This window comes from Hippopotamus amphibius, chromosome 4 (assembly GCF_030028045.1).
Source record: "Hippopotamus amphibius kiboko isolate mHipAmp2 chromosome 4, mHipAmp2.hap2, whole genome shotgun sequence".
NCBI classification, from domain to species: domain Eukaryota; kingdom Metazoa; phylum Chordata; class Mammalia; order Artiodactyla; family Hippopotamidae; genus Hippopotamus; species Hippopotamus amphibius.
This window is the reverse complement of record NC_080189.1, coordinates 83,450,385-83,594,563: the sequence shown is the minus strand read 5'-3', so window position 1 is coordinate 83,594,563 and position 144,179 is coordinate 83,450,385. Positions and strand designations below refer to the sequence as shown.

Genomic DNA, 144,179 nt, shown 5'->3' with positions numbered 1-144,179 from the left:
CTACTGTATAACAGAGAACTATAGTCAATATTCTATGATAAACCACAATGGAAAAGAATACTAAAAAAAAGAATGTATCTATATATATATATAACTGAATTACTTTGCTGTACAGCAGAAATTAACACAACATTGCAAATCAACTATACTTCAATAAAAATATTAATAAAGAATAAAAATATTGGGCTTTTCAAAGTAATGTGTGTTTTTTAAAATTTAAGACTATTTAATGAAGAGAATGAGAATACAAAACTTTCAAAATATTATTGAAGTGATATGATTTTTAAGTGAAACAATCTACTAAAAGGTTGAATGGAGGGAAAAAATGGAGTATGGGGAAAAACAGGGTAAACAAAAATCACAAAATGGGATGGCAAAAATGGATGATGAATGTATCAGTTTAACTGAATTTGACAGTTAAATAAAAAATAAGGTTGGATTAAATGAAATGCAGCAATATTCTGTTTTAAAAAGACACACTTAAAACATAAGCATACAGAAAGATTACAAGCAAATGGAGAGCAAAATATATACTACACATGCCGTAATCTAAAATATGTTCTATTGCAGAGGTCAGCAAAATTTTTCTGTAAAGGGCCAGAAAATGTTGGGCTGTATGTCACAACTACTGAATTCTGCCACTGTAGTAAGAAAGCAACCATAGACAATATGTAAACAAATAAGCATACATATATCATAATAAAACTTTATTCACAAAAACAGTTGGCATACTATATTTAATCAACAGACCATAGTTTGCCGACTTTTGAGCTACTGAAAGGTCATAATCATGGGCTTAACAGTTACGCAAAGGAATACTTTAAGATACAACGAGATAAATTAGGAAATCATGATTTTGTAGGAAAAGTCAATCTCAGAAGCTGGAATAGGTATTCAGTAAGAATAGAGAACGAACTGCATAAAGATGGTAATAACTTGATTTTTTATTTCCTTACCCATCATTAATCCATCACTTCTTTCTTTTTCCCTCACTTCCACTATACACCAGTTCTAGATAAGATAAAAATGAAGACATAGGCTTTGAAGAGTGATTTCAGATAGCAGGTGATCCAGAGTTTATAGGAATAGAATCCTCAGAAATTACAGGATGGAATGGAAGTGATCTTATAGTTACATTATTGAAGCAGCTCTTCTGTAGCCACTTCTGATATGAGAGTGAAATACAGTATGGGATCACTGCACATGATAAAAGAATTTCCTGAAACTAAATTATCCCACTAGCATTTATGAATAATTATTTAGGAAATGATTAAAGGACACCAATTGCCTTTTATACCTAGCATTTTAATCATAAACTGTAAAGTAGCAATGTAGGGAAGTTACTTATTATTTCTTAATTGTAATTTTTACCACTAGGTGGCACTCATCTTAAATTGTATCTACCCAGGATGGTGACAGGTTACAAACTGACTGGGTGGGGCATAACTCTGGCCCACATGTGTTTTGATTAGCCCATCATGTTTTCAAAATTTTGTATTACTCGTTAATGTTTAAGATTAGAGAATTCTATTGGGTTGGCCAAAAGGTTCGTTCTTTTTTTCTGTAAGATGGCTCTAGTTGCACTTAGTTTTCTTTAACTTCATTCAAAACAATTTTGTTAGATTATATGTGACAGCTGTCATATCATTTAAAAACAGACTTTTAAAAAAAAGACTTATCAAAACTGGTGACTTTTTGTGTAGCCATTTTAATATTAAAGATGGAAGAAAAAAGCAACATTTTCAGCATATTATGCTTTATTATTTCAAGAAAGGTAAAAATGCAACCTAAATGCAAAAAAAAAAAAAAAAGATTTGCGCAGTGTATGGAGAAGGTGCTGTGACTGATTGAATGTGTCAAAAGTGGTTTGCAGAGTTTTATGCTGGAGATTTCTCACTGGACGATGATCCACGGTCGGGTAGACCAGTTGAAGTTGATAGCGATCAAATTGAGACATTAATTGAGAACAATCAACGTCATACCACACAGGAGATAGCCGACATACTCAAAATATCCAAATCAAGTGCTGAAAATTATTTGCACCAGCTTGGTTATATTCATCACTTTGATGTTTGTGTTCCACATAAGTTAAGTGAGAAAAACCTTATTGACTGTATTTCCGCATGCGATTCTCTACTTAAGCGTAACAAAACCATTCTGTTTTTAAGACAAATTGTGACACGTGATGAAAAGTGGATAATGTACAATAATGTGGAGTGGAAGAGTTCGTGGGGCAAGCGAAATGAACCACCACCAACCACACCAAAGGCTGGTCTTTATCCAAAGAAGGTGATGTTGTGTATATGGTGGGATTGGAAGGGAGTCCTCTATTATGAGCTCCTACCGGAAAACCAAGCAATTAATTCCAACAAGTACTGCTCCCAATTAGACCAACTGAAAGCAGCACTCGATGAAAAGGGTCCAGAATTAGTCAACAGAAAATGCATAATCTTCCATTAGGATAAAACAAGACTGCATGTTTCTTTGATGACCAGGCAAAAACTGTTACAGCTTGGCTGGGAAGTTCTGATTCATCCTCCATATTCGCCAGATATTGCACCTTCAGATTTCCATTTATTTCAGTCTCTACAAAATTCTTTTAATGCAAAAAAATTTCAATTCCCTGGAAGACTGTAAAAGGCACCTGAAACAGTTCTTTGCTCAAAAAGATAAAAAGTTTTGGGAAGATGGAATTATGAAATTGCCTGAAAAATAGCAGAAGGTAGTGGATCAAAAGGGTGAATATACTGTTCAATAAAGCTCTTGGTGAAAATAAAAAATGTGTCTTTTATTTTTAATTAAAAACTGAAGGCACTTTTTGGCCAACCCAACACATTATAAAACTGTATTTCTTGCTTCTCTTGGAAAAATTTAATTTAATATTGAAATGTATTTCAGAAATACAGATGTACAGTTAAAAAGGAAGAAATACAACAGGAATAAAGATCTGGTTTCTACATTATAGAATGAATCTTGAATTAATGAAAGTAAAGAGGACTTAGAGCAAGATAAACAGCAAGACAGTATAAAAAGGTAAAAAATAATAATGTTCAGCAAATGTCAATTGACTGGGTCCAGCGCTGGGTTAAGTACTTTCTGTAGATTCATGCATTAAATTCTCAAAATCATTCTATGAGATGTGTTGTTTACTCCCCATTATACAAAGATAAGAGAAGTGAGGCCCAGAGTTGAATAACTTTCCCAAAGTAAAGTAAGTGGCAGGACTGGATTTAACCCCAGGTAAGGCTGAGGCAAAGTCCAAGCTTTTAACTTCTACTCTAAGGTCCCTGCTGCAAAGAGATTATTTGGTGATTGGCTTGAGATGTAGTTTGGTTTGCTTTGCCAGCTCATACCAAATCTTTCTGAGCCCTCAGGTTGATTAGTCCTGATTTTCCCTGTTGAGTGAGAAGGTAATTCCTGCCTGGGAAGAGTAGATGAGTGCTTCTTTTCCTTCTCCATTGTGATGAGGAGGGAAGTACTGTTTCCTCTCAGATAGTGGCTTGGTCCATACAGATTGCAGTCATCCTTGCCCTTCTCTCCCTAGGATTCTCCTTCCTCTGAGAACCCCTAAACTCCCAGGGATGCTTACTCCATCCAAAGAGAACTGGAAAACCTGCTCTGTCAGTGGCGGAGGTCATCCTTTTTCACCATTGCTGCCACACGGTGTCGCTGTTGAAACGCAGGGAACACAGCCACCCAGGTGGGGTCCCTGCTGCATATTGTGGTTGCTGAGCCCCAGGCCAGTGCTGTGGGAGAGCCTTGGTGACCTACAAGCACTGCTGCTATCCATCACTTATCTGGCAGCAGTTTCTCCACAGGAAGAAGAAATCTCTCCTTAGTGTCACTGTCAACTATGGTAGTTCTATGCAGGCCTGAGCCCCTCACAACTTGTCTTACTTGAAAGACTATTTGAGTCTACATTTAAAGCCGTTTTTACAAGATCCATACTGAATCCCCAGAGTGGCTGAATTTGGAAGGATTTTCAGTCTCAGCCATGTAATTGCTCAGAATTACCTCTCCTCCCTCCCACCTTCCTTAACCTCCTAAGTGAAAGAACTTTCTCTCCATCTCTGACCCAACGACCATACCCATTTTTATTCAAGAAAGAGTAATATTTCTTTATGACGGCACATAACCTTGCTGCAAAAGCAAGCTACAACCTTAATCCCCCAAAGTCTTTCTACACTCAGAGAATTGCTCTGCATGGATTAAATCATTTTGTAGGATTAAAGCAGTACATTTTGGTTTCAGAGACTTGGATGTGGACTGACTGTGTGAAGCATACTCAGCAGCTCATGTCAAGAGAATGACTGCCCAAATCCCTTCTTGTTAAAAAAAGCTGGTGTCATTATTATGATAGGGATGCATGCAATTGAACAACAAATGATCTCTATATAAAGTTTCCAATTCAGTAAAAAAAAAAAAAAAAGTTTGTCTTTTAATTCCACTGTATGTCAATGTTCTTTCTCATGGAAATATTTTCTGTATCTTTAAGTAGAGATTTGAGATGAAGAAAATGCTGAAGATGGATTTGAGGATCATGACATGGTCACACCAGAAACAACATTGATAAATTGTCCATTTTGAGCTGGACATATAATATTAGAGATATATAGTCAACTCTCAACTAATCAGAGAAGAGAGAAGTTCAGAACCCAAAGTCAAAGTTGAAATAAACTATGCGTGATCTTCTGTTGCTTCCCAACTGCCTGCTTTCCACCATCCTATAAGCAGCTTTCGCAGAGACTTGGTTCTGATTATCCTAAACCTGCCATGGCTGCTCTGGCCCTCTGGGGGAGCAGGAAGAGTGTCCTAGTGAACATCAATGGCAACAAGTGATGAACATCAATGGCAACTAATTTCTGAGTCCTGCTAAATTATTACCATAGCTAGTTAGGGATCTGATTTATTCTATCTCAGGGTGATTGAGAAGTGCCTGTACCTTAGTCTTTAAAATCTTCCAGGAAGTAGAATTGCACATCATTTCTTGTCAATAAGTTCTAGAGGAACTTATTTTCTAGCTAGGAAACTTCTTTTTTTTTTTAAAGTTACAGTACTGATTAATTTCCCTATGAATTAAGAAACATGATTTCCTGAGAGGTTATCTTTAAAACAGAGGGTATTAAGTAAGTAATATTTTTTACATCAGCAATGTAATCCCTTCCAAAGCAAAGAGGAAAAGCTTAGAATTATAAAAAGGTCTGTGGATCATGAGATTCAAGCTTTTGACTTTTTCACTTACATATAAGGAAGCTCATTGCATTCAACATTGATTCTCTCTTCTACTAAATGAAGAACTCCAAGTGATTTGACCTCAATTGAGGAGTTAGTTACTTAAGTGGGAAAAAAAGCTAAAATTCCTGTCTAAGGCACTTTCTATTACCCCATACTGCATTAGAACTAATCAGTCACTGTCTTCTAAAACCATTTTCCCTCTCCAGAAACGAATGATATTTCACATTATAATTTCAGGATACAGCTTTTAGAGCACTTGGCTGGAGCTAAGAAGGAAAGTTGTTGGCATTGTGGCTATTCTCTTGTGGTTTAGAGGCAATCCAAACATCAGTTGTGTGTTGTTATATTTCAATTCTCAAAGACTGTGATGGGATCCCATGTTTTGGTATGCTTCAAATAAAAACAGAGAGACCTCCTTTCTGAGGCTGTGGGATGACATGCAGTTTTGTGCCACTTCATCAGAACTCGGTCTTTTGACCAGAGCATTTATTACAAAGTGCAGTAAAGCAGAACAGAACCACAGAGAAACATTAGAGCTCTCCCTCCCTTTCTGAATTAGTCTGAGGAGAGGATGTTCCTTCAGAAACAACATTTCTGCCTCAGTGCTCACTATGCCAATAGCTCTGTCTCACTGGATGAATTTCCCATGGGATTTTACAAAGAAGATACCTGACTGAGTTTGAGAACTGGGGAAAAGCATATTTTATAGCCTCTTTCATTGAATGGCCTCCCTTCTTTGAATGGAAACTGTACTATGAAGTTATCTTTGGTTGTGGGAATTGAGTGGGGAGAGAGGTATTCAGATTTAGTCCCAGTGAGTTCAGGTGTGGGACAGGATATGTAAATGACGGTGTCCTTTGATAATTGGAAAAAATAAATCAAGCAAGACTAAAATTTTGGAGTTAAAAAAACTGAAATAAAGGGATTTACTGTGTGTGGAGTTAACTAACATATGCATACAAGTATTCTAAAAGTCCATCCCCAGTTTTCCAATCAGTTCCTGTTACCACCCTATTGGTTTGGGTTCATCTTGTTACCATCCTATTGGTTTCATCTCCATCCTTCTGTGATCCTGAGATGGTTAAGGTGCTAAGAAGGATTTCAACTTGCTTTTTTTATTTTCAATCTTTATTTTCCCTTATTCTTTAAAAAAAAAAACAAACATAATATTTAGGTTGGCTAGAACTTCTATTACATAGTTGCCTGAGGCCTCGTTGGAGCTGGAAAGTTGCAGAATAAATCAAAGCAAGCTGTGCTCTTGTGTTTCTGAATTATTAAACATTTACATCTGACTGGTCAGACAGTATCTTTTCCCTAAATGTATATACCATTGATTGAACGACAGAGTTTGGTGTCAGTAATTTGGAGGATACCTCATTCTATCAGAAGGCATGTTTTCAGCTCAATTTAGCAAAACTTTGCTGATGGGATAGAAAATTTAAGTACAAGGGTTGACTTTTACAAAAAAGCTTACACCAATAGAGTACATAAATACTCTAAACCAGCAAAGAAAATTACGTGTTTATGATGCTAATTACTGAACTTTACCAGCCCAGTTCAAGATATATTAAAAAGTTGCTTAGACTAGCAACAGATCTTGTTTCAATTGTTAAGCTTTCACCTTATTTGCCTCTAAGATCAAAGTACCAATCCTGAAGGAAGAGCCTAGAAAATCCTAATAATATTATAAAGTGATCCAAGAATAAAAGAATACTATGATAATTTCTACTTTTGGGGGTTGAAAAAGGTTCATGAAGCTTGCAAAGATAACAGATGTAACCAAAACAGAAACAGAGTACTCTAGTTTCTAGGTGAGTTGTAGGTGATAATATTTAAGGTTCCAATGGAAAACCAAGGTAAACTCTAATAATCTGCTCTGGAAGAAAAATCATCTATTTTCTTATTGCCATTTTCCAAAGACCTTTTTGTGAATATTCTACAATTTGCATACTTTACAGATTGGAAAATATGTGGTTATCCACAGTAGCTAATGAGAATAGCCCAAGATTTCCATTTTTTCCATAGTGCTTCAAAACCTCTAAGCTAAGTCATCCTCTCTTTGACGTATCTTTAAACACTGCACCTAGTATCAGATTATTCCATCACATAGCATTTTGTTAAAATATACTGAAGCAAGTATATAATATGATATTTCCTGTGGTATAATATTCCCACCTTGCAAATATCCCCACCAGTGATTGCTCATAATCACATTATGTTTGAGTGGTGATTGAGGGAATGTCTAATAGATTAGCTTTCCCATTCTTCTGCATAGTCAGCTCTCCCCAGGCTCCCATAGATGGAGGCTTTTAACCAGATTTCCCTTAAATAATAAGATAAAAGGGGTAGGAATCAGAAAAATTGTGAGTCAATAACCACTGTGCTGCTTTTTACCTCAGTACTGATCTGGGGCATTGATGCAGAAATGGTTAAATATGACAAAAAATCCTTTGGGTCTTCATCTTCTGTCCTTAAGCCCAGAGACCAGTCTGGTTCAATTTTGGCCTCAAGAGTGTGTTTGGGCCTCAGAAACATAGATTCCAATATCCCATACTCTCACCACAACCTCCTGACCTTCCACTTCTCAGGGCATGTCCTCCTCTTTACTCCCATAGGCCTTCCTCCTTAGTTCTGCATCTCCCCTCATTCAAGCATATGTGCCCTCTTACCAGCAGCTTCACTACCTACCCTGAACCTCAGGCTTGATCTGCTCTCTACCTTCTCATCAGTACCTCAGTTTATTTACACCCTATCTTCCTGCCTCACCCACTTTGCGTATTCCTTGACCCTTGGATAAAAGACAAGGAATAATCCACCTTTTATCCTACTCTGTGCAGGGGACTGAGCCACACAACTCTGTAAATTGATGAAACCACACTTTGAGGCATGGTTCCATAAGCCGTGAGCAGCTCCTCTCTGCAGTCTTGTTAGCTAATGGAAGTTTTCCCTTCCATTCCATTCAATGACTCTGGTAAATCTAAACCATCACTTCTCTGCCATTAAATTCACAATCTAACTTCCAATTTCCCAGCTTCTTGCTCTCACACATCTTCTCAATGTTACCTTCTACTGAAATTATGCATAACATTTTCAGTGGTTTGTTTGCTTGTTTCTTTGTGTGTTTGTTTTCACTTTGAACTTTCTACCCTATCTAGAAATATATTTTCCACCAGTCCATCTTTACCTTCTTTCCTCTGGTCTAAGTTTTCCCTATATTACGTGTCGACCAACCACTCAGTCCTTGAGCCTTTGCACTACCTTCAATCATCTACTGTCTTTCTTATAAGGATAACTCTTCTGTCCTACTTGTTCTTTTACCACCCTTCCCAAAACAAAATAAGAACAAATACCTTCCCTTAAATTGCATTCTTGAAGAGTAACATTTTACTCTCTGAAGTTCAGATTAATACGGGAGAAGAGACCAGTCTAGACTAGTTTATCAAGCATTTGCACTCCATCTGTTGAATTATGGCTCCCACTCTCAGCACTCCACTGAAGTTACCTTTGTTGGGGTCCATAACAACATTTTCACCGATTTTAATAGTCATTTTTAGATGCTTTCTCAGCGGATCTCTCCATTTCATATGGCATTGTTCATCCCATTCTTTTAAACATTTGTTCTGCCCTTGTTATCCAAGACACACCATTTTCTCACTTCTATTCCTGCAAGTAAATAGGAATAGAATCCCTAAAATAGGAATAAAAATGAATAGTTTCTTACTTCTATTCCCATTTCTATAAGTAGACTCTCTTCCACATATTTTAAAATTTTGGATTCTTCTCTTAGTTCTCTGCCTTAATCACAGACAAAAAATATGTAAAATTATGTCATTTTTAACTATCATCAGTATGCATTTGACTTCCAAATTTTTATTTTCAACTCAACTCCCTCCCTTTCTTGAGGCTTGAAGAAGTATTTTCACTAGCTGGCTGGATCTGATTATTAATTTTTGAGAGGAACGTAAATCCAATATTTCTAAGCTAATCTCTTCCCACTACCCTGCATCCCTTCCCTAAACCCATCTATATACTTGTGATATTATGATTTATGAGAATATATGTTTGGTCATTCAGAGGACCAAAATATATTTCTCATACATACTTGGTCTTGGCCACAGTTCCTGGCTCACAGCTCCCAAAACCCTTAAAATTCCATAAGTGTTGAGAGTGGTGAAGGTGTATTTTGTTATGTGAATGAGGTGACTTTTGGAAGCACCTAAGGATGGGGATTGGTGCCAGGAGAACCAACCTGAGACTAGAGGGTTAGAACTTTCAGTTCCACCCCATTTCCCACCTCCAGGGAGAGGGAGAGGGAGAGGGAGAGGGAGAGGGGCTGAAGCTTGAATCAATATCTAATAGTCAATGATTTAATCAATTATGCCTATGTAATGATGCCTCCATAAAAACCCAAAAGGACAGGGTTTGGAAAGCTTCTGGGTCAGTGAACATGTGGAGACTGGGGACAGTGGTGTGCCTGGAGAGGGCATGGAAACTCTGTGCCCTTTCCCCATACCTTGACCTATGCATTTCGTTCACCTGGAGGTTCCTGTGTTATGTCTTTCATAAAACAGTAACCTAATAAGTAAAATGTGTCTCTGAGTTCTGTGAATAGCTGTAGGAAATTATTTGAAGCCAAGGAGGAGGTTTTGGGGAACATAATGCATGCCAGTCTGTCAAAAGTACAGGTAACAACTGGACTTGTGACTGGCATCTAAAGTCCTTGTGACTGGCATCTAAAGTCCAAGAAAGATGTCCAGTCTGCAGTTGGTCCATCAGAAGCACAGGTAACAACCTAGGCTTATGATTGGGGTCTGAAGTGGGGATGTTGGGGCAGAAAAGGACCAGTCTAGAAGGATTGAGCTCTTAACCTATGGCATCTGATGTTGTCTCTGGGTAGACAGTGTCAGAATTCATTTGCATCATAGGACATCCAGTTAGTGTCTGGAGAATTGTTGGATGTGTGGGGAAACCCCCCATCCACACATTGGATGGGAGTTAGAGGTAAATCTCCTCTGATAACATTTTCCCCTTTTGTCCTCCAGGATTCAATTATATACAAGCCCTGTTACTCTATTATTCTTTTCTATAAAATGAAGTTATTCAGCAAAAATTCACCTATAGTTTTTGTCAGAGAATAATTTCCCCTAGTGGAGATATATCTATATCTATATCTATATCTATATCTATATCTATACACACACACACACACACACACACACACACACACACATTTGATCTAATAATGACTGAAAAGTTAAAATCCTGTTCTGAGATGTCTGGTAAAGTCCAGATTCTTCAGCACTTGTGGGAAGATGCTAAAAGTCACAAGGAGTAAAGAGCTAAAGGAAACTATGGGAGATTTCCAAGGACAAAGTCCCTGCTGTAGGTGAAGACAGCACATGCTACTAATGACCCCCACATCACCCCATGATGGCCCACTTTCTCACTGCCATGTTGTGAATTATTACAGTTTTGGGTGGATTCTGAAATTAGGCACCAATGCCAAAAAGTGGCAATGGGAAGAGGGTTTTGGGTGATATTTATATATCTTGGCCTAAAATGTATTCCTTTCAATCAGGTTTGAAGTGTTGTGAGGAGCTGGTGTCACCTGAGGCTCATTTGAATGTCATTGTCCTTGTAAAGCCAGATGACAGGTAACTACAAGCAGAATCTGTCTTTGCTTTTATCATGCTTCTCTTATGTCTCATAGGGACCATGACTCTGGAAGGAGTCTTTCTAACACCTTTTGCCTGAAACTTCATACTTCCTTTCCTGTATCAGATGCCACTAGTGCCTGTCGTATACCTTCTCAGTCTCACCATTGAGTCCATGGTTATGGTAAACAGCTCTCTGAAGACTTTGTATCATGTCATACTAACATAACTAACAAGTGTCCATGCTCTCTGCCTGGGGCTTCTTGCTGCTGCAGCATGGGACACAGAAGATTACTCTGCATGCATGCTTCTGCAGCCCAGAAACTCTGGAGCTTTAGCAAACAGTGGGGGAACCCTGAACCAATGGGGGTCAGGATTTGATGGACAATCGCTTTTCCTACTACTCCTCAAGAGGAGAATCCTGAGAGGCATCTACACTTCCTCAGGGATCCATCCCCAGTAACTCATGGAGATGGACCTACGCCATTTGAGCAGGCAGTAGTAGTATCTGTGCCCAGCAAGAAAGGGTGGTGGGGATTTCTGCTAAGAATCAGGTTGGTGCCATGTCAGCAAAACATAAAGGGAGTGGGAAAAACCCAACATAAAGGAAACTAGCTACAGCCACCCCATCTGTCAGAATATTATATGCTTTCTTCAGAATCAGAAGAGGAGTGTAGTAAAAATATACTATGTACACAGAGGGCTAAAAGGGAAACACAAATAAAGATGAGCACACAACCTGTAATCACCATACATTTGAGGAAAAACTATAAAGTAATAGAGGTAATAAAGCAAAGTAAATGAAACTGTAGAAAATGTATAAATGGAGACACCTCCCCTGCAGAGAGGTTCAGGAAGATTTTGTTTACATCAAAAACTCTAAGAGATCTACAAAATTTAAAAACTAATCCAACTCTAGAGGTTGGATTAACAGCAAAATAAACAATGTTGAAAGGCAAATGAGTGAGCTGAAAGATTAAGCTGAGGAATTCTCCCTAAATGTATTCCAAATGAACCAAGTAACAGAAAACATGGAAGAAAGGATAAGAGATATAGCAAGTACATCCAGAGTGTCCAGAGGCAGTTTCAGAGGAAGACAGCATAGAGAACAAAGGGAAGGGATGGTACATAAAATAAATGAAAGAAAATTAAAGAAGAAAATGTCCTAGAACTAAAAAGGGCTTGGTGTAAGATTGAAAGAAGCTGCTTAAGTGCTGAACAGAGTAGATTAAAAAGAAATTACATAGAGAGCTCCAACTTTGGTATACATTAAAGTAAAATATCAAAGCATCAAAGAAAAATTCTAAAATGAAAATATAAAATATTACTTATAAAATAATAAGTATTAAATTTCCTAGATGTAGTGAGAGGCTTGTAGCTAATAGAAGACTACCCTTATTCTTTTGAAAAGTATGGTAATATTAGGGATGAAATCTCATGATGGCTGCAACATATTTTCAAATGGTTAAGCAAAAGAATGTACACCCACATAGAGAGGGGAATATCATGCAAATATGGCTAAATGTTTATCTTGGTAGCAGGTACATGGGTATTCCCTACACCATCCTTTGAACTTTCCTATTTGTTTGAATACTTTCCTACTATAAAGTTGGGAAAACTTCTCAGGATCTTGTTGACTGGCAACTGTTCATCCAACCATCCTCCTAGAAGTAATATTAAAGAGAAAAAGATATAAACTGACAAATAGCAAGAGAACATGAAAAAGGAGACAACTAGAGGAAGAATCTCAATTTCTAGAAAACCGAACATATGTGGATTTAATAATGATGAGAAAGCCATGGTCACAATGAATGAAGAGTGATAGTTCACATGCCAGGGCTACGTGGGGCTCAGGACAGGATGTGTAAAGTACAGAGAAAAGTGATGAGGAGGCACAGGGCAAAATTAATTTGTAGACAGTACAAAAATTGTATACAACGAACTCCGCCCTCCTTCCAGCCCTATGCGTGGAAGAGTGATAGCTAAGCTCCTTCCAACTCTCAACCCTGGACAAGAGACTGGCAGTTTATTTTCTGACAAACTTGGTGGTTCTTGGGATATACCTCTACAAATGGTATTTGCTGAAATAAGTAGAAGAGCCAATAAATGATCAGTCTTCAAGCTAAACCACACAGCTTTCAATTTGCTTTTCAGAGACATACTATGAAATATTAATGGAAACTAAATGTTATGAGACATTTAAGAAAAATCTCTCATACATAAGAAAGATACCAAAATAGGGAAAAAAACAGCCCTGGGTTTTTTTTTAAGGTTTTCTTCAAAACTATTATCTTTAATTAATATCCTCAGGACAATCAGAGAAGAAAGATGTTGCATCTATAAAACAAGAACAGAGTGTTATGGAAAATTAACAATTAAAGAACAAAAATGGACTCAGGAATATAACGTTTTAGGGGTTAATACAAGGATTCAAAGATAAAAATTAAGGAACTCTCTCCAAAAGTATGACTAAAAACCAAAGATGAGTGGGAAAATGTGATAGAAAAGATTCAAGAGGTCCAATATCTTATTAATAACAAGTTCACAAAAAAGAATAGAAAAAAGGAAAAAGATGAAATTGTAACAGAGATAATGCGGTCAAATTTCCTGGAGAGATTTTCCAAATTAAAATGGCCTAGCATGACAGGTGGACTATGATTTACCTTATACTTTATATTCAACTAATATTTTAGTTAACATAAAGAAAAAAATATTAACTACATTCGGTAAGTAAATCTGAATCACTCTTTGTAACAAGTATGCCTGTGTCTCAAATTTGAGGATTATGGCATTTCAGTTTTTGAACACTGAAACATTTCATTAAACAAATCTTTAATAGAGTTGAATAACTACAACCACAGGCCATATCCAACTTGTAGTTTGTTTTCATATAGCCTGGAGCTAGGAAGGATTTTTACATTTTTAAAGACTCACGAAAACCAAAACCAAATAAACATACAATAGGTGACAGGAACCATATGTGGCCTACAAAGCCTAAAATATTTGCTATCTGGGTTTGCTGACTGACTATACGAAGAAAACAATGAAAGTTATATGCTGTCCCTCAATATGCTGCCCCTCTATTATGCTAATCCTCTTTCAGAGCACTAAAGAGTTTCTAAATGACTCCATCATTAAGAAAGTGGGAAATGGCGGGATCTCAAATTCACAGAAGTGTTTTTGACAAGCGGGCACAAAGAGTTCCAGCTCAAAGGATTTGGTGCTAGGCTGGTTACTTATATTAAGGTGAGAAACCAACCAGGGTTATAAGATGCCCAGAAGCAGTGGAAGGGGCCAGTGAGGAACTAGACAGAGCATATCTGAATTAAAGACATTCCCATTCAAAACACACAAAAAAGTGCTCTTTGTACAAATTTGTGTGATCTGTACTAAAATCACTGCAGTATGGATGAATATCATGTCCTAGAATTTCTGCTGCTTCTGCAATTTTATTTTATCATTTTCATAGCTATCTAAGATCCAAAATTTTGCTTATATTGAGGCAAACTCCTCTCTCTTCTGACATGTTTGCAAATTCCTTTGGCTTAATTTATTTCAGTTCAAAGATCTTCTTGAGATGTGGTAGAAAACAGAGAAATCTGCAGGCAAAGGGGACAAATGTTTGTGGGTTGACGCCTCTAAAGACCTCATGCCATAAACCAACTTCCAGATGACCCCCAACAATCCTTATCTCCTAGTATCCACACCCTGTGTAATACTGTCCCCTTGAGTGTGGGCTGGACCTAATGACTTGGATTCTAATGAGTAGGATACTTCCATTGATTAGGTTACAAAAATTGTGACTTCTGTCTTGTTAGCAGACTCTTTTGTGGGGCTAAGAGACATGTCTGAGATGCCCACGTGGCAAGGAACTGGGGCGACCTCTGGCCAACTGCCAGGGGAAACTAAAGCCTTCAGTACAACAGCCAGTGAGGAACTGAATCCTGCTGGCGAGCACCAAATAAGCCTGGAGCAGACAAACCACTGAAGAATATTTAAGTCCCATTATACTATATTTTGACATAAAAAAATAAGAGTTTGTTTTTCAAGAAATTTTCCTACAGTTTGCTTTTGTATCATTTTGTGGGAAATTGTGTTGATTCATTATTTGTTTGCTATAGTTAAACTTACTCATCACCCTTGCAGAATTCAACCCACTGTTTGTGACTTCACTGATGTTACTAAAAACAAAACAACTGCCAAAACAAAAGCAGTGTGAATTCTCTTGGAGTTTAAATAAGCACTTATAAACTTTTTCTTTCTTGTGTAGGTTATGGCAGATTTACTTTTGAAATACAACATGAATTCTCAAACTTTTCATCTCTGCTTAGTTACTGATTTAGCTTTCTTAATAAATTATCTGGGTTGGTATACTAGTCCACCATATACTCTGTGGTCATGGGAAACCCTCTTTGCTTTCTAAATCTGCTCCTCCATAAGTAAAATGGAAACTTGGCTCTGATTTGAGAACAGTTATATAGCAGAGTGGCATAAAATTATTGGTAAATGCTCAAAAAAACACCATTTCCTCCCTTCATATAAGAGGCAAGTTAATTTTCCTTTTATTTCTATAGAACTATTTTTTAAAAACAAATAATAACATAGTGTTTCATAAGCAATTACTTAGAATTCTCATTTAAAAGATGCTGATTGGGCAATTCATTATGATGATGATATTATAGAAGATGAGGCAGAGGGGAAATTTCAGGGTTGCGAATCTGAAAAATCATCATTCTCAAACTCAGAAAAGATTTAAGATCTGACCTGGATATTCCTCACTTAAAAATGTGTTTAGTCAATAGAATAGTTATTTCCAAATGCATCTTATGATATTTGTAAATTGAGTGCTCTATTATTTTCATTCTCAGAAATATTTCCCCATATTTGCTCAGTGTTTCTGAACTTGCCTAATCACGAGACTCTTCTTAACTTAAAAATAGATGTTCAGAGCCCCTCCCTGGAGAGGCTGATGCATTGGGGCTGGGGTAAAAATCTGTACATTTTACTGTTGCCCCAGGTGATTCCTACAATAAAGCAAGTATAGAAAAAAGTGCATCAGCTGATCTATCCATTTTGCTGATTGGGAGAAAGTGTATACATGCAAGTCAACCACTAAAATTACATTTTTCCTAAGTCATAACGTACTTAAATTCAAAATTTTTTTCCTTAGAGTTAGCAGTTGGTTAGTAGCCTGCAGGACTAAAAAGTTAATTACAGCGAAGGTTTAGAAGGTGATTTTGCCACACAACCTCTTTGTGGCAGGGTTACATTTCAGCATTAATCTGTGTGTTTTGCAAATAATTCCCTCCCCATCCCACTTTCTCACTGGTACACTGAGGATCTCTATTCATCCCTCCCACCTTCCTTCCCTCCTTCCTTCTAGCCAGCAAACAACAAAGCAGAAATAAAGACTGATAGAAGCTGTCTTAGTCCATATGGGCTGCTATAAGAAAATACTATAGACTGGATGACTTATAAACAACAGAAATTTCTCAGTTCTGGAGACTGGAAGTCCAAGATGAAGGCACCAACACATTTAATGTGTGGTGAAACCCCCTCCCTCATAGACAGCAATCTTCCCACTGTAACCTCACATGGCAGAAGGCACTAGGGGGATCTTTATAAGGGCACTAATCCCATTCACAAGGGCTCCACCTTCATGATGAAAGTAGCTCCCAAAGGCCGCACTTCCTAACACCATCACATTGGGCATTAGGTTTCAACGTGAATTTTGGGGAGGACACAAATATTTACTCTATAGCAGAGTCTTTGGGTTCAGTGTCAGACAATAAGGTTGAAAGACATGCTTGCTGAGATCAGATCAACACAGAAGGAAGAGAGGAAGACAGAAACCAAAAGGGGATGGGGGAAAGGAGCAGTGGGCTGAGAGACACAGAACATATATCCTCCCTGTCAAGATCAATTCACCTCTTCCCTCCATTCAATAAAACATTTTATGCATCAATTATCAGTCTGATTGCCCCATATCAGTAACATTTGTGTATACAGTTGACCTTTGAACAACATGGGTTTGAATTGTGCAGGTCCACTTACACATGAATTTTTCCAATAAATACTACATGATATTACTACACAATTAATAATTAAACAAATTATTATAATAGTACAATATTGCATAGTATTATAAATATTACACAACACTACAATACTACACAATCCATGGTTGGTTGAATCTGCAGATACAAAACCTTGATATGGAGAGCTGACTGTAGTTATACCTGGATTTCTGACTGCGCTGGGGTCAGTGCCACTAACCCCCACATTACTCAAGGGTTAACTGTAAATGCCATAAGTGTGTCTTGGCAAAATGCTAGGTAGCCCTAAAGGACACACTGCAACTACTATCACTGTGCCTGTCCAGGTACTCAGCAGAGGACTTGGCACATAAAAGATGGTTTAAAAAACTCTAAACAGTTATACAAAGTGATTCACAGCACTAAATGTGAGATACAAATGTTAATGATTATCTATACCTACCTGGCTTCCAATTTCCATAATCCTCTCTCTCCATCTGACCCTAACATTATAGTTCTAGAAGAAATCCTAGCCTTAGCCACAATTCCTTATCTCTTTTGCTAACTGTCTGCTTTGATAAGTTATTCTTGATCTCAGTTTCATTCTGACCCTTTGTTCTGATTCTCATAACTGGAATTTTGTCTTGTTCTTTGTTCTTTATAACATTTCTAGGTAATCTGACCGCCACCACTCCAGTACCTCTACAAATGGGTTTAGTTATTGTTATGGGTTGAACTGTGTGCCCTATAAAGATACACTGAAGTCATAACCCCCCCATACTTCAAATGTGTCACCTCCAAATGTGACCTTATTTGCAGATGTAATTAGATTAGATGAGTAGGATGAGTCCTTAATCTAATATGACCAGTGTCCTCATAAGAAAAGGAAGACAACTAAAGACAGACACAAACAGAACACCACATGATGACAGAGGCCAAGAATGGAGTGATGCAGCTGCAAGCCAAGGAATGCCAGGGACTGTGGCCACCACAAGAAGCTATGTAAAGGCAAAGATGGATATTACCTAAAGTTTTCAGAGGGAGCATGATCCTGCTGACACTATGATTTCAGACTCCAAACCTCCAGAACTGTGAGACAATACATTTCTATTATTTAAAGCCACTTAGTTTGTGGTACATAGTTAGAGGAGCCCTAAAACTAATGGAGTTTTGTTGCCAATGTCTTTCCAGAAATTATAGACAATTTCTTAATATCAACAATCACCATGCCTACTTCCCATACACATATCAGAACACCCATAACTAATGAAATTTCAGTGAAAAAACTCAAATCTGTAGGTATATTAGACATCTACCCATCAAAATATCTTTTCTACAACTTCCACATGATTCTGTCCTCCAAGTATCTGACAAATTCCATGGCAGAGGGGTCAAATTCTAAGTCTTATAAAATATTAAAATAGTGTCTAACCATGTGTCAACATATTATTCTTTTACTTTGCTAATCAAACTAAATGCTCCAACCAAAGACACAGACTGGCTGAATGGATACAAAAATAAGACCTGTACATTTGCTGCCTACAAGATACTCACTTCAGATCTAGAGACACATACAGACTGAAAGTGATGGGATGGAAAAAGGTATCCCATGCAAATGGAAATCAAAAGAAAGCTGGAGTCACAATACTTATATCAGACGAAATAGATTTTAAAATAAAGACTGTTGTAAGAGACAAAGAAGGACACTACATAATCATCAAAGAATCAATCCAAGAATAAGACATAACATTTATAAATATATATGCACCCAACCTAGGAGCATCTCAACATATAGGCAAATGTTAAATTAACAGGTATAAAAGGAGAAATTAACAGTAACACAGTAATAGTGGGGGACTTTAACACCCTGCTTACATCAATAGATGGATTATTCAAAGAGAAAATCAATAAGGACACACAGGGCTTAAATGACACATTAGACTTGATGGACTTAATTGATATTTATAGAGGATTCCATCTGAAAGCTCCAGAATACACATTCTTTTCAAGTGCACATGGAACATTCTCCAGGATAGATCACATGCTGGGCCACAAAGCAAGCCTTGATGAATTTAAGAAAACTAAAATCATATCAAGTATCTTTTCTGACCACAACACTATGAGACTAGAAATCAACTACAAGAAAAAAACTGCAAAAAACACAAACACATGGAGGCTAAACAATATGCTACTAAAAACCCAATGGATTCCTGAAGAAATAAAAGAGGAAATAAAAAAAAAAACCTAGAAATAAATGAAAATGAAAATGAAAATACAGCAGTCCAAAACCTATGGGATGCAGCAAAAGCAGTTCTCAGAGGGAATAGTGATCCAAGCTTACTTCAGGAAATGAGAAAAATCTCAAATAAACAACCTAACCTTATGCCTAAAGCAACTAGAGAAAGAAGAACAAACACAATGCAAAGTTAGTAGAAGGAAAAATGTTATAAAGATCAGAGCAGAAATAAATGAAATAGAGACTAAAAAAAAAATAGAAAAGATAATGAAACTAAAAACTGGTTCTTTGAGAAGATAAACAAAATTGGTAAACATTTAGTCAGACTCATTAAGAAAAAAAAGGGAGAAAGCCCAAACTGATAATATCAGAAATGAAAAAGAAGTTACAATGGACACCGCAGAAATACAAAGAATCATAAGAGACCACTACAAGCAACTCTACACCAATAAAATGGACAACCTAGAAGAAATGGACAAATTATTAGAAAGGTACAATCTCTCAAGACTGAATCAGGAAGAAGCAGAAAATATGAACAGAAAAATTACCAGGACTGAAATTAAATCAGTAACTTAAAAACTCCCAACAAGCAAAAGTCTAGGACCAGATAGCTTCACCAGGTGAAGGAACACTTGTGAACTCATTCTATGAGGCCACCAGCACCCTGATACCAAAACCAGACAAGGATATCACAAAGAAAGAAAATTAGAGGCCAATAGTACTGATGAAAATAGATGCAAAAATCCTCAACAAAATACTAGCAAACTGACTCCAACAATACATTAAAAGGATCATATAACATGATCAGTGGCATTTATCCCAGGGATGCAAGTATTTGTCAATACCTATAAAGCAATCAGTGTGACACACCACAGTAACAGATGGAAGAATAAAAAGCCTATGATCATCTCAATAGATGCAGAAAAAGCTTATGGTAAAATTCAACATCTACTTATGATAAAAACTCTTCAGAAAGTGAGCATAGAGGGAACATACCTCAACATTATAAAGGCTATATATGACAAACCCACAGCTAACATCATAGGTAATGGTGAAAAGCTGAAACCATTTCCTCTAAGATCAGGAGCAAGACAAACATGCCACTCTTGCCACTTTTATTCAATGTAGTTTTGGAAGTCCTATCCACAGCAATTGGAGAAGAAAAAGAAATAAAAAGAATCCAAATTGGAAGAGAAGTAAAACAGATAACATGATGCTATACATAGAAAATTCTAAAGATGATACTAGAAAACTACTAGAGCTCATCAATGAATTCAGTAAATTTGCTGGTTCTATATACTAACAACAAAATATCAGAAAGTGAAGTTAAGGAAATAAGAGATTATCGTACTGAGTGAAGTAAATCAGACAGAAAAAGATAAATATCATATGCTATCACTTATATGCAGATTATTAAAAAATGATACAAATGAACTTATTTACAAAACAGATATAGACTCACAGACATAGAAAACAAACTTATGGTTACAAAGGAGATAGCAGGGGTGGAGGAAGAGATAAATTAGGAGTTTGGGATTAACATATACACACTACTTTATATAAAATAGGTAAACAAGGACCTACTACATAGCACAGGAAACTATACTCGATATCCTGTAATAATCTATAATGGAAAAGAATCTGAAAAAGAATAAATAAATAAACAAATAAATAAATAAAACTGAGTTGCTTTGCTATACACTTGAAACTAACACAACATTGTAAATTAACTATGCTTTAATAAAAAAGACACTAGACAGCAACATGAAAATATACAGCTCTATGGAAAAGGTAAATATATAGACAAATATAGAATCCTCAAGTATTGTAATGTTGGCACATGAATCATTTTTAGTTCTGGAATAGAATTTAAATGGCAAAAGAATTTAAAATAACTATAAATCTAGGTTAATGGATATTTAATGTAAAAGATTAATTTGTGACATGAATAACAGAAAGTTGGGGGATGTAAATGTAAAGAAGTAGAGTTTTCGTATGCAATTTAAGTTTAAAATAGATTGGTACAACTTTAAGATGTCTTATTTAACCTCCATGGAAACCACAAAAAGACCTATAGAAGATGTATAAGAGGAAATGAGAAAGGAGTCAAAGTATATTACTGCACAAAATCAATGAAACACATGGAAGGTAGCAAGAGAGAAAAAGAGACAGAATAGCTGCAAGACGTATCAAAAACTATTAACAAATGGCAACATTAGGGCCTCCCCCATCAGTAACTACTTTAAAAATGTAAATAGATTAAAATCTCCAACTAAAAGACATAGGCAGATTAGATAGATTAGGAAAAAAAAAACCTAAACAGATCCATGCATATGCTGGCTATTGAGAGACTAACTTGAAATCTAAGGGCATACATGGGCTGAAAGTGAAAGAATGGAAAAAAACATACTACACAAATAGTAACTGAAGTAGAACAGGGGTGACCATAATCATAATAGACAAAATAGAATTTAAGTCAAAAACTGTCACAAGAGACAAAAAAGGGTATTTTATAATGACAAAATTGTCAATTAACCACAGAGACAAAACAATTATAAATGCATATGCACCTAACATCAGAATCCCAAATATATAAAGCAAACATTGATAGGTTTACAGAATTGAAGAGAGAAATAGTAACACAATAATAGTTTCAATAGCCCAATTTTAATAATGGATAGAACAACCAGACAGAAGATCAATAAGGAAACAGAAGACTTGAACAACAACAATACTACAGGCCAATTAGACCTAACAGACATACAGAACATTCCACCCAACAGCAGCAGAATACACTTTCTTCTTAGGTGTACATGGAACTTCTCCAGGATAGACCACATGTTAGGCCACAAAATAAGTTTTAACAAATTTAAGAAGACTGAAATCATACCAAGTATCTTTTCTGGCCACAATGGGATGAAACTGGGTATCAACAGCAAAAAGAAAACTGGAAAATTCACAAATATGCAGAAATTAAACAACACATTCTTAAAGAATAAATGAGTCAAAAAAGAAAAAACTGTATCTTGAGACAAATAAAAATGAAAAAACTCCAACATAACAAAATTTATGGGATGCAGTGAGAGGAGTGCTAAGAGGAAAGATTATGGCAGTAAACACTTAAATTAAAAAAGAAGGACTATTCCAATGCAGTAGCCCAACTTTACATCTCAAGGAATCAGAAAAGAGTAGCAAATTAAGTATAAATTTCACAGAATGAAGGAAATAATAAAGATTAAAGCAAAAATAAATGAGAATAGAAAAATAGAAAAAAATCAACAAAACTTAAGAATTAATTTTTTTGAAAAATCAACAAAATTGACAAACCCTTAGCTAGACTAAGAAAAAAAGAGAGAATCCATGCAAATAAAACCAGAAAATAAGATAGTACCCTTATAAATAAAATCAGAAATGAAAGAGGAGTTATTACAACTGATTTTCCAGAAATAAAAAGGATTATAAGAGACCACTATGTAAAAAACAAAAATAAAAAAGAGACTACTGTGAACAATTATACCCAACAAACTAGATAATCTATAAAAAGTGGATAAATTTCTAGAAACACAGAACCAAACAAGACTGAAGCAGAAATTAAAAATCTAAACAGATGTATAACCAGTGAGGAGACTGAATCAGTAAACAAAAACTTCATAATCAAGAAAATCCCAGCACTAGACTGCTTCTCTGAAGAATTCTACCAACATTTAAAGAGGAAATTACCAATACTCCTCAAACTCTTCCAAAAAACTGAAGAAGAATACTTCCAAACCCATTTTATGAAGTCAGAATTACCATGATCCCAAAGCTAGACAAAAATACTGCAATAAAAGAAAGCTACAGACAAATATCCCTGATGAATATTGATATAAAATCTTCATCAAAATAATAAACTGAATTCAACAGCATCTTAAAAGCATCCCACCACGACCAAATGAGATTTATTCCTAGAATGCAAGGATGGTTGAACACATGAAAAGCAATCAATTTGATACACCACATTAATAGAATGAAGAAAAAAAAACCCTAAATGATCATCTCAATTAATGTAGGAAAAGCATTGACAAAGCATTAACAAAATTCAGTAACTTTTCATGACAAAAACATGCAACAAACTAGGAATAGAATAAAACCAGTTCAACATAATTAAGGCCATACATGAAAAGCCTGCAGCTAACATTTTACTCAATATAGAAAAACTGAAGTCTTTTCCTCTTAGATCAGGAACAAGGCAAGGATGCCCACCCTCATCACTTCTATGTAAATAGTACTAGAAGTCCTAGCCAAAGCAATTAGTTAAGAAAAAAGGGCATCCGATTTAGAAAGGAAGAAGTAAGATTATCTCTGTTCACAGATGATATATTCTTATATGTAGAAAACTAATTTTTTTGTAATCACAAAAAGGGTACAGATCAGCTGGTTTGCAGGGCAGAAATAGAGACACAGATGTAGAGAACAAACATATGGACACCAAGGGAGGAAAGCAGGGGGTGGGGGATTGGGGTGGGATGAATTGGGAGATTGGGATTGCCATATATACATTAACATGTATAAAATAGATGAATAATATGAAGAAAATATCAAATTGCACACTTCAAATATATGCAGTTTACTGTATGTTAATTACATCTCAATAAAACTCTTTTTAAAAGGAAAAAAAAGAAAACTAAAGATTACACACCCACACCCACACAAAACTGTTAGAACTAATAAACAAATTCAGCAAGTTGCAGGATACAAAAATAATAGGTAGAAATCAGTTGTGTTTCTATACACTAACAATAAACAACCTGAAAAGGAAATTAAGAAAACAATTCCATTTACATTAACATTAAAAAGAACAAAATACTTAGGAATAAACTCACTTAGGAACAAGACTACACTGAACACTATAAAACATTGCTATAAGAAATTAAAGAAGATATAAATAAATGAAAAGATATCTCATGTTCATGGATTGGAAGACTTTATATTGTTGAAATGTCCATACTACTTAAAGCAATCTACAGATGCAATACAAACCCTATGAAAAGCTCAATGACATTTTTGCAGAAATTGAAAAGCCATCCTAAAATTCACATGGAATCTCAAGGGATCTCAAATAAATCTTGAAAAAGGACAAAGTTGGAGGCCTCATACTTGATTTCAAAACATTACAAAGATATAGCAATCATAACAGTGTGGTACTGTATAAAGACAGACATATAGACCAATGGAACAGAATAGAGAGATCAGAAATAAACACTGACGCATATGGTTATACAATCATTGACAAGGGTACCAAGACCACACAATGGGAAAAGGACAGTATCTTCAACAAATGGTGCTGGCAAGACTGGGTATCCACATGCAAAATAATGCAGTTGGATTGTTACCTTATATCATATACAAAAATTAACACAAAATGGGTTAAAGGCCTACACGTAAGATCTAAATCTGTAAAACTGTAAAAGAAAACATAGGTTTCTTCATGACAATAGCTTCATGACAATGGATTTGGCACTGATTTCTTGGATATTACACCAAACACACAGGCAATAAAGGAAAAAAAGACAAATTTAGAAACTTCTGCACATTAAAGAAGGTAATCAACAAAATGAAAAGCAACCTACAGAATGGGAGAAAATATTTGCAAATCACATACATGATAAAGTGTTAATGTTCAAAATATATAAAGAGCTACAACTCAACAACAGTAAAAAACCCAATTTTAAAATGTACAAAGGACTTGAATAGACATTTCTCCAAAGAAGATATCCAAACAGCCACCAAGCATATGAAAAGATGGTTTATCATCACTAATCATTAGAGAAATGCAATGAGATATCTCCCTCTCTGTCTCTCTTTCTCTCTCTCTTAAACACACACACACAAATATACTCAGAAAATGGCAAGTGTTGGTGAGGATGTGGAGAAATTTGAACACTGTGCACTGTTGGTGAGAATGTAAAATGATGTATCACTATGGAAAACAGTATAGAGGTTTCTCAAAAAATATATATATATATATATGTGTATATATATATAATTACCATATGATCCAGCAATCCCACTTTTGGGTATTCATCCAAAAGGATTGAAAGCAGGATGGAAGACATTTTGCATAACCATATTTTTGTATTAGTAGGCACAATAGCCAAGAGATGGAAGCAACCTAAATGTCCATGGAAGAATGAATGGATAAAGAAAATGTGGTATATCCATACAGCAGAATATTATTTACCCTTAAAAATGAAGGAAATCCTAACATATACCACAGCATGGAAGAACCTTAAGGACATTATGCTAAGTGAAATAAGAAATGTCAGTTACAAAAAGACAAATAGTATATGATTCCACTTATATGGAGTATCTAAAAGAGTCAAATACATAGAAACAAAGTAGAATGGTGGTTGCCATGGGTTAGGGAGAGGAGGAGATGGGGAGCTATTGTTCAATGGGTACAGTTACAGTTTTGCAAGATAAAAAAGCTCTAGAGACCAGCTGCACATGAATATAGTTAATACTACTGATACAGTTAAAAATGGTTAAGATGGTAAATTTTGTCTTATATGTTTTTTTGGTTTTGTTTTTGTTTTGTTTTGAATTGTTTTGTTCTAACGCAGTTAAAATAATACAAAATTCCCAGGCCCAGAGATCACACATATCCTACCTGCCTTCCATCCTATCTTTCTTTCTTCCCCACTCCCCACTCCCATAGCTCCAACTCCAGCAGGGTCAAAATCACCGCTATGAATTTTTAAACAAACTAATTTTTTTTTAGCTCTTTATTGGATATAATTGCTTTACACTCTTGCACCAGTTTTTGAGGTACACCAAAGTGAATCAGCTGTATTTATACATATATCCCCATATCCCCTCCCTCCCACGACTCCCTCACACCCTCCCTGTCCTGGCCCTCTAAGGCATCACCCATCATCTAGTTGATCTCCCTTTGTTATACAGCAACTTCCCACTAGCTATCTATTTCACATTTGGTAGTGTATATATGTCTATGTTACCCTCTCACTTAGTCCCAGCTTCCCCTTCACCCCCCGCCCCCCCAACCCTGTGTCCTCCAGTCCATTCTCTGCATCTGCATCCTTATTCTTCCTCTGTCACTGGGTTCATCAGTATCATTTTTTTTTTCCATATATATGTTAGTATATGGTATTTGTTTTTCTCTTTCTGGCTTACTTCGCTCTGTATGACAGTTTCTAGATCTATCCACCTCATGACATACAGCTCAATTTCATTCCTTTTTATGGCTGAGTAATATTCCATTGTATATATCTGCCACATCTTCTTTATCCATTCATTTGTTGATGGGCATTTAGGTTGCTTCCATGTCCTGGCTATTGTAAATAGTGCTGCAATGAACATTATGGTACATGTTTATTTTTGGATTATGGTTTTCTCTGGGTATATGCCCAGGAGTGGGATTACTGGGTCATATGGTAGCTCCATTTTCAGTTTTTTAAGGAACCTCCGAACTATTTTCCATAGTGACTATACCAGCTTACATTCCCACCAACAGTGCAGGAGAGTTCCCTTTTCTCCACACCCTCTCCAACATGTATTGTTTCTAGATTTTTTGATGATGGCCATTCTGACTGGTGTGAGGTGATACCTCATTGTGGCTTTGACTTGCATTTCTCTAATGATTAGAGATACTAAGCATCTTTTCACGTGTTTGTTAGCCATCTGCATGTCTTCTTTGGAGAAATGTCTATTTAGGTCTTCCACCCATTTGTGGATTGGGTTATTTGCTTTTTTGGTATTAAGCTGCATGAGCTGCTTATATATTTTGGAGATTAATCCTTTGTCCATTGTTTCATTAGAAGTATTTTCTCCCATTCTGAGGGTTGTCGTCTTGTTTATGGTTTCTTCTGCTGTGCAAAAGCTTTTAACTTTCATGAGGTCCCATTTGTTTATTCTTGATTTTATTTCCATGATTCCAGGAGGTGGGTCAAAAAGATCTTGCTTTGATGTATGTCATAGAGTGTTCTGCCTATGTTTTCCTTTAGGAATTTTATAGTGTCTGGCCTTACATTTAGGTCTTTAATCCATTTTGGGCTTAACTTTGTATATGGTGTTAGGAAGCATTCTAACTTCATTCTGTTACGTGTAGCTGTCCAATTTTCCCAGCACCACATATTGAAGAGACTGTCTTTTTCCATTGTATATTCTTGCCTCCTTTGTCAAAGATAAGGTGCCCATATGTGCGTGGGTTTACCTCTGGGTTCTCTATTCTGTTCCACTGATCTTCCTTTCTGTTTTTGTGCCAGTACCATACTCTCTTGATCACTGTAGCCTTGCAGTGTAGTTTGAAGTCAGGGAGCCTACTTCCACCAGCTCTGTCTTTCCTTCTCAAGATTGCTTTGGCTATTCGGGGTCTTTTGCATTTTCATACAAATCGTAAGATTTCTTGTTCTAGTTCTGTGAAAAATGCCATTGGTAATTTGATAGGGATTGCATTGAATCTGTAAATTGCTTTGGGTAAGATAATCATTTTCACAATGTTGATTCTTCCAATCCAAGAACATGGTATGTCTCTCCATCTGTTTGTATCATCTTTGATTTCTTTCATCAGTCTTATAGTTTTCTGCATACAGGTCTTTTGCCTCCTTAGGCAGGTTTATTCCTAGGTATTTTATTCTTTTTGTTGCAATGGTAAATGGGAGAGTTTCCTTAATTTCTCTTCCTGCTCTTTCGTTGCTAGTGTATAGGAATGCAAGAGATTTCTGTGCATTAATTTTGTATCCTGCTACTTTACTAAATTCATCAATTAGTGCTAGCAGTTTTCTAGTAGAATCTTGAGGGTTTTCTATGTTATAATAAGTCATCTGCAAAGAGTGACAATTTTACTTCTTCTTTTCCAATTTGGATTCCTTTTATTTCTTTTTCTTCTCTGATTACTGTGGCTAAAACTTCCAAAACTATGTTGAATAATAATGGTGAGAGTGGACACCCTTGTCTTGCTCCTGTCCTTAGAGGGAATGCTTTCAGTTTTTCACCATTTAGAACAATGTTGGCTTTTGGTTTGTCATATATGGCTTTTATTATGTTGAGGTAATTTCCTTCTATGCCCATTTTCTGGAGAGTTTTTATCATAAATGGATGTTGAATTTTGTCAAAAGCTTTTTCTGTGTCTATTGAGATGATCATATGGTTTTTATTCTTCAATTTGTTAGTATGATGTATCACATTGATTGATTTGCGTATATTGAAGAATCCTTGCATTCCAGGGATAAACCTCACTTGATCATGGTGCATGATGTTTGTAATGTGCTGTTGAATTCTGTTAGCTAGTATTTTGTTGAGGATTTTTGCATCTATATTCATCAGTGACATTGGTCGGTAATTTTCTTTTCTGGTGACATCTTTGCCTGGTTTTGGTATCAGGGTGATGGTGGCCTCGTAGAATGAGTTTGGGAGTGCTCCTCCTTCTGCAATATTTTGGAAGAGTTTGAGAAGGATAGGTGTTAGCTCTTCTCTAAATGTTTGATAGAATTCACCTGTGAATCCATCTGGCCCTGGGCTTTTTGAACAAACTAATTTTTTAAAGAGAAACAAATGCTTCAATAACTCTATTAGTTCCTGGTAATAGTGAATGAGTTCACCAAGAACAAATACTGAGCATTATAGTGTGGTCTGCTTGTATTCTTTCTCTTTTCTTTTAAAAGCACTTTTATGGATAACATAATTTTACGAAGAAATTTTACATCAACATGGTGCTTCCAAAAGTTAAGAATTACCAACAATGCTTTTACTTGAATTCCTTTTCTAACATAAAAAGGACATCAGAGGATTAAAAAAAGACTAAGAAAACCCTAAAAAGTCAAAAAAGCAATGTGGAAAACTTTCTTTGAAAATAATTAATGACAATGGCAAACATTGTTTTCCTGGATATTCTGCCATTATTTTGGCCCTTCCTCACATGCTACTACTAAAATCTTATAGGAGTTGCTTCTTGCCAACATAAGCATTGTGTGAAAACTTTACAAACATGGCTAGGAAGAATAGACCAGTGACCTCTGTATGACTTCTTAGCAACTTTGCAAGACGAAGGCCTAATTTGACATGTGGATTTTGTGGTTTGACCAGCCTTGGCTAACATCAGGTCCACATGTAAGGGGGTGTACAGTGGTTCCCTACTCCAGGGCACCAACTCAGTCTCATGTGCTGTGAGTCACAGTGGCAGAAGAAAGCCTCCTTCCTGGCTGTCTTGACTCACTCGGGAGCAGAAGAGGATGCTCATTGGGGTTGTGGTCCTATGTTACATGAGAGACCACGGTGAGCTAAACAGCTTCACCAAAATGCAACCAGATCCCTCAAATTAGGAGAGAACAGGATGAGAATGACCAAATTCACTGATGTTTTGGGTTGGCAAACATCTATGCAGTTCTAGCATTAACTATGGTCTCATAAGTCAGGTTTTACTTAGTCTTTTAGACTTCTAATACTTAAATTGCTGTAGCTGAGCTTGTCCTTTCAATAAATTCTATAGGAATTTATATTCTGTTTAAGAGTAAAGTAATATTTAAAGTCTATCTTGGGACTTCCTAGGCGGCACAGTGGTTGGGAATCTGCCTGCCAATGCAGGGGACATGGGTTCAATCCCTGGCCCAGGAGGATTCCACATGCTGTGGAGCAACTAAGCCTGTGTGCCACAACTACTGAGCCTGTGCTCTGGAGCCTGTGAGCCACAACTATTGAGCCCACGTACCACAACTACTGAAGCCTGTGCACCTGGGGCCCGTGCTCTGCAACAAGAGAAGCCACCGCACTGAGAAGCCCATGCACCTCAGTAAAGAGTAGCCCCCACTCTCCACAACTGGAGAAAGCCTGTGCACAGTAATGAAGACCCAATGCAGCACCCCGCCCCCATTAATTAATTAATTAACTTTTAAAAAATAAAGTCTATCTTGGATCAGACCCAAACTCCCAATTTGCCTCAGAACCCATGTCTCTTTAGATGGTATAGATACTGCCCTTCCTAACAGGTATCCACTATTTCATTCTTCTCCAGGATTGGTATGTTTTTCCTTTTTTAAGTTGAAATAACCTATCCCAGGTTTTTCACTTTTTTATTTCCTTAGTGGCATTATTTAGTGGGAACTAAATTGCAATGTGCATCAGTGATTTTGAAACCAAGCAGGACTTTGCTGGGCCTTCCCAGGGACAGACCCCCACATGCCCCCCACCTCTTGTTAGTAGAAATGCTTTAGCTTCCTAGGCCTTTCCCAATTTCCAAAGAGAAAACTTAATCAGAGAAGTGAGGAAATGCTGAAACAAACAAACAAACAAAAACAGTCAAGCAAGACAAAATAATAATAGTTTACCCATAAAACAAAATTAAGTCCCTTTAGCTCCTCCTCAAGGCTATAGATAATATCCTGAGCCATATCCTTGAGTTGTTTTACAGATACTAAAACCCCCATTAGCCAGAAGAAGTTAACAGGATGATGACCAGCAACATGAAGACCCCAGACCAGTTGGAATGAGAGGTTGATGACTTAGATTCTCAAAACTTCACTTTGTTACCTCACCATCAACCAATCATAGAATTGTGCATGACTTGATTACACACCCTGTGACCCTCTCCCTTACACTATCTTTAAAAACACTTCCCTGAAAGTCATTGGGGAGTTCCAATCTTTTTGGCACAAGCTGTCCATTCTCCTTGCTCAGCACCCTGTAATAAATCTGTACTTTCCTTCACCACAACCTGGTGTCAGTGGATTGGCTTTGCTGTGCTTTGGGCAAAGAGACCCAAGTTTGGTTTGGTAACAATATGCCTAATTATTAAATTACTAAAATGACTGTCCCTTTTAGACAAAGTTCTAAGATTAGTTTAGTTGCAAACTAGTAATAAAGGGAAAATAAGAAAAATGTTAGGAAAAATATGTTAATCCTTCCTTTCATTATATGACCAACCACAGGCCTTCTCAGAATCTAAAGTGATTTAACTATTTAGATAATTCAGGGACCTATAGTTTCATGTACCATTCAATCATGGCTACCCTCAAGGTGACTCACACATTACTGCTGCCATTTCTTTTCCTATAACACTTGTCCTCATCTTCCACTTATTTTCTTACTGCTTTATATCACTTATAGCCTTAAAAATAAGTATTCTCATGTTTTTAAGACCACTGCAATACCTGAGAGTGGGCTGGTCAAGGACAAGTAAAAACACCCAAAACACTTCTAACATTATACGGTTGCCTTGTCTTCATTCAGCACTTGCTTAGTTGTTTGAAAGCTTTGTTCATTTTCCTGACTTCTGGCAAAGCTGATTCTGACTGTTTCTGCTTAATTTTTCAATATTTCTGTGGAGGAATAGGCCATTGAAGGTGCCTGCTCTGCCATTTTCACCACTGACATTCTGAAACATTTTTCTTGTGGTGCACAGCACTATTCTAGGCTAAGGGACACTAAAATAATATTATTCACACCTGTCAACATGTTCAATTCATTCTGAGCTGTAATTGAGTATATGGTATCAGACCAACTTCCCACCATGAATAATCACAATGTTGGATTAAGTTTGAAAAGGAAACAGTTGCATCTGAGAGTATCCAAAGCAGCTAGGAAAGACAGCTTAGGTAGCTCAGCTTAGATAGCCTGGTAGTGATTTTTGTCACCAGGAGATATGCTCTAAAACTTCATAATTAAGAATGAAATGATTTCAGATTTAACCCCAGAAATGTAAAAAGTAATGAAGAGCAAAGTAAGGCACTAATATATGGATAAATCTAAACTAATATTGTCTGTTTAAAATAAGTAACATTTTGTTGGGTTTTAAAATGATTAAATAGAATTAAAATAAGTGACAACAATTGCACAATAATATCAGGAATTGGGTAAATGAAACTAAAGTCTTCTAAAGTCCTTGCATTGTCTGTAAACCAGAAAAAGTATTAATTTGCAGAAGATTCTAATAAGTTAAAGATTCATTTTGTATGAAAAAGCCACAGAGTAAGAAAAATATCCACAATACAATTATCTGATGAAGAATCATATCTACAATACAGAAAACCTCCTGGAAATCCGTAAGAAAAAGACAGATAACCTAATTGAAAAATGAGAAAAAAACTTGAACAGGCATTTCATAGGATAACAGTCACATGATATATAGACATATGAAAAGGTGCTAAACTCCCTTTGTTATCCGCAAAATGCAAATTAAACCCATAATGCAATACCTTACAGATGCATCAGAATGTATAACATTTCCAAAAATCCTCCATGCTGTTTTCCATAGTGGCTGCACCATTTTATATTCCAATTTCTCCACATCCTTGCAAACATTTGATATTTTGTTAATATCCTTCCTGCTGAGGTGAGGTGATATCTCATGGTGGCTTTATTTGCACTTCTCTGATGATTAATGACATTAAGCAACTTTTCATTTATCTGTTGGCTATTTGTATGTCTTCTTTGGAGAAATGTCTATTCAAATCCTTTGCCCATTTTTTAATTGGGTTATTTGGGGGATTTTTGCTAAAGAGTTGTAGGAGTTCCTTATATTTTTTGGAAAGTAATGCCTTATTAAACATATGGTTTGCAAGCATTTTCTATTTGTAGGTTGCCTTTTCACTCTGTTGATTTTTTCCTTTACTATGAAGAACCTTGTGGTTTGATGTAGTCCCACTTGTCAATTTTTGCTTTTGTTGCCTGTGTTTTTGGTGTCATATCCATGAAATCATTGCCAAGACCACTCTCATGAAGTTTTCCCATTTTCTTCTAGGAGTTTTATAGCTTCGGGTCTTATATTTAAATCTTTAATTCATTCTGAATGGATTTTTGTGTATGTTGTAAGATAGGGGTCTATTTTCATCCTTTTACATATGAATATTCAGTTTTCCAAACACTATTTGCTGAAGAGACTATCCTTTCCCCAGTGTGTATTCTTGGCACCCTTGTTGAAGATCAGTTGCCTATATGCGTGTGGGTTTATTTCTGGGCTCTATTCTGTTCTATGGGTCTATATCTGTGTTTTATCCCAGTATCATACTGCTTTAATTATGGCAGCTTTGTAATATATTTTGAAATCAGGAAGTGTGATGTCCCCAGATTTGTTCTTCTTTCTCAAGATTGCTTTGGGTATTCTGGGTCTTTCGGTGTCCCATATAAATTTTAGAATTGTTTCTATTTCTGTAAAAAAATTGCCAGTGGAATTTTAATGGGAACAGCATTGAATATATAGATTCCTTTGCATAGTCTGAACATTTTAATAGTATTGTCTTCCAATCCATGAACATAAGATGTCTTTCCATTTATTTGTGTTTTCTTTAATATCTTTCACCAGTGTATTGTAGTTTCATATCCTTTGTTAAACTTATTCTTAAATAGTTTGTTTTTATTTTGGTGCTATTGTAAATGAGATTGTCTTCCTACTTCTTTCTTTTTTTTATTTTGGAGTTCATTGTTAGTGTATGGAAATGCAACTGAATTTTGTATATTGATTTTGTATCCTGAAACTTTCCTGGATGTGTTTATTAGTTCTAACAGGTTTTTGTGTGTGTATAATCCTTAGGGTTTTCTAAATGTAAAATCATGTCATCTGCAAATAGGGACAATTTTATTTCTTCTTTTCCAATTTGGATGCCTTTTATTTCTTTTTCTTGACTAGTTGCTCTGTCTAGGACTGCCTATGTTTTATGTTGAATATAAGTGGTGAGAGTGGGTACCTTTGCCTTGTTTCTGATCTTAGAAGAGCTCTCAATTTTTCACCATTGAATTTGATGTTAGCTTGGGCTCCTCATATTTGTTCTTTATTGTGCTGAAGTACATTCTGTATGTAACTAATTTGCTGAGAGTTTTTATCATGAAGAGATGTTGGATATTGTCAAATGCGTTTTCTGCATCTATTGAGATGATCATATGATTTTCATCCTTTATTTGTTAATGTGGTCTATCACACTGATTGATCTGTATATGTTGAGTGATCCTGGTATCCCATAAATAAATTCCATTTGATCATGGCATATGATGTTCTTAATGTACTGTTGAACTCTGTTTGGTAGAATTTTTGTTACAAATTTTTGCATCTACATTCATCAGGGATATGGAGCTGCAATTTTCTTTTCTTGTAATGCCTTTTTCTGGTTTTGGTATCAGGGTAATATAGGCCTTGTAAAATAGATTTGGAAATGTTTCCTCCTCTTCAATTTTTTAGATAAGTTTGAAAAAGACTGGTGCTAGTTCTTCTTTAAATGTATGGTAGAATTCACCAGTGAAGCAATCTGGTTCCGGGCTTTTCTTTGTTGGAAAAATTTTGACTACTAATTCAATTTCCTTACTTGTTATTAGTCTGTTCATATCTTCTATTACTTTTACCATCTGATCTATTACTTTTACAATCTAATTCCACTCCTGGATATATATCCAAAAGAAGTGAAATCAGGATCTTAGACAGATATCTACATTACCATATTTATTGCAGCATGGTTCACAATAGTCAAGATTTGGAAACAACCCAAATTTCCATCAACAGATGAATGGACAAAAAAAATGTGGTATATGCATAAAACAGAATGTTATTCAGCCTTAAAAAAGAAGGAAATCCTATCATTTGGGACATCATGGGTAGACCTAGAAGTAAATATTATCTATACCTCTACATTTTTATCAAAATTCATTTTTCATCTTAAATGTCCTTTTATCTAAGTCACAACTGCTTTGACTGAAGCAAAAGCTAAAGTGCTACTCCATGTATTTCTTGCTTTTAAAATTCAATTGGGTGACAAATAATTGCATTGTCTAGTTCTAATTGCTTAAAAGACGTGATATAGATCAGTTGCACAACCAGAAACATTTTTTTACTCTGACATTGCTTCATTTGGTTCAACCATCACTTTTCCTTTACAGTATCTGTCTCTTCTAGATAATTCCTAGAGATTTCTGGAACACAAAATTCAGGGCTAAAACCTCTCTTGGACTGATCTGTCAGCTGTGGGGTCCCAGAGCCCAAGCCTGGACAGGGAGAGAAGTTTTGGGGCTCAGGCACCTGGTCTGGGGAAGCGCGAGGTGAGAGCTAAGTTGGGCTGTACCTGGGGATGGGGAAAGGCGACCTGCAGTTGTACCAGAACTTCTTACCTGCACGCACATGGCCCTCTTATGGCACCAACCATCCGAAAGGCAGACACCAAAGTCCAGCCTAGCTCGTAGCTCATACAAAGTTCAGAGGGTGGAGCTGGAGACACAGCATCACCATGGAAAACATTATGCCTGGAAATGTCAGTCACAGAATAACAAATATTGCATGATTCCACTAAAATGAAGTATTTAGTACAGTCAAACTCATAGATGCAGTCAATAGAATGGTGGTTGCCAGAAGAGGGGGGAGAAGAAAATGGGGAATTTTTCAATGGCTATAAAGTTACAGTTATATACAAGATTAGTAAGGTCTAGAGATTTGCTGTACAACACAGGGCCATAGTTAACACAGGTTGTTGTTCACTTAAAAACTGAAGACAGTAGATCTCTTGCTATGTGTTCTTACCTTCCCGCCACCACACACACACACACACATACATACATGCAAAGCAAGGGGACACAAGAAATCTTTCAGTGGTGATGGATATATTTTTTGTTCGGTTGTTTTAAAATTTATTTTATTGAAGTATAGTTGATTTACAATGTTGTGTTAGTTTCTGGTGAACAGCAAAGTGATTCAGTTATACATATGTGAGTGTGTGTATGTAAATACATACACACACACACATATATAAATTGTTCTTAATATTCTTTTCTGTTATTGTTTATTACAGGATATTGAATATAGTCCCCTGTGCTATACAGTGGGACCTTGTTGTTTATCCATTCTCTATATAATAGTTTGCATCTGCTAATCCCGAACTCTCAATCCATCCCTCTCCACTCCCCTCTGCTTTGGCAACCACAAGGCTGTTCTCTATTGAGTCTGTTTCTGTTTCATGGATAAGTTTGTGTCATATTTTAGGTTCCACATATAAGTGATATCATATGCTATTTGTCTTTCTCTTTCTGACTTACTTCACTTAGTATGATAATCTCTAGGTGCATCCATGTTGCTGGCATTATAAATGAAATATAATTAAATAATGAAATGGCATTATTTCATTACTTTTTATGGCTGAGTAGTATTCCATTGTAGATACACACCACATCTTTATCCATTCATCTGTCAATGGACATTTAGGTCATTTCCATGTCTTGGCTATAGTAAATAGCGCTGCTATGAACATACGGGTGCACATACCTTTTTGAATTAGAGTTTTGTCAATGGATATGTTTATTACCTTGTTTGTGGTAATGGTATCACAGGTATATGCATATGTCCAAACTCATTAAAATATATTCATTAAATATTTGCAACTTTTTGTATATTGTTTGTCTCAGTAAAGTTGAAAAAAACAAAAACAAAAAAGAAGACGAACACAAAACTGAGACTATCAACTGCTGGCAAAGATGTGGAATAACCGGAATTTTCATTCACTGCTAGAGGACTGTAAATTGACAAAACCAAAAAACTATTTGGCAGTGTCTACTAATACTGAATATATGTACATCTTGTGGCACAGTAATACTACTGCCAAGTATATACCAAAATCAAATGTATAACTATGTGCATCAACAGACAGGTACAAGAATATTCATAGCAGCATCATTTCCAGTTATCTCAAACTTTAAACAATCCAACATTAAGCAATATTAGAATAGATAAAGAAATCTGGGGATTATATACAAACATGAAAATTAATAAACTACTACTATATTCTTTAATATGGATTAATCTTACAAATATATTATTGAGTGAAAAGAGCCACACAAGAGTTCATACTATGTGTGGCCATTTATAACCATTCCAAACTAAAACTAATTTTGGTGATAAAATTCAGAATAGTGTCTATTCTTGTATGGGTTGCAATGACTAAGATGGAGCACGAGAAGAGCTTCTATATCGCTGGTAAACATTTAAAATCTTGATCTGGGGTGGGAACACAAGTTCGTTCACTTTGTTACCAAGATACATGCTCAGGATTATTGCACTTTTGTACATATGGTATCTCTTAATTTTTCACACATCCATTCAGAAAATTTTAAAAATTGTATTTCATCGGTTTCGGCGAGGGTGCGGGGAAAGGGGTGCTCCTATATTTAGGGTAGGAATTCTAGTTGTGACAGCTACTTAGAGGAGTAAATGGAGGGAAATCTACTACTGAGATTGAAAATGTGCACACTCTACCCACTACATCCACATGTTAGTATCTTTACCTAGAGAACACTTGGATATACGTGCAAAAAGGTACAAACACATGTTGAAGGTAGCAATGCCTCTAATAAAAAAACAAAAAAGAGACAAACTATTGATACATGTCCGAGGGTAAGGGAATCATAAATTAAATCTATTGGTTCTGAGAACTACCATTCAGTATTTTAAAAGAATGTGGTAAATTTATATATAGATAGGAAAAGATCTCAGGGATATAATGTTGATTGGGGAAAAAAACGTCACCTACACACATGTAAGTGCAGAGGAACTAGGAGTCACCATATAGGGACTGGTTTTGTAATTACTGCCTGAAAAGGATTAGCCTGTGTGATGTTTAAATTTATGGTTATGTGTAACTTAACATGAATAATAGCACTTATAATGTCTTTGGAAGAATATCCAAAAAACGAGCAACACTAACCCAGGCACTGACTTCAATAGGCGAACCGAGTGCCCGAGGACCTGGAAGCGGAAGGAGAATTTCCACTTTGTAACCTTCTATTCCTTCATATATTTGAACGATGTAACTGTAGCATCTGCTGGAAAAAAGTTTCATTAAAATATAAAGATAATTTGAAGTCAAACAGTAATTAAAGGATGCCAATTTCGTGCGAAAACCTATACAAATAATCAAATGGGACTATTATATTAAGACTGAGGTGTTAGTTACGCACGCACAGGAGCGCAAAGAAAGGGTCTCCTACGTCTGGGGAGCCTGAGGAGAATTCAAAGCTGAGGTGACTCTTGAACAGAGAAGTGGAATGTCCTACTTTTTCTCTCCTGGGGAGGCCAGGGGACCTGAAATCCAGTCCCATGATTATTTTCCAGAGCTGGAGCCTAAATTCCCAGCAGGAGTCTGGAGGAAGGCGGAAGAATCGAAGAGGAGGGGGAAGCGACGCTTCACAAAACGGTGCGGTACCGGCTTCGGGCAAATCCAACCAGCCGGCTTTCCAGCTTCCCACTGTCTCCTCAGGGCAGACCGGCCCGCCCTGTCCCGCCTTCCCGCGACGCTTACTGGGCAGTAGATGATTGACAGAGTCAACCACCAATCGCTGCTCTGCTACAGGGGCACTCAGGCCCCAGCCCGGTCTTTGGTCCCTCGGGCGAGATGCGGCCTTTGTGCGTCGACGTCAGCGTGCTGACGTCACGGGCCGGGTACTCGAAGAGGTCCGGGGGCGGCTGTCCTCGGGCGGTGGGCTGCGAGACCGTCGCAGGGCTCGATTCCCGGTCCCGCCCCGCCGAACCCCGCCCCTCCGCCCGCGAGGAGTGCAGCCACAGAGCCGCTGTCGCCGGGCCAGCCTAGGGCGGCCGGCCCAGAACCACCCGATGAGGTAGGCTGGGTTTCTCGTCCGCCTATTTGACAGATTGGAAAACTGAGTCATCCGGTATCAGATGATTTGCCCGGGGCCCACTAGAGACCCGCTCGGAGGCCAGAGCCGAGGTCCGGTTCTGTTTGTTGAGCCCTCGCCGTCCTCTGGGGAGGAGGAGGGGCTGGGCAGGCTCTGTTTATAAAGGGTGCAAAAGTGAAGTTGCAGATTGCGGAGCCCTTTTTCATCCACGGTTTGGGCTGGGATTCAGGGGGTGGATGCAGGTAGCGAGGTCTCCATTCCTTCATCCTGGGGACCCCTTGGAGCCCTCGGTGGGGTCCAGCCTGGTTCTGGCCCCTTGGGCCCTCCAGAATGACCAAGAGTGGTGACTGGGGTGATGCTTGGATTATACAGACAAGTTCGGTTACTGACTTCTTTTATTCATCAAGAAAAGCTGTGTTCGAAACAAAATTTAAAAATTCAAGCTCAAGGGACGAATGTTCTGGCTCTGGTTTCATTCCACTGCTTTGCCCATTCATGGGTATCTGGCCATATTTTGAAATCTCCGTGGCATGCTTATTTTTGGTTCAGGATTAGAAAGGGATTTCTCTCTCTTTCTTTTAGTTCAAACATGAGTTAACATTGTGCAACTTTTATCATTCTCTTAATGTGCCAATTGTTCACCATGTCGTTTGTCTTCTATTTCACAGATGGAATCACTGAATTCATCACTTAACTCAGTAATAGTTTGGATAAGTTTAGCAAGGTAACAAAGTAACGGGTCGAACCTCTCAATACTAATACTGGAATTAGTTCAGTTTGTTTCTCAGAATTCTTTGTTGAGAAGGGGCCTGAAAGGTAATTCCCCTGTATATGTATACACGGTCTACCCATACACCCTCACAAAACAAAACAACTTAGGATACGTTGCTTTATTTATGGGTTCTAATAAGATGGGGCATAATTCATGCTCATAAAGTGAAAATGTGTACTGCAGGATATATGTATCCGTATATAATATTTTGTATTGTCATGAGGAATTTATTCTCTTTAAATCTTGCTGTCTCAGACATTGACTTTTTAAGATTGCATTATTGCATAAAACTGCATTAAAGACATGAAATTAAAGCCGCTTCAGGGGACTTTTCCTTACTTACGTTCACAGAAGGATGGTTATTATTTCACTTTATTCTTTGGACAGATTTATCTGATGAGTCCCTAGTCTGTGCCATGCTTTGTTTTACATGTTGGGGATTGAATGCAGAAGTATTTACATAAGGGTCTTGCTCTCAACAGCTTCCATTTTGGTGGAGATACTATAAATATATAAACAAAGATGACAATTTTAGATAATGATAAATACTAGAAAAAATATTACAGGAGAAGGGGCTGGAGTGTGATTTCAATGTGGGGGGAAATTTAGATATGGGTGGTCAGGGGAGATTTCCTTGAGGAAGTTTGGAGGAGACCTGAATGTTTAGAATGAGTCAGCCATGGGACTGTCTGCTGGAAGTTTCCAGGCAGACGTAACAGTGCAAAGGAGCTAAAGGAAGAAGGAGCTTGGTATGTTCCAGGGATAGAAGAGAAGCTCTGTGGTTGGAGCGGGGTGAACCTAGGGGAGAGTGAGGTGGGGAAATGGGGTGGAGATGACACTTGAGAGTTAGGCAGGATTGAGATCATGTGAACCCCATGTAAGAATTGCAGGCAGACAAAGACAAAGGAAATAGGATTTATATATTGTCAAAGCTCTCCAATTTTTTTTTCTAGTGACATTCATAGATGCTAACGAGCTCTCTGCTTTATACTGGTTATGAAATCATTGTAGTAAATCATTATATTTTTTTTCACCAGTGGTCCTCTTTCTTAATGGAGAAATGTCTCTTCCCTCAAGCACTCTGTCCCACGCTGTTTCTTTCCTGTTCATTGTTACTACGTGCGGGACTCTGAGCCTCTGCTTATCTTCCACTCCCAGTATTCATGTGCAGGCACCCAGTGCCTGCTCTTCCCCACACTGAGTTCTAGGAAACTGCATTGTCAAGTGGATTACTGTTTTCTATTAGAACTTTTAGTACTGACCAGAGACTTAATGTCTGCCTTTATTTGGTGCCTACAGTGTACCAGGTGCATTATATACATTTTGGTCCTTCTAATCTATTGCAAAGGTAAATGTTATCCCTTCTTGGTGGAAGAGGAAACTTGTGCTTAAGGCCACCCAACTGGTACTGAACGAACCCAGGTTTGAACACTCCAGTTAGCCGCCCACAAACTCTAATCCATGCTGCTCCACTTGACCGCTTCCCTGAGTATATAACAACTACAAATCTCTATTATTGTAAATTAATATTTTATGAAATAGCATTTTAGAGATCATGATTCAATCCTCTTAGTTTAAAGGTAAGACTGTGGAGGCCCATTGATGCTCAATGCTTTTCAAGACAGAACTAGCACCAAATTCTCACCCTGCTATTCTCAGTCTAGTGTTTTTTTTTTTTTTTTTCCTGCTGTAGTTACTGCATGAAAGTTCCATCACAAGGAGTTCTGTATATACAAAAATATGATATTTCAACATCATGAATTTACTGCCCATAAGCTCATACAAGGCAGTTTTTAAAAGATGGAATAGTGTTGCTTCTTGGGCTAAAATAAACCCTTGTTTTATTTTACTTCTCTTTTTCAGCAGTGAGCAGGTATAAACTTTCTGGATGAATCTTGGTTTTCTTAGTAGGAGAAGATTTCAGAATGACTTTAAAATTTCAGTTTTAACTTCACAGATCTTTTAAGGGAGCTTTAAATTTGTTGTTTTCCCACCTTTAGCCGTTTGCTCACAAGTATGGGAATATTGCCGAGCGTTTGCTGCCTCATAGTTTCTGTTGGCAAGTAGAATTTCTTCCGATAATTGAGGAAGCTGTGCGGTCAGCTCAAGAATACAACTTCTCTTTCTTAGCGTAATGTATTATCATTTTTAAAAATGAGTAAAAATTAGTTTATAAATTATATGGTGGAAAAATGCGTTACTTTGTTTCAACAATTTAAAAATACCCATTTTTTATTTCTAAGATTTGCTTATTTTATGAATTATGATTGGCATATGGTTGATGACAAATAGCAAATTAACAGATAGCTAAATTTACTTTCTGGTGGCTTTTTTGCCTCTCCTGTAACTTAATGGAGATTGTCTTTTCTATTAAATCAGAGTAATGTTATTGGAATTAGTAGCACCTTCTTTCTTAAATGTGGAAGATATTTAATTAAAGAGAGAGCTTTTGCTCTTTAGGCCATCTATTGGGTGTTTTGACCAAGTATCTCTGTCCTTTAAGATTGTTCTTGCAACTGACCTCCACCTTCTGAAGGTCCAGGCTGTCATGATTTGGCCTCAGAGTATAGTGCTGTCCTTCCACCATGAACCCAGTGCCCCAAACTGGACTCCTGGCCTTTCCGGCTTTAGTGCCATTGCTTGTGCTCTGCCTACAGCCTGCAATGCCTTCTAGATGGAAAAATCCAGACAGAGTTCTACCTGTGCCTCTCTGTCCATCTGTGCTCCTTTCTCAGTGAGATAGTTCCTGTATCTCTTTAATGGAAGCCTAGTCTTTCACAGTACTTTTGGTGATCTTTCTCTGTGACACAGTTTGCCAATCTTGATATCTTTGGCAATGCACAATATTGTATCTGGGTGTTCAAATATATGTTGGCTTGAGCTTAAAAGAAGCATAACAGTTCGTGTTAGACATGCAAAGATTTTGTAGATTATAGAGCGCTTTAGTTTTGTTTACCCCCTTAGATTTTTAGAGCTTTTATTACCTCATCTTTGCAAGAAGCATTGTTATGCTTTTCTTGGCTTTGATTCAATAGAACCTCTTTCCTGTTTCAGTTAAGGGTCTGACTGCTACAGCTACCAAGGGGTCTCTTGAGAGGGACTCACATCTTTGGGCTGTAAATATTGAAGGCACAGTGTTCTCTGCATTTATAGCTTTGGAAGAAAATAACAATAATTCTGGTTTTTAATAGTGAAGATGAGAAAAAACTGAAGCCCACAGGACTAGCCAGGGGCTCCTGTAGTGCTGGGCTAAGGAGCCTGGTCAGCACTCCTGGTTCACGGCAGCAGGGGCTTGTGCGGGCCGGCGCTTGTTCCGATGTTCTGCAGCAGAACTCCTGGTGGCCTCTTAAGTGTGTTACTATAGCTCAGGCCTTTCTGGATTGTTACACTTGCTTTGCTAGTGAGTTGCCCTGGATCTGAAAGACACCTCTTATTGTGACTCAAGGTGAAATCATGACCTCTCACCAAGTCAACCTGTGTCCCCTGCATTGGCAGGCAGATTCTTAACCACTGAGCTGTTTAAGCCCGTGGGATCTTCCTGGGCAAGCTTTGGCTGGTATCAGGTTTGGTAGGCTCTTTAGTATGAATACTTCCCACTTCTACTTCCCCTCTCATCACAGGTTTCCAAAAAATATCTTGGGACTAGTGGGCATCCTGTGTGTTAAACTTGGAGCTTGGAGAAATTGAGTCTGGTGCCTTCTAAGTTGTGGTAATCACAGGTTTCCATGTCCCCATATTTTACTTTTCAGACACTATGCATTGTTGCTCACTGGAGCATGTTCTTGTTTGCTTTTTGTTTCAGGAAAATTCATTCTCATAATTCTTTCTTTAATGAATTAATCACTTGCTGAATTAATCATGTGGAACCAGGGAATATCCAGTGCATTTTCCTATTTGTATGGTATGTTGAATTCTTCCAAGGTAACACAAGGAACTCTTGAAAAATTAGAATTTTCTCCAGCTGAGGTGGGAGCACCAGCCAGGACTTGCTTCTGTTATTATTGGTAATAACTGGCACTTAGAGAGTGCTTCCTCTGTGTCAGGTGCTTGTTTATTTATTTATTTATTTATTGACTGCGTTGGGTCTTCATTGCTGCAGGCAGGCTTTCTCTAGTTGCGGAGGGCGGAGGCTACTCTTCGTTGAGGTGCATGGGCTTCTCATTGCGGTGGCTTCTCTTGTTGCAATGCAAGGGCTCTAGGTGTGCAGGTTTCAGTAGCTGTAGCACATGGGCCCAGTAGCTGTGGCTCACGGGCTCTAGAGCACAGGCTCAGTAGTTGTGGCGCATGGGCATAGTTGCTTCACGGCATGTGGAATCTTCCCAGACCAGAGATTGAACCTGTGTCCCCTGCATTGGCAGGTGGATTCTTAACCACTGTGCCTCCAGGGAAGTCCCTGTCAGGTGCTGTTTTAAACGCTTTATGCCATGGTTTCTCATCCTCAGCACTGTTGACATTTTAGGTTGGGTAATTTTTTGTGGTGGGAGGTGTCCTGTGTGTCGTAAGGGGTTTAGCAGCATCCCTGGGCTCTACCCTCTGGATACCAGTGGCCCCTCCTCTAGTTGACAACCAGAACTGTCTCCAGACAATGACAACTGTCCTGAGGTGGTTGGTGAGCAGAGTCCTTCCCTCCATAGCCCAGACACCTTGAGAACCACTGCTTTATATAAACTAACTTATTCCTCTCAGCAGCTTTCTGAGGTGGGTCGTAGTGTTGTCCTCATTTTATGGAAGGAGAAGCTGAGGCATAGAGGGGTTAAGTAATGTGTCCAGGGTTGCACAACCAGTCAGCAGTCACACTGGATGTGAAAACCAGGCAGTGCTCTTTGTGAACCCTGGTTCAACACAGCCAACGGGCTGGAAGCCAACTGTTAGGAATCCAAAGACCCGTGTAGCCTGGGGGACAAAACAAATGCCAGCAGGACCAAGCAGGGCTGTAAGTGAGGTGGCTGGAGTGAACTGGGGAGCCTTGCCGGAATGGCCTGTTTTTCTTTATTTTTTTAATTTAAAATTTTTTAATTTGTTTATTTATCTCTATTGGAGAATGGTTGCTTTACAATGTTGTGTTTGCCTCCACTGCACAACAAAATGAATCAGCCATGCACATACAGATGCCTGTTTTTCAAGAGAAGCTAGAAATCTGGATTTTATTTGTGTGAAAAGTTCTTCTCTTTTAACATTGGCAGTTAATTAACGTTTACAAAACATCGTGAAAGCCAGTAGACAAACAGAATCACCCATATATGGACGAGATTTGGTCCCGGGCCATCAGTTTGTGGTCTTTTTTGTGGAGACTTTGCAGCAGTGTAACCTTATAGAGAATTGTATATTCATTTGATAAGGGACAAGAAGGTAGATAGATTCTCTGTGGACAGCAAAAGTTTCGCTTCTTGGAAGGCTCTGGAAATAAGGATGGGTGGGTGGAGCTTCTAGCTAGAAAAGTTGCCTTGCTTTCTTATAAGCTAAAAGAGTGCAAGAAGTAGGCTGGCCATCCATAACACTTTGAAATTTTAATGCTCTGCTGCTCAGACTCAGTTTGAAAGTTCTGTACTTTTATGTCCTTTAGCAGCAGCACTCATAACTATTTCTTTTATGACCTCTGCTTGTCCAGGTGTGAAAATCCATATCTTACATGACACTGAGAGAAACATAAATTCTGGAATTCAATGGCTGAATCCTGGAGAAGTGAACCACACCCATACCTCACTTTTTTGACAGCCGGTAACCAGCTGATTCCGGTTTAACTCTCTAGGTAAAGACCAGGCTCTCTGCCTGCTTTAGCAACAGATGGAATTCTGCTGGCCTTTGCAGCATTTTCCTTGAGCCTGTGTGCCATCAAGCCCCTGCTCTGGTGTGAAAAGCGACCTCCTGTTTTCACGCTGACTTTTCATGGCCTCCGGATCTGTCCCACCCTTCAGTCCCCTGCACCACCTGAGACTCCCTCACATGGGCCCCTCCCTGATTGGGTGGTCCTGCTCCTCCATGTTTTGAATTTAGTCTGCCTTTTCCTTGCTGTATGTCACCTTTTCATTTCTCTCGAAGCCATACATCTTCTCTTAGGCCAACTTTTTCATCAAGCCTTTTCTAACCGCAAGAATCTGAAGTTTGGTCCTTTAGAGTTTTAACTGTCTTAGGCTTTAATTTCTAATTATTTGTGTAACCACTTTACTCCCTTTATAAAACTATTTTACTTGAGGATAGAGAACAGCCTTTCCCATCTCACTTTTTCCCTGTGGCATCTGGCATAGTGTTTTACATAGTGTAGATACTTAATATATTTCAGTTTATTCATTGGGGTCTGGTAGGTTCCCACTCACAGTGATTTCTTCCTTTTTTTTCCATGTATTTGTATCAGTTTATATAGTGTGTTGTTAGAGTGACTTCACTAAATAAAATTCAAAATATGTAGGAAAACGTGATGACAAAATTAATTTGGGGAGGTTGGAGCATTTTTATTAATTATGTTGTCAATGCTAGTAATCAGAGATGAAATATTCTTGGTTTATTTAATATAATATATTAGAGCTCCAGACTTCTGTGTAAACTTGTCTGTTAGGTAGCAAGCACCCAGATTCCATACTTTTATACAGTGATATTTGTAATTCATGAATTTAACAAACAAATCGAATGCCTAAAACATGGCCAGGCATTTCCCTAGGTGCTAAGGGCACAGAAGTGTCTTCCAGGAGCTTTTGGTATAGTGCTGAGAATAAGACATGTAAACAATACGTGAAATATATATGAAAGATTAGAAGTGCTGGTAAAGAAAGGTAATATATCAGTGGGATCAGAGAAGATTTCATTGAGGAAGTGCTACTTAAGCTTCCTTGAACAATGAATAGGCTTTTATTGCTGTTAGTTGTTTGGCCATTGGAGGAAAAGGCACTCCAGGCAGAAAGAGTATTAGGACAAAGACACCAGTAGTGCAACCATTTGTGTATAAGGGAACCAACAGTAAGTTAGTACACCTAGAGCACTGGGCGTGAGGAAATGGAGTTTTGAATCGAGGGAGGAAATGGTTCATTCAGATTTTCATTTTAGAAAAACTGGCATGATTCCAGTATGGAGAATGTTTTAGAGATAAGTTGACTGAATTATTGGAGTAATGTGGATAAATGCTGATTGGGAAAACCATGGAAAAGACTGATGAGAGATATTAGGAGGAGTGACATGGTAACCAGTTAAGAATGTAATGTTTGGAAGATGGAGCCAGCAGCAGAATCAAATTTAACACATTGTCTTTGTAATAAAAGCTGTGAACAAGATCTTACTGATTATTATTGATTAGTTTTTCTTAAACATTTTGAAGTATTTACAGGTAGTGTATATTGTACATCAATGTTGCATTTTTAAGTTGTTCTTGAAATTTTCTTTTTGATTTTGTAATTATCCCTTGTTAAATTATTTGAGAGCACATAATTTGAGAGCAGGTTTTTTGAGACATGCTAGTTTCAACCCTTTATTGAGAACCTTGTGAGCTTAAACAGGTCTTACTTTAGTGATATCCTCTGCCTCTGTAACATGTGCTCCCAGCCCATTCTCATTATTAGGCTGTAGTTCATACTCTGTTTTCTGGATATATTAGCTGATAGTTGTATTGAATCTTATATTCAATAATTAGTGATCTTTGTTTATGTGATCCTGTTTCCTGAAGCACAAGCTAGGTTGATAAAGTTATCTGATGCTGATCTCTTAAGGCTCTGTGTTCCTTTGTGACTGCACAAAACGTCTGATGAAGAAAGAGGAAAGGGTTTTTGTAAAATCCTTTATAAAATCTCACTATCAAGATTTGAGATTGACTTCCCTTATAAATCACATGCACCAAGCTTTGAACCTCAAACCTTGACTTACGGTAGAGATTAGTAATTTTTTGAAGTGTTTTATCCGGGTATCAGAGTATGGGAGATAACATGTGTAACTTCTGCCTGTTGGTAGATACTTCTGGGCAAACATGTAAATGGCCTTCCTCTTTAGTGACTTGCTCTAGCTTGTGAGATAGGAAGTCGGCCTGGGATAACTCCGGGGTAGTTGATGTTGCATCTTCCCCAGTGTCACTTCTATCAGCTGCAGAGCCGCTGCAGGAGCAGTGAGCAGAGGATGGCTCTAACACATAGAGTGACAATTGCAGGAGCCTTATCCTTCCAGAGAAGGAGTCTTGTGTTGTTGAATAAAAAGAAAGGCATCTTACCTCTATTGCTGTCTACTCATCAGCTGCCTACTTGGAATTTAGCTTCTGTCTTCTCTGCATAGAGAAGATAGGTCTGAGGAGGGCTGTGAAGAAAGTGTGATGAACACATTCTCAGTTCTAGTCTTTGAGATGAAGAAAGACAGTTACTAAAACAAGTGTACACCTTTAGCTACCTTCCTATGACTCCTAGGAGAGCAGTGAGCTCAGTGCCTTGAGATATTATTGATTTTCAGATCTAGATCAATAATCATCAGTTCCACCCTGAGAATTGAAAGCATTTGTTTGAAAATTGCTTGTAGTAATTACTGAAGAAGTGGCGTTACATAGTGCAAAGATGTTCTTATATGTACTGGAATATATTTCAAGTTTCTTAATTGAGGGACCTTCATCTGTCTACATAGTAATGTGACTGTTGATTCCATTATTGTCAAAGCTGGCAACACATCTTTAAGACGAAGCTTTAAATATTCGTGAGAATATATGCAACATGGTTCCTCTGAATGACTGTCTGCTGGTGGTTGACTGGTTGTCAGTAATAATGAGGTCAAAGTTAGGGAAAATAGTGGTAACTCCATAATAACCATTAGGTATTTTATAACTGATCTATTGTGATTTTTAAAGAAAGCTAAACAATTTAATTCTTTGGGAACAAGAAAACGTTCTGGAAAATCATAAGCAGTCAGCCACCAAAAAAATCAGCGGTCTTTTCGCTTGTGGAAATGACTGACTCATGAAAGTAAATGAGGTTATGTGTAGCTTCTGTGATTGGGAAGATTAAGACAATGGAGTTTCTAGGTAGGCTGTGGCGAAAATATTTGTGTATAGGAGTTAGAGCTGAAGCTCAGTAGGGGAACAAGCTGCAAAATCAATTTGAGCACCAGAAGAGATCTGTTAGGAGGAGAATCAGAGGTTGGAGAGAGACGGTAGAAGCTGGAGGAAGGTAGCTGTAGTGACTTGTTGTTCCAGTTATTCCAGGCCACTTGATAGTAGCTTCTGAAAAAGATGAGAGACAAATAAAATAATATTCCAGTTTGTCAGGGCCCATCTTGAGAGAGACTTTTGAGAAGTGATGAGACATAGCTATAACATTCCGGCTGTGTGACTCAGCCAGTGCTGCTGACATAACTGGCTACCGAGTTGTTGAGCCCTGCAGGGTGGGGAGCTAACAACATGTACCACCCAACGTGACTTTGGCCACTGTGTAGCATACTGTCATTTTGCCAACCTGTGATCTTTGGAAGAACAAATATATGTTGTCAAAAGGCCTTCCTCTGTCCAGCTGCTCATCCTCCCCTGGACCAAGCAGGATCCCACAGGCGTGGTTATTGTCAAGAGTATACACTTGATTTCTTTCCCTTCTCTTCATTTGCTCCCCTGTAGTATTTATATAGCTACCTCCTTGACTATCTGGAAGTTTTTCTGAGAGCAGGGAAACTCCTGCATTACCTTTTGGATCCTTTAAAATATCTGCTTGGAGTTTTACATTTTGTAGGTGTTAAATGCTTATTTAAGAAAATGAGAACTCCTGGAGGATTTAAATAGGGCCCACGTCATAATTCTTTTCTGTTCTATAAACAGATGCACTCTTTGTTTTTTTGCCCCCTCTTCTTTTATGGAGAGAAAGGAGAACATTCTCAGTTCTGTTATATCTCATGGCTGTTAATAACTTCCATCTAAATGCTGTTGACTCCCAAATTTCTTGTTCTCGCTCAGACCTCTCCCCTGAACTCCTGACTCATATCCAACTGCTTACTTTTATTTCCAATTTGATATTAATAAGCATCTTGTACTCGATGTGTCCCAACTAAACTGATGCTCTCCCACAGAGTCCCCCTCCTCTAGCTTCTCCCTTTCAGGAAGTAGCGAGTCCCTCCCTCCATCTCCGAAGGCTGTGAATCAGGCAGCTCTCTTTTAGTCCTCCCTTTGTCCTGTATCCTGTGCTCAGTCCATGCCCTACTGCTTTTGGCTCTGTGTTTGGTTACTTTTTGTTTACTTCTTTTTTTTTATTGAAGTATAGTTGATTTACAATATTATGCCCATCTCTGTTGTACAGCAGAGTGACTCAGTTACACATACATATATTCTTTTTCATGTTCTTTCCCATTATGGTTTATTACAAGATACTGAATATAGTTCCCTGTGCTATACAGTAAGACCTTGTTGTTTATCCATTCTCTATATAATAATAGTATATATAACAATGTATATATAATGATGCATGTATCTAAAAGTTTGTATCTGCTAATCCCAAAGTCTCAATCCTTCCCTGCCCCACCCCTCCTCTCCCTTGGCAACCACAAGTTTGTTCTCTGTGAGTCTGTTTCTGTTTCATAGATAAGCTTATTTGTGTCATATTTTAGATTACACATATAAATGATATCATATGATATTTGTCCTTCTCTTTCTGACTTACTTCAGTTAGTATGATAATCTCTAGTTGCCTCCACTGGCTCTGTGTTTGGAACCAACCACTACCACCACCCTTGTCTACTAAGGCAATATGTCCTCTGTCTCCTGAATTATTGCCATAGTCTTCTAAATGGGCTCCCTGCTTCTATGTTTTTCTCAGCCAGAGAGCCTCCTAGAGTTTAAGCTGCAGCAGCCTACTCTTCTGCTGAAAAGCTTCCAGTGTCTTCCCATCTCATTCAAAGTCTTTACTGTGGCCTATGAGGTCCCGCAAGGCACACCTCCCCATCTCCCCAAGTTGTTAACTTCTCTGTTATCACCTCCTGCTGCTCTGTGAAGTCACTTAGCTCCTGCAAAGCTGGAAGCTGATGACCTGGCTAAACTCCTACCTGGCCAGCTCCACCCCGTCCTCCCGGCCTTACTTGCCCGTCCTCTTCTCCCAACCTGCCCTGCTCTTCTTCCTGATACCTACCTACCATTTCTCCCTTATCTCCTGCTAGTCTTTGCTCCACCTTGTTCACCTGTAATGAGCTCAGTGAGGTCATCCTGACCAAACAGTTTATGGTTACAGTGCTCTTTTGTTTATCCTAGAGTCCCTGTACTCTAGAAGGTAAGCTCTGTGAGGGAAGAAAGTTCTTTCAACTTTATTCATTGCTGCATCCCCAGTGCTCAGAGGAGGACCTGACATATTTTTGGTAATTCAAAGCATAATTGTGGAGTAAATGAAGTAGGTGCAGTACATTCTTGGCAAACTTTGAATTTTTAAAAATTATCAAGTGTGATTCTTAAATCTTATAGTATACATCCAGATTCAGTTTCTTAATAAATGTTTCAGATTTGCCTCAAATTATGAAAACATCAATATGTATTTACCCTGCTATCTTTAAATCTCAATATTTGCCTCTATGTTATATGTCAAATAAAAGTTCACTAGTATTTTTAATATTAGTATGGAAATGGATCACTTAGAAATTAAGTTGCTGTGAGACAAGTTTGGGCTTGGGAGATAAATTAGTGTCTGTGAAAGAAGTGACTTAAAAACATCGTCACAGGGACTTCCCTGGCAGTCCGGTGGTTAGGACTCCATGCTCCCAGTGCAGGGGGCATGGGTTCAATCCCTGGTCGGGGAACTAAGATCCTGCATGCCACACGGAGCAACCAAAACAAAAAAACAAAAAACAAAAGAACAAACAAAACAAAACAAAAACACCATGACATACTTGTTTTCTGCTTTAATTTTTCCACATCACTGATGTTAATTTCTAAATAAATGAGTCTTGAAACAGATTGTCAAAAAGTTAAATTCTCTTTATGCACACATAATTACTTTTATTTGTTGACATTAACAGAAAGTATTAAATGAGATGAGACTGCAAGAAATGACATAGAGCTTGAATAGAGAGCCTTAATGTCGGGGGTGGGGGATGGGGGAGGGCAGAACACATAACAGCAAAGAGTGAGCAGGTGTATCAGGATGCAATAAAAGCTTTCATTACCTCCCAAATGAATGTGGACAGCACTAGAAAATATGACACCTGGAACATAAGTATTCAGAATAAAACCATGGAATTAATATATAGGCATATTACTATGGAGTTCAAGTTCTGAATTCTGGAAGAAAAGTAAGAGAAGGAAGGAAGTGCAGTTGAAATGTAGGTCCCAGTGGAATAAGTCAGCTGCATAAATAAAACAGCACGTGATGCAACCACGCCTTGGTGGATGATGCTTTGTAACAGATCTGTCTCTCCCCAAGTGTCTGGGAAGAGTATGAGTACTAATATTTGGAATAAATGAAGGATAAATTTGGCTTTTAAAAGCTTACAGTAAAGCAGTACCTTGTGCACATTTTCACTAAAGACTGGAGCAAACTTTAGACGCCGAACAGTTGCTTGATGTGCACTCTGTTATTTCATTTAAGCCTTGTGACAACAACAGCAACGACAGAAACACAATTATTAGGTATTTGGTATTGGCTCAGAATCCAGACAGAATGACTCCTGTCTGCAGTCACAAGCACTTTAGAAGTCTTCAGCCAATCTTCATTTGTGTTTAAGAAATCTGATAGTTTTATTAGGGGCAGAATGATTTGGATGCCCAGAAATCTTATATAGGTTTTTCTTTGAGTCTATCAGTGTGTCTCAAATTGTCATGTACAGAGGAATTATTATACAGAGGTATGTGTACAAAATCCACGTGCATTCTCTTTGATAGAATGATTTTAAGAAGTTTGCTAAGATGATTCCAGTTCCTTATTCTGCTCTTAAAGGTAGCTCATACTTATAGTAAAGTTAATTTAATGATTTTTTGCAGTGAAAATTTGCCTTTAGTCATATATTTATATAAACACAACATATGCATATGTATACTGTATACATATTATGTTTAAATATACTTATCTATATTGTGTGTGTACATATATATATATGTTTATATATAGTGGATGGATTGATACATAGAGCAACTCTATTCCAAAACAACCGTATGTCCTTATGTTTTTCTGAATTGTTCAGAGGTTAAGAATTTGTAAGAGTAAAGGAATTCTCCTATGTAACCAGAATACTAAACTAGAATCAATTTTCCAGTTGTCTTTTGTAGCTTTATCTTTTGGGTTTTTTTGTTTTAATTCAGGATTCAGTCTAAGCTTGTGCATTGATTTGATGGTTGTGGCTCTTTATGCTTTTTTTAAGTTTGAAGAGTATCCACACCACTTTCTTACCTTCTGTTCTTGTTTTATTTTTCACCTCGTTGACCTCGCTGAAGATTCCAGGATAGCTGTCTTGTAGAATGTTCCACCTACTGTGTTTGTTTGATTGTTTCCTTATGGCTGAATTCAGGCTCAACATTTTTGGCAAGGGGACATCATAATGGATATTATATACTGTGACTGTATCACATTAAAAGGCACAGAATGTCGGCTTGTTCTAGTATTGGTAATGCTGTTTGATTACTTGATACAGGTGGAGACTACCAGATCTCTCTACTATAAAGGTATGTTATTCCCAGTGAAATTATTAAATAATCTGAGGGATAATATTTTGAGACTATGAATATCCTATTCCCCGACAATGTGTTAATAATTTTAAGCATGCAGTAAAGATCCTTGCCTGAATGAGTTACTCCAACAGGAGATTACAAACTGTTGGTTTATCTAATTTGATTATTTTTTCTACATTTCTTAATCTAACATTTGTTTCCTGTAGAGGAGAATTTCTACCCTCTCTCTCTTTTTTGCAATATTACTACAGAGTCATGGAACTTCTTAATTTTTCCAACATAAGTTCTGGCATTACAGTCATTATTAAATTTTTATGTTCACCCAGTCTGGCCAATGGGACCCCTCATGACAGCCTACACAATTTTTTTTTTTTATGATATGGTTTTTTGTGCCTTCTCTTAAGAAATCCTTGCCTACAAAAAGTTTTTGAAAATACTCTCCTGCAAATTCGTATAACAGCTTTATATTTTTAGTTTTTTGTTTAGGCCTATGATCCATCTTGAATTATTTTTTGCATGGTGTGAGTTAGGGTTTTAGGTTCATTTTTTTTTTTTTTTTTTCAATTTTGATATCTGGTTGTCCCAGCATCATACTTACTTTTCCTGTTGGATTGCTTTAACATCTTTGTCAAAAGTAAAATCATATAAGTGCGGGTCTATTTCTAGACTCTTCCTTATGTTCCATCGATCTATTTGTTGATCCTTGTGCTAGTGCCACCCTGCCTTCATTACTGAAGTGTTATAGAAAGTCTTTAAGTAGTGTGCCTTCCAGTTTTGTTCTTTTTTCAAGATTGCTTTGGCTATTCTCATTTCTTTGCATTTCTGTATACATTTTAGAATTAGCTTGTCAGTTTCTACCAAAAAAAGCTTGATGAGATTATAATTGGGATCGAGTTGAATCTATAGATCAATTTGGAGAGAATTGTAATCTTAGCAATATGAATTCTTCTAATCCGTAAACATGGTCAGCTCCCTGTTTATTTTCATCTTCTTTGATTTCTCAGCAGTATTTTGTAGTTTTCAGTGTTGGAACCTTGTATATAAACTTATATTGCTTAGTGTTTTATATTTTTGATGTTATTTTAAATGCACTCCACCACCTCCTCACTTCTAACTACTCCCAACTGCTCAGAATGGAGGGATTGGTAAATAGGTGAATCACAACATCCTGAATAAGCTATTTTTTTGTTTTGTTTTGATTGATGTTTTTTGTTTTGTTTTATTTTGTTTTTATCTAAAGTAGATCAAAAATAACCTTGAGGCAGCATGGTAGATGTCTGTGTACACTGTCCTCTGATAGGGGCAGAGAGGTACAGAAGAATGGGAGGAAGCAAAAGCTTCCCTGAAAAAGTGACCTTTGAGTTAAGAGTTATTAGGATGAGTAAGAGTCACAGAGATAAGGAGAGTAGCACTCAGGGAGGGAGAAAAATACAAGCTGAGGTTGGTGAGAATGTCATTCCTTTAGGGAACTGCTTGTGATTTGTGGTATGGTGAAGTGGTTCTGGAGAGGTAGGCAGAAGTAGGCCACGTGTCAGGTTAGGCAAGGTTAAGGAGTTTGAGCTCTATCTGAAGGTTCCAGGAAACTATTTAACAAATGATCTCATAAAAAATTACAGGTGTTGGGTGAGAATTACATTAGTTTATCAATAGGTTTATTTTTCTAGTGAGCCTTGACTTGCTTTACCCATTTTTCTAGTTGAATTTAACGTTTTCATTATCTGTGTTTCAATACTCTTGCTTTGCTTCTAATGTTTTTGAAAAGAGAAACTTGATTTTTATGTGTTCAGTTTGGTGTCCATTGTAGATTGTCTTAGAAAGAATTCCTCATCCTAAAATCATGTTATTTACCACAATTTCTTCTACTACACAAAGTAAGCAAATGATTTTACTTTGTTAGCTTTCTAAGAAAATCTTCAGTATATTTTGATGTGTACATTTCTTTCTCCATGTACTTGAATGATTTGTTAATTGTTTTATTCTTTTGCAACTGAATCTTGATTGTATCTTTTATCATCTGTGGATATTTTTAGGTTTACACAAGTTTTTTCTTGCAGAAAAGCTTAAGGAAGTTGAGGCCACATGGTGGCTTATCAGTGATGTTTTACTTGACCATCAGTGTTTTAATTATTTTTTAAATTGAACTAATGCTTAATATTTGGGAAATTTCCTATTATAGTTCACGTTTCTGGCTTCTACTGAACAATGTGACCTCTGTGTCCACACATTCGGCCCTGGAAGATTGGGCACACATCCCTTACCTGTTTGCCAGTTGTTCCTTGACACTGAGTGTCAGTTGCCCATCTTCCTTCTGCTTACTCTGGTGTTTTTCACAGTATCACCTGTGCTTCCCTATGTCTCTTTCAAAGCCTGGAGGATAAGAGACTTGAAAGAGCCACATTTTTAAGAAAAGTGGAAGATAGTGAATATCTATGTGGAAACGAAGTGTCCCCCTTCCTCCCCCCACTCCCCATTTTGAAACCAGTCAAAACACACATAATTTCAAAGCTTTTCGGTCCAAATAAGTTTTAAGTTGTGTTCATGCATGCTTTTGAAATGCAGTGAAACATTTTAATGGGTAAACAGAAATATTTGCCTTCCGATTAGGTTTAGTTTTTTTTTTAATGAGTTTTGACTTATTTTTGTGATGTTTCAGGAATATATTCTAATATGTGGGTCCTACTTGTGAGAGCTATTGTGAGGCTTAAACGACATAATGCATGTTAAATTCTCAGCACTGAGCCTGACTCAGTCTCAGTGTAAGGAAGTTATTGATTTTGTTATTATGTTAATATAAGGCTTACACTGTTACACAGCATAAGAGTATGTTAGTAGGTGGGGTAGGTTTATACTGGTGTTCTTTTGTTCTCCTGTGTTCTTGGTCAGATAATATTAGGACTATGATAGCTTTATTTAATGATAAGATAGATAGCTTTTCTTTCTTTTTAACGTTCTGGAACAGTTTATAGAATTTTGTTTATCTTTTATTTCAAATTTTGAAATACCTTTCATACTCCCTGACTCTAGTGCCTTTGCTAGGTAACTCTGTCAGCTTTTTCACTTTTCTTTTTGGGATGGTTCATTCTATTCAGGCCATTTGTGTCTTCTTGATGTAATATATATATTTCCAGAGTATTGACTTTCTTTATGATTTTCAAATGTGGTTAGTGTAAAGTATCACTTTCACTTTGAAAACTAAGCTCTCCTATTATGGGATTTGTATTCCTTTCTTAATCTCCCCTCCCCAACCTAGGTTTACCTATATTCCCTTTTAAAAGACTACTTTGGGGGTTATTTATATATTTGAAATTTGTGGAAATGTTCGTTCATGTACCAAAGTAGAGGGTTTAATATAATGAATAACATTGTTTTCACCCCTCAGATTGGAACAATTATCATCATTCTTCTTTTGGATTTATTAATTGTACCCATTGTTTTTCTTTTTTCTTTTTTATATTTTTCTGATAGGATAGAGTTTTTATAACTTTATTATTTAAATGCCTAATTCTTTAATTTTATTCTTTACTGAAAAAGTAATTAGAGCACTTCAAGGAAGTGAATTTAATAATAAGCTTAACTTTGACAGCTTTCCACTGTCATTATTTGCTAAATTGTTTTAATTTTAACATATTTTTATCTCAGTAGTTATTTTAGAAAATACTACTATGTTATGAATTTCTATTTTATACATTATTTGTTCTGTATTTAGCTCCTAATTGCAAGGCTTACTGAATTAGATATTTTTTAGTAGCTAGTTTTATGATCAATTTTGTGAACATGGCATATCATATCCTCAAAACAACATATAGTCTATGGTTGAAAAAATAATTATCTATCTTTAAAAAAACATATGGTACTCAAATAATCTGTATCCATATTTGTATCTTTAAAATACTAAATAGATTAAAAAAAGTAAACTTCAAAACTTCCCATTGTGATTATAATTGATCACTGAGTAGGCTTTTGCATTTTCTTAGTTTTTAAAGATGCGTTTTGTATTTCTGTTCTTTCTGGCAAGGAATACATGGATACTAATTGGTAAATCTTAAACCTGATTTCAAAATGTATTACACTTCTCAATTTTAAAACTATCAAATATTAGCTACGCTTGCTTTGTAAAGAGTATATGTGTAAGAATCATCAGAACTTCATGCATCTTGAGTGCTTGAAGTTTTTGTGTACTTATTAAAAACCTTTAGCTGAACTAAAGGTTCAGCCCTCTTTCTTGTTGACGAAGAAACCTGATTTGTCAGCTTCTGTGTCCGGAGGCCAGTGGAGAATGGCTTTTCCTCACATGGGTAAACTCACGTCTCAGAATCTGCAGTGGATATTATAACTGCCATGTAGACTGAGTGTTTATTTCAAGCTAACCATCTATTGTTTCCCTATCACATTTTAATAGGAAGCACAGGATTGTGAAAGGTCGTGGGAGGAATGTCGGGAATTATTAAATTGTTCAGTGACAGAAGACACTGATGATACCCTGATGCCTTCGTCAGAATCATAGGCATAATCTGGCCAGTGGATTGGAGATAGTTAAAATCCAACAGACAAGGTGTCTTCATTTGAAGAGTGCAAGGCTGGGCACAGGTGCCATTTGCTTGTGACACTCCTTTTCCTGTATTTTCAGGACTGTCCCACCCCCTTTTTGGGCACATTCCCTCTTCACCTTTTTAGATCCAAACATATGTCCTGTCATCTTGTTCTTATATCTAGGCCTACGAGCCGTTTTGCTTCTTTAAGGGCAGAGCACATCTACTCTGATTTGTTATGTGCTGATTTTATGGTTTAACTTTCAGAGGGCAGTATTATTGTAATTGTTTCAAAATTCTGTCCCCATTATAGTCCTGATGATATGGGCAAATCTATAAAAAGCATCGCAGAGTTTCATACATGCACATAGATCTTTTTTTCTTTTTCTTTTTTTAAATATTTCACTCATTTTCAGTTGGAAAATCAATAGGAATCTGCTTGGAAATTTTGATTCCTTGATTCAAGAAAGAGTTTTTTTCTTTAAAGTAATGCCAAACAATTGGTTGGGTGATTTTATTTAGATGCTTTAAAAATGTTTTACTTCTTAATTTCAAATAACTTTATTTTCCTGGTTTCTTTATCCAGTAATTTCCTATTGCTGCAACTAGTAATTTGGACGTGATGTGTAGGTGTTTTAAAGTTCAACCCAATAGTCTAGATTTTAGAAATGCTTTTCTAGACATTGCATTTAACTTGGAGTATACAAAACATGAAGTAAGCCAGGGCTGCTTTGAAATGTGAACAAGATGGTGGCGGACATTTGCCAAAGACAGGTTTGTTTGATCTTGATTTAATTAAACTTCCTGTAGGGCTTCATTATGATAGTCCTCCAGCCCAGGAAGCTGGAATGTTACACAAAGGCGTCAATGCCCTAACCTTGGCCACTGCGAGGCTTGCTAAAGCCACCTTGATCAGAGTTCTACCAGGTGTTTACCTTCCAAGGTAAAATGGACATACCTGCAGCATCAGTACCATGAAGAAGTACAGGACGATGAATCATACTTTTTTTGTTACTTAGAACATCTTTACTATAAACCAACTTTGGGATGTATTAAAAATATAAGCAACTTATTTAGGAAGACACTAAATAGAAGTTTTTAGTTTAGGAAAGTTTGAATAGTTGGTTGAACCTGACATGTAGGATTCCCAGGTCTTCTTAGGCATGCAGAATTTCCTCATCTGCTGCTGGTACCTTTAGAACAGGAAGCTTGTCTTATTATGTTTTTCTGATCCTCTGGATTAGCTTCCTTCCCACGGCTCTCTCTTCTCTCTGCCTGTTTACTTCGAAAGCATCTGTGTTTTTTTGTTATCATGCCTCTTTCTCATACTGGCAAAGTACGTTTATAAATGTTAGGTTACTCCCTTAGGATTCCTGTTCCCCACTTCTAGCTGTTTCATTTTGGAAACTGTGGGCTCTAAACAGGGCTTTTAAAAGCCAGCATAAACCAAGTTTCATAACATGTGGTGGGCCTGCAAGAGGAGAGCCCGCTCGAGGTGCTTCCTGCCCCCAGAGAAACCCAGTCCCGGGGCAGAGTAGGCACAGCTGAGGCAGCTCGTGTCTCTGGGGACAGATCCAATGACTGCGCCCCAGGGGCCGTCTGACCACCTTCTGATGTCCCTCCTGTTTCCTTCCAGGAATCTGATGGAGAGGAAAGATGTGGAAGACCCGAGTCTTAATCCTAAGATTTATCTTGAAATCTCTCTCAGATGGGAGCACCCTTATCCTCCATGTAGGCCTCAGCTACTACTGTTTTGGTTTTTTCATCTGTAAGCAAACACTTACTTTATAGGCAAGAATAATTTCGGTAACAAAGATGAAGAAAGCTTTGAAGCAGTGGGATGCGACGCAATCGTCAGGTTCAGGACCCTCTTTGCCTGTCAGACGAGGGGGACTAGATCACAGTGGCAGACTCAGATGCCTCCGGGTGAGGTTGAGGCTGAGGCCAAGTGGAGAGTGTGGACTCCATCTAAAGAGCTCAGCAGCTTCTTGGCTTTCTTCTCATGCTAAGGGAATGTGGGCCTGGCCATTCTGTGTCTTTTAACTTTTCCAGAGAAGCCAGACATCTGGAATTTTAGATGAAATATCATTATTTAAAATGTTAGCAGTTAGTTCAAAATCTTTAGAAACATTGTACAAGACCAAGAAAAACACGTCTGTAAGCCAAATCTGCTCCCCAGACCTTTGGATAAGATGATGACTAAGGTCTTGCTGAATTAAATACGTTTAGTGTCTGTTATTCTCACATTCTCCCTCTGGGAGAACTCTCAGTGTCTTGCTGTGGCCGGAAGTATTAATGATACAGAGAAGAAGGCTCGGTGCCTGGGTTGGGAGACTGGGTTTGGCTGCCCCCGTAGGTGCCCAGAGGCCCTCTCCGCTTCTCCCAGGAAAGACTGTGGGACCTCTAGAAAATGCTCGCAGGGGTAGCTGCCGCACAGTAGCAGCTGCTGTTTGCCATCTGGGTAGTCTCAATGCTGTGCCGAAGCAGATGGAGCTGCAGTTTTGGCTCAGCTTTGCAACCAGCCTGGGGGCCAATGCCGTAGTAGCATCTCAGAGATGTAAGCTGTTCTGTCTGGAAGCAAAAGGATCTCGGGTTTTTGTTTTTCTTTTTTCCATGTGTGAAGGGTATTATCATTTAGGAAGCTACTGGTATCGATGGGGTAGAATTTTTCTCCACTTCTAGTAGTGTGGGATTAAGGGAAGAGAATAGGGCGGAGAGCCGTGTGTTTGGGCTATGAGTACCTCTGAAGTGGCCCTCAGGTAAGCCAACAAGACCACTTGTGCCTGAGCTGTGCTGGGCCACAAGAGCCCCCTGTGGAAAAACAAAAATGGATTACAAGTTTTTGCTAATTGCAGAATCAGAGCATGCATTAGAAACATTAATATTCATCCATCAGCCTATTTTTTGCTAATTATAGCACAGTAACTAAATCTTACCTGGCTCCCCTTTGAGAAGCTGATGGAAGCAGCAGTCCCCCTTTCTAGAAAAATACAGATAGGAAAGGAGATATTTTAGGCTTTGTGAACCATATAGTCTCTGTTGTGACTTTTCACCTCTGCCCTCTTCATGTGAAAGTGTCCATAGCAATGGATACCAACAGGGATGGGTGTGGTGTATTCTGACACAACTCCATATTCAGAAGTAAGTAGTCTGCAATATTTGGCCTACAGTTTGTTGACTCCTAGTTGAGAACATTGGCAGCTGTGGTAGATTGGAATACTCATCAGCAGATATTCACTTACCTTCTCCTCTTTGGATGGAGCACACATCTCAGCTGCACGCCCTTTGGGTTTGGCCTTGAGATAGACCTTGCCCGACAGGATGAGAGCAGACGTGATGTGTACAGAGGTTACAGTGTGTTCACACGGTCGAGCTTGTCTCCTGTGTTCTTGCCATTTGCCATGAAGAGAACATGCCCCAGGTAGCCCTGGGCCAAGGGGGGAGACAGACAGGGAGCAGACCTAGACCCAGCACAGTTTGAAGCCAGACTCTGCTACCTACCTCCTAAAGCAGCGTTGCCAGCTGGGCCTCGGCTACACCAGATGAATGGCAGGCAACCTGTGAGTTTGAGATTAAATGTAGATTGTTTTAAGCCATTGAGTTTGGGGATAGTTTTTAAACACAGCATGATTGTAGAAATAGCTGGCCAATGCAGAGGGGGATAGTTATCCATCCAGATAAAACAATTAAGATATGAATCTCTTTTTCAAAAACCAAAACAACAAAAGAGGATTCTCCTGTCCTTACATAAATTCCAGTAAAAGTTAAGGGGATGTTTTTCTTTATTTTACAATTCTCCACCCCACTGCTCATCACCTCCCTCCCTCCCTCCCTCCCTATGCGTCTTCCATAGTTGGAATAAACCCTACATTGTAGATTCAGGTCCTGTATGTACAGATAATCAGTACTTAACACTCTCTTTAGAGAGACATAGCTTTCCTCAAGCCAACCCCAGAGAGGACTCAGTATAAGAACTGGATATTTAATACTTTCAGTATTATATCAGGGAAAACATCCAAGCTCTTCTTCAGAAACAAACAGTGTGGTCTCCTCAATTCAGAGATTTTTAAGAGCCTACTCTGCATTAGTGTCAGCTAGATGCTAGACAGGATTCATCCAGTCAATATCTGCTTTGTTCCTGCTGCATGCTGTTTACTGAGGTAGTCCCTGGGGACACAGGAATGTGCAAATCAAATTCAAGACCTTCAAAGAGCACTCCAGCTAGCAGGAGGGCAGGCTAGTAAATGGATAATTAAGGTACAGTGTGGTAAGCAGTGCCATAAGTGGTATATCCACAATCCTAGGGGAGCTTGAAGGAGATGCACTTGGCCTTGCATGGGGATTGGAACATGAAGAGTATTTCAGGCAAGTCTTCCTAAAGGAATTGACCCTTGAACTGAATCTTTCTGAATGACATGGTTAGGATGAAATCCGATTGTTGTAGAGTAGAGACTGTAGAAGTAGCTTCCTCTTTACACATTAAAAGGATGCTCTCCCTCCCTTTTAAAATTTCCCTCTGTCCCAGACAGATCAGTCTGATTAGAGTCAAGCTGCTCAGAGCAACCTGTGCAGTGCGTAACTTTATCATTGAAGCAATTGCAAGTAGTATCTATACATTCTAGCTAATTAGCATTTGTATATACACACGTCTGAAAAATAATGTAATGATTCTCCTTTCCCAAGTCAAGTGTACAGCACTGTATGATGTCAGTTTTTAGTTGGAAATAGCCTGAGATTTCTGGGGTTGGTGCTTTGCTTTGTTGTCCTTTTTTATTCATGAGGGGTGGGCTCAGGAAAGGAGGAACTCCTGAGACTAAGAAAATGATCTAATCACCTTGCAGATGATTTTCTTCCTAAAACGGTCCGCAGTTTGAATTGTGAGTTTGTTGGATTTTCTGTACAGTCTAGTGGATTTAAATCATCGGTACTACAATAAATTCTCAAAAAGCAAGTACAGCCATGTTAGCACTACTCAGGCCAAGAAAGAGGACTTGATCAAGCTTGCTTCTTCTATTCTATTTCTCTTGCTCAAAGGTAATCACTGACCCAGCCGCTAATGACATAGATCAGTTTTTGCCTTGAAGGTCTACAGTTAAGTTCCTATAGATTTCCAGAAGTAGGGTTACTAGATCAAGAAGTATGATTAAAGTATCATAGTTCAGGGGCTTCCTAGGTGGCGCAGTGGTTAAGAATCCACCTGCCAATGCAGGGGACACGGGTTCGAGCCCTGGTCCAGGAAGATTCCTACATGCCGTGGAGCAACTAAGCCTGTGCGCCACAACTATTGAGCCTGCGCTTTAGAGCCCGTGAGCCACAACTGCTGAGCCCATGTGCTGCAACTACTGAAGCCCATGCACCTGGAGCCCATGCTCCGCAACAAGAGAAGCCATGGCAATGAGGAGCCCGCACACCACAACGAAGAGTAGCCCCCACTCACAGCAACTAAGGAAAGCCCGCGCACAGCAAAAAAGACCCAACACAACTAATAAAATAAATAAATAAATTTATTAAAAAAAAAAGTATCATAGTTCAAACTACATAACCCAATTGCTTTCAAAAATGTTATGTCATTAAATCACCACATTGTATGAAAATGTGGAAAGGACTTTTGTTCCTGAGGAGAAACTTTGTGTGTGAGGAGGGAGAGAAATGGTCAGGTGTAAAGACATAGAGTTCTGGACTGTATCACTTTAGGGAGATTCCTTCAATGTTTTGAAATTGTATTTTGCCCACCTGGAAAAGGTTCTTCTTTCTCTGGACATTGCCAGTCGCTGTGGCAGAAAGGAGAGCAATGTGCTAGTTCTTAAGATCTAGACGCAGGTGACACACGTTACATTGGTACGTGAGTTCAGTAGAGCCAGAGGTATATAATCCTCCTACAGGGGGAGGTAGTATAAGAAGGGAAACTAGAATATTTGGTAAATATCATCCATCATCCTCTCTTTTGATGACTTTGCCTCATCCATGAGGAGATCAGATCATTCAGATTATCAGTCTTTTACTTTTATTATAGAAGCACATGCTGGCCTTGCAGGGAAGGGGTCCTGCATCTCCAGATAGGACTATGATTGTTGCAATTATCAGTGGGGTGTTTGCATAGTGCCGAACTTTTTGGGATCTGCATACTTTTTTTCTAAGAAGAGGCCCAGAAACATGCTTATTCATTAAGAGGTAATGGAAATGCTAAATTTGGTTTATTAGATACCTGTGGTGGAAAGCAATTCCTCTTTAGATTTTTTTTTTATAGCTGGTTTACATGTTCTGGTTACATGCTGTCTGGGAAGCTATTCAGTAAATGTTCTCCTGGTCCACGGGTAATGACACTGACATAATTGTGGAGGTTTTCTCCCTGGCACAGCAGGGAGCTGGCGTGGCTGGCTCACCCAGAGGCTTGCTCCAGGTTCTAGGCACACCTTTTTGTTGTGATTAACAGCCTGTCTTTACCCTTTGCTGCTTACTGTAAATTTGCATTCTTCTTTACTGACAGTCTTTTCCATAGCAGTTTTTTTTTTTTTGCTAGTATTGATGAATAACATCAAGCATTGCTTCTCATTTCGCTTTCTCTCTGTGTCTTCATCAAGACAGAAATGTCTTCAGTTAAGACACCGTGATGCTCAGCGAGATGGACAGTTGCACGGGGAAGGGGTAGCATTGTGATATTAGGTGGGCTCTGGTTTAACGTGGTGTCTCTCTTTCGTTCCCAAAAGATCTCTTCCCTCTAGGGATGGTGAAGTTGGAGAGAGGCTCCTTTAACCCTCCTGCAGGATGAATCCCCTGCCTGAAGACATGGAGAACACTCTCACGGGGAGTCAAAGCTCTCACGCTTCCCTGCGCGACGTCCATTCCATCAACCCCACGCAACTCATGGCCAGGATTGAGTCCTATGAAGGAAGAGAAAAGAAAGGCATATCTGATGTCAGGAGGACTTTCTGTTTGTTTGTCACCTTTGACCTCTTATTTGTAACATTACTGTGGATAATAGAGTTAAATGTAAGTGGCTTTTTTTTTCATGATATTATACGAATTGTCTCTAGAGACAAAAACAGTTTTCTTATTTTTCTCATTATTTCTGTCTCATTTTCTTGAATTCCATCTTTTTTTCAAATGAGGCACCGTTGGTCTTCTTCAGCTGATTTGGACCTTTCTTGTTTTTTTACTGTAATTATTTAAAACGAACCTGGTTAGTTTAAGATTCACTTTGTCTGAAATTAAGAAAGTTGAATTCATGAGGTTTTGCTCTATAACAGGAGTTGGCAAATTGCAGTCTGAGAGTCAAATTCAGGTGGCCTGGTTTTATAAATAAAGTTTTATTGGAACACAGCCCTGCCTATCTGTTTACATATTGTCTGTGGCTGGCTTTTGTGCTGAGTGGTTAAATTGCGTAGTTTTGACAGAGTCCATCTGGCCTACAAAGGCAAAGTTTTTTATTTCCTGGCCCTTTTAAGAAAAAAACTGCTATCATTGCTTTAAAGAATACAGCATGCTTCTGGAATGTATTTTAAATGTTGCATTTACTTTCTAGTTCCCACGTTTAAGATTTTGCATGTACTTATTTTTTACTTTTTTTGCAAAGGGATTATTTATTCATATTTTATTAAAAAAAAATCCTAGAGGCACTTGGAGCTTTGTCTCTATTTCGTCATGTTTGTGCGGTTATATTGCCAAGTAATTGTGTAAACCACTAGGATCGAATAGAAACATAATGCAAGCCTCACATGTAAGTTTAAGTTCTCTAGTTGCTTCATTTAACAAAAATAAAAATAAGCAGGTGAAATTCATTTTAATAATACATTTTATGTAACCCAGTACATCTGTTTTCTCCAAAGCCTCGGCTTTGACTGTTTACATTCTTTACCAGCAAATAGGTGAACTCTTCCAGAATGATTCAGAAAATTGTCTCTTTCCTTCACTTCCAGCAGTTCATTTATTTCCAAGAAATATTTGCTAAGGCCTGGGTAGCAGTAGTTATTAGTAGTTTATTATTAAGAGGTTATTCTTTGCTAGGCACAGTGCTAGGTGCTTTATAAGAAGTTTATTAAAATAGAGAAAATATGAAAGGATGCTGAGATTCCTGTTGGAAAATGATTTTAAATTTTGCCCCAAAATAGAAAGAGTCAATGTCTTAATCTAAACTCTGATTAATAGTCTGATTTATAGCAGCAATTTTAGTTCTGGATTCTAGACTTAATAATTAGCATGGATTCTAGACTTAATAATTAGCATGAATCCAATAATAGATTCATTTAACTTCATCATGAATTCTAATAGAGGAATAAAACTCTTCATGAAAGCAGGTATATACTTATATTAGAAAATTTTAAAAATTTTAAAAAAAGATTTGTCCAGAATCAAGGTCACATGCAACATGAATCTACTGTTAAGTTTCTATTCACAGATTTTCCTTCTGTTAATCTAGCACTGTGGGTATGCCTTATTTTTGTTTCAAACAGAAAAGCCAGTGATACAACAATAGTAATGTAAAGTGTCTCTTGTAACCATGTGTTCCATGTGTACACATTAAGGGATATATTGAATTGATATATTTTAAAGGAGTAATATGTTTTCAAAACCAGCAGCTGGGGCATGAGAGATGAAAAAGAAGTACATCTCTTAACGGGAAAGCTTAGCAGCAGTTTTAAGGAAGTGCACTTAAAATTATTGCAGTGACAGCTCAAAATCGAGGCATTCATTGGTTTGCCACTAATATGACCACTGAGTGCGTTTAAGTAAGAAAAGCCATGGGATGGGACCATGGTGGGTCACGGGATTACACTTCTCACTTCCCTCCTTTCTTCCTGCTTCAAAGAAATTGAAATGAAAATGAAGTAAGTGGGATGCACCCTGTTTCGTTCATCATATATGCAAGTTCTTATAAATGAAAAATCACCAGGCCTAGCAATTAAGAAATGTGTTTCTATTCTCACTTTTCCACTGACTACCAGTTTTCCCGTTTGTAAAAAGAGCATATGATCTTTTAGATAGTATGTCATGACCTTCTTAGCTAGGCTATTTAAAAAAAAAAATAATTTTCTAGTTCTGTTTGTTTTGAATTGTCAGTCCTGACCCAGGTTTTTCATTACATACTGTACCATCCCTTTTCTTTTGTTGTCTGTCTCTGTAAATCTCTAATCACTCGGATCCATTGTTATTTTTACATTCTACGCATGTACTGGGTGCCAAGACATAGGCTTCTGATTCCGGCGTTGCAAGCTCCACAAAAAGCTGCACAAGATTTAAAGTTCAGCTGAGAAGGCATAACAGATGTCTTATATTGTCTCCTACTGTTGATCTTTAAAAGAGGAAAGAAACAGCATAAAGGGAGCTTAGACCTTCAAAAGAGTATGGGGACCCAGCTGTTCTAAGCAATCATAACAATAACCAAAATATTTTGCCTTCATATATGACTTCCAACTTAGCCACTTTTCCACCTGGCTCCAGGGAGCTGCCTGGCACCAACCCAGCCTCGAGTGCAGGGCTTGGGTGAGCTGGAGCAGCCTGAGAGCACCTTGGTTCATTTTCCTGCTGGAAGATCTTGGGCCAGCTGATTTCTTTGGAGCCAGTTGAAGGAATGGTTCTGGTTCTCTTTAGGGCCTCCTGTTATACCGTTGAGTAGCCTGATTTCCCAAATTGGATCTGGAATTCACCATCAGTTTGATTTGCCTGTAGACGTGTTTTTTTTTTTTTTTGGCCACGCTGTGTGGCATGCAGGATCTTAGTTCCCCGACCAGGGATCGAATCTGTGCCCCCTGCAGTGGGAGTGTGGAGTCCTAACCACTGGACCTCTGGGGAATTCCCATCTATTTCCTCTCCAAAGTCTTTTCCCCTAGGCTTTTTAGACTGAGAAGGACAGGGGTCAAAGTGGCAGGAGAAGGGAAGTTGTTTTTCTTTTTCAGCTTTTGACATTTTGGTTCAGATTATGGTTCAAGAAAGGCCTTTATCAATGCTTTATTCCCTGCTTTATTTTCTAACTGGTGTAACAGAAAGTGTCAGAATGCTTCTAATTTGCCCCGGAGCTGTCACGACCCGCTCTGTGGCCTTAGGCAAGCCATCTAAGTTCTCTGGGCCTTGATTTCTCAATCAGTTAACTGAGCCAATACCTGTCCTGCCTTCCTTGTGAATTCTTGTTAGGATCAAATGAACAGATATATACCACAGCCCCTTGGCAGTTATGAAGCTCTCTATAACTATAGATTATGTTATTTACTATTAGCTAAAATAAATTTTACCCAGAAAGAGAAAAAACAAGTTGGTTATTAATCTCTCACTATTGTTATACTTATGTTTCAGGTATTTATTATCCTACTGATTCTGAATCTGATTTTATTACCCCACTGTCACTATGTTCTATAAACTGTCATGACCAATGATAACAGAAATTCACTGGGAGAGTTCAGTGGGTTGGAATTATTTGAGGAGTGAGTGGAGGAGGTGGAGTATATTGAGTGTGAAAGGACAGATGGAATCGGGGATTGAAGGGTGATCTAGGATTGGATTGTGAGACCAGTAGGGAGAGGGTTTGGAAATGGAGGTGAACAGAAGCACTGAGGCAAGAGTATGTGCTTGTGTGTGTGTGTGTGTGTGTGTGTGTATATGTGTGTTTTGGAGGGGACAAGGGCAGATGCAGGGAAAATATTAGCCTGGCTAGAAATAAGATGCCTATAGGAAATGAAATTGCCTAGGTAAGCTGGTTCTAAACAATTGAAATTCTTAAAAAGCTACATAGAAGTGTTGGACTTACTGCAGTAGTAAGCTGAGATCAGTTCTAGAGCAGATTGGAAAACACGGTTTTGAGATCTTCCAGAGGTTAATGCCTCACATTCTGCATTGCATCACGACCTACCTGCTATGCCGACTTGGATGCTTAACTTGATGTGCTCCCCGTTGACACATACACACACCCACTTCTGCTTTCCTTCCCTTGATGTCTTTATCAGTAAATAGTACCCAGGTGCTCAGGCCAAAGGGGAAGATTCATCCTCGATTGATTTGCTTGTTTGTTTTGTATTTTCATGCCCCCATCCAGTCTAAAAGTAAGGCCTGTCAAATCTGCCTGCAAAATATATTCACAATGTGATCCCTTCTCTCAATCTCTACTGTTACCACCCTCGACCAAGCCAACGTTATCACTCATCCAAACTGTCTGTGCCTGACCAGTATGCCTGCTTCCACACGTGCCCTCCCACAATCCATTCTCCTGATAGAAGCCAGAGTGACTATTAAAAGTGAAAACATAAATCAGATGTTACTTTGTGTTTAGAACCCTTCATGGACTTACCGGAGCACTTAGCATAAAATTGAAATGCTGAAACTTAGCTTGCAAAGCCCCCTGGAAGCCAGCCCACACTCTGTTCCTGGTCCACTCAGATCAGCCAGACTTCTGTTCTCAGAATGGAATAATCTCTCATCTGTCTTAGACCTTAATACTAGTTCCTTCTACATGAAATTGTCAGTTTCCTTTATCTGATGTAATTTCGACTTACAATGCTGGTATCAGTCAGTTTGAATGTCACCAAGAGAAGACTTCCATGACCACCCAACCCAAAGGAGTCAGCCATTATTCCATCACACAGTCCTGCTTCTGTCCTCTGTGTAGCACTGATTTTCATATGTCATCTGTCTGCACTTGCTAGAATGTAAGCTCCATAAAGACAGAGCTATTGTTTTGTTTACTGGAGTATTTCCTGTGTTTAGAACAATCCTTGGAGCTCACTGGGTGCTCAGCAAATAATTGGTGAATGGATCAAGATCATGGCAGTGGTTTGCAGATTAGATTAAATTCTGGACAGATTGACAGTAAGAATATTAACTCAGAAGCTGTTGAAGGAGCCCCTTAGGTGGTGGGAGTAAAAAAGAAACAGCTAACTTAAGAGACATATTAAAGGAAGAAATATCAGATGATTTGTTGAGAAGCTGATTTTATCACCCCCAGTACCCAAAGATGACTCTAAGATTTCTAAGGATGGAACCCAGAATAACCAATAGCTCTGGCAGAACTGTGATTGGAAAGGAGTTCCATGTGAAACTAAAGAAGAATCTGTTTGGGATATCTTATGCTAGAGACCAAAATTTTGAGATACTTTAGGATACAAGTTAGGGCTAGAGATGTAGATTTTAGATTTCTGTATTTAAAAGCAACACGAAATCAGGGGTCTCTTAAAGTATATGGAACCAAAGAGAACCTTTTTCTACTGGCTTGTTATTGAAGAACTGTATCAGCTGCTTTAATTCCTACTCTCAGCCAGGAGAGCTGATCTCTGTGTGGTAGAGAACGCCTCTTTGCTGTTAGGCTACTTGGAATAATCATTTTAAAAAATATTTTGGATATTGATGTTTCCTTAGTCTGGAGAGACAGAAATGAGAATAGATGGTTGGTTGGCTTTTAATTATTTCTCCTTGCCTCCCAGGTTTTCAGTCTATTCATTTGTAAGGTTTATAGTCAGGTCAGTAGCCAGTCTGCACAAATTACACAGAAATCTAAGTCTCTTTAAGGGATTTAAAGTATAGAATACTGTTTATGGTATACTCCATTTTCATAACAAGTACAGTTGACCCTTGACCCTACAATGCAGGGGTCGGAGACGGTAATCCTTGTGTAATCTATAGCCTGCCCTCTATATCTGAGGTAACTCTGTGCCCACGGATTCAACCAATAAGTGAACCCGTGCAGTTCAAACCCCTGTTGTTTAAGGGTCAACTGTACTTGAAAAGGTATCTAAGCCAAGGGGATCCTTTCCTTGTGGCAATTTTTATTCTAATTTGACCACTTAGCAAACCTTGCAAAGGTATTCCTTGTTGGTTTTTTCCCCCTTTTTTCTCTTACCCAGGTCTTGGGTTAATTGACCTCTAATTTGTCCTTCTCAGACCAGCTGCACTGGTTTGCGAGGACCAACAATGTCTGTGCTTCAGACTGGAACCGTGAATTCAGTGTTGTACATCACGTTCCCTGTTATCAGCTGATCCATGCGCCCTCGCAGTTACAGAGTCTGCTTGGATGCTGCGTTCACTGCTGCACATATGTTCCCTTGCTTGATTTTTTTAAAAAAGTAGTATTCGCTATAGTTCAATATGCAGAATTTTGAACTTGATCATTTAAAATTCATCTTGATAGAAGAACTGGGAGCGGACAGAACAGTTATCATATTAGGTTTAATTTTCATCATCTACTATAACTTTATCACATACATCTAGTCTGGTCCTTATTTTGTTATCCAAGTTAAAAAAAATATATGTGTGTGTATAGATAGATACATAGATATAGATATAGATATAGATATAGATATAGACATATAGATAAGAGTGCAGGATTTTAAAATGCCAGGAGCAAATAGGAGCAGCCAGGAAGATTTTTTACATTTCTGTCCTGTGTCATGATAACTGTTGTCATGGATGTTTGCTAAGAGATCAGGGGACCACTTGGCCTTTCAAGACTTAAAATAGTGGAGAGTGGTCAGAAAGTGAGGGGAGCCCTGGATAAATGTTAATTGTCTTCCTTAAAAATATATGTTTGTGTGATTGAAGACTTTATCTTACAAGAGAAAAAAATTAGTTTTTATATTTAACATTTCAGTTTGCCAAAATATGAACTACAAGAAAGGCATTGTTCATCATTATATATTTATATTTGTTGAACAAATGAATTATTGAAGTGGAAAATGCTCTTCAGCATTTTTCTATTCAAATTATGAGGGTTCTTTCCTTCCATATTTTACCATTTCTGGAGAAATAGAAAATAGAAAAATGTATGCAAAACCTTACTTGTATGTTCTCTTGTATTATTTTCATACATAATTCTCTCATTTTTACTTCTTCCTCTCCTTCCCAGGTGAATGGAGGTATTGAGAACACATTAGAGAAGGAGGTGGTGCAGTATGACTACTACTCTTCTTATTTTGATATATTTGTAAGTATTCTCTGTTGTAGGTTTCATTTCAGACATGAAACTAACCAAAAGGCAAATTTCCTCTCAGTGGACCTCAGATTCTATGCCATTCTTTTTTCCTCTTTTAAACATTATCTTTCCTTTTCCCTTATTCTTGGACCATTCAGTGCTTTCTCTCTCTCTCTTTCTAAGAAATTGTCTGGTCATCTCAAGGAAAAAAAAAAGAAAAGTAAGGGAGCACAGCAGAAGAAGCCATTCCGATTTTCCTTTATTCTTTAAAATAGCTTGAGATAGAAGCCACTGACAGACCCTAATCACTAAAAGGAGAATTCACCTATTTAAATAATAGGTACAGTGAAAACACCATTCCTTTTCTGTCTTGAGATAGATTCTGTGTATAATTTTTAATAATGATTCTGTTTCACTTTCCCATAATAGGAGTTTTTGAGAAAAGTGATACATTGATAATCTTGGGCAACATTAGCTGTAGAATTATATAGCTGCAGTTATCTGTAGATGAGCCAGTATCTTTCCAGGACACACTGTGGCTTTGGTTGGGTTTGATACGTCTCCACGGTATCTCTTTATAGGTGATGGTGTCAGTCAGTCAGATTCTAACATTGTGTTAGATACACCATAGGCAATTAAAATTCATGAAGAACCACCCCAAATTCATTTTAACCACTTTTATTCACCATCCTTAGAAGCTGTATGCATGATGATCCAGACCCTTAAAGTCGGAAAAACCTGGGTTTGATTTCACAACACTATCACTCATTGTATCTCTTTGAATACATTAGGTCTGAACTTCAGTTTCCTCATATGTGAATTGAGATCATCGTAATTCTGAAAAGTAAATGAAATAATACCTGGAAAACACTTAGCCCAATGACAGGCGTATCCTAGAAGCTTAGAGACTCACCTGCAATCCCTGTTATTATCATTGCTAGTTCACTTGAGAGGATTAGTGATTATATTTTCTAGTGGTTTTCAAACTACTCTAACAAGTCTTGTTTTGTTTTGTTTTGTTTTTCCCCCACACACTGCAAAAGTGTGTATGAGGAAAGAGGTGGGATTCCCAGTAAATAGAGATCAGGGTTCCTTGTCATCACCCCCTTGCAATCTGAGTAATTCCCATTTTCCTCTGTACAGTATGTTAAGGTTCCAATAAGATTGTTTTGAAAAAGTCTTTGGCTGCTACAGAATATTTGGAAAATCACCGATACAGTGTAATCTCCTTTTCCAGACGAAGAAATTGAGTCTCAGGGTTCAGTGTCTTCACCAAGGTCACTGAACTTGGTGGCAGAGCATGTGAGATCCCAAATCTCTTGATAGTTTTTTCCTGTAAAACTATTGACATATAATAACAAAATTGACTTCTCTCTTTTCCATTTCCCCTGTTGAATTTATCTTAACATGGTCTGAGCCAGGAATTACCAGGAAGCCAAGTTAATCCAGCGGCCAGATCTCCAGGGGTTGTCTGAACTTTGCTTAGGGAGTTAATGATACTGGACAAATAGGTGGGGCCTATTAGCTCAGTTTGGAAAGACTGGCCTTGGAAATGGACACAGCCTCCAGGAAACCTTGGGATCCGAGAGGCTTCGAGATAGAGGGAGAAAGACTTATACTTGGCCAAGTTCAGAATGCAGAGAAAGAGGTAGGATAGACAGAGAAACTAAGTGATTAGCAGATTATTGGTAAACACATTTGTAATGAAAGCAGCAAATTAAAACAAATATAACGGCAGACTTCATTTAGGTGAAAGGATCTTCAGTGAGGTCATCCAGCCAATGGCAGCAAAGAAGTGGTGGCCCGCCAGCCTTTCAGCAGTTGTGATTAGTGAGGAACTTCTGGCAGGCCCCCTACCCTGAGGCGTTGCTCAAGAGCCGCCTGACTTCTCCCTACTCAGAATAAGTATATTTTACAAGTAAAATTGGTTACATTTTATTCCATGTTTATTCCTTAGTAGAATTACTGAAAGAGCTGAGGCATAGTGGATAAGAGCCTGGTCTTCGGAGTCAAGCTACCTGGGTTCAAATCCTAGCTTCTTCACTAAGAGTTGTGTGGCCTTGGACAGTTTTTCTATCCACCTTAATGATCGTTGACTCATGGGATTGCTGGGGTGGGGGATTACATGGGATAATAATGCAATAAGGGGTTTCACAAAAGTCCCTGAAAAATCAGAGGGCAGCTCCTGGGAGAGCAAAACTCTCCCAACACACCACTAACTCAGAGCTTTACAGTGGACTTCACTAAGAATCTGGTATCTTCTGAAAGTGAGTGGCAAGGTACATGGAGTGGAAAGGCTGACTTTCAAAGCATTTTCTCCAACCTTAAAAGGATATCAGAATATATGTGGACTCAAATCGAAAAGAAAAATAAACATCTAACTAAACATTCTTTTGTTGATAATGGGAAGTTAATGTGAATCCCTGTGGGGGTGGTATCCCATAAATTCCGGAGCAGAGGAGTAGACCAGTACCAGCCTGTGACAGTTTTCAGCTAAATCAGAAAAATGAAGACACTTTGGTGGGTTCCTCCTAAAACTCAACGACTTTACCTTTGTGTATCTTCCTTAAAACCTGCGATTTTTTTTTTTTAACATAGCTTTTGGCCGTGTTTCGATTTAAAGTGTTAATACTTGCATATGCCGTGTGCAGACTGCGCCACTGGTGGGCCATAGCGGTGAGTATGCCTGCGGAGTGGTTCCGCCCCTCCGATTTTGGTGGGCGGGGCCTGCTCGCGACGGGGCGGAGCTAGGGGCAGCTGTGGTTTCTGTCTAGGCCGAATTCCTCCTGCTGCTGCTGAGCCCGCGTCCTCCACACCCCAGTAGATTTCACTCTCCCTGGCTTCTTTCCGGAGGTAATGAGTAACTAGCTTTGTCGCTATGGAGACGGAGACACTGAGGAACCTAGGGGCCCGGCTGTGATTGTGGGCCAAGCACCAGCCCACTCTCCACCTCCTTATGCAAACGAGAGATAAGTTTAGTCCCTCTGTCACAAAGCGATTTGGACAGTTTCCTCTTCAGTTGAAACTGCTTGGTGATTTTTCACTACTTGCTCACTGCTTATTTTAATCGCTGCTTTCCTGACTGTTTTATCCTCCCTCCAGTTTTAAAGGGAAAAGCTCCCTTTTTATTGTTGCCTTCAGGCTTCCTTAAAGGCCGTAGCAGTTTTTACTCACCTCTGTTTCTTGGCCTCCAGCCCAGAGCTTTGGCACAAGCTCTCTACCCTCAATAAATATTGATTGTTTGAAAGAAGAATTATAAGCAATTCTGCCTGAATTATTTTTGCCGTTTCCACGGACCTCTGAGCAGTCACCTTGTTGAGAGCTCTGACGAGGCAGGTGTAAGGGGGGTGTTGAAAGCCTCAGATTGGACAGACATGGGCAGGACGGACCTGCCGTCCTGCTTCTGGAGTGTGAGACCTCGGTCTCTGTGGGGCCGGCACGGGCTTGTCCAGCTGGGTATGGAGTTGTGTGCTGTCCTGAGAGGGAGTCCAGCAGGGGCTCCGTCTGCCTGGGCCATCTCCTCTGAGCACTCACAGAATCCCAGCGCTGCTGTCAGACCATCTGTTAGAGTCCCAGGCTCACGTTTCATGGATGTTGGCTGACAGTTTCAGCCGGACTTGACTCTATTTCCTGAATACACATTGCCAATACCAGATGGCTGTGATAGTTGTCCCTTACCCATTTTCTGCAGCAGTCCCGATTTGGGGCATTCTATTCCAGTCTCCATGATGTGCACTAGTATTTGTCAGACCATCCATCTCAATGTTTGTTTCAGGAAAGTGGTTGATGTGCAATGAGAGTTTTAAGAACGTTTCTTCAATCTCTACTTTGAAATTATCAAAGGGACAGGTCAGATTTAGCATATCCACTTTATTGTTTTTGATTCTTGTTTTTAAAAACATTTACAGAGAGGGGGCCAGGCAGCTGGAAGGAGTCAGCTGGTACCTGAAGAGCACTTAGTGTCAGCCTGTAAAGTTAATTAGTATCAGAATGTAAGATGCCTCCTCTTGTGTGTGTGTGTGTTGTATTTTGCTAACAAAACTCACTCTGCAGCTTTGTTAACACTAAGCATGACGCCTGGTGTTCCCCGACCTCTGCTCTGTCAGTCAAGGCTACTGTTGGCCTTCACTTTGGTCAGGTTTCATGTTGCTACAGGTATTAGTCGGAGGGTAGAGAGAAGGCACAGATGCTGTGGGATTGTCTCTGGGCTTCCCAAGCCCTGGGAGAGCCCTGCCTGTCTTTATCACTGGCCCTTTCTTCTATGCCGATAGGATCTTTGCATGTTGTACCCTCTGGTGGACAAAATTAAGTCTCTCAGTACACCAGCATGTGGGTGAAGGGAAACCTCAAGCTGCCAGTCAGGGCTTGTGTCTGGTTTAGGCGGTAGAGTGACGTGGGAGGAAGCTGGGCAAGATGGACCCATTTCTGGCATTATCTGCTCCTGTCTCAGATGGGTCTCTTGCTTGAGGAAGGCGCCTTCACAGTGTAAAATACCTAATTTGAACGCTGCTGGATTATGTGTCTTTCAGTTGACGACAGCAGTGACCAGTGCCTTTTTACTAGCAAAAGTGATCCTCTCAAAGGTATGGCTTTGCGCTTTCTCTGTACTGACGGAGCCGCGTTCTCCAGGGTGAGCTCATGGTAACGGCGTTTCTCTGGTCATGTCTGTTCTTCCAGCTTTTCTCTCAAGGGGCTTTCGGCTACGTGCTGCCCATCATTTCTTTCATCCTTGCCTGGATCGAGACATGGTTCCTGGATTTCAAGGTGTTACCTCAAGAGGCAGAAGAAGAAAACAGTAAGTTTCTCTCCAAGTTCGCCTCCTGAGACTGACCAAGCTGGGAGGAGGGACTGCAGAGGTCTGGCTTTGTTTGTTTGTTTTTTTAATTTTTATTTTATATTGGAGTCTGGTTGATTTGCTATGTTGTGTTAGTTTCAGGTGTACAGCAAAGTGATTTAGTTATACATATACCTGCATCTGTTCTTTACCAGATTCTTTTCCCATATAGGGTATTACAGAGTATTGAGTAGAATTCCCTGTGCTATACAGTAGTTCCTTGTTGATGATCTATTTTATATATAGTAGTGTGTATATGTTAATCCCAACCATCATATTTATCCCCCCCACCCACCCACCTTTCCCCTTTGGTAACCATGAGTTTGTTCTCTATGAGTCTGTTTCCCTTTTGTAAATAGGTTCATTTGTATCCTTTTTTAGATTCCATGTATAAGTGATGTCATGATATATGTCTTTCTCTGCCTGACTGACTTCACTTAGTGTGATAATCTCTGGTTGCATCCATGTTGCTGCAAATGCCATTATTCCATTCCTTTTTATGGCTGAGTAATATTCCATTGTATCTATGTACCACATCTTTATCCATTCATCTTTTGATGGGCATTTAGGTTGCTTCCATGTCTTGGCTATTGTAAATAGTGCTGCTATGAACCTAGGGGTGCATGTATCTTTTTAATTATGGTTTTCTCAAGATATATGCCCAGGAGTGGGACTGCTGGATCATATGGTAGCTCTGTTTTTAAAGTGTACTCCATACTGGTCTCTATAGTGGCTGTAACAACTTACATTCCCACCAATCGTGTAGGAGGGGTCAGAGGTCTGGCTTTGCATGGAGCTATGGGTGCAATTAGGCAGATCGCATGTCTCCACCCTGCAGGGCTACAGGAGACGTTGAGGGAAGGGTTGGATGAAAGGGCAGGGACCGGATCTGGCTCCTCACTCCAGCTGTTAGGCTAGCCTTCCCTGGAAGGAAGTGTGACCACTGGTGAAGAAGGCATTCCAGCAGCAACAACAACAGCCAACACCTCCTTCTCCTCAGACAGATTGACCTTTTCTCCCTGTAGATAATAGCCGGAGGATACGAAGCATTTTGTGCCAAGATAGCAGTTCCACATAGAGGTCCTCTATTCTCCGGAGTCTCCCATTGCTGTCCATCCTTCAGGTGGTGCCTTTGAATGGGTCACAGTGTGAACAGCTGAGTGCCTTCAGGAGGACCATTGATGGGTTGCTGATGAAGATGAAAATGGAGAGGAGGAAGTTAGCCAGCCAGAGAAATGTTCACCCATCTCAGGCTTCCCCATCCTCCTCTGAGTAGCAGAGTGAGAGCTGGCGTTGAGTAGTCTTGAGTCCTGTCAAAGCTGTTACAGTCTCCCTGTGTGGCCTTGAGCATCACTGGATATTCATTCACTGGGAAATTCAAATGATTGATTGAGCTTTAGGATGAATCACTGGGCTGGAATTCTTCTCTGCATGATGGCGTTAGTGGAAGCCCGCACATCCCACCTGCCCTCTTAGAGGTGGTGTAATCAAAGTTCAATGCCGAGAGCTGGGCAGTTTCAAAACATGTTGTTTTTATACTCTGTCAGTCATCTGGCTGGACTTGCCCTCCTTAATAGGAAAGAAAAATTCTGTATCTTATAGAAAGTTAAGCATGATTATAACCTCAAGATACAGCTGAAGGAAAAATAGCCTTGCAGGTGGTTTTATTTTTTAAAAGCTCATTTACAAAGAAGAAATCTGTAAGAGAAGAATTATGATTCAAGAGTAGATATTAAAATACATTAATCAGACCAAGATTTGTCTTCTATCCTGTGCTCTCTGTTCCTTTATGAACATGTATTGTGGAAAAGGGACAAGTAAAGCTAACAGAAGCTACTTTAAAAAAAATTGTATATAAACATCAAACTGAACTTTATCGAAAGCATATTAACTTTATCAAAAGCCTCACATGACTGAGGCTTGCATGCCTATGGGATTAAAAAAAATTCAAAGTAACTAATAAAGCATAACCCATAATTAATGAAAAAATTGAAAACAGTGTTTATTTTCACTGTAGTGTGTATTACACGCATACCTGGCACCTGGTATTTAGCCCAGTGCTTCCTCCAGTTTTATCTTGGTGTTAACTCAGCTTCAGCCAGAAGGTCTCTCTCATCATGTGCTAGTGTTTTGATACTTTATGTCTGGCATTTCTCTAACCAGATACAAACCTAAAGCATAACCAGGTTTTTTGTATGAGCTGACCAGGTTTTTTTGTTTGGCTTTGTACTGTGGTTTTGATGTTGTTGATTTCTGTACAGAAGTAGGTATTTGCAAAGGGGAAGATGCTATATATACTGAGCCAAAGAATTCCATGAGTAACATGAAGGAATTTTTTTAAATGAATTGAAATCTGTCCTTATCGTACTGGTTCATAGTTTATTAATAACACTTAGTTTTTGGTTGAAAGATTTTCAAGGTACCCCTTCTTGCTGAGTTTTTAAAAATGTAGTAATAAAACCATTTTATTGTGGTTATGGCCATGAAGCTACCAGAACAGTGACATCATTCCCAGCATCTGAATTTCTTCTTTTCCAGGACTCCTGATCGTTCAGGATGCCTCAGAGAGGGCAGCACTGATACCTGGTGGTCTTTCTGATGGTCAGTTTTACTCTCCTCCTGAATCCGAAGCAGGTAAAAAATTTTGATTATTGTTTGTGTTTTTGTCCATCATTCAGAACTTGGCCCCTCCTTGCCCTCCCTCCCCCCTACTCTTCAGTACTTAGCAAACATTTAACATACCAGGCATTTAGGATATGAGTATAACTAAGACATGGTCTTGATGTGCAACCCATGATGAGACACAGAGACATAAAAATAAATGTAAAGAAGGCCTTAGACCCTGATATGTGGCCGGGGGAGCGGCTCGTGAGGCTCTCTGTTATCCATCATGCCCTCACTGACCTTCCTCCAGAATCCCCCATGTCTGAGAATGGCAGCACCCAGTTGCCCACGTCAGAAACCAGAGCCTCACTGGGGACTCCACCCCTTTCCTGTGGCTCCAGCCCATCGTCCGCCACGCCACATTGATCCTCTTTGTTTCTGCCTCCTTGATTTCGTTTAAATTGCACCACTTATCATATCTGTAGCCTCAGTTCAGCATTTCTCATTTATTTTATTTTATTTATTTATTTTTTTGGCCACGCCACAGAGCATGTGGCATCTTAGTTCCCTGATCAGGGATGGAACCCGTGCCCCCTGCATTGGAAGCACGGAGTCTGACCCACTGGACCGCCCGGGAGCCCCCAGCATTTCTCATGTCAGTTCCTGCAGCAGCCGCCTCCTCAGTTGCCCCCTGCCAACCAGCCACTAGAATTCCATGTTAAGCAGAACAATTGCATTGCTCTAAGGGTTCCTCATCACCACTCTAGGAGGTAAAAGTCTCATTATCCCTGTTCTAGAGACGAGCAAGTTGAGACACAGAGACGTGAGGTAGTTTGTCCAGCATCACACAAAGAGTAAGAAGGTGGAGGATTTGAACCCCAGCTCCAGGGCTAGAGTCCGTGATCACAGGTGGTATACAGCCTTTCCGTATTAGTGAAAATGCAAAATCGACCATGGTATCATTCCCGTGCGTGAAAGCCTCTGGCGGCGCAAAGGATTAAGAAAGTCATTGGATCCGTAGCCTGGCAGAAAGCACCTCTGTGCCCACCCTTACCCAGTGGTCCAAGCTGTCTTCTCATTGTGCCCCTTGTGTGCCGTTCTTAACTTTCTGAAAATACACCGGAGCCCTCAAGCTGTGTGCATCTTGCTTGTTCTGTCCTTGACATTCCCCTCTGCGGTCCTAGTCTCCACTCACATGTGCGGAAGGCTTCTTCCCATCCTCACCCACCCCCTGGCTGCCGGCAGTCCTAGGTAGGGGGTCTTTTGCCTCACATTCTGTAGGATCTCTCCCACAGCCCTGTCATCCTGTGTTGACTGCACTGTCTTTGGCAGTGACTTGGCCTGTTTCTATTATTGGGATATAAACTTGGGTTAGAGACTATATTGTTTTATTCCCCACATTACATGTAATAAATATTTTAAACACACACACACACACACACAATAGAGTAAAAACAGGCTCCAGGCAGAAAGAGTCACCTGAAGATCAAAGACACAGCAATGGGACATAGGGTATTAGGGGAACTCGAAGTAACCTCACATTCTGGTGTTAGATTTAAAAGCTATGTAAAACACAGAATCATAGAATCAAATGAAATAAATATATGAATTAGCAGAAAAGCTATTTCTCAGCTAGCAGAAACTAGAATGTGTATTAAGCTTTTCATTATCTCATTATAAGGATGATTTCCTTGAGATTTTTGTCACTCATTCTTTTAAAAAAAAAGTTTGCATTATAGTTCATGCTTTTGTATACCTATTTTTTCTAAGACTAGTAAAATTTCTCAGCACCCATGTATTTTTTTAATTAGAAGTTCAGTACAACAGGATAATAATGTGAGGAATACCTCAGGGATTTTTTCATCAAGCAAGCCATTGGCTTCCTCCTTTGACTTTTACCACCACCTAGTGGCAGTTGGAAGCATTACCATTTCATTGAATTATGAAGCTTAACAAAAACAACACTGTCAGAGTTCCACTGGGTGGCTGCATTGTTTAAGACAAAGCCCAGATTACTAGTAGGCAGAGAAGGAGTGTTCAAAGTGGCTTACTCTGTTGTATTATATTTTCATTGTCTGAATGTTCAGTTTAGGAGATAATTAAGATTAAAAACTATTCTTGGAATTAATGTGCCTAGAAAAAGACTTTAAAATAAAGCTTTCTTATTAGGTCAGCAGACAAATATTAAACAGTCTTACAGCAACAGAAGTTTTAAGCTTTTTGTCCTGATACAGCACTAATTGATCCCTATCAGTAAGAGGGCATCTGGGCCTGCCTTGCCTTTTCTCTTCTATCTTTCTCCAGCTCCTAGTGTAGTCCCTGGTGCTTAGCAAACTTAGAACTGTTGAAGGAATGAATGAGGAGAGAAAGAAAGAAATTGGAGGCACCAGAAATTTAAATGTTAGCGTTTTTTCTTGTAAAGGAATGGCTTGAATTTTAGAATCACAGAGCTTTGGAAAATTAGCACATTTTGGTGAATGTACCTTTTTTTATATACATCTTTATTGGAGTATAACTGCTTTACATTATTGTGTTAGTTTCTGCTGTGCAACAGAGTGAATCAGCTATATGTATGCATACATCCACATATGCCCTCCCTCTTGGCCTCCCCCCCACCCTCCCTATCCCAGCCCTCTAGGTCGTCACAAAGCACCGAGCTGATCTCCCTGTGCTATGCAGCAGCTTCCCACTAGCCATCTATTTTACATTTGGTAGTGTGTATATGTCAATGCTACTCTCTCACTACATGCTAGCTTCCCTTTCCCCCCTCCCCGTGTCCTGAAGTCCGTTCTCTATCTCTGAGTCTTTATTCCTGCCCTGCCACTAGGTTCATCAGTACCATTTTTCTAGATTCCACATATATGCATTAGCATACAGTATTTGTTTTTCTCTTTCTGACTGACTTCACTCTGTATAACAGACTCTAGGTCCATCCACCTCACTACAAATAACTCAATGCCATTCCTTTTTGTGGCTGAGTAATATTCCATTGTATATATGTGCCACATCTTCTTTAAGTGGATGTACTTTCAAAGGATGTAAAGGTGGTTTGTTTGCGCATCTACTTGTTGGTTTAGCCATATCCTGTTTGCCTGTGTATTAAATGGGAAGAATGAGGAAGCCCGATCCTCTCTCAGATGATTGGGTTGAAGTGGTTGTATGCTCAGACATTTTAAATGAACCAGCTGTGATGCTGAATCGTTGAACGATTGACTTGAAATGAAGAACAACTCAATTGCATGCTATCATCTGGGCTGAACAAATCTGCATAAGGCACTGAAATGTGAATTTGACACCATACATGCTGGTGTGGGCTGCGTCTGTGAAATGACACGCACGTTGCCTCTGGTGTATGGCTGCGGATGTGTCTTCTCAGCTGTTGTTGTTGTTTTTCATTCTTTTATTTTTAAGCCTGGCTTTCTAGGGGTCACCCCTGTGTCTGCATAGCTTAGTGGCAGCCAGTGATTGGACACCCTTTGGGGCCAATCCCCTTGACTAAGACTTTCACCCTTGGCCCAATGGATGTTTTTGTGTGTTGGATAGCAGATTCAAATTTCAGGTCTTTTTGAGTCTCCTTCAACTTGTACTTTTTGCTGAACATTTTCACATCTCCTCTGCACATGCACACAGCCTCAGGGCCACCCAGGCTAGCGTGGGTTCTCTTGGGTTTCCGTTGCGTACGCACACAGCTTCAGCCGAGCATATGCCTGCTGCAGCCGTGACCATCACCTCAAACCAGCAGAGGCTCTGGCCCTTGTGCTCGCACACCACTAAGTTTGTCATTTCACCGTCGCATCACTTCTCACCCCAGATTAAATGAGCGCCTTCAGCCATGTAAATCTGCTGCCAGTCCTCGTGGCCTGCCACACTCTGCAAGAACCTTCATGTGGTGGAGCTGGGTGATGGGAGGTGGGGGAAGAATGGGGGCGGCTGCAGGAAAAAGCAACACTGTTGTTCCCGCCATTCTGCAGTTTTTCAAGCCCTTCTCACATAGTTGTAAGCCTTTGGTGGTTTCCCCAGCACCGAATTTGCTGTCTGGTTCATCTTGTCCAGTTTTATAGTCGCTTTTCAAGGAGACGATATGTTAAGCTCTTTATTTGACAATAGCCAGAATGCCTTGCTAGCGTACACTTTTAAATTATGAAAAGCATGTGCGTTATTATGTTTTAATTTAAAATTTGGCTTTATTGAGGACTCCTAAATAGTTCCAAGCCATGTCAGCTTCTTGTGGCTTGAATGCCGTTACCCTGACAGGTGGAAGGTGAGCCCAGAAACAGGAAGACCCAATATGACCATCTTCCTTAGGCTCCTTTCAAAGCGAGATGGCAGTTAAACCACCGCAGTCTCTCTGAGATTTCCAGCAGTTTAATAAGCTGGGAAGTGAGGCCATCCAACCACTGTACCTTCATGTGTTTGTTTTACCACAAACTTAACCTGAACGACATGACATTTATGAGGCTGAGGTGTGGAACACAAACTTTTCATAAGATTCTCGGGCATTTCCTCTTCTGTACCCGATTTACTCTTGGCTATAATCCAGACAGACGTTCTCGAAGAAAAAAGCGCCCTTTGTAAAAAAAGTTTTTATCTGAGTGTAGTTGATTTACAATATTGTGTTTGTGTCAGCTGTATAGCAAAGTGACTCAGTTATACATGTACATATAGCCACTGTTTTTTTAGATTCTTTTCCCATATGTCATGACAGAGTATTGAGAAGAGTTCCCTGTGCTATACAGTAGGTTCTTATTAATTATCTATTTTATATATAGTAGTGTGTATATGTCAATCCCTATCTTCCAATTTATCCTCCCCCCTCTGCTTTCCCTCCTGGTAAAAGTGCCCTTTTTGAAGTGTATTATCTGATTAAGAACAAAGTGACAGTGAGGCTGGCTGCTTTTATAGGCGAGCAGGTAATACCCTAACCTGTCCCCTTGATCTCCTCACCACTCCCTTTAGTTCCCTTCCCTGATTATGAGAGGAATGCATAATTGTTACAAAAATGTGAAAGGAACAAAAATAAAAGATAACACTCGTTCAGCCTACTCAGCAACGTTAGTATTGACGGCTTAGTCTGTTTCCTTCTACTTTTGTGTTTGTAATTTACATAACTGTGGCCGTACTGTCTATATTATTTATACTGTTAATAAAAAATTGTGAAGTCACTTTAAGTTTATCGTAGAAATTTTGGAATATTTAGAAATGTACCTAAGTCACCTGGTCGTTTTTTTCTAATCTTACTGATTTGTACAAGTAGATCAAGTCTTTTTTATTTTTATCAAATATGATCTTACACTATATTTCTCATTACATATTTGCTTTTACTTTATAGCATATGCATTTCCCATGTTGTTGTCTATACACAACTATATAAACTGTATAAACACAGTTTTTAAGTGGATGGGAGACATTTCATGGAAATATAATAATTACTTAACTTTTCTGCTACTCTCAGACATTAGATTTTTCTTCTCATTTTTAAAGGGAAAATCTTCATAATGGGAAAAATTATTATTTCCTCAGGGATATATCCTCAGGATATCATCCCAGAGTGGAATGACTGGGTCAAATTCAAGAATAATATGTGGCTCACGCGACACTGACCCAGAGTAGTTGTGACCGTGGTTGCCAGCCTAGCGCACGACGGTGACCATCACCTTCGCCCGTGCACTAGAATCCCTCACCGCGCGCTCACTCACTGAGTACAGCTGTTTTTCAAAATACTTAGATTAAATTATTTATAGATATTTGCGCTTGAAAAACAGGCAAGCTTTTCAGCAAAGAAGCAGAGGAGGAGGGGTGGTGGTTAATAGTTCTTGGTCTATGTGAATATTTTTAGAACATACATGGAATCCATTTTGACAGTTTAGTGCTCGTGACGGGTCCTATTTTAAAGGTTTTCCTCCTACAAATATAAAGTAAAACTATTTTATAGTTTTGTTAACCTGAATCTCTTGTGACTTAAACATATGTATCCCCCATTTAAAATTTTGTGCCCGTAGATTAGAATTTTAAAGAAATTGTTTGTTACTGTAATCAAACGCGGTACTTTTTCTGCTTTCCCTTCTCTACCATCTAGGATCTGAAAATGAAGCTGAAGAAAAGCAGGACAGTGAAAAACCACTTTTAGAACTATGAGTGAGACTTTTGTTAAAGTAAGTCTTTGAAAATGAAACTGTAATAATGAAGTAAAGATGGAGCCTTTCTTTGAGGAGATTCAAAGTAAAATTCAAAGAACATGAGTGTGATGATACAGTTATAGTTCTCCTGATGACATGAATTTGTCAGGCACATTTTATAATGTAAAATCTCTCAACATTTTCCAGGTATAAATTTGCTAAGGGTGAAAAATACCTCAGAGTCCCAAATTTCTAAATAAAGGTGACTTAGTTCATTTTTGTTTATATAGCCAGAATGTGTCCAGGTCAGACATGGTTCAATTACAAACCCTAACTTCTGGGGGCGGCGAGGGCAGCAGTCCTGGGAGGCTGGTACTGTCATTGTCTCCATTTACACAGAGGTGGGTGAGACTGAGGGTGAGCGACTGATCCAGGGTCGCACAGCTGCAGGGATAGGGCCGGGACTCAGGTGCCCTGTCTGGTACCAGGATCCCCTCTGGTCCTCACTGCATGGATGTCTCTGGAGTGTTTTGGAGCTTCTGAGTTGACAAATAGGGTGCAGTCACAACAGTTGGGCTCAATGTGCCTCCAGGTTGGGGCACGTTGTCCAATCCCTTCAATCATCAAAGGAAACATCTCAACCTCAGAAATACAAGCAAATAAACATAGAGTCAATTGTAGTAATAGCAACTCTGCTTAATTATTTAACTGCAGAAGGGAAAGGAGAGTAGATCTTAAAAGTTCCCATCACAAGAAAAAAATAATCTGTAACTGTGTATGGTTTTGGATGTTAACTAGACTTACCGTGGTGATCATTTCACAATGTATACAAATACAGAATCATTAGGCAGTATAACTTCAACTAATAAAATGTTACATGTCAATTATATCTCAATTTAAAAAAATAATGAAAGAAAATTTAAAAGCAGGGAAAAGTAGCGCACTGATTCAGAGCGAGTGGGCAGCCACCACAGGAGCAGACGGGCCGGCAGAGGCAGGCAGAGTTGTGGCAGATAGAGGCCCTGCCCTGCATCAGTGGTACCCAACACACTTCAGCCCCTTTTTCTACAACAGTGTTCAGACATAAGACAAAAATACGGGCATGTGAGTAGACGCCTTTTTTCTAAAATGCTTTAAAATAAAGTCTTGGGTGGCCTTAACCCGTGGTCTTTCAAGTATCTGACACGGCCTATCTTAAGTACATAGATGTTTGTAAATACATAAGGCAAAGTGTAGTATTTTGCCTTTTTATACTACATCTCAAATATTTCTGTGTTCTCTCTTTTTCTAAGTGTGAAAAACCTTCATTGAAAGTCACCAGAGGGGAAAAAAGGACTGGAGGTGGGGTCTCCCTATTGAAGGTTGAAATGGTGACATCCACTGCTGACGTTATTGAACGGCTAATAAAGAATTTATTTATTGTAATACTTCACAGACATGGTACCATATCCACATACATGTAGTCACCTGCCTGTGGGCTGGTAGGATAATGTCATGATGCAGCCTGTGTTCGGTAAGACTGAGTCTGATCTGTAAATGAATAGTTGCAGAAAGTCTTGTGTTGTGTTCCTGATCAAAAGACTTCTTAATATATTGGAATAACACTTTTTTTAGTATGCAAAATATCCTTTTATTTTGATTTGCAGAATGGAATTTTTTGTTTCATGTCAGATTCCTTTTGTATTTCTTTTTTAATTCCTGACATTTCCCTTGTGTTTTTCTTAACTCATGCACATGCCCGATTTGTACAGTTTTAAAAGGTAATAAAATCCAACATATCAAAATGATTAGTTTTGTTTTTCCTGTCTTGCGTTATGTATTTGGCCTAAAGGGTTGGAATTACAAAAGGGGAACACGAGGGATTGTGAAGACATATAAAAGGTCACCAGAAATAGACTCTTTCTCTCAGAAGTATGGTCTAAAATAGTCTGAATACTCTTCTTTGAACCCACTCTATGAAATCACTTTCCCTTGTGGTTCGCTAGTTTGAATTAAAATGAACTCAATTATATTGTGAGCTGTTTTTGTTAAGGAGGCATATTCAACGCAGTGCTTCATGGGAAGGCAGCATGTCCATCCGTTTTCTTTTATCATTCATTGTGTCATCCAAGAAAAATTCCACTGTGTATGTGGAAATGGTGCTGGTTTAGATGGCAACTGGCCATTTGTGTGGATCCAATCAACTCCATCCGTGCTCGGTCTAAGAATGGGCCACAGGACAGAAATACAGCTGGAGGCTGCCTGGGAGGCTGGGGCCCAACCAGGGGGAGCTTCTTCCAAGGAGAAAGGGGAGGGAGAGCTCCAGGGTCTGGCCTTGGATGAAAACCTCAAGAATTCAGTGGTGTCATCACAATCAGGACGTCCTGTCTCAGGAGTGGACTCGCATCTACACCATGACCATGAGCCGGACGTCAGTGTGTGATTTTACCCTGAGAAGGAGCTCTCCTCTGACGTGCTGGGCTGGACCAGTAGGACGCGACCAGTCCTCCTAGGAGGGCAAGGCCTCCCAGGTGTTGGCTCTGAGAGCAGAGACCCAGAGGAATGAAGGATGTGACTTGAATGTACCGTGAGGTCAGACTGTGAGAGCTGAAGCCTTGGTCTCCGCCATAGAGCCGTGCGTCCCTCTGGGACTGGACGGATGGGGTCCAGGGCTGGACCCCCGCTCTGGACCTGCTGGGTGGAGGGGGTTGGGACACCTGCTCTTCACGCTGACCTTGCTGAGCAGCCCTCTGTTCACTCACCCGTCACCCTGTCATCTGATGTTAGTGCCTCTAGTAAGCCTTGCTCAGGATGACTCTGAAGTCATTTTGTCCCTTTAGGGGGACTTATGTAACTCAGTATATGACACTCAATTTCATGGGTGAGATCAGGGCCTCCGTATCTGTTCTTTTGAGGGGAAAAGGACATCATGTCTGTCCATGCAGCTGGGTTCAGGGGATCGGGTCTTATGTCACCCCATCAACACTGAGAAAATGAAACCAAGAAGTACCAGCCTCAGTAAATCACAGATCATGGAAGAGCACAGGTGGTTGGTGGAACGTCAAGGGTGATCTTAGGGCTACAAGGAGTCCTGTCTGCTCTTTCCTCCAGAGCAGGGTCAGGAGCGTGGACGGAGGTGCAGCATCTGAACACCCTGGATGTCAGGTTCCCAACTTACATAGGAGCTAATTGGAGCAAATTTGTCTATTAAAAGTGGGGAATCTGGACCCACAGCTTAGAGTATGTTTGATAGCAATTACATGCCTGTGTAGTGGGGTATTTTCTTGCATTAGCTGTGGCCCTTTGAAAGTGAGCAAAGTTGGTTGTGGTTTAACTGTTATTTTCTTTTGACACCCCAGCTACCCCTTGCACAGTCCCAACCAGTAGGGGCCGGTTTGACATTGAGCAGTTTCCACAAGTCAACCACATTTGACAGAGCACTTGAACAAAAGAAGCCTGAGAAAATGGACCACCATCAGCCACACCAGCCCCCTCCTGCTGCCACTCACGCTGTCACCTCCACCCACACTGCCTTCCCTTCTCTGCATCTCCCAGGCCACCGCAGCCCTAGAAGAGAAGGAAGTTGCTAAAACGTTGGGAACCACAGGAAGCACTGCCTAGCAGGGCCCTGGTGGTGAAATCACCTGCACAAAACTTTCAAAGATTTGCAGTTTTTCCATCTTGCCTTTCTGTACTTTCCCAATGCAGAAATAGTTTCCAGTCTCTAAGAGAAGGGCCAGGTATTTGGGCTAAAGAAATCTGCTCAAATTCATGAGAACCAAGAAGACATTTCATTTTTCTTGTATCTGGTTGCTCTTAGTTTGTTTCCAAATGGGAACCTCTATTTGGTTTTCAAAAGATCTGGTTTCACAGAAGCTGAAGCAGGTTGTAAACCAATTAACAAACCAAAAAACACCTTCCCAGTTTTAAAGGAGACAATGTTTTAATTCTAATACATAAAAAGGATTTTTACTTTAAAAGGATTAATTAGAGAAAATGGAAAAATATACAATCACTTATTTTTTTCACCTACGTACCACTCAGTAAACATTTTGTTTTCTGTCTGTGCCTGTAGAAATACACAGAGACACATACAAATGAGCATCATATCTGTTACTAATATTACTCAGTAGAAAAAATGATCAAAGGACATGAGCAGATATTGCACAGGAAAGGAAACACGAATAGACTGTAAATACATAAAGAGATGTTTATCCTCACTCACAGAAAGAGAACCGCAATGAGATAGACAAGGTACTGTTTTTCACCCGTCAAATCAGCCATATCCCGACCTCTGACAACACCCTCCTGGCATATTCAGCTGCACTGTGGTACAAGTGCAGGGTGGTGCTGTGTCTGCCATGGATAAGTTGGTCATAGCTGTTCGAAATGACCAATACACATGGTCAAAATAACATAAAACACTATTATAATCTCAGCATTTTTTGTAATAACAAAAGAGTGGAAATAAGCCAATGGTATATCACAGGGGAACTGATTTTTGTAAAGTATTGTACTTTGCCAGTGAAATACTACATAGCTGTCTGTGTCCCCAGAGACGGAGATAAAAAGAGCTATAGGCTGTAAAAGTGAGAAGTGCAGAATAATGTATATTGTTAACTACTTTTGTGTATAAAGCAGGAAGTTAGAATATGTATACACATATACACGTTTTATTTATTGTTTATTTGTATGTTCATTTGAATTTGCTAAGTAAAAACTGAAAGGATGCAGAGCAAACAGAAGTGTGACCCGTAAAAGGTAAGGAGGTAGAAACAGTGGTTGAAGCAAGGTTGCTTAATGCAATTTCTAGAATGTTTTGATTGGTTTGGAACCATGTGATGGTTTAATCTAAGAATTTTACTGGGGTTTGCTAAGCATATTAGTCTTTCAACAACACTTCCTGATTAATTTTCCATTTCTTTAAATAATAATGTACATTTCATTTTGGAAGATGCATAGTAGTCTGTCATACGGCATCCTTCAGTTTACTTTCATAGTTTCTAATTGGGCATTTGGGATAATTTGGGCTGCTGTAAATGGTGCTACATTCGATGGATATCCAGGCACATAAATCTAAGTACATACGTTTTGTTTCCTCAGGAAATCGATGGGTGGGTGGTGAGATCACTTCTCAGGTGAAGCACGTCGTACTCTTGTGCAGTGAGCTCTGTGCTGGCTCCTCACTGCCTGAGACCTGAGCTGGCAGTGCTGGGTCTGCTTCAGTCACTGGCTGCCGCAAGCAGGCTGCACATCAGAATTACTAAAGGAGGGTTTTTTAAAGTCTGGTGCCTGGGCTGTGATGAAGTCTGGGCCTCAGTGATTCTTCCTTTCCTTCCTTCTTTCCTTCCTTCCTTCCATTTATTTTGAGTTATAATTAACATACCATGGGTTGCCAAGATGACAGCAACTGTTATAATGGATAAAGCAGTAGGGCTTAAGTCAGGTAGACCTGGCACATGTGGGCTCTGGCACTGTTCCTTGTTAACTTGGGGTGTATTTCTTAGCTTCTCTGGGACCTGGTCTTCTCGTCAGTGAAGTGAGTGTCATACCTGCTCTGTGTGTCCGTGAGAGCATCAGACATGAAGCAGACAAACTGCCCAGCAGAATTCCTGATGCTCACTAAGTGGTAGGTATTTGCTATTATTCAAAGAAAACAAAAGAAAGCAAACAAACAAAAAGTAGCCTAAGAGCACATTACAGAGACCATGCGCTTACCCAGACTAGTTTTCATGGCTAACAAAAATATTGAATTTCTAGTTTTTTGGCTGAATAATACCAGCTTGGTGTAGTATCTCTAGTTATCTCTTTTTAATCAGTTTCTAATTGACAATTATATAGGACTTGGAATAAATAAAGTGGGAAATCCTGTATTACTTAATTGTGGCCTGCATGATTGACAGGACACCTTCAAAAAATGAAGTCTATGAGGGAAAGAATTCCACAATAGTAGAGAGAATTCATAATGGGAAAACCTTTGAGAATTGTTGCCTTGAAGTTTCCCTTTTTTTATACTTGAGAAGTGTATGGGACTTCCCTGGTGGTGCAGTGGTTAAGAATCTGCCTGCCAATGCAGGGGACACGGGTTCGAGCCCTGGATTGGGAAGATCCCACATGCTGCGGAGCAGCTAAGCCCGTGCGCCGCAACTACTGAAGCCCATGGGCCTAGAGCCTATGCGCCGCAGCAAGAGAAGTCACTGCAACGAGAAGCCCTTGAACCACGAGAAAGAGTAGTCCCCGCTCTCCACAACTGGAGAAAGCCTGCACGCAGCAATGAAGACCCAACGCAGTCAATAAATAAATAAATAAATTTATTTTTTAAAAAGTGTATGAAGTGGTCTAGTTCTATAGAGACTACTGAGACATGAGGGTTTTAATGTGGAATTTTATCCATCTTTGCCTCACTTTTCCATTGCACACCTGCAGATGCAGCCTGCTGTTTTGGTATTTATTTTACCCAACCAAGTGTCATATGGACTATAGTCACTGAGGTCCTGTTTGGATGGAAAGTCAGAGTATAAAAGTCTTCCCAGCATGAAAAATTTGGAGAGAGGTTGGCCTATGGCCCTCTAGGCACGCACAGCCTAGGAGCAAGGAGAGGAAACATGGACAAGGAAGGAAGTTTTCCTGTTTTAATTGAATGTAAAAGTAACCTGTTTCTATTCTAGCAGCAACTAGTGTAGAAGGTAAGAACAGAGCTCTGGTAGCCAGGCTGCTTGGATTCAAATCCCAGATCTGTTTCTTATTAGCTGTTTCACTCTAGGGACACTCCTTAACCCCTCTCTGCCTCAGTTTCCACATCTATAGAACAGAGATTATTGTACATGTCTTCTGAGAGTTAAATAAGTTAATAGGCCCTTAGACCAGTACCAGAAAGCCTTTGCTATTATTACTTCATTGGGTTATTAATCATTGAATTTGTAAATTGCTATAGAAATCTGAAAGGACCTCATCTGAACACTTTCTTCTAAAGTTGGGTAAACTTAGGCAACGTGACATGGTCAAGGAGAAATGACGCAGCTGTGTGGAACATACCAGCAAGCGGATGCTCTAATTACAGGGTGTGAGGTAGAACCTCTGGTCCAGTGTTCCTCCCCCCACACCACGTGGCAGCCATGCTGTAGTGGAAAAGTACTGGACCAAAATGATATATGCCTTCCTCCCACCTCATAAATGCACCTCGACACATAAGAGGCTTCCACAGGGAGAGTCTGAGGACCTCAGGGCCCGCTGGGTCTAGGGGAGGAGCTGGGGTGTCAGGATGCTCAGAGCACCATCCATGGTCCTGCTTTGCCCGAGACTCTCAATCCAATTTGTTACATGCCCCAAAAGAGCAGTTACAGATCTAGACACATTCGCAGAGTAAGGCAGGGTTTCCACAGTGGTGACAACGAGGGGGCCGCTATGGTGATTCCAGAATATGTACGTGAGGAGAAGACAGAGGCACATACGAGTCCTTTGGAAAACTCTCACTGATGCCTTGGGGAAGGCCTTTAGTAAAGAAGCAGTGCGTGTTTCCTATTGTTGTGGCTTGTTTTGTTTTTGTTTCTCCCAGTAGAAAGTGAGTCAAGGGAAAGGCACAGGATCCTAGGAAACAAAATATGAGCTCTGAGTTTAGAGAGCGTTGACTCTAAATGACTATTACTTACAAAATAGGGACCATGAGCAGAATACTTAATCTCTCCAATCTGTAAACTCTGGACTGTAATTGTACCTTCCTCTGAGGGCCCTTAGATAATGAATGGGATTCCTGGGGAATTGTTAAAACTGAGTCCCTGTTCCATCTACACTCACCCTGTCTGTAGGGAAATGAGATTAGAGATGATCCTTGGTACGTCTGTGTATGTGTGGAATCTACTATTTCTGCAGTAGAGCTACTGACAGTAGATGCTAATGTTGTCAAGGACTTGTATGGACCAAGTGTCATTAACTCATGTACTCCACAGGCTCCAGGAGACAGGGCGCTGTAACTTCCTCATACAGACAAGGAAAGGATGGCACAGAGACTTCAAATAGCTACCTGAGGTCACACAGATACTAACAGAGACCCAGGCTTCAAACCCAGGTCCTCGGGGGTCAGAGTCTGTGTGCTTCACCCTCCACCCGAGGGCCCTCTGGTGTAGGTTCACTTCTCATGGGGTTCATGTGAGGGTCAGGAGTCCTTGCTTGTGAGACACTAGTACAGATCTGAGCACACCCAGGGCGAGTCATGCTGGCTGTTACACTGTCACCATAGGAATGTCCCAAACCAGTAAGTCTGAATCTGGTGGCTTTGAAAGAGAAGGAACCTGGGCACCTTCGTGTGGCTGTGACTCCCCTTGGAGCCAGTGCCCTAAAGAAAGCACCATAACCACCATCTCAGGGAAAGACTTAGAGAGGTGGTGGGACCACTGTTACAGCCAACGCTGAATATGATAGCTCAGCTGTCATGTTATTTCTTACCTTGGTGCGATTCCATGAAATTATAGTACACAGACAAACGTGCACTTTGATTTCTTTTTTAATTTTCTGTGCTTATCATTGAAAACAAAGTACAGAATTCAAGTAGCAAAGCTGGAGTCTCCAGGGTGTGTGGCAGGGAGGTTCGGGGCCGTGGTCTGGGTGGAGGCGCTGAGGGAGGAGATGGGAGCTGCCCGCTGTGTGCGCTCAGAAGGCGGAGGCCTTGGGGGCAGGAGGAGCTGATGAGGCTGTGGGACAGAGGTGGGAGAGGCTCCCCTGGACCAGCCCTGGGCCCTGTCCCTGAGTAATCACAGAATTCCGTGTTACAGAGTAAAACTGTCTGCTTGCACAATGGTTTGAAAAACCCTTACCCAATAATAGAAAAATATACACATTATCTGAAGCAACCCAAACCCAGAAAGGAAGCCCAGCAAGATCATCAACAGAGAATTTTCAGGACAAGAGATGATGAGGGAAAGGTGACCCCTTTGTGGCCCCCTCTGTCACGAGCTCTTCCCAGCACCGCAGAGGGCTGTTCTCCTACACACACAGCAGGCGGTGATGACGAAGTAGATGGCACTCTTGACGAGAAGGAGGAGGTAGGTGTAAAAGGCAGAGGTGCTCAGGAGCTGCAGCTGCAGGGTGTCTAAGAGAAATTGTTTGATTATCACCTGTTCTTCTGAACAGTTAGGACACAGTGCTAGGAGGTGGGGGTCACCATTATTTACTTCTGATCACCTACCTTGGAGTGACACCCCTGTAACACCGAACCCCCAGGTAAACATCCACCACCCCCACCCCCACCACTACCAGGACAGCTCAGAATCCAGTTAAAGTTCAAGTCAATCAACAACCTCAGCTAAATTCACTAGAATCTTCTAAAATATTAAAAAGTAAGTTTGTGTTTTTAATGAATGACTCCCGTAGGGAAAAGTGTTTGTGATCAGTTGCTTTCAGCATTTTCTTCACCCTTACCATATGTCTAAGAAATAATAAATAATATTCATTAATCACTGACCAAATGCCAGACACTTTTCTGAGAGCTTTGCATGCAAAATTTTACTCTTATTTAATTTTTACAATAACCTATGAGATTATTGTTTTCAACCCCATTTCACAAATAAACTGAGGACAGAGAGGAGTAATTTGCCTGATGTCACACATTTAGAAAATAGCAGAAACCGCATTTCAATCCCAGTAACATGACTTTAATGGACACATTCTTAGCTACCCTGTAATCCCGCATCTCCATGTGCAATAAATGCCCTAGACATGGAAAGGGTCAGCATAAATATCAGGTTGCATTGCTGATCTGGAAGCATCTGAGCCATCACATGCACAGTGTGTAGTGGCTCAGGTGTGCATGGGATTCCTAAGATGGTTACAATCATGACATTTGGTGGTGTTCACAGTGCGGGGAGGGGGAGGTTTTAGGGCTGTAAAGAGAACATGGTACAAAATGGAATAAAGTGGTTCGTCCAAATTCTCAGAAACTTTAGCTCATGCCTCACTCACCTGTCTGTCTTGGATGTCTTTCATTGTGTTATAGGATAATGGCACTTAACTGTCCTTTGAAGTTTTGCAAGAAATATATGGTGTTCAGAAATAATTAACAACAATGATGATGGGCCTGACTTGGCTCCGCAATGGACCACAAGGCCGAGTTTCTTGCTGTGGAAATTTCCCTTTTCCACACTTCATCTCATAGAGTCAGAACTCCCCAGTCACTAGCCCTTGGTGTGGAAAGGGATCTCAGGAGGTGATGCGCTCGTAACTCACTGCCCTCGGTCAGGTCAGGTGCAGCTGAGTTCCAGGCCCCCTGATCCTGGGAACGGAGGAGGGATCAGCAGGGTAGAGCCAGTGCTTCTAAATTCACTTAGAACCTTCAGGAGGGAGAGAGGGCCACCAACTAGTGCTGATTCTGTGCCAGCTAAGAGGATACCCTATGAGAGACATTCCACATGTGTGACCTTATCTCTGCAGTAACTGAGTTGGGTGTTCCCTATTGTTCCCCATTGGCAGATGAGGAAACTATTGCTCAGGAAATGTAAATAATTTACTGATATCCATGCAACTAATAATAAAAGGACTTCAGTCTGTGATAGTTGGGAGCTCAGGCACTTACACCCCCACCCAGGTGTCCATCATGTCAGGGCCTTGGTTTTCGGATTTCTTGCTTTACATCAGTGTCCTAGAGGAGGGATTCAGATGGCCTGGATTGAAATCCCAGATCCAGCTGTGTGGCTTGGTACAAGGAACTCAATTAATTTTAGCTCATTGCCCTTGTCTGTAAAATGGGGGAAACTTGATGTACGCCCTCATAGGAGTATTATGAGAATTATACTTAAAATACATGAGAGACACAGCACAAGACTTTCGGTATGTGAAGCTCTCAGCATCAGTGTATATTATTAGTTATTAGCAATGACCAAAGACTTTAACAAATCTAGAAGCAACTTGATATCATGTTTCCCCAGCCATTAGAAACACAAGCCACACAAAGGAAATCCATTGATGGAATAATTCAGAGCCTATCACTGCACCCTCTAATTTAGAGTCATCTCACACCAAAACTGGCATTTACTGTGTTAAGATGATTCCGAGGAAATGATGGATTGACTTAAAATATTATGCAGTCTATTCTGAAATATGCAGACATTCTGGTTTTCTACCTTATATGAGGGAAGTTTAAAAATTAAGTTTATTTATCCAGAGAAAAAAAGTGCTGTAACACAACATCAAGGCAAACATAAACAAAACTTACTGCTTTCATCTTTCAGACAACCATTTGTAGAATTCACAGCAGTGACTTCTAGAAGAGACGAGAGCAAGTATTAGTCAATTATTTATACCTACTATTTGACATGTGATATGTATGTGTATGTATATGTTTGTGTGTATGTATGTGTGTATAGAACACGCACATATATATAAATTCTGCCAACAGAGACAGGAGAGATACTGATTAAATGTGTGAGCCCTACAGTTCCAGAAATAATTGGTCTTTTCTACCATAAACTAGGAAAGTTCAAAAGGTAATTTAATCAGGAGGAAAAAAAATACTATTGGGTGACATGAACACAAACATATACAAAAACTTACCACTTTCATCTCTTGCACAAGCTCCTGTAGAATCAGTATCAAGGACTTCTAGAAGAAATGAGAACAAGGATTAATCAGTTGTCCATGCCCATTTTTGACAGTGTGTGTATATGTATGTATATATACATATATGTGCATATGTGTATATGTATGTGTGTATGTATGTGTGCATGTGTGTATATATATATATATATATAGTGTGTGTGTGTGCTGACAGAGAGACAAGTCAGTCAGTCCTTAAAACTATGACAATGACGTGCCTCACAGTGCCAGATAATTGATCTTTTCTACTTTAAGCCAGGGAAGTTCAAAAGTTAATTAATCAGGGGAGAAAAAATACTAAAGCATGTCACAAAGGCAAACATACAAAAACTTACCACTATCCTCCTTCAAACAATCATTGGGAGACTCAGTAGTAGGGACAGCTGAGGTGACGACTATAAGAAATGTGAACAAGTATTAGTCAATTATTCGTGCCCGATATTTGACAGTGTGCATATGTGTTTAGGTATGGGCGTAACATATATATGTATGTATACACATACATATGTAACATGTATATGTATATGTATAATATCATCTGCTGACAGAGATTAAAATATGAGCCCTACAAATCCAGGAATAGTTCATCTGATACTATGCAGTTCAGTAGCTCTAACTCATATATCGTTTCCCACACATGAAGATGTTGAAGTCCATGAAGCGTATATTTTTGTTCTTTTGTTTATGACAACTGGAGGGTAATATCCAAGGTCATCTTGGTTTCCTTCTGTATTTGCAGCTCCTAGCACAGTGTCTGCCCCAAAATAAGGGTTCAAGAAATACTTGTGGAAAGACAAACAGAAAAAGCAGCTGCTCTACATCTTTAGCAGCCACTGCCAACATGAAGGGATGGTCCCCAAATGGTTGCATCCAATCCCAGAATCCACTAAAGAATCCAAGGTTTGAAGCGATCTGGCTCAGGCAGATTTCCCATTTCACTTGCTTTTCATTGCAGCCCCAGGACAAAGCCAACGCAAATATTCAAACCTGATTTGATCACTGGACAAACAAAGGATCAGAGAGGAAAACGACTTTGGAAATTCAGACTGGTGCGCAGCAAACATCTCTGCACATTTTGTTTTGTACTTGTTTCCCACAGTTTAAAAAGGGCTTCCTAACCACAAGGAAAAGCACAAAATGACTCCTTCTTAGGGGCACTCTGGAGCCTTTGGTCCGTTAGGTGAAGACTCAGGACTTTAAGTCCTGAGTCTAGTGAGTTACAGGACCACTGCCAGGGCCAAGGCGCATCCAGCCCTCTGTTGTGTGGATACGTACAGCATCTGCATCAAAGGGACTCCTCTGGGACATCATGTCTGCATTACGACTGACCCTGAGTGGTTAGGAAACGAGTATATTCCCGTTACTGTTGTGCATCCTCCTGGGACAGTAATTGACCTGAGTGTGTTCATCCACACCCCCCTCCAGGCCTGGCTCGTGCTAGGGCTGCAATAAGTTTGTGAGAGACATTTTCCAATGGCAAGAAATACATTCATTATGTAGAATGGCATTATGTCTGTACACTTTAGCCTCACTCAATCTTTCATTCCAAAATTTTACCTTAAGGTGGTAAACAAAGTCCAGATTTCAAAAAACCTAAGACCATAACGAAAGCTCAATGATCAAATTACTCTACTTTTTGTTGAGCTGCAATCTAGCTCCCTCATGCAAAACACCATTTTTCGTTTAATCACTCATCACTTAGGGTTATACTTTCAGTAAAGCAGGACTGAAGTAAGGGTGGGTTTGCTTGGTGAGTAGAACATTCCTGAAAGATGTGTAATTGTTCTTATTTCCTGATCAACCAAGACGATCAAAAGTGGAATTTCTTTTTGCTCATTTGTTGTGAGCTAAGTTGCTAGCTGCTTTCAAGTATATCGTTTCATTTAATCCACACAAAGACCCTAAAATCATCATTGTGGAAGATGAAACTGAGGCTGAGAAAGGCTAAAAATATATATATATATTTTTAACATTTCCATGACTATCATTTTAACTGTAGGGGAAACAGCAGGACACTGATGTTACCATTAAATGTAACACTGTAGAAAGTTTTGTATTTGTTTGTTTTTCACTAATGTTTGACAGAAAAGGTGAGGTATTGTCTTTGAAAAATTGTGTTCTGAGAGGTTATAGACACATACCTTCATTCATTGAAGGAAAAAGAGTCTCTTGATTTTTTCTTCCCTTGCCTGTCTCGTGTGTGACGACACATACGTGTTCTTTATCCATGGAGTTTTCGGTCACGGTCAGCCAGCTGAACTGCATGTATGTGTCATTAGTCTTCATGGTGTTTCCCTGCTGGGATGGCAGAACTTTCTTGTCATTCTTTTCTTTCCAATAAACTTTAATAACACCAGGAAAAAATTTCTCCAGGAGACAAAGATATGTTCCAGCCCTTTCGAGGTTGATTTCAGCATTTGAAGGAAGAAAAATAGTGGGCGTGGGGGACAGGTCTGCAGCACGGTTTTTATCTATGAAGGGAGATGGAAGAGAATTAAAATAATTATTAAAGAAACATGAACATTGTGCTGTTTGGAACAACCCAGCATGTAATAAAAGGAAAAAAGTTGGCGCTGAGCTAGTGCTCACCATGGCCTTTCATCCACAGTAGGTTGTGAGGTACTTACTATATCGTTCTTATTTTCTTTTTTTTTAAATTAATTAATTAATTTATTTATTGGCTGTGTTGAGTCTTCACTGCTGCACACGGTCAGTCTCTCTAGCTGCGGCGAGCAGGGGCTACTCTTCGTTGCAGTGCACAGACTTCTCATTGTGGTGGCTTCTCTTGTTGTGGAGCACGGGCTCTAGGCGTGGGCTTCAGTAGTTGCAGCATGCTGGCTCAGTATTTGTGGCTCATGGGCTCTAGAGCACAGGCTCAGTAGTTGTGGCACACGGGCTTAGTTGCTCCGTGGCATGTGGGATCTTCCCGGACCAGGGATTGAACCCATGTCCCCTGCATTGACAGGCGGACTCCTAACCACTGAGACACCAGGGAAGTCCTATATCATTTTATTTTCAATAGAAAGAGAGGTTCAAGAGGTTAGGTAACTTGCCCAAAGTCTACTATTAAGTAGTAGAATGTGGATTACAGCTTAGCCTTCGTTCTTGCTCCACATACTGAGATGGGGTATGACTTTTATCTCCTTCCAAAATTCATCAACATTTATTTTTTTAAATCCCTTTTGTTCTATCATAGTGGAGCCTGTTTTAAAGTGGATGGGTGTGAGGTGGGAACCAGAATGGGGGAGAAGACCAGGTAACTTTGACAGTTTCTCTATAGGTGAGAATCTTTGACTTTTGAACTACTTCCCCTTCCTATCCTGTGTTTTGTAATTTATGCTCTTTTTGCCCAAATAACATAGTGTCATGTCCTGTAACTCTGAAAGGTCATTCTTCATTTAACTGACTCTGGAAAGGACCATACTTCTTTTATGCCTCATATAAATAAATGTCCGTTGGAAATTTACTGTATTTTTCAACAATATGCAGTCACTTTTTATAATGGGAATTAGTGTCCCTTTGTGCTTGACAATCTGTGATATTGAACTTTTAGCTTCTAATGTGGGTTCCATGCCCAGTTCTGAAGTGATGGGGTTCTCCTTGTTGACTTCTAGTTTTATACATTTCAACTTCACATCTGAACCACTGCAGATTTTTGAGTAGAGGAGCTAATTATTTATGATGCCTTGAATTTGGAAACAAAATAGCAATGTTTCCAAAACTCCTATTAAAAATGAATAATTTTCTGACGTTTTATATAAACCTTATCAAGTAATGCACTTATCAAGATTTTGTTTCACTTTAGAAAATGTCCACCAAAAGCACATTTTATTTTGGAATTTCATTTGAAGCTGAATGACTAAGAATGCTCCTTATTTTGACTCTCAGTGTTATCCCCAAATTTGACTCTATGCTACAAGGCTGCTGAACTGCTTTAGAGCGTCACTATTTTCCTTGTTTTCACCTGCTGAATAAAGCATATATAATTAGACTAATGGTAAAATTATGGTTCTGGTGTTTCTAGCAGGCATAATGTCAACATATATAACAGAACATCATAGTTTATAAAAGATGTCAATTGAATGCTGGAATGTCACTCGATTATACATTTATGGCTAGCTTAATGGTTGAAATTATAAATGTTAGAACCCTTTCCAATTTGATTTCCAGATGAAACACAAATACTTTACTAATATTCTCTTTGAGCTAGTTTGGAGTTAATCATTCAGCGGGCAGTTTCTTAAGAAAAGAAAAATTGGACTTCTCATTTGAAGAGAAAAAGAAAAAAATTCTTGAGAATTTTTGCCTCTGTAGCAAAGTTCCTGAGTTTTCTACTAAATCAGTAAGCAAACAGTGGTCATTTTTTAACTTATGCTATAAATATAATTAGGTCATGTGTTTGATTTTATACATCTCACTTATGGTGAAAATAGTATTTTATTGATTATAATAGTAAGACACTGTATATTACTTTAGTCATACAATTTGTTTATATTGCTTGAGTTCTCTATTTTATCTTGTCGTTTTCTTTTCAAAATTAAATAGAGCTATTTCACATTTAAGTGAGAAAACCACATTATGACTTTTGTATCTGTATTTAATTGACTTTACATCTTTTAAAAAATTTTATTGGGATATAGTTGATTTACAATGTTGTGTTAGTTTCAGGTGTACAGCAAAGTGAATCAGTTATACATATAGCCACTCTTTTTTAGATTCCTTTCCCATATAAGCCATTATTGAGTAGAGTTCCCTGTACTGTACAGTAGGTCCTTATTAAGACATCTTTTTTTTTTTTTTTTTTGGCCACACTGTGTGCAGCATGTGGGATCTTAGTTCCCTGACCAGGGATTGAACTCTCACCCACTGCACTGGAAGTGTGGAGTCTTAACCACTGGACTACCAGGGAAGTCCCTGACTTTACACCTTGATCATTTAATTTATGAATTAAAACTTTTTTTCTGATAAATATGATCATGAAGCCCAAATTATTGGCTACACATTTTAGGGCCAATAAATGTTAGTGTTAGAGATGATATCATTTAACTTAAAGGATTAGGATTTAAAGCACATAGAGCAACAATAAATATAAAAGCAAACACATTTTAACTTCCTTTTTCTTGCCAAATAGAAGAAAGTATGTTAGGGAGAGACAAATACCTCCCAATTCAATTTGTGTGTATAAGTGGACAGTAAGATAACTTTCCATTTGAAGAGATAGAAGTACAAATGCATCCTCTAAAGAATTTCTCTTCTGTCAATATTTTTGAGTGCAAACAACTCTCCCTCCTGAATGCAATATTCCCTTTAATTTGAATGGATTATAGATGCACCTATCCAGCAACTATGATGTATTAGACAATGTGTCAAGTACACTATTCACACTATTTCATTTAACTCTCAAACAACATGGATACATACTGCTGGATACATACTGTTACCCAATTTTATGGATTCAGAAACTGAGGCCAAAGAATAATCGACCAAGTTCTCATAAGCAGTAAATGGTGGACCCAGAGGCCTTGGTCAGACTGACTCCAAAGCTAGGTTCTTTGAAAACACCACTTCACCATCAGGAAAGGAAATGCGTCAGCTCACAAAACTTACCTGTAATAACCAACTTTGGCCTTGGACCAGATGCTTTCATGATGATTATATATGTTATACAGGAACCATTTATGTAAGTCCACATGTACACAAAGCCAAATCCTACTATGATTTTTGCACACTGTTGTCAATGGTGTCCTTTACTCTAACGATTTGTTTTAACATCTCTCTTAAATGTCTACAGCTAATCCCCATTCACATTCCCATTTTTCCAAATATTTTAAACTATTATTCCAATTTGTTTCTTACCTTCCCTCTATTACCTTGAAAAAAATTGCATTTTTCAGGTACTTACCTATGACAAAAAGTTTTGTTCCATCACTAAAGATTTTCTTGTATAAATTCCACAGTGATTCAACCCATATCAAAAACTTTAGACTGATTTAGCTTCTCTGAGTTCTTCAGATCCTAGTGGAACTATGATGGCCTGGTATTCAAGAAACCAGGGTTTTGGTCCTGGTTCTTTTTGCTCCTAACAAGTTCCACGGCTGAGCTAATGAGGTGAATTAAAGCTTTCAGTGCTTGTTTATTTGAAAACATGATGTTAGTGTAAATCAGTTCAACCTCCCTACCAGTGCTAAAGTGAGACCAATATGAAACAAGATCTGAAAAAGTAATTTTATTAAAAATGCTATGGAAAAGTGAGATTATAATAATAGTTATTACTATTATCACTATTATTAGTGATTTGTTTGAGCTGATTATGTGCTCAAACATGACATTTTAATATCATGGGGCCAAAGCTGGCCCTTACTCATGGGAATTCAGTATTCTGGGGTTGCAGCTGGGTCTGTGGCAATTAACTATGAGGTTCCTTTGTTTGATTTCCACTGTGCTCTGACATGTTGGAAATTCTCAAAGCCATCATCACAGGACGTGTTCTTTTCACACACACAATTTAAAGGCAATTATTTGTCTAGATTTACCTGCTGCATTTCCAGGGTTAAGAAAATCAAAGGGAACTTTGGCTAAAGCCTAATATGTGCAGTCAGTGTTTGGAACTGCTTCACGTATTTTGTCCAAAACAAATGGCTTTTCCCCTCCACATCAACGGCACAATCATTTCTATTCCAAGCTTTTACCAGAAATTTCAGCCTCAGACTGACTTCTCTGTAGCTCATGTGCAGAATTCAGCTCGCAACTCTTGGCCTTTTGACTACAGAAATGGCAAGATACCTAGTCCTCAAATCCTATTATTGTCACACTGGATCATGAAAACCTTACCTGCCTGATCCTATCAGCTGAGGGTCACTATCTGAATGACATTAAATGTTATGGTGCCCATAGCGTCGATGGACTGGTAGCATAAATGGGTTTGATTAAAGACCATTTCTTCCACTTTACAAAATGGATGTTGAACACAATATCCCATCTTCACTTCCCTCCTAAGCCCTATACATTGAAGTCCTTCTCTAGTTTTATGATGTAAAAATATATCATATTTGAAATTTGGTGTGCTTATTTTATCAGTTAATAAAAAGTATGCATTCCACCACAGTTTCAATTTTTTTTCTTTTTTATATTCACTTTTTAAATTGAGATAGAAATGACACCAACCTCTCCTACCTTTGAGCATAAAATCTTACCCTGTGCTTTTTGCTAGATCATCACAGGCCTTTTTCCTTCTGCTTCCCTTAGTGCCTTTGATCCTCTATTCGTATTTCATGCTGTGCCTGTACAGAGCGTGTGTTGTCTATCTTAGGTCTTCTCAAATAGATTTTGGAAACAAACCGTTTAAATAAATGGCAAATGATTAGAAGCAGAAGCACTATTTTCACACATGAGTAATAATACAGATTATGAGCTATTGCTAATTAGGAAGTCAGTTAAAGAATTCGTTTAAAAGATCAGGCTATAGAGGAGTAAATGTTCAGAATATAAAAACTTAAACTTAATGTTTCTCACATGATGTAATGGTCCAGACCATGCACTTTGGGACAGACAAGTCTCTACTGGATCCCAATCTTTGCTACAGTGACCAGTCATATGACTTTAAGCAAGTACCTGAACTTCTCTAAACCTGTTTCCTTATCTATGAAATGGGAAGAAGAGGATTCCCATTTGAGGAAAGAGATATAGCACTGAAACCACTCATCACAGTGTGTGAGTCTCAGTAAGTAACAGCTGATATAATTATTCTCTCTAATGGGATGGTTTGGGGCCATGTCATCAAATTCTTCTGACACACAAAAAATACGGATTTTATAAACAATAATGATTACAATTGTTTCTTTAAAATTAAGAAAGAAACAAACCCATCAGTCCAAGACCCGTTGCCTCTCCAGCAGCCACAGGCCACAGAACATGGGTCCCAGTCAAACCAGAATCTAGAATGCTTTTCCACTAGACTAGAAGCTGTTTGATTTTTGGGACCTGTCCTGTCTTAATTGTTCTCGCTTTTATCTCCAGCATTTAGCACAGAAACTATCCTCAGTAAATATTTGCTGAGAGAAGGAATAAGCAAATAAGGATATAAAATCATGCAGGCTCTTTTCATGGACTTTGGAGCAGAGATGGCTCATTGAGCTCACAAATTCCATTAAACTGGTCCATATCCAGGCAACGTAGCAAGAGATGTGACTGCATGAATTTCAACTGATCTCAGCCTCCCTCTAAGAAACTAGAGTAACAAGAAGTGGGATTTATTGATGTTCTATAGTCATTCGCTATAAGAAATTATTTTGCACTGCTGTTAGGGATGAGGTGAAAACCAATAATATAAGTTTTGCAAGTTATTAGGGAAAAGGAGAATGATGCTTTATCTCAAACTATAGAGAAAAGAAAATTAAGAAAAGTGTTTCTCACTTAATAGCCCATTTACAAGAAAAGGAACTTGAACCAATGACTTATATCAACATAATGACCTAATGTGATAGTGGCGTAAGAATATTGAAACATAAATGAAACAAGGAAACAGATGTTGTCCTCAAAATATTTTAATATCTAGCCTGAGTCTATTTTGTGCGTGAGTGTGTGTGTGTGTGTGTGTGTGTGTGTATTCTAAAGACAAATTTCAGTGGCTGACAAGCAGGGAAGTGAATAGACCACTTACAAAGTAGTTTGTTTCCATACACAGTGACCAGTAGCTACAAAATTGCTGTTTGTGTGCTGAGGCCAAGAACGTGGCTGTCAGATAAGGGGGATCCTAAATTGTTTTTCCCAAAAAGCATCTGTCAGTCTTTCATGACAAAGGTAAAAACAGAAAAATATTACTTACCACAGGCAGTTACTATGAGCTTAATTCCTTCTCCAAATATCTTCTTCCAGCCTGAGCTGTCACATGGGTTAAAGCCCCTATAATAATCTCAGCCTTCTCCTAGATTCACTAAGTGACTAGCAGTGTAAAAACTTTGTACTGGCAATTTGATCTTCTGGGTTCTTTTGGAAGTCCTTGGTAATGGGTTTTATGGCATCTGATATTTTATACGTTTTCCTCTGCTCAGTAGACCAAATATCTGCTTTCCATGAAGGAGTGATCATTGAAACACTGATAAAAAATGAAAAGGATAAAAGCAGAAAAAGAAGAGATCAGTTCCACAGGTGAACTATCTGCTTTTCCAAATTTCTAGGAAGAGTATTCAAAGAATCGAGACTGTTTTTTACTTCCAGGTGTTCAGCTGTGTTGAAACTGCTCCGAGTTCACATCAAAGGAAAAGCTCTTCTATTCTTACAATCACCACAGCTGCTTCGTTAGCGATTTGGGAATGTATTTCTGAAAGGAGGAAACGCTTCAGTAACTGAAAAGGCAAATACACCATCACAAGTGTACTTGAGAGATGCAAACAAAGTTCTCCACTTATTGGGCAACACGATTCTTCCTTCCTTCTTTCCTTCCTTCCTTCCTTCCTTCCTTCCTTCCTTCCTTCCTTCCTTCCTTCCTTCCTTCCTTCCTTCCTTCGTTTTCTTCTTTCTTTCTTTTGGAGGATTGTTGATTTACATGTTGTGTTAGTTTCTGAGGTTAAAAGCAGTAATACAGATTTTGCAGATTATTGGGGAAAAGGATAACAATGGTTTATCTTAAACTGTAGAGAAAATTAAGAAAAATGTTTCTCAATTAATAGACTATTTGCAGCAAAGTGATTTAGTTATACACATATATGCATATTCTTTTTTCATATCCTTTTCCATTATGGTTTATGGCAGGATATTGAATTTAGTTCCATGTGTGATACAATAGGACCTTTTTGTTTATATATTTTATATATAGTAGTTTTTATTTGTTGATCTCGAACTTCTAATTTATCCCTTCCCCACCCCCCTTCCTTGGAACAACAAGTCTGTTCTCTATGTCTGTAAGTCTATTTCTGGTTTGTAAATAAGTTCATTTGTGTCATATTTTAGATTCCACACATAAGTGATATCATATGATGTTTGTCTTTTTCTTTCTTACTTATTTCACTCGGTATGATCATCTCTAGATCCATCCATGTTGCAGCATATGGCATATCATTCTTTTTTATGGCTGAGTAGCATTCTATTGTATATATGTGCCACATCTTCTTTGTCCATTCCTCTGTCGATGGACATTTAGGTGGCTTCCATGTCTTGGCTACTGTAAATATGGCTGCTATGAACATTTGAGTGCATGTATCCTTTTATTTATTTATTTTTTTATTTAATTTGTTTATTTTAACATACAATAAACTGCATATATTTAGAGTGTACAATTTGGTATCCCAATATCCCAATTCATTCCCCACCAACCCTCCCTGCTTTCCCCACTTGGTGTCCATATGTTTGTTCTCTACATCTGTGTCTCTGTTTCTGCCTTGCAAACTGGTTGATTTGTACCTTTTTTCTATATTCCGCATATATGTGTTAATATACGATATTTGTTTTTCTTTTTCTGACTCACTTTACTCTGTATGACAGTTTCTAGGTCCATCCAGGCCTCTACAAATGTCCCAGTTTCATTGCTTTTTACAGCTGAATAATATTCCATTGTATATATGTACCACATCTTTTGTATCCATTCATCTGTTGATGGACATTTAGGTTGCTTCCATGGCCTGGCTATTGTAAATAGTGCTGCAGTGAACATTGGAGTGCACATGTCTTTTGGAATTATGGTGTTCTCTGGGTATATGCCCAGCAGTGGGATTGCTGGGTCATATGGTAACTCTATTTTTAGTTTTACAAGGAACCTCAATACTGTTCTCCATAGTGGCTGTATCAATTTACATTCCCACCAACAGTGTAAGAGCATTCCCTTTTCTCCACACCCTCTCCAGCATTTACTGTTTGTAGATTTTCTGATGGTGCTCACTTTAACCAGTGTGAGGTGATACCTCATTGTAGTTTTGACTTGCCTTTCTCTAATGATTAGTGATGTTGAGCAGCTTTTCATGTGCCTCTTGGCCAGCTGTATGTCGTCTTTGGAGAAATGCCTATTTAGGTCTTCTGCACCTTTTTGGATTGGGTTGTTTGTTTTTTTGATATTGAGCTGGATGAACTGTTTATTTATATTTTGGAGATTAATCCTTTGTCTGTTGAGTCATTTGCAAATATTTTCTCCCATTCTGAGGGTTGTCTTTTCATCTTGCTTATAGTTCCCTTTGCTGTACAGAAGCTTTGAAGTTTCATTAGGTCCCACTTATGTATTTTTGTTTTTACTTCCATTACTCTAGGGGGTGGATCAAAAAAGATCTTGCTGTTATTCACGTCAAAGAGTGTTCTTCCTATGTTCTCCTCTAGGAGTTTTATAGTGTCTGGCCTTACATTGAGGTCTTTAATCCATTTTGAGTTTATTTTTTTTTTTGTATGGTTTTAGGGAGTGTCCTAATTTCATTCTTTTACAAGTAGCTGTCCAGTTTTCCCAGCACCACTTATTGAAGAGGCTGCCTTTTCTGCATTGTATATCCTTGCCTCCTTTGTCATAGATTAGTTGACCATAGTTTATCTCTGGGCTTTCTAGCCTGTTCCACTCATCTATATTTCTGCTTTTGTGCCAGAACCATCCTGTCTTGATCACTGTAGACTTGTAGTATAGCCTGAAGTCAGGAAGCCTGATTCCACCAACTCCATCTTTCCTTCTCAAGATTACTTTGGCTATTCGGGGTCTTTTGCGTTTTCATACAAATCGTAAAATTTCTTGTTCTAGTTCTGTGAAAAATGCCACTGGTAATTTGATAGGGATTGCATTGAATCTGTGAATTGCTTTGGGTAGTTTGGTCATCTTCACAATGTTGATTCTTCCAATCCAAGAACATGGTATGTCCCTCCATCTATTTGTGTAGTCTTTGATTTCTTTCATTAGTGTCTTTCAGTTTTCTGAGTACAGGTCTTTTACCTCCTTGGTTAGGTTTATTCCTAGGTATTTTATTCTTTTTGTTGCAATGGTGAATGGGATTGTTTCCTTAATTTCTCTTTCTGATCTTTCATTGTTAGTGTATGCAAGAGATTTCTGTGTGTTAATTTTGTATCCTGCAACTTTACCAAATTCATTGATTAGCTGAAGTAGTTTTCTGGTGGTATCTTTAGGATTTTCTATGTATGGTATCATGTCATCTGCAAACAGTGATAATTTTACTTCTTTTCCAATTTGGATTCCTTTTATTTCTTTTTCTTCTCTGATTGCTGTGGCAAGGACTTCCAAAACTATGTTGAATAGTAGTGGAGAGAGTGGACATCCTTGTCTTGTTCCTAATCTTAGAGGGAATGCTTTCAGTTTTTCAGCATTGAGAAGGATGTTTGCTCTGGGTTTGTCGTATATGGCCTTTATTATGTTGAGGTAGGTTCTCTCTTTGCCCACTTTCTGGAGAGTTTTTATCATAAATGGATGTTGAATTTTGTCAAAAGCCTTTTCTGCATCTATTGAGATGATCATATGGTTTTTATCCTTCAGATTATTAATATGGTGTATCACATTGATTGATTTGCATATATTGAAGAATCCTTGCATCCCAGGGATAAACCCCACTTGATCATGGTGTATGATCCTTTTAATGTGTTGTTGGATTCTGTTGCCTAGTATTTTGTTGAGGAGTTTTGCATCTATATTCATCAGTGATATTGGTCTGTAATTTTCTTTTTTTGTAGTATCTTTGTCTGGTTTTGGTATGAGGGTGATGGTGGCCTCATAAAATGAGTTTGGGAGTGTTCCTTTCTCTGCAATGTTTTGGAAGAGCTTGAGAAGGATGGGTGTTAGCTCTTCTCTAAATGTTTGATAAAATTCACCTGTGAATCCATCTGGTCTTGGACTTTTGTTTGTTGGGAGATTTTTAATCACAGTTTCAATTTCATTACTTGTGATTGGTCTGTTCATAGTTTCTATGTCTTCCTGATTCAGTCTTGGAAGGTTATACCTTTCTAAGAATCTGTTCATTTCATCCAGGTTGTCCATTTTATTGGCATATAGTTGCTTGTAGTAGTCTCTTATGGTGCTTTTTATTTCTGCGGTGTCTGTTGTAACTTCTGTTTCATTTCTAATTTTATTGATTTGAGTCCTCTCCCTCTTTTTCTTGATGAGTCTTGCTAGAGGTTTACCTATTTTACTTATCTTCTCAAAGAACCAGCTTTTAGTTTTATTGATTTTTGCTATTCTTTGTTTCTATTTCATTTATTTCTGCTCTGATTTTTATGATTTGTCTCTGTCTACTAACTTTGGGTTTTGTTTGCTCTTCTTTCTCTAGTTTTTTTAGGTGTAAGGTTAGATTGTTTATTTGGGATGTTTCTTGTTTCTTGAGGTAGGATTGTATTGCTATAAGCTTCCCTCTTAGAACTGCCTTTGCTGCATCCCATAGGTTTTGGATCATTGTGTTTTCATTGTCATTTGTCTCTAGGTATTTTTTGATTTCCTCTTTGATTTCTTCAGTGATCTGTTGGTTATTTAGTAGCGTATTGTTTAGCCTCCATGTGTTTGTGTTTTTTACAGTTTTTTTCCTGTAACTGATTTCTAATCTCATGGTGTTGTGGTCGGAAAAGATGCTTGATATGATTTCAATTTTCTTGAATTTATCAAGGCTTGATTTATGACCCAAAATGTGATCTATCCTGGAGAATGTTCCATGTGCACTTGAGAGGAATGTGTAATCTGCTGTTTTTGGATGTAACGTCCTATAGATATCTATTAAATCAAGCTGATTTATTGTGTCATTTAAAGCTTGTGTTTCCTTATTAATTTTCTTTGTGGATGATCTGTCTGTTGGTGTAAGTGGGGTGTTAAAGTCCCCCACTATGATTGTGTTACTGTTGATTTCCTCTTTCATGGTTGTTAGCACTTGCCTTATGTATTGAGGTGCTCCTATATTGGGTGCATATATATTTATAATTGTTATCTCCTCTTCTTCGATTGATCCCTCGATCTTTATGTAATGTCCTTTCTTGTCTCTTGTAACATTTTTTTATTTTAAAGTCTATTTTATCTGATATGAGTATTGCTACTCCAGCTTTCTGATTTCCATTTGCATGGAATATCTTTTTCCTTCCTCTCACTTTCAGTCTGTATGTGTCCCTAGGTCTGAAGTGGGTCTCTTGTAGACAGCATATATATGGGTCTTGTTTTTGTATCCATTCAGCCAGTCTGTGTCTTTTCGTTGGTGCATTTAGTCCATTTACATTCAAGGTAATTATCGATATGTATTTTCCTATTACCATTTTCTTAATTGTTTTGTTTGTGTTTTTGTAGGTCCTTTTCTTCTTTTATGTTTCCCACTTAGAGAGGTTCCTTTAGCATTTGTTGTAGGGCTGGTTTGGTGGTGCTGTATTCTCTTAGCTGTTGCTTGTTTGTAAAGCTTTTGATTTCTCCATCGAATCTGAATGAGATCCTTGCTGGGTAGAGTATTCTTGGTTGTAGGTTCTTCCCTTTCATCCCTTGAAATATATCATGCCACTCCCTTCTGGCTTGCAGAGTTTCTGCTGAGAAATCAGCTGTTAACCTTATTGGAGTTCCCTTGTATGGTATTTGTCATTTTTCCCTTGTTGCTTTTGATAACTTTTCTCTGTCTTTAATTTTTGTCAATTTGACTACTATATGTCTTAGTGTGTTTCTCCTTGGGTTTATCCTGTCTGGGACTCTCTGCACTACCTGCACTTGGGTAGCTATTTCCTTTCCCATGTTAGGGAAGTTTTCAACTATAATCTCTTCCAATATTTTCTCGGGTCCTTTCTCTCTCTCTTCTCCTTCTGGGACCCCTATAATGCGAATGTTGTTGCGTTTAATGTTGTCCCAGAGGTCTCTTAGGCTGCCTTCAGTTCTTTTCATTCTTTTTTCTTTATTCTTTTCTGCATGAATGATTATCACCATTCTGTCTTCCAGGTCACTTATTTGCCCTTCTGCCTCACTTAATCTACTATTGGTTCCTCCTAGTGTATTTTTCATTTCAGTTATTGTGTTGCATATCTCTGTTTGTTTGTTCTTTAATTCTTCTCTGTTTGGTAAACTTTTCAATCTTTGAATCCAGTCTTTTTCCAAAGTCCTGGATTATCTTTACTATCATTATTCTGAATTCTTTTTCTGGAAGGGTGCCTATCTCCTCTTCATTTAGTTGTTTTTCTGGGGTTTTATCTTTTCCCTTCATCTGGTACAAAGTCTTCTACCTTTTCATTTTCTCTTTCTGTGGCTGTGGTTTTCAGTTCCACAAGACAAAATGCTGCTTGATATTTCTGTGGAAGCTCTCTAGGAGGCTGGAATGTGCTTCCTGATGGGAGGGACTGATGGAGGGTAGGGCTGGGTGGGCAGAGCTCAGTGAAACTTTAATCTGCTTGTCGGCCAATGGGTGGGGCTGTGTTCACACCTTGTGGGTTGTTTGGCCTTCGGCTACCCAGCACTGGAGCCCACAGGCTCTTTGGTGGGGCTAATGGCAGACTCTGGGATGGCTCATGCCAATGAGCCCTTCCCAGAACCCCTGCAGCCAGTGCCCCTGTCTCCTCGGTGAGCCACAGCTTCCCCGCACCTCTTCAGGCAACTCTCCAACACTAGGAGGTAGGTCTGGTTCAGTTTCCTGTGGGGTCACTGCTCCTTCCCCCTGGGTCCTGGTGAGCACACTATTTTTTGTGTGCCCTCCAAGAGTGGAGTCTCTGTTTCCCCCAGTCCTGTGGAGGTCCTGCAATCAAATCCCACTGGCTTTCAAAGTGTGATTCTCTGGGGATTCCTCCTCCTGTTGTTGGACCCACAGTTGGGAAGCCTGATGTAGGGCTCAAAACACTCACTTTAGTGGGTGGACTTCTGCCATATAACTGTTCTCCAGCTTGTGAGTCACTCACCCAACATTTATGGAATTTGATTTTAACGCAATTGCACCCCTCCTGCCATCTCATTGTGGCTTCTCCTTTGTCTCTGGATGTGGGGTGTCTTCTTTGGTGAGTTCCAGTGTGTTTCTGTCAATGATTGTTTAGCAGTTAGTTGTAATTCTGGTGCTCTTGCAAGAAGGAGTGAGCACACGTCCTCCTACTCCACCATCTTGATTTGTCTCCTGTATCTTTTTGAATTATGGTTTTCTCTGGATATGTGCCCAGGAGTGGGACTAATGGATCATATGGCAGCTCTATTTTTAGTTTTTTAAGGAACCTTCATACTGTTTTCCATAGTGGCTGCACCAGCTTACATTTCCACCAACAGTGTAGGAGTGTTCCATTTTCTCCACACTCCCTCCAGCATTTGTTATTTGTAGACTTTTTAATGCTGGCCATTCTGACTGGTGTGAAGTGGTACCTCACTGTAGTTTTGATTTGCATTTCTCTAATAATTAGGGATGGGCAACATGATTCTTTACCACGGTAATGCGAAATAAGAAAATTCTGTGATGACATTATTTTTCATAGGATAAAAGAAGAAACTTGTAGAATTCTATCTTATTTGAAATTATAGATTCCTTATTTGAACTACAATTTGAGAACAAAGTCCAGTTCTCTGATGATGGAAGAAGAAATGTCTTCCAGGCTGCTCTGTAATCTTAAGCCACTCAATTGGTTAAGGAGAAAAAGAAATTGCCAGAAGCAGCTGAGGGCTTCTCTGAATGCAGATGAGCTCTCCGTCTGCCAGGACCCAGACGGGACCATCCCTGACTCTCCCCATGTCTACTCCAGATCCACCCTGTCATTGTTAAATCCCCCTATTGCATCAGGCATGGTGCCTTCCCAATAGAGATAAATGTATATGACAGATCTCATTGGTACAAATGAAAAATGTTAAAATAAAATTGTAATCCTTAACTTTAATGCAATGTTTACAATTTCCAAAACAGTTACATCCACTAGCTCATTTTATCTAAATGATGATTTTGAGCCAGGAAACAAGTCCCCACAGAGATGAGGTTGTAATATAAGGATGTTTACGTAGTAAATGGTAGAACTGGAACTCGAATTTATTTCTGTACTACAAAGTTCACACAGTGTGCTGCAGAGGGGAACATGAAACCATTCAGTACTGCTTTTAATTCTAATTCTGCCTATTATCTGCTTGATTTATTTGTCATCTTATACCCAGTGTCCTCAACTCTGAAAATATAGTAAGAACATCTATCTCTCAGCATCATTATAAAGAAGATGCATAGCACAGCCGGGCATAACACAGGAGGTCAGTACATCCAAGACCTTCATCTCCTTCCGCTCTGGAAGGATGAGGATCTCAGAGCTACTGTCAGGGGGCCTAATGTGGGACTTGGGGTACACCTTTTATGTGCTCTTAGTTCCTTGACTTGAATGATGTCATTGCCATCTCCCAACAAAAGAACTCCCCGTCATGAGGTGCTAGGGGTCTCAGCCCTGCCCCAAGTACACACTTTGTGTGGTGGAGCTTCATGGTCAAGGCTGTGGGGCAGCCACATCCATCCTTGTCCTTCAGGGACAACCTTACCCACCTCACAGCAAACATGGGCAAGGAGGGAGCTAGGTGCCAATATCCTACTTTTCCTGTATCAAAGAGGTATGGAAAATTAATGTCAGAAAAATGTGATTCAAAAATTAATAACTATATTCCAATATAGTTTCCAATTTTCCAGTTTTTAAAAAATTAATCAAGATCTATTACTCTTATACTCTATCACACTACCCCTAATGAACGTGGACCAGGGCATCAGCAGAATACACAGCCATACCCCTGCCATGTTGAATCCCTTACTTAGAGAGAGACAGACTAGCTGAAATGCTCCCAAAAGCAAGTGACAATCAAAGTGAAACAACTTGGGACCATTTCTTAGAAAAAGAAAAAAGATTGAGCATCCTGGTAGTGATTACACTGAAAATGAGATCACCCAACAAAGATATAGTCTAGGTCTCTAAATGTTTCTCAGTAGGATTTTCATACACAAAAGAGCTAGTCTCTCACCCTAGAGGTTGCAACTGAAATTAAGTGGTGTAATTCCAAGAGAGGGAGATTTTTGACACTGTTATATTCTGCTTTAGAGCTGAGAAAACTGATGCCTAGAGGTGTGAAGATGTTGCTCAAGATCACAGAGCTCATAAGGGCAAAGCAGGAGTCAGTGAGGGGTGAAAATAGGGTTCAGGGCAGTGTCGAGGTTCACAGCAGAGGCACTGGGCTGTCTCTTCTTGGGGACTGTGGACCCTGTGGTTCTGTAAGGACAAGCTGGTTCTTCCTGTTGGCTGCATTGTCAGCAGTTCACAGAATTCACTCCTCTGGAGTCAGGCACTGGCGTGGCTGCAAGAACAGGAAAGCATTTTATTAAGACGATGGGGAAGATGAAGTAAAGGTACAACATGAAAACAGAGCTAAAGTAAGCTTCTGTCCCTTTTACCCTCACCTCTTCTAACACATACTGGGGGGTCTTAGCTTTGAACTAGGCCTTCAGTAAAGGGTTAGGTGTTGGCCTCTTTCAGAAGCAAACCATATCTGAATTACACCTCTCTGACTGCAAAATCAGAGCTCAGGGAGGTAGGCAATGAGTTAAGGAATCTGCGGGACCAATTTTCTTCAGAATTTTTTAGACTTTCCTTTCCTTAATTGTTCTACCACTGCTATCAAGCTGTTCTTAAACTTTGAATTTGCAGTTGAAAAGGGCTTATATTCAGCTTGGACTCCAAAGAGCTTTTGTTTCTCCCTTACGTACAGCATCAAAGGGGTTTCCTGTTTGGGGCTGAAGGATCAGTGACACAGGTTTCCTTTCTTTCTTTTTTTTTCATTTCAAGAAGTTGACTGGTTTCATAAGAAGGTAGTAAATATAGTGATATCTGATTTGTATGATTTTAATGCAGAAATCACATAATTTTAGCTGTTCAACCTCCTCATTTTATAGAAGAGAGAACAGAGGTCCAGAGTAGCTGGAGATCCACCCAAAATCCCATATATGGTGACATTTTAGGAGAGGTGTATCAGAGGATATTGAATATCCTCTGTGCTGTACAGTAGGACCTTGTTGTTTATCTATTTTATATATAGTAGTGTGTATCTGTTAATCCCAAATTCCAAATTTACCTCTCCCCCACCTACCACTATCCCATTTGGTAACCATAAGGTTGTTTTCTATGTCTGTGAGTCCATTTCTCTTTTGTAAATAAGTTTATTTGTATCATTTTTTTTAGATTCCACATATAAGTGATATCATATGGTATTTGTCTTTCTCTTTCTGACTTACTTCGCTTAGTATGATAATCTCTAGTTGCACCCATGTTGCTGCAGACGGCATTATTTCATTCTTTTTATGGCTGACTAATATTCCATTGTATATATGTACCACATCTCCTTTATCCATTCCTCTGTCGATGGACATTTAGGTTGTTTCCATGTTTTGGCTATTGTGAACTATACTTCAATAAAAACAAATAAAATAACAAACAAACAATAAAGGAAAAACAAGAAGAGGTGGAAGGCAGAGGGGCTGACATCTCATCCAGGGTTGAGTGCATCACCATGAGGACTGTTATCAACCAGTGCCAGGTGTGCCAACGGATGAGGACACTGAGACGTCGCCAATAGTGTTTCCTGGGCTTCTCACTGCTGGCTCCTCCCCTGCAAAATGATAAGAAAGGGTGGACAACAGCTTAGAGACTGGATTCAGGCATTCACTTCCAGGCTCAGCTTTCAAACATTTTGTGGCAAATCTCCAGACTGCCCTTCACCTTTGAAATCGTTTGCACGGCATTTTATTTGTGCATCCTTCAAGGGAGATGGTCAGATTCTTATACTGCCAGTCTATACCAGCACTGTCCACTAGAAATAAATGTGAGCCACCAATTTAAGACACAGATTAAAAATGTTTTGGCTTCTGCATTAAAAAAAAAGTACAGAGACAATTAAAATGAATTTAGGACTATTTTTACTTAGTCCAAGATATCCATGATATTTCAACAGGAAGTCAATATAAAAATAGTTAAGGAGATAGTCCACTTTTTTCTTTGCTACTGTCTTCAAAATATAGTTTGTGTGGTGTACATACAGCCCATCTCAGCTTGGACTCTTGGACTAACTACATTTCAAGGGCTCAGTAGCTGCACGTGACTAGTGGCTGGTGGATTGAGCAACCCAAATTCTTCTCCAGATGCTCCAGAAATGCTGAGCTGGATGATCTTTAGAAAGGTCCCTGCCACCTGAGCAGCTCCCTCGCTGAGTCAGCTCCAGCCCCATCTGATTTTATCTGCAGAGGACCCAGAATGGGGCAGTCCCAGAGGGCCAGGATACTGAGGGATGACCCCAAGGCAACCCAAAGGACTCAGAGGTGGTGGCAGTTGCCAGGTCTGGGCGATCAGTGGGTCCCAGTGCTTTTTGTGCAGGGACCTGGGCTGTGTGTGGGGCTGTGCCGAGTCCCAGGTGACACAGTAGTACAGGCCCTCATCGCTCTTCCCCACCTTCATCAATGACAGGTAGCAGCTTCTGCCATCCTTGTTCACATTTGCGTTGACTTTATCTGCTTGCAGGACTGAATCCCGCTGCACACTCCGTGTGGACATGTCCAGATAGAGGATCCTCTCAGGGCCCTGACCCTCCAGCTGGCGGTACCAGTGGACATAGCTGACCGATGTGCTGGCCTGGCAGGGCAGGGCTATAGAGCCACCTGTGTATGCCACCGTCACGGGCCGCTGTGTCAGCCTGATCTCCTGCTGGGCGCCTGCAAGGGATGTGATGAGGGCAGCTTGAGCCCACAGCCTCCCGGTGCATCCCGCCCACCGGGGAAGGAGCTCAGACTTACTGGGAACCAGGAGGACCCACAGGAGGGCCAGGCGGCCCAGCATGGCTATGCATCCTGCCCGGGTGGAGGAGCCCATGGTGATGGGGGCTCAAATTGCGTGGTGGCCCCACCCCTGGGCAGGTGATGGAGGTCAGGTAAGGGCCCGAGCTGCTGCTTCTTTCAGGTGCAAGGAGGCAACTGGTGAGAGCAATGAGGGAGGGATATAGGAAGGGAGGAGCCGAGAGGGAGGAGACAGAAGCCTGACCACAGGGTGAAGGGAGGGATGACAAATGTGAAAGTTCTGAGAAATGCTGAAGGATATTGGTGGAATAATAAGCCAGGAATACAGCGATTCGTGATTGGGCATCGAATACACTTTAACGGCATGCTAATCGATTTACGTTCACTGTTTCCTTAAATCCTGAAACCTTGTAGGATTAAATATTATCCTCAGTTTAGAAATGGAGAAAGCAGGAGCTGTTTTGATTTATTTTGTTTTAATTTTTATTTTATATTAGAGTGCAGTTAATTTACAATATTGTGTTAGTTTCAGGTGTACAGCAAAGTGATTTAGTTATACATATATATATATATATATAAATCTATTGTTTTTGAGATTCTTTTCCCATATAGGTTATTATAGAGTACTGAGTAGAGTTCCCTGTGTTACACCATAGGTCCTTGTTGATTATCTATTTTATTTACAGTACTGTGTATATGTTAATACCAAACCCCTAATTTATCCCCCTCCCAGTGGAGCTGGTTTTAAAATCCCTTTTCCAAGGCTGTATGCCCAAGAATTAGGTTGGGATTTGGAGCCAGGTCTGGCATGAGACAAATCTCATGCTTCCTTTGGCCACTTGATACCCATAGAGCAGTGAATGGGTTGCTAGTTTAAGAGGAAGGGACTAGCCCAGAACAGTCATCCCTGCTGAAAAGACCTGGCCACCATCTGAGCCAGCACTGGAGCATTTCCTCCAAAGGTCCCATCAGATAAGTTTTTTAAAGTTCCTAAATAACATGGTAGCTGTGTAGTCTTGGGCAAGTGGTTTCACCTCCTTTATTTCCATCTGTAAAAGGGGAGCTCCTGGGGTCACATGAAGAGGAAACAGGATCATGTGAGCACAGCATGTGGCCCAGTCACAGAAGCAGAGAAAATGCTCAAGAAGTGGTGGGGGATTATTGTTTCACCTTGAAACTGGACAACTTGCTGTAAATGATGCCTGGGGTCCACTTAGCATGGAAACTATAAGGAAGGTTACAGTTTTGGAGAATCGGGGAGTGTGTGTGTCTGTGTGTGTGTGTGTGTGTGTCTGTGTGTGTGTGTGTGAGTATCCAAAGGAAGACTCCTAACGTGAACCAGGGACAGTGGGGTCCTGGGTGCAGGACCCGGTCCCCCTGTTATAGCATCATATTCTCAGAAATGGTAAAGACAGGGCATTGGGAAGGATCAGCTGAGGAATCCGTCTGAAATGAAGCTTCAAGAATAAAGGTAGCATTGGCTTCCAACTGAAATGCAGGTTCCTTTCCTGTTGTGCTAATTGTATCCTGGGCCTCCTGGGGATGTACGTTATGCTAATTTTTCAGGCTAATTTTACCTTGAAGACCAAGAGGAGGGGGCAGAGGGGGCATGGTGAGGAAAGGGGACTTGGCTTGGGCAGGGAAGTTGTGGGTCCTTCAGCATGGACTACCAGACCCAGTTCCTGAGCTCCTCTCCTGTAGTACAACCTGAAAGTCAGACATGCTGAGCTGTAACCAACATTCAAGGCTCAGGTGTCCCCGAATGAAGGCTTTGGGGTTGTGCTGAGTTGGTGAGGTGTGGGCCAAATATAAAGCTAATAGAATACTTGCTGAAAGAATATTCCGGGGCGATCATTTATACCATGTGGAGATGTCTAGCCCAGATGTGGTAAAATGTTAAGTGGAAAAGAAAGTGACCATTGAAGTGACATCTAGATAGAAAAACAACAGTGGGAAGAAAAATGAAAAACAAGCAGTGGTGGTGGGAGGCCCTGCCCGGCATCAGCGGTACCCAACCTGCTTCGGCCCATCTTCTGTCAACAGTGTTGAGACATGAGACAAAAATGTGGGCATGTGCATAGTAGCTCCTTTTCTTACATGCTTAAAAATAAATCCTTCTGTAGCCTTCCATATGGTTCTTTAAATGCCTAAAACACATTCCATGTTCAGGACATGACACATGATTCTTTACGTTTCTAAAACACAGTCCATGTTCAGTACGTAGACGTCTTTATAAAAACATAGCTCAAAATGTAGTATTTTGCCTTTTTACACTATATCTCAAATATTTTTGTGTTCTCTCTTTTTCTAAGCAAGAAAAAACCCTCATTGAAAGTCACCAGAGGGAAAAAAGGCCTGGAGCTGGGGTCTTGCTTTTCAAAATTGTGAAGTGCTGACATCCACTGCTGATGCGATTGAATGGCTAACATAGAACTGGATTGTAACACCTCACGGACATGGTACCATATCCACACACATTTAGTGGCCGTCCTGTGGCTGGTAAGATAATATCATGACCCATGCTGTGTTCAGTGGGACAGAGTGCTCTGCCAACTTTTCTGTTGCAGAAAAGTCTTGTACTGTGTTCCTAATCCAAAGATTTCTTAATGTATTGGAATAACACAGATTTAGTAAGTGACATATATTTTTATTTTGAATTGAAGAATGGAATGTTTTGTTTCACATCTTCGAGTCCTTTTGTGTTTCTTTTTTTAAGACCTTACATCTCTCTTGCGTTTTTGTAACTCATGCACATGCGCTCTTTGTACAATTTTAAAAAGTAAAAAATTCGTACATATCAAAATAATTAGTTTTTTTTTCTTGTGTTGAATTATGTATTTGGCCTGAAGGGTTGGCATTACAAAAGGAGGACATGAGGGATTGTGAAGACATATAAAAAGTCACCAGAAACAGTATATTTCTCTTAGAAGTATGGTCTAAAAGAGTCTGAATATACGTCTTTGAACCTGCACTATGAAACAGGCCCACCATTTTTCCTTGTGCTTAGCTAGTTTGAATTAAAATGAACTCAATTATATGGTGAGCTATTTTTTTCAAACAGGAATATTCAATGCAATGCTTCACAGAAAGGTATCACGTCTGCGGGTTTATTCATTATTCATTGTGTCATTCAAAAAATACTCAACTGCTTTGAGTGGAAATGGTGCTGATTTGTTTGGAAATTGGCCATTTGTGCGGATCCAATCAACTCTATCCGTGCTTGGGCTAAGAATGAGCCACCAGATAGAAATGCAGCTGAAGGCTCCCTGGGAGGCTGGGACCCAACCAGGGGGAGCTTCTTCCGTGGAGAAAGGGGAGGGAGAGCTCCAGGGTCTAGTCTTGGACGAAAAAGTCAAGAATCCAATGGTGTCATCACAATGTGAACGTCCTGTCTCAGGAGTGGACTCGCCTCTACACCATGACCATAGATGAGGTTGAGCCGGACGTCAGTGTGTGGCTTTACCCTGAGAAGGAGCTCTCCTCCTAGAGGGCTGTCGGTGTCCTACTGGTCCAGCCCAGATGTTGGCTCTGAGAGCAGAGACCAAGAGGAATGAAGGATGTGACTTAAAAGTGCCGTGAGGTCAGCTGTGAGAGCTGAAGCCTTGGTCTCAGCCATAGAGCCGTGCTTCCCTCTGGGACTGGACGGATGGGGTCCAGGGCCTGGGTCCCCACTCCGGACCTGCTGGGTGGGGAGGGGGTGGGACACCTGCTCCTCATGCTCGCCTTGCTCACAGCCCCCTGCTATTCACCCGTCACCCTGTCATCTGACTCCCTGGCTCCTAGTAAGCCTTGCTCAGGATGACTCTGAAGCCATTTTGTCCCTTTAAGGGAACTTATGTGACTCAGTGGATGACATTCAATTGCACAGGTCAACTCAGGGCCCCTGTATCTCTGTTCTCATGAGGGAAAAAGCCCAGCACTGTTGCCCATGTCTGCAGCCTGTCCATGTCACTGGTTTCAGGGGATCAGGTCTTGTGTCACCCCGTCTACACTGAGAAAATGAAACTAAGAGATACCAGCCTCGGTAAATCACAGATCATGGAAGAGCACAGGTGGCTGGTGGAATGACAGGGGTGATCTTAGGGCTGCAAGGAGTCCTGTCTGCTCTTCCCTCCAGAGCAGAGTCAGGAGAGTGGACAGAGGTGCAGCCACTGAACATCCTGGATGTAAGGTTCCCAACTCACCTAGGAGCTAATTGGAGGAACTGTACACAGAAGTAATGGGGAAGCCACCCCATAGCCTAGAGTGTGTTTGATAACAATCACATGCGTGTGTGGAAGGATATTTGCTTCCATTAGCTGTGGCCCTTTGAAAGTGAGCAAAGTTGGTTGTGGTTTAACTGTTATTTTCTTTTGACACCCCAGCTACCCCTTGCACAGTCCCAACCAGTAGGGGCCGGTTTGACATTGAGCCGTTTCCACAAGTCAACCACATTTGACAGAGCACTTGAACAAAGCAGCCTGAGGAAATGAACCACTATCAGCCACACCAGCCCCCTCCTGCTGCCACTCACGCTGTCACCCCCACCCCCACTGGCCTCCCCTCTCTGCACCTCCCAGGCCAGGGCAGCCCAGGGCGAGTTGCTGAGAAGTTGGAAACCACAGGAGACACTGCCTAGCAGGGCCCTGGCCGTGAAAGCAGATGCACAAAACTTTCAGAGTTTTGCCAGTTTCCCCTCTTTTTCAAAATTTTATTGCTTCTATTTTTTAATTTAGTTTTTATTTTATATTATAGTTGATTTACAATGTTGTGTTAGTTTTAGGTGTACAGCAAAGTGATTCAGTTATACATATACATATATCCATTCTTTCCAGATTCTTTTTCCCATACAGATTATTACAAATTATTAAGTAGAATTCCCTGTGCAATATGGTAGGTCCTTACTGATTATCTATTTTATATATAGTAGTGTGTATATGTTAATCCTAAACTTCCAATTTATCCCTCCCCCTACCTTTCCCCTTTGGTAACCATAAGTTTGTTTTCCAGGTCTGTGAGTCTGTTTCTGTTTTGAAAATAAGTTCATTTGTATCTATTTTTTTTTTTTTAGGTTCCACATATAAGTGATATCATAGGATATTTGTCTTTCTCTGTCTGATTTACTTCACTTAGTATGATAATCTCTAGGTCCATCCGTGTTGCAATAGAACTACCATATGATCCAGCAATCCAACTCCTGGTCATATGGCCAAAGAAAACCATAATTAGAAAAGATACAAGCATCCCAATGTTCACTGCAGTACTATTTACAACAGCCAAGGCAAGTTTTCCCTCCTGGCCTCTATCCTTATGACATTATTTTTTTCCAATGAAGAAATAGTTCCAAACCTCTAAGATGAGGGCAACATATTTTGTCTAAAGAGCTCTGATCAAATTCATGAGAACCAAGGAGCCAGTCTATATTAGATTTCATCTATCTTGTATCTGGTTGGTCCTTTTCTGTTTTCTAATGGAACCTCTGTTTGGTATCCACAGAGAAGAACTTGTTCCACAGACTTCGAAGCTGATTATAAACAAACAAACAAACAAACAAAAAACCTTCCTAATTTTAAATGAGACAATGTTTTAATTCTAACGTATTAAAAAATGTCCTTTAAAAGGATTCATTAGAGAATATAGAAAAATATACAATCATTTTTTCCTCCCTTCACCATGAAATGAACATTTTCTTTTGTCTGTGCCTATAGACATACACAGAAACACATATAAATGAGTGTCCTTTTTATTAGCGTTATTACTCAAGAGAAAAAAATGGTTAAAAGACATGAACAAATATTTCACCAGAAAAGAAAAAGAAGTCGTAAATCTACACACAGAGAATAAGGCAGGATTTCTGCCGTGTTGGCAACTAAGGGAGTAGCTCTAGTGATACCAGAGCGTACACATGAGGAGAAAAGACAGACACACCTGCAAGTCCTTAAGAAAATTCTCACTGAATCCCTGGAGGAAGCCTTTAGTAAAGAAGCAGTGGGTATTTTGATTTGTTGTGGTTTTGTTTTGTTTTCCCCAGCAGAAAGTGAGTCAAGGGAAAGCCACGTGATACTAGGTAACAAAGTATGGGCTCTGAGTTCAGAAAACCTGAATGACTTTTACTTACAAAATAGTGACCATAAGCAGACAACAACCTCTCCAATTTATAAACTGTGGACTATAGCTGTACTTTCCCCCAAGGGCTCTTAGAGGATTAATGTGATTACCAGGTGAAGAGCAGAAACTGAGTGCCTTTTCCATCCACATCTAACCTGTCTGCAGGGAAACGAGATTACAGATGATTCTCAGTGCATGTATGGAATCTATTGTTTCCGCAGTAGAGCTACTGACAGTAGATGCTAATATTTTCAAGGACATGTATGGACCAAGCATCATTAATTCATGTACTCCACAGCCTCCAGGAGACAGGGCGCTGTAACTTCATTACACGGACAAGGAAAGGATGGCACAGAGACTTCAAATAGCCACCTGAGGTCACACAGATACTAACAGAGACCCAGGCTTCAAACCCAGGTCCTCGGGGGTCAGAGTCTGTGTGCTTCACCTTCCACCCGAGGCCCCTCTGGTGTTGGTGCAGTTCTCATGGGGTTCATGTGAGGGTCATGAGACCGTGCTTGTGAGACACTAGTACAGATCTGAGCACACCCAGGGCGAGTCATGCTGGCTGTTACACTGTCACCACAGGAACGTTCCAAACCAGAGAGTCTGAATCTGATGGCTCTGAAAGAGAAGGAACCCAGGCACCTTCCTTTGGCTATGGCTCTGCTCAGAGCCAGTGCCCCAAAGAAAGCACCATAACCACCAACTCAGGGAAAGACTTAGAGATGTGGCGGGACCATTGTTAGAACCAACGCTGATTTGATAGCTCCGTTGTCATGCTGTGTCTTACCTTGGTTAGATTCCATGAAATTAAAGTACACAGACAAAAGTGGAGGTTTGATATATTTTTAAATTTTTTGTGACTTTTATGAAAATCTACATACAGCATTTAAGTAGCAAGCTGGCGGCTCCAGGGTGTGGGCAGGGAGGGTCGGGGCCGTGGTCTGGATGGAGGCGCTGAGGGAGGAGATGGGAGCTGTCCTCTGTGTGCGCTCAGAAGGCGGAGGGCTCGGGGGCGGGAGGAGCTGATGAGGCTGTGGGGACAGAGGTGGGAGAGGCTCCCCTGGACAAGCCTGCCCTGAGTAATGGCAGAATTCCCTGTTGCAGAGTAAAACTGTCTGCTTGCACAATGGTTTGAAAAACCCTTACCCAATAATAGAAAAATATACACATTATCTGAAGCAACCCAAACCCAGAAAGGAAGCCCAGCAAGATCCTCAGCAGAGAATTTTCAGGACAAGAGATGATGAGGGAAAGGGGACCCCTTTGTGGCCCCCTCTGTCACGAGCTCTTCCCATCTCCACAGAGGGCTGTTCTCCTACACACATAGAAGGCGGTGATGACAAAGTAGATGGCACTCTTGAGGAGAAGGAGGAAGTAGGTGTAAAAGGCAGAGGTGCTCAGGAGCTGCAGCTGCAGGGTGTCTAAGAGAAATTGTTTGATTATTACCTGTTCTTCTGAACAGTTAGGACACAGTGCTGGGAGGTGGGGGTCACCATTATTTACTTCTGATCACCTACCTTGGAGTGACACCCCTGTAACACCGAACCCCCAGGTAAACATCCACCACCCCCACCCCCACCACTACCAGGACAGCTCAGAATCCAGTTAAAGTTCAAGTCAATCAACACCTCAGCTAAATTCACTAGAATCTTCTAAAATATTAAAAAGTAAGTTTGTGTTTTTAATGAATGACTCCCGTGGGGAAAAGTATTTGTGATCAGTTGCTTTCAGCATTTTCTTCACCCTTACCATATGTCTAAGAAATAATAAATAATATTCATTAATCACTGACCAAATGCCAGACACTTTTCTGAGAGCTTTGCATGCAAAATTTTACTCTTATTTAATTTTTACAATAACCTATGAGATTATTGTTTTCAACCCCATTTCACAAATAAACTGAGGACAGAGAGGAGTAATTTGCCTGATGTCACACATTTAGAAAATAGCAGAAACTGCATTTCAATCCCAGTAACATGACTTTAATGGACACATTCTTAGCTACCCTGTAATCCCGCATCTCCATGTGCAATAAATGCCCTAGACATGGAAAGGGTCAGCATAAATATCAGGTTGCATTGCTGATCTGGAAGCATCTGAGCCATCACGTGCACAGTGTGTAGTGGCTCAGGTGTGCATGGGATTCCTAAGATGGTTACAATCATGACATTTGGTGGTGTTCACAGTGCGGGGAGGGGGAGGTTTTAGGGCTGTAAAGAGAACATGGTACAAAATGGAATAAAGTGGTTCGTCCAAATTCTCAGAAACTTTAGCTCATGCCTCACTCACCTGTCTGTCTTGGATGTCTTTCATTGTGTTATAGGATAATGGCACTTAACTGCCCTTTGAAGTTTTGCAAGAAATATATGGTGTTCAGAAATAATTAACAACAACGATGATGGGCCTGACTTGGCTCCGCAATGGACCACAAGGCCGAGTTTCTTGCTGTGGAAATTTCCCTTTTCCACACTTCATCTCATAGAGTCAGAACTCCCCAGTCACTAGCCCTTGGTGTGGAAAGGGATCTCAGGAGGTGATGCGCTCGTAACTCACTGCCCTCGGTCAGGTCAGGTGCAGCTGAGCTCCAGGCCCCCTGATCCTGGGAACGGAGGAGGGATCAGCAGGGTAGAGCCAGTGCTTCTAAATTCACTTAGAACCTTCAGGAGGGAGAGAGGGCCACCAACTAGTGCTGATTCTGTGCCAGCTAAGAGGATACCCTATGAGAGACATTCCACATGTGTGACCTTATCTCTGCAGTAACTGAGTTGGGTGTTCCCTATTGTTCCCCATTGGCAGATGAGGAAACTATTGCTCAGGAAATGTAAATAATTTACTGATATCCATGCAACTAATAATAAAAGGACTTCAGTCTGTGATAGTTGGGAGCTCAGGCACTTACACCCCCACCCAGGTGTCCATCATGTCAGGGCCTTGGTTTTCGGATTTCTTGCTTTACATCAGTGTCCTAGAGGAGGGATTCAGATGGCCTGGATTGAAATCCCAGATCCAGCTGTGTGGCTTGGTACAAGGAACTCAATTAATTTTAGCTCATTGCCCTTGTCTGTAAAATGGGGGAAACTTGATGTACGCCCTCATAGGAGTATTATGAGAATTATACTTAAAATACATGAGAGACACAGCACAAGACTTTCGGTATGTGAAGCTCTCAGCATCAGTGTATATTATTAGTTATTAGCAATGACCAAAGACTTTAACAAATCTAGAAGCAACTTGATATCATGTTTCCCCAGCCATTAGAAACACAAGCCACACAAAGGAAATCCATTGATGGAATAATTCAGAGCCTATCACTGCACCCTCTAATTTAGAGTCATCTCACACCAAAACTGGCATTTACTGTGTTAAGATGATTCCGAGGAAATGATGGATTGACTTAAAATATTATGCAGTCTATTCTGAAATATGCAGACATTCTGGTTTTCTACCTTATATGAGGGAAGTTTAAAAATTAAGTTTATTTATCCAGAGAAAAAAAGTGCTGTAACACAACATCAAGGCAAACATAAACAAAACTTACTGCTTTCATCTTTCAGACAACCATTTGTAGAATTCACAGCAGTGACTTCTAGAAGAGACGAGAGCAAGTATTAGTCAATTATTTATACCTACTATTTGACATGTGATATGTATGTGTATGTATATGTTTGTGTGTATGTATGTGTGTATAGAACACGCACATATATATAAATTCTGCCAACAGAGACAGGAGAGATACTGATTAAATGTGTGAGCCCTACAGTTCCAGAAATAATTGGTCTTTTCTACCATAAACTAGGAAAGTTCAAAAGGTAATTTAATCAGGAGGAAAAAAAATACTATTGGGTGACATGAACACAAACATATACAAAAACTTACCACTTTCATCTCTTGCACAAGCTCCTGTAGAATCAGTATCAAGGACTTCTAGAAGAAATGAGAACAAGGATTAATCAGTTGTCCATGCCCATTTTTGACAGTGTGTGTATATGTATGTATATATACATATATGTGCATATGTGTATATGTATGTGTGTATGTATGTGTGCATGTGTGTATATATATATATATATATAGTGTGTGTGTGTGCTGACAGAGAGACAAGTCAGTCAGTCCTTAAAACTATGACAATGACGTGCCTCACAGTGCCAGATAATTGATCTTTTCTACTTTAAGCCAGGGAAGTTCAAAAGTTAATTAATCAGGGGAGAAAAAATACTAAAGCATGTCACAAAGGCAAACATACAAAAACTTACCACTATCCTCCTTCAAACAATCATTGGGAGACTCAGTAGTAGGGACAGCTGAGGTGACGACTATAAGAAATGTGAACAAGTATTAGTCAATTATTCGTGCCCGATATTTGACAGTGTGCATATGTGTTTAGGTATGGGCGTAACATATATATGTATGTATACACATACATATGTAACATGTATATGTATATGTATAATATCATCTGCTGACAGAGATTAAAATATGAGCCCTACAAATCCAGGAATAGTTCATCTGATACTATGCAGTTCAGTAGCTCTAACTCATATATCGTTTCCCACACATGAAGATGTTGAAGTCCATGAAGCGTATATTTTTGTTCTTTTGTTTATGACAACTGGAGGGTAATATCCAAGGTCATCTTGGTTTCCTTCTGTATTTGCAGCTCCTAGCACAGTGTCTGCCCCAAAATAAGGGTTCAAGAAATACTTGTGGAAAGACAAACAGAAAAAGCAGCTGCTCTACATCTTTAGCAGCCACTGCCAACATGAAGGGATGGTCCCCAAATGGTTGCATCCAATCCCAGAATCCACTAAAGAATCCAAGGTTTGAAGCGATCTGGCTCAGGCAGATTTCCCATTTCACTTGCTTTTCATTGCAGCCCCAGGACAAAGCCAACGCAAATATTCAAACCTGATTTGATCACTGGACAAACAAAGGATCAGAGAGGAAAACGACTTTGGAAATTCAGACTGGTGCGCAGCAAACATCTCTGCACATTTTGTTTTGTACTTGTTTCCCACAGTTTAAAAAGGGCTTCCTAACCACAAGGAAAAGCACAAAATGACTCCTTCTTAGGGGCACTCTGGAGCCTTTGGTCCGTTAGGTGAAGACTCAGGACTTTAAGTCCTGAGTCTAGTGAGTTACAGGACCACTGCCAGGGCCAAGGCGCATCCAGCCCTCTGTTGTGTGGATACGTACAGCATCTGCATCAAAGGGACTCCTCTGGGACATCATGTCTGCATTACGACTGACCCTGAGTGGTTAGGAAACGAGTATATTCCCGTTACTGTTGTGCATCCTCCTGGGACAGTAATTGACCTGAGTGTGTTCATCCACACCCCCCTCCAGGCCTGGCTCGTGCTAGGGCTGCAATAAGTTTGTGAGAGACATTTTCCAATGGCAAGAAATACATTCATTATGTAGAATGGCATTATGTCTGTACACTTTAGCCTCACTCAATCTTTCATTCCAAAATTTTACCTTAAGGTGGTAAACAAAGTCCAGATTTCAAAAAACCTAAGACCATAACGAAAGCTCAATGATCAAATTACTCTACTTTTTGTTGAGCTGCAATCTAGCTCCCTCATGCAAAACACCATTTTTCGTTTAATCACTCATCACTTAGGGTTATACTTTCAGTAAAGCAGGACTGAAGTAAGGGTGGGTTTGCTTGGTGAGTAGAACATTCCTGAAAGATGTGTAATTGTTCTTATTTCCTGATCAACCAAGACGATCAAAAGTGGAATTTCTTTTTGCTCATTTGTTGTGAGCTAAGTTGCTAGCTGCTTTCAAGTATATCGTTTCATTTAATCCACACAAAGACCCTAAAATCATCATTGTGGAAGATGAAACTGAGGCTGAGAAAGGCTAAAAATATATATATATATTTTTAACATTTCCATGACTATCATTTTAACTGTAGGGGAAACAGCAGGACACTGATGTTACCATTAAATGTAACACTGTAGAAAGTTTTGTATTTGTTTGTTTTTCACTAATGTTTGACAGAAAAGGTGAGGTATTGTCTTTGAAAAATTGTGTTCTGAGAGGTTATAGACACATACCTTCATTCATTGAAGGAAAAAGAGTCTCTTGATTTTTTCTTCCCTTGCCTGTCTCGTGTGTGACGACACATACGTGTTCTTTATCCATGGAGTTTTCGGTCACGGTCAGCCAGCTGAACTGCATGTATGTGTCATTAGTCTTCATGGTGTTTCCCTGCTGGGATGGCAGAACTTTCTTGTCATTCTTTTCTTTCCAATAAACTTTAATAACACCAGGAAAAAATTTCTCCAGGAGACAAAGATATGTTCCAGCCCTTTCGAGGTTGATTTCAGCATTTGAAGGAAGAAAAATAGTGGGCGTGGGGGACAGGTCTGCAGCACGGTTTTTATCTATGAAGGGAGATGGAAGAGAATTAAAATAATTATTAAAGAAACATGAACATTGTGCTGTTTGGAACAACCCAGCATGTAATAAAAGGAAAAAAGTTGGCGCTGAGCTAGTGCTCACCATGGCCTTTCATCCACAGTAGGTTGTGAGGTACTTACTATATCGTTCTTATTTTCTTTTTTTTTAAATTAATTAATTAATTTATTTATTGGCTGTGTTGAGTCTTCACTGCTGCACACGGTCAGTCTCTCTAGCTGCGGCGAGCAGGGGCTACTCTTCGTTGCAGTGCACAGACTTCTCATTGTGGTGGCTTCTCTTGTTGTGGAGCACGGGCTCTAGGCGTGGGCTTCAGTAGTTGCAGCATGCTGGCTCAGTATTTGTGGCTCATGGGCTCTAGAGCACAGGCTCAGTAGTTGTGGCACACGGGCTTAGTTGCTCCGTGGCATGTGGGATCTTCCCGGACCAGGGATTGAACCCATGTCCCCTGCATTGACAGGCGGACTCCTAACCACTGAGACACCAGGGAAGTCCTATATCATTTTATTTTCAATAGAAAGAGAGGTTCAAGAGGTTAGGTAACTTGCCCAAAGTCTACTATTAAGTAGTAGAATGTGGATTACAGCTTAGCCTTCGTTCTTGCTCCACATACTGAGATGGGGTATGACTTTTATCTCCTTCCAAAATTCATCAACATTTATTTTTTTAAATCCCTTTTGTTCTATCATAGTGGAGCCTGTTTTAAAGTGGATGGGTGTGAGGTGGGAACCAGAATGGGGGAGAAGACCAGGTAACTTTGACAGTTTCTCTATAGGTGAGAATCTTTGACTTTTGAACTACTTCCCCTTCCTATCCTGTGTTTTGTAATTTATGCTCTTTTTGCCCAAATAACATAGTGTCATGTCCTGTAACTCTGAAAGGTCATTCTTCATTTAACTGACTCTGGAAAGGACCATACTTCTTTTATGCCTCATATAAATAAATGTCCGTTGGAAATTTACTGTATTTTTCAACAATATGCAGTCACTTTTTATAATGGGAATTAGTGTCCCTTTGTGCTTGACAATCTGTGATATTGAACTTTTAGCTTCTAATGTGGGTTCCATGCCCAGTTCTGAAGTGATGGGGTTCTCCTTGTTGACTTCTAGTTTTATACATTTCAACTTCACATCTGAACCACTGCAGATTTTTGAGTAGAGGAGCTAATTATTTACGATGCCTTGAATTTGGAAACAAAATAGCAATGTTTCCAAAACTATTAAAAATGAATAATTTTCTGACGTTTTATATAAACCTTATCAAGTAATGCACTTATCAAGATTTTGTTTCACTTTAGAAAATGTCCACCAAAAGCACATTTTATTTTGGAATTTCATTTGAAGCTGAATGACTAAGAATGCTCCTTATTTTGACTCTCAGTGTTATCCCCAAATTTGACTCTATGCTACAAGGCTGCTGAACTGCTTTAGAGCGTCACTATTTTCCTTGTTTTCACCTGCTGAATAAAGCATATATAATTAGACTAATGGTAAAATTATGGTTCTGGTGTTTCTAGCAGGCATAATGTCAACATATATAACAGAACATCATAGTTTATAAAAGATGTCAATTGAATGCTGGAATGTCACTCGATTATACATTTATGGCTAGCTTAATGGTTGAAATTATAAATGTTAGAACCCTTTCCAATTTGATTTCCAGATGAAACACAAATACTTTACTAATATTCTCTTTGAGCTAGTTTGGAGTTAATCATTCAGCGGGCAGTTTCTTAAGAAAAGAAAAATTGGACTTCTCATTTGAAGAGAAAAAGAAAAAAATTCTTGAGAATTTTTGCCTCTGTAGCAAAGTTCCTGAGTTTTCTACTAAATCAGTAAGCAAACAGTGGTCATTTTTTAACTTATGCTATAAATATAATTAGGTCATGTGTTTGATTTTATACATCTCACTTATGGTGAAAATAGTATTTTATTGATTATAATAGTAAGACACTGTATATTACTTTAGTCATACAATTTGTTTATATTGCTTGAGTTCTCTATTTTATCTTGTCGTTTTCTTTTCAAAATTAAATAGAGCTATTTCACATTTAAGTGAGAAAACCACATTATGACTTTTGTATCTGTATTTAATTGACTTTACATCTTTTAAAAAATTTTATTGGGATATAGTTGATTTACAATGTTGTGTTAGTTTCAGGTGTACAGCAAAGTGAATCAGTTATACATATAGCCACTCTTTTTTAGATTCCTTTCCCATATAAGCCATTATTGAGTAGAGTTCCCTGTACTGTACAGTAGGTCCTTATTAAGACATCTTTTTTTTTTTTTTTTTTGGCCACACTGTGTGCAGCATGTGGGATCTTAGTTCCCTGACCAGGGATTGAACTCTCACCCACTGCACTGGAAGCGTGGAGTCTTAACCACTGGACCACCAGGGAAGTCCCTGACTTTACACCTTGATCATTTAATTTATGAATTAAAACTTTTTTTCTGATAAATATGATCATGAAGCCCAAATTATTGGCTACACATTTTAGGGCCAATAAATGTTAGTGTTAGAGATGATATCATTTAACTTAAAGGATTAGGATTTAAAGCACATAGAGCAACAATAAATATAAAAGCAAACACATTTTAACTTCCTTTTTCTTGCCAAATAGAAGAAAGTATGTTAGAGAGAGACAAATACCTCCCAATTCAATTTGTGTGTATAAGTGGACAGTAAGATAACTTTCCATTTGAAGAGATAGAAGTACAAATGCATCCTCTAAAGAATTTCTCTTCTGTCAATATTTTTGACTGGAAACAACTCTCCCTCCTGAATGCAATATTCCCTTTAATTTGAATGGATTATAGATGCACCTATCCAGCAACTATGATGTATTAGACAATGTGTCAAGTACACTATTCACACTATTTCATTTAACTCTCAAACAACATGGATACATACTGCTGGATACATACTGTTACCCAATTTTATGGATTCAGAAACTGAGGCCAAAGAATAATCGACCAAGTTCTCATAAGCAGTAAATGGTGGACCCAGAGGCCTTGGTCAGACTGACTCCAAAGCTAGGTTCTTTGAAAACACCACTTCACCATCAGGAAAGGAAATGCGTCAGCTCACAAAACTTACCTGTAATAACCAACTTTGGCCTTGGACCAGATGCTTTCATGATGATTATATATGTTATACAGGAACCATTTATATAAGTCCACATGTACACAAAGCCAAATCCTACTATGATATTTGCACACTGTTGTCAATGGTGTCCTTTACTCTAACGATTTGTTTTAATATCTCTCTTAAATGTCTACAGCTAAACCCCATTCACATTCCCATTTTTCCAAATATTTTAAACTATTATTCCAATTTGTTTCTTACCTTCCCTCTATTACCTTGAAAAAAATTGCATTTTTCAGGTACTTACCTATGACAAAAAGTTTTGTTCCATCACTAAAGATTTTCTTGTATAAATTCCACAGTGATTCAACCCATATCAAAAACTTTAGACTGATTTAGCTTCTCTGAGTTCTTCAGATCCTAGTGGAACTATGATGGCCTGGTATTCAAGAAACCAGGGTTTTGGTCCTGGTTCTTTTTGCTCCTAACAAGTTCCACGGCTGAGCTAATGAGGTGAATTAAAGCTTTCAGTGCTTGTTTATTTGAAAACATGATGTTAGTGTAAATCAGTTCAACCTCCCTACCAGTGCTAAAGTGAGACCAATATGAAACAAGATCTGAAAAAGTAATTTTATTAAAAATGCTATGGAAAAGTGAGATTATAATAATAGTTATTACTATTATCACTATTATTAGTGATTTGTTTGAGCTGATTATGTGCTCAAACATGACATTTTAATATCATGGGGCCAAAGCTGGCCCTTACTCATGGGAATTCAGTATTCTGGGGTTGCAGCTGGGTCTGTGGCAATTAACTATGAGGTTCCTTTGTTTGATTTCCACTGTGCTCTGACATGTTGGAAATTCTCAAAGCCATCATCACAGGACGTGTTCTTTTCACACACACAATTTAAAGGCAATTATTTGTCTAGTTTTACCTGCTGCATTTCCAGGGTTAAGAAAATCAAAGGGAACTTTGGCTAAAGCCTAATATGTGCAGTCAGTGTTTGGAACTGCTTCACGTATTTTGTCCAAAACAAATGGCTTTTCCCCTCCACATCAACGGCACAATCATTTCTATTCCAAGCTTTTACCAGAAATTTCAGCCTCAGACTGACTTCTCTGTAGCTCATGTGCAGAATTCAGCTCGCAACTCTTGGCCTTTTGACTACAGAAATGGCAAGATGCCTAGTCCTCAAATCCTATTATTGTCACACTGGATCATGAAAACCTAAGCCTGATCCTATCAGCTGAGGGTCACTATCTGAATGACATTAAATGTTATGGTGCCCATAGCGTCGATGGACTGGTAGCATAAATGGGTTTGATTAAAGACCATTTCTTCCACTTTACAAAATGGATGTTGAACACAATATCCCATCTTCACTTCCCTCCTAAGCCCTGTACATTGAAGTCCTTCTCTAGTTTTATGATGTAAAAACATATCATATTTGAAATTTGGTGTGCTTATTTTATCAGTTAATAAAAAGTATGCATTCCACCACAGTTTCAATTTTTTTTCTTTTTTATATTCACTTTTTAAATTGAGATAGAAATGACACCAACCTCTCCTACCTTTGAGCATAAAATCTTACCCTGTGCTTTTTGCTAGATCATCACAGGCCTTTTTCCTTCTGCTTCCCTTAGTGCCTTTGATCCTCTATTCGTATTTCATGCTGTGCCTGTACAGAGCGTGTGTTGTCTATCTTAGGTCTTCTCAAATAGATTTTGGAAACAAACCGTTTAAATAAATGGCAAATGATTAGAAGCAGAAGCACTATTTTCACACGTGAGTAATAATACAGATTATGAGCTATTGCTAATTAGGAAGTCAGTTAAAGAATTCGTTTAAAAGATCAGGCTATAGAGGAGTAAATGTTCAGAATATAAAAACTTAAACTTAATGTTTCTCACATGATGTAATGGTCCAGACCATGCACTTTGGGACAGACAAGTCTCTACTGGATCCCAATCTTTGCTACAGTGACCAGTCATATGACTTTAAGCAAGTACCTGAACTTCTCTAAACCTGTTTCCTTATCTATGAAATGGGAAGAAGAGGATTCCCATTTGAGGAAAGAGATATAGCACTGAAACCACTCATCACAGTGTGTGATTCTCAGTAAGTAACAGCTGATATAATTATTCTCTCTAATGGGATGGTTTGGGGCCATGTCATCAAATTCTTCTGACACACAAAAAATACGGATTTTATAAACAATAATGATTACAATTGTTTCTTTAAAATTAAGAAAGAAACAAACCCATCAGTCCAAGACCCGTTGCCTCTCCAGCAGCCACAGGCCACAGAACATGGGTCCCAGTCAAACCAGAATCTAGAATGCTTTTCCACTAGACTAGAAGCTGTTTGATTTTTGGGACCTGTCCTATCTTAATTGTTCTCGCTTTTATCTCCAGCATTTAGCACAGAAACTATCCTCAGTAAATATTTGCTGAGAGAAGGAATAAGCAAATGAGAATATAAAACCATGCAGGCTTTTCATGGACTTTGGAGTGAAGATAGCTCATTGAGCTCACAAATTCCATTAAACTGGTCCATATCCAGGCAACGTAGCAAGAGATGTGACTGCATGAATTTCAACTGATCTTAGCCTCCCTGTAAGAAGCTAGAGTAACAAGAAGTGGGATTTATTGATGTTCTGTAGTCATTTACTATAGGAAATTATTTTGCACTGCTGTTAGGGATGAGATGAAAACCAATAATATAGGTTTTGCAAGTTATTAGGGAAAAGGAGAATGATGCTTTATCTCAAACTATAGAGAAAAGAAAATTAAGAAAAGTGTTTCTCACTTAATAGCCCATTTACAAGAAAAGGAACTTGAACCAATGACTTATATCAACATAATGACCTAATGTGATAGTGGCGTAAGAATATTGAAACATAAATGAAACAAGGAAACAGATGTGGTCCTCAAAATATTTTAATATCTAGCCTGAGTCTATTTTGTGCGTGAGTGTGTGTGTGTGTGTGTGTGTGTGTGTGTATTCTAAAGACAAATTTCAGTTGCTGACAAGCAGGGAAGTGAATAGACCACTTACAAAGTACCTTTGTTTCCATACACAGTGACCAGTAGCTACAAAATTGCTGTTTGTGTGCTGAGGCCAAGAACGGTGACTGTCAGATAAGGGGGATCCTAAATTGTTTTTCCCAAAAAGCATCTGTCAGTCTTTCATGACAAAGGTAAAAACAGAAAAATATTACTTACCACAGGCAGTTACTATGAGCTTAATTCCTTCTCCAAATATCTTCTTCCAGCCTGAGCTGTCACATGGGTTAAAGCCCCTATAATAATCTCAGCCTTCTCCTAGATTCACTAAGTGACTAGCAGTGTAAAAACTTTGTACTGGCAATTTGATCTTCTGGGTTCTTTTGGAAGTCCTTGGTAATGGGTTTTATGGCATCTGATATTTTATACGTTTTCCTCTGCTCAGTAGACCAAATATCTGCTTTCCATGAAGGAGTGATCATTGAAACACTGATAAAAAATGAAAAGGATAAAAGCAGAAAAAGAAGAGATCAGTTCCACAGGTTAACTATCTGCTTTTCCAAATTTCTAGGAAGAGTATTCAAAGAATCGAGACTGTTTTTTACTTCCAGGTGTTCAGCTGTGTTGAAACTGCTCCGAGTTCACATCAAAGGAAAAGCTCTTCTATTCTTACAATCACCACAGCTGCTTCGTTAGCGATTTGGGAATGTATTTCTGAAAGGAGAAAAAGCTTCAGTAACTGAAAAGGCAAATACACCATCACAAGTGTACTTGAGAGATGCAAACGAAGTTCTCCACTTATTGGGCAACAGGATTCTTCCTCCGTCCCTCCCTTCCTTCCTTCCTTCCTTCCTTCCTTCCTTCCTTCCTTCCTTCCTTCCTTCCTTCTTTTGGAGTATTGTTGATTTGCAATGTATGTTAGTTTCTAAGGTGAAAAACAGTAATACAGATTTTGCAGATTATTGGGGAAAAGGATAACAATGGTTTATCTTAAACTGTAGAGAAAATTAAGAAAAATGTTTCTCAATTAATAGACTATTTGCAGCAAAGTGATTTAGTTATGCATATATACACATATTCTTTTTCATATTCTTTTCCGTTATGGTTTATGGCAGGATATTGAATTTAGTTCCATGTGCGACACAATAGGACCTTTTTGTTTATATATTTTATATATAGTAGTTTGTATCTGTTGATCCCAAACTTCTAATTTATCCCTTCCCACCCCCCTTCCTTGGAACAACAAGTCTGTTCTCTATGTCTGTAAGTCTATTTCTGGTTTGTAAATAAGTTCATTTGTGTCATATTTTAGATTCCACACATAAGTGATATCATATGATATTTGTCTTTTTCTTTCTTACTTCACACGGTATGATAATCTCTAGAGCCATCCATGTTGCTGCAAATGGCATTATATCATTCTTTTTTTATGGCTGAGTAGCATTCTATTGTATATATGTGCCACATCTTCTTTGTCCATTCCTCTGTCGATGGACATTTAGGTGGCTTCCATGTCTTGGCTACTGTAAATATGGCTGCTATGAACATTTGAGTGCATGTATCCTTTTATTTATTTATTTCTTATTTAATTTGTTTATTTTAACATACAATAAACTGCATATATTTAGAGTGTACAATTTGGTATCCCAATATCCCAATTCATTCCCCACCAACCCTCCCTGCTTTCCCCACTTGGTGTCCATATGTTTGTTCTCTACATCTGTGTCTCTGTTTCTGCCTTGCAAACCAGTTGATTTGTACCTTTTTTTTATATTCCGCATATATGTGTTAATATACGATATTTGTCTTTCTCTTTCTGACTCACTTCACTCTGTATGACAGTCTCTAGGTCCATCCAGGTCTCTACAAATGTCCCAGTTTCATTGCTTTTTACAGCTGAGTAATATTCCATTGTATATATGTACCACATCTTTTGTATCCATTCATCTGTTGATGGACATTTAGGTTGCTTCCATGGCCTGGCTATTGTAAATAGTGCTACAGTGAACATTGGAGTGCACATGTCTTTTGGAATTATGGTGTTCTCTGGGTATATGCCCAGCAGTGGGATTGCTGGGTCATATGGTAACTCTATTTTTAGTTTTACAAGGAACCTCAATACTGTTCTCCATAGTGGCTGTATCAATTTACATTCCCACCAACAGTGTAAGAGCATTCCCTTTTCTCCACACCCTCTCCAGCATTTACTGTTTGTAGATTTTCTGATGGTGCCCACTTTAACCAGTGTGAGGTGATACCTCATTGTAGTTTTGACTTGCCTTTCTCTAATGATTAGTGATGTTGAGCAGCTTTTCATGTGCCTCTTGGCCAGCTGTATGTCGTCTTTGGAGAAATGCCTATTTAGGTCTTCTGCACCTTTTTGGATTGGGTTGTTTGTTTTTTTGATATTGAGCTGGATGAACTGTTTATTTATATTTTGGAGATTAATCCTTTGTCTGTTGAGTCATTTGCAAATATTTTCTCCCATTCTGAGGGTTGTCTTTTCATCTTGCTTATAGTTCCCTTTGCTGTACAGAAGCTTTGAAGTTTCATTAGGTCCCACTTATGTATTTTTGTTTTTACTTCCATTACTCTAGGGGGTGGATCAAAAAAGATCTTGCTGTTATTCACGTCAAAGAGTGTTCTTCCTATGTTCTCCTCTAGGAGTTTTATAGTGTCTGGCCTTACATTGAGGTCTTTAATCCATTTTGAGTTTATTTTTTTTGTATGGTTTTAGGGAGTGTTCTAATTTCATTCTTTTACAAGTAGCTGTCCAGTTTTCCCAGCACCACTTATTGAAGAGGCTGCCTTTTTTCCATTGTATATCCTTGCCTCCTTTGTCATAGATTAGTTGACCATAGTTTATCTCTGGGCTTTCTAGCCTGCTCCACTTATCTATATTTCTGCTTTTGTGCCAGTACCGTACTGTCTTGATCACTGTAGCCTTGTAGTATAGCCTGAAGTCAGGAAGCTTGATTCCACCAACTCCATCTTTCCTTCTCAAGATTACTTTGGCTATTCGGGGTCTTTTGCATTTTCATACAAATCGTAAAATTTCTTGTTCTAGTTCTGTGAAAAATGCCACTGGTAATTTGATAGGGATTGCATTGAATCTGTGAATTGCTTTGGGTAGTTTGGTCATCTTCACAATGTTGATTCTTCCAATCCAAGAACATGGTATGTCCCTCCATCTATTTGTGTAGTCTTTGATTTCTTTCATTAGTGTCTTTCAGTTTTCTGAGTACAGGTCTTTTACCTCCTTGGTTAGGTTTATTCCTAGGTATTTTATTCTTTTTGTTGCAATGGTGAATGGGATTGTTTCCTTAATTTCTCTTTCTGATCTTTCATCGTTGGTGTATAGAAATGCAAGAGATTTCTGTGTGTTAATTTTGTATCCTGCAACTTTACCAAATTCATTGATTAGCTGAAGTAGTTTTCTGGTGGTATCTTTAGGATTTTCTATGTATAGTATCATGTCATCTGCAAACAGTGATAATTTTACTTCTTTTCCAATTTGGATTCCTTTTATTTCTTTTTCTTCTCTGATTGCTGTGGCAAGGACATCCAAAACTATGTCGAATAGTAGTGGAAAGAGAGGACCTCCTTGTCTTGTTCCTAATCTTAGAGGGAATGCTTTCAGTTTTTCAGCATTGAGAAGGATGTTTGCTCTGGGTTTGTCGTATATGGCTTTTATTATGTTGAGGTAGGTTCCCTCTATGCCCACATTCTGGAGAGTTTTTATCATAAATGGGTGTTGAATTTTGTCAAAAGCTTTTTCTGCATCTATTGAGATGATCATGTGGTTTTTATCCTTCAATTTGTTAATATGGTGTATCACATTGATTGATTTGCGTATATTGAAGAATCCTTGCATTCCAGGGATAAACCCCACTTGATCATGGTGTATGATACTTTTAATGTGTTGTTGGATTCTGTTGCCTAGTATTTTGTTGAGGATTTTTGCATCTATATTCATCAGTGATATTGGTCTGTAATTTTCTTTTTTTGTAGTATCTTTGTCTGGTTTTGGTATGAGGGTGATGGTGGCCTCATAAAATGAGTTTGGGAGTGTTCCTTCCTCTGCAATGTTTTGGAAGAGCTTGAGAAGGATGGGTGTTAGCTCTTCTCTAAATGTTTGATAAAATTCACCTGTGAATCCATCTGGTCTTGGACTTTTGTTTGTTGGGAGATTTTTAATCACAGTTTCAATTTCATTACTTGTGATTGGTCTGTTCATAGTTTCTATGTCTTCCTGATTCAGTCTTGGAAGGTTATACCTTTCTAAGAATCTGTCCATTTCATCCAGGTTGTCCATTTCATTGGCATATACTTGCTTGTAGTAATCTCTTATGGTGCTTTTCATTTCTGCGGTGTCTGTTGTAACTTCTGTTTCATTTCTAATTTTATTGATTTGAGTCCTCTCCCTCTTTTTCTTGATGAGTCTTGCTAGAGGTTTACCTATTTTACTTATCTTCTCAAAGAACCAGCTTTTAGTTTTATTGATTTTTGCTATTCTTTGTTTCTATTTCATTTATTTCTGCTCTGATCTTTATGATTTGTCTCTGTCTACTAACTTTGGGTTTTGTTTGCTCTTCTTTCTCTAGTTTCTTTAGGTGTAAGGTTAGATTGTTTATTTGGGATGTTTCTTGTTTCTTGAGGTAGGATTGTATTGCTATAAGCTTCCCTCTTAGAACTGCCTTTGCTGCATCCCATAGGTTTTGGATCATTGTGTTTTCATTGTCATTTGTCTCTAGGTATTTTTTGATTTCCTCTTTGATTTCTTCAGTGATCTGTTGGTTATTTAGTAGCGTATTGTTTAGCCTCCATGTGTTTGTGTTTTTTACAGTTTTTTTCCTGTAACTGATTTCTAATCTCATGGTGTTGTGGTCAGAAAAGATGCTTGATACGATTTCAATTTTCTTGAATTTATCAAGGCTTGATTTATGACCCAAAATGTGATCTATCCTGGAGAATGTTCCATGTGCACTTGAGAGGAATGTGTAATCTGCTGTTTTTGGATGTAATGTCCTATAGATATCTATTAAATCAAGCTGATTTATTGTGTCATTTAAAGCTTGTGTTTCCTTATTAATTTTCTTTGTGGATGATCTGTCTGTTGGTGTAAGTGGGGTGTTAAAGTCCCCCACTATGATTGTGTTACTGTTGATTTCCTCTTTCATGGTTGTTAGCACTTGCCTTATGTATTGAGGTGCTCCTATATTGGGTGCACATATATTTATAATTGTTATCTCCTCTTCTTCGATTGATCCCTCGATCTTTATGTAATGTCCTTTCTTGTCTCTTGTAACATTTTTTATTTTAAAGTCTATTTTATCTGATATGAGTATTGCTACTCCAGCTTTCTGATTTCCATTTGCATGGAATATCTTTTTTCTTCCCCTCACTTACCGTCTGTATGTGTCCCTAGGTCTGAAGTGGGTCTCTTGTAGACAGCATATATATGGGTCTTGTTTTTGTATCCATTCAGCCAGTCTGTGACTTTTCATTGGTGCATTTAGTCCATTTACATTCAAGGTAATTATCGAGATGTATGTTCCTATTACCATTTTCTTAATTGTTTTGTTTGTGTTTTTGTAGGTCCTTTTCTTCTTTTATGTTTCCCACTTAGAGAGGTTCCTTTAGCATTTGTTGTAGGGCTGGTTTGGTGGTGCTGAATTCTCTTAGCTGATGCTTGTCTGTAAAGCTTTTGATTTCTCCATTGAATCTGAATGAGATCCTTGCTGAGTAGAGTATTCTTGGTTGTAGGTTCTTCCCTTTCATCCCTTGAAATATATCATGCCACTCCCTTCTGGCTTGCAGAGTTTCTGCTGAGAAATCAGCTGTTAACCTTATTGGAGTTCCCTTGTATGGTATTTGTCGTTTTTCCCTTGTTGCTTTTGATAACTTTTCTCTGTCTTTAATTTTTGTCAATTTGACTACTATATGTCTTAGTGTGTTTCTCCTTGGGTTTATCCTGTCTGGGACTCTCTGCACTACCTGCACTTGGGTAGCTATTTCCTCTCCCATGTTAGGGAAGTTTTCAACTATAATCTCTTCCAATATTTTCTCGAGTCCTTTCTCTCTCTCTTCTCCTTCTGGGACCCCTACAATGCGAATGATATTGTATTTAATGTTGTCCCAGAGGTCTCTTAGGCTGCCTTCAGTTCTTTTCATTCTTTTTTCTTTATTCTTTTCTGCATGAATGATTATCACCATTCTGTCTTCCAGGTCACTTATTCACCCTTCTGCCTCAGTTAATCTACTATTGGTTCCTTCTAGTGTATTTTTTTTTAATTTCAGTTATTGTGTGGCATATCTCTGTTTGTTTGTTCTTTAATTCTTCTATGTCTTTGGTAAACTTTTCGATCTTTGAATCCAGTCTTTTTTCAAAAGCCTGGGTTATCTTTACTATCATTATTCTGAATTCTTTTTCTGGAAGGGTGCCTATCTCCTCTTCATATATTTCTTTTTCTGGAGTTTTATCTTTTCCCTTCATCTGGTACAAAGTCTTCTGCCTTTTCATTTTCTCTTTCTGGGGCTGTGGTTTTCAGTTCCACAAGACAAAATGCTGCTTGATATTTCTGTGGAAGCTATCTAGGAGCCTGGGATATACTTCCTGATGGGAGGGACTGATGGAGGGTAGGGCTGGGTGGGCAGAGCTCAGTGAAACTTTAATCTGCTTGTCTGCCAATAGGTGGGGCTGTGTTACCATCTTGTTGGTTGTTTGGCCTTCGGCTACCCAGCACTGGAGCTTACAGCCTCTTTGATGGGGCTAATGGCAGACTCTGGGATGGCTCATGCCAATGAGCCCTTCCCAGAACCCCTGCTGCCAGTGCCCCTATCTCCTCGGTGAGCCACAGCTGCCCCCCACCTCTGCAGGCAACTCTCCAACACTAGCAGGTAGGTCTGGTTCAGTTTCCTGTGGGGTCACTGCTCCTTCCCCCTGGGTCCTGGTGAGCACACTATTTTTTGTGTGCCCTCCAAGAGTGGAGTCTCTGTTTCCCCCAGTCCTGTGGAGGTCCTGCAATCAAATTCCACTGGCTTTCAAAGTCTGATTCTCTGGGGATTCCTTCTCCTATTGTTGGACCCCCAGGTTGGGAAGCCTGATGTAGGGCTCAGAACCCTCTCTTTAGTGGGTGGACTTCTGCCATATAACTGTTCTCCAGCTTGTGAGTCACTCACCCAACATTTATGGAATTTGATTTTAACGTTATTGCACCCCTCCTACCATCTCATTGTGGCTTCTCCTTTGTCTCTGGATGTAGGGTGTCTTCTTTGGTGAGTTCCAGTGTGTTTCTGTCAATGATTGTTCAGCAGTTAGTAGTAATTCTGGTGCTCTTGCAAGAGGGAGTGAGTGCACATCCTCCTACTCTACCATCTTGATTCGTCTCCTGTATCTTTTTGAATTATGGTTTTCTCTGGATATGTGCCCAGGAGTGGGACTAATGGATCATATGGCAGCTCTATTTTTAGTTTTTTAAGGAAGCTCCATACTGTTTTCCATAGTGGCTGCACCAGCTTACATTTCCACCAACAGTGTAGGAGTGTTCCATTTTCTCCACACTCCCTCCAGCATTTGTTATTTGTAGACTTTTTAATGCTGGCCATTCTGACTGGTGTGAAGTGGTACCTCACTGTAGTTTTGATTTGCATTTCTCTAATAATTAGGGATGGGCAACATGATTCTTTACCATGGTAATGTGAAATAAGAAAACAAGTTCTCTGATGACATTATTTTTCATAGGATAAAAGAAGAAATTTGTAGAATTCTATCTTACTTGAAATTATAGATTCCTTATTTAAACTACAATTTGAGAACAAAGTCCAGTTCTCTGATGATGGAAGAAGAAATGTCTTCTAGGCTGTTCTGTAATCTTAAGCCACTCAATTGGATAAGGAGAAAAAGAAATTGCCAGAAGCAGCTGAGGGCTTCTCTGAATGCAGATGAGCTCTCCGTCTGCCAGGACCCAGACGGGACCATCCCTGACTCTCCCCATGTCTACTCCAGATCCACCCTGTCATTGTTAAATCCCCCTATTGCATCAGGCATGGTACCTTCCCAATAGAGATAAATGTATATGACAGATCTCATTGGTACAAATGAAAAATGTTAAAATAAAACTGTAATCCTTCACTTTAATACAATGTTTACAATTTCCAAAACAGTTACATCTGCTAGCTCACTTTATCTAAATGATGGTTTTGAGCCAGGAAACAAGTCCCCACAGAGATGAGGTTGT

At 39.2% G+C, this 144,179-nt stretch overlaps 1 protein-coding gene and 3 gene segments (V, D, J or C); 1 reads left to right on the top strand and 3 right to left on the bottom strand.

Moving 5' to 3' along the window:
* The first annotated feature begins 38,553 nt into the window (after positions 1-38,553).
* On the top strand, positions 38,554-86,863 carry STARD3NL (STARD3 N-terminal like). Of its 2 annotated transcripts, none has more exons than XM_057733857.1 (9): positions 38,554-38,732; positions 64,359-64,626; positions 71,459-71,536; positions 74,123-74,200; positions 76,054-76,107; positions 76,202-76,319; positions 78,897-78,992; positions 85,039-85,114; positions 86,371-86,863. In XM_057733857.1, the coding sequence occupies exons 2-8, from the start codon at positions 64,402-64,404 to the stop codon at positions 85,095-85,097; spliced, it is 708 nt and encodes a 235-aa protein (XP_057589840.1). In that variant the 5' UTR covers positions 38,554-38,732; positions 64,359-64,401; the 3' UTR covers positions 85,098-85,114; positions 86,371-86,863. The 2 variants fall into 2 exon arrangements, with proteins under 2 accessions (XP_057589840.1, XP_057589839.1); XM_057733856.1 differs by having other exon boundaries at positions 64,344-64,626.
* A 7,136-nt stretch (positions 86,864-93,999) lies between these two features.
* Positions 94,000-113,314, bottom strand: LOC130851898 (T cell receptor gamma constant 1-like). The segment is given in 7 exon segments: positions 94,000-94,142; positions 96,261-96,308; positions 96,599-96,646; positions 96,976-97,035; positions 98,782-99,111; positions 105,465-105,541; positions 113,268-113,314. Coding segments are annotated over 7 exon segments (753 nt in total).
* A 3,435-nt stretch (positions 113,315-116,749) lies between these two features.
* Positions 116,750-117,403, bottom strand: LOC130851897 (T cell receptor gamma variable 4-like). The segment is given in 2 exon segments: positions 116,750-117,246; positions 117,328-117,403. Coding segments are annotated over 2 exon segments (573 nt in total).
* A 6,855-nt stretch (positions 117,404-124,258) lies between these two features.
* Positions 124,259-134,224, bottom strand: LOC130851896 (T-cell receptor gamma chain C region C10.5-like). The segment is given in 7 exon segments: positions 124,259-124,841; positions 126,959-127,006; positions 127,297-127,344; positions 127,674-127,733; positions 129,480-129,809; positions 133,238-133,313; positions 134,192-134,224. Coding segments are annotated over 7 exon segments (738 nt in total).
* Positions 134,225-144,179: the final 9,955 nt, after the last annotated feature.

Coding starts and splice junctions, on each gene's coding strand:
- STARD3NL (XM_057733857.1), top strand. CDS start 64,402: ATGAATCCCCTGCCTGAAGACATGGAGAACACTCTCACGGGGAGTCAA. Junction 71,537..74,122: donor CTTCTTATTTTGATATATTT/GTAAGTATTCTC, acceptor TTTTTAACATAG/CTTTTGGCCGTGTTTCGATT. Junction 78,993..85,038: donor TCCTCCTGAATCCGAAGCAG/GTAAAAAATTTT, acceptor TCTACCATCTAG/GATCTGAAAATGAAGCTGAA.